Raw genomic sequence first — 120,656 nt, 5'->3', positions numbered from 1 at the left:
AGTCTTATGCTTGACTAGATATGGACTCCATGCTGAAGCCGCATACTCCAAGATTGGTCTGACATATGTGGTATATAATGTTCTGAAAGATTCCTTACACACGTTTCTAAAGGCCGTTCTTATGTTAGCCAACCTGGCATATGCTGCTGATGTTATCCTCTTGATATGAGCTTCAGGGGACAGGTCTGGCGTGATATCAACCCCCAGGTCTTTCTCTCTCTCTCTGACTCTTGAAGTATTTCATCTCCCAAATGATACTTTGTATCTGGTCTCCTGCTTCCTACCCCTATCTTCATTACATTACATTTGCTTGGGTTAAACTCTAACAGCCATTTGTTCGACCATTCCTTCAGTTGGTCTAGGTCTTCTTGAAGCCTCAAACAGTCCTCCTCTGTCTTAATCCTTCTCATAATTTTGGCATCGTCTACAAACATTGAGAGAAATGAATCTATACCCTCCGGGAGATCATTTACATGTATCAGAAACAAGATAGGACTGAGTACAGAGCCCTGTGGGACTCCACTGGTGACTTCACACCAATCGGAAGTCTCACCTCTCAGCGTAACTCTCTGCTTCCTGCTGCTTAGATACTCCCTTATCCACTGGAGCACCTTACCAGCTACACCTGCCTGTCTCTCCAGCTTATGTACCAGCCTCTTATGCGGTACTGTGTCAAAGGCTTTCCGACAATCCAAGAAAATGCAGTCCACCCAGCCCTCTCTTTCTTGCTTAATCTTTGTCACCTGATCGTAGAATTCTATCAAGCCTGTAAGGCAAGATTTACCCTCCCTGAACCCATGTTGGCGATTTGTCACGAAGTCCCTTCTCTCCAGATGTGTTACCAGGTTTTTTCTCACGATCTTCTCCATCACCTTGCATGGTATACAAGTCAAGGACACTGGCCTGTAGTTCAGTGCCTCTTGCCTGTCGCCCTTTTTGTATATTGGGACCACATTCGCCGTCTTCCATATTTCTGGTAGGTCTCCCGTCTCCAGTGACTTACTATACACTATGGAGAGTGGCAAGCAAAGTGCCTCTGCACACTCTTTCAGTATCCATGGTGAGATCCCATCTGGACCAACAGCCTTTCTAACATCCAGATCCAGCAGGTGTCTCTTGACCTCCTCTCTCGTAATTTCGAACTCTTCCAAGGCCGCCTGGTTTACCTCCCTTTCTCCTAGCACAGTGACCTCACCTTGTTCTATTGTGAAGACCTCCTGGAACCTCTTGTTGAGTTCTTCACACACCTCTCTGTCATTCTCTGTATACCTGTCCTCGCCTGTTCGAAGTTTCAATACCTGTTCTTTCACTGTTATTTTCCTTCTGATGTGACTGTGGAGTAGCTTTGGTTCGGTCTTGGCTTTGTTTGCTATATCATTTTCAAAACTTTTCTCTGCTTCTCTTCTCACCCTGACGTACTCATTCCTGGTTCTCTGATATCTCTCTCTGCTTTCTGGTGTTCTGTTATTCCGGAAGTTCCTCCACGCCCTTTTGTTCAGTTTCTTCGCTTCCATACAAGCCCTATTATACCATGGATTCTTCTGTTGCTTCTCGGATTTTTCCCTTTGGGCCGGGATGAACCTGTTTACTGCCTCCTGACACTTTTGGGTAACATAGTCCATCATACCCTGTACAAACTTGTCTCTGAGGTTTGTGTCCCAAGGTATTTCACTTAGGAAACTTCTCATCTGTTCATAATTTCCCTTTCGGTATGCCAGCCTTTTGATTCCTAGTTCTTTTTTGGGGGAGATAAGTCCTAGCTCTACCAGGTACTCAAAGTTCAATACACTGTGGTCGCTCATTCCCAAGGGCGCTTCCATCTTAACTTCTCTTATATCCCACTCATTTAGGGTAAATATCAAATCAAGCATTGCTGGTTCATCTTCTCCTCTCATTCTTGTTGGTTCTGTGATGTGCTGGCTTAGAAAGTTTCTTGTTGCCACGTCCACCAGCTTAGCCCTCCATGTTTCTGGTCCTCCATGCGGGTCCTCCAAGTGTGTGTGTGTGTGTGTGTGTGTGTGTGTGTGTGTGTGTGTGTGTGTGTGTGTGTGTGTATTTATTATTTGTATTTACTATTTGTCTCTGAAGAATCGAACTATTAGTTCTTGACATGTGTGTGGTACACTAAGTTTTGAATAATTTGTTACACAAGGTTGGCCAACAGTAGTCTAAAGTGAGACTACGACCATCCCAAACCCCGAGCCGAAGCTCGGGAATCGAACTTGGTCATAGTCAAAAGTGGGTGGGGGGAGTTGGTAGATTGGGACGGGCATTGTTGCGGGACGTTGACGGGGGTAAAAGGGGGGGTGGGAGTAAGGGTAAGAGGAGAGGGGTGACAAGTATGGGGCAGGTGTACATCAACAAAGGTAGAGAGAGAGGGGGGGAGAGGGGGGAGGGGATGCTCGCACATGAGGCGGGACTGGTGTCGTCCCTGGGACGTTGAGAGTCGCTGAGGGTAAAAGGGGGGGGGATGGAAAAGGGGGATGGCAGGGTAGAAGAACTAAGTATGGGAGCAGGTGTGTAGGAACAGGTGTGTAAGATGAATTAGAACATGTAGAAACCGAAGAGTTAATTACATATATAGATGTGTGTGTGCAGATATATATATTATAGTTAAATAAGAGTATGCAGGATATGTTGAGGGCATAGAGGGGGACCCCCCCCCCCCCTCCTACGGATTGACCAGCCTAGGAGATCGGGATTTAAAGATGGCCGGTTAGGGTAAGGCATGTGAAGAGGTAAAGGGGGAAGGGGAGTAGAGAGGGGGAGCTAGTCAGTATCTTTGACTGATAATGTGGTTCTCGTGTTATTTTTTTTTTTAAACAAAATGTCTGTGTTTTGTAGTTTACCAATTATCTTTCTGTGGTGTGGGTCTCCGATGTCTCCATCCGCAAGTGATTAGTTTTCAATGTCAGAGACGAGGGGTGTTCACAGTAGGAGGTCTCAGCATAAAATGAAGGGTGAGAATGACCCCGTAAGAGTTTTTGTAAACAGGGGTGAGGCTCCTCCCCTCCTCTACACTGCTTCCAGAGCGCTAAGGAGATGTGGGTCATACCCACCACATAGGTCTGAGGAGAGACACCACATGACCTCTGGGCACATGGGCCACATGGCAGGGTTACCTCTTTGAAGGTTGAGGCCCAACTGCTGTGAATGTCAACATGAGCCTCTACCATAGACAGTCCGGCCCAACCCGCCCCTCCCCCCAACCACTTGACACCCTCAGAGGTGTAGGGAGCACATACCACCACCGCTTGTCTCTGTATTCATATCAAATAATAACTTTAGCCTGGGGTATAGACCTTTTAATTTCGCTTTTGACTCTGAGTAACGAGCCTCATCGTATACCAGTCTTCATTTTTTCTTCTATGAAATCAAATCAAATCAGTGCCAGCATCAGTCAGTAAACTCGGTCAAATCACTCAGTAAACGTTGTTCCGGATATCCTATTACTGTGGTGTTAGTAAACGTTGTTCCGGATATCCTATTACTGTGGTGTTAGTAAACATACACACCAATGCGGATGTCGTCCATCAGCCTTAATCATTGAAGTCTACAGGGGGGTGACTGGGAGATGTTCACCCCATCAGGGTTGATCCGTCACTGCGGTTACGTTAAGGAGGTGTGGTGTTACTACCTGGAGAGTGCCACATCTGTCACCTGGAGAGTGCCACACCTGTCACCTGGAGAGTGCCACACCTGTCACCTGGAGAGTGCCACATCTGTCACCTGGAGAGTGCCACACCTGTCACCTGGAGAGTGCCACATCTGTCACCTGGAGAGTGCCACACCTGTCACCTGGAGAGTGCCACACCTGTCACCTGGAGAGTGCCACATCTGTCACCTGGAGAGTGCCACACCTGTCACCTGGAGAGTGCCACATCTGTCACCTGGAGAGTGCCACATCTGTCAGTAACCAATCACTTCTCAAGGCCGGGTTCACTTCCTTCACCCATGCACTCGTGTTTAGATCAGCCCGAGCAGTGTTTCCCTGCACACCATACGGCTCTACATCATGGAAAGACAAACTTTAACAGCTTGCATGAAATGCAATATTTTGTATATTCCGGCACAAGTCAACAATGGCGTCAAGAATATGGGAGATGTGCAACACCAGCCCTAGATCATTACGACATCAAGTCTAAGCGATGTCAGAAGATCTTCTGCGATAATCGTGAGTAATATTCTTATTCTACAGTTTATTTATTGCAACCACACCTGTTCACAGAGGTGAAATATATATAATGTGTAAACTATTCACTCTTATATTCTGAGATTATTTTACTTGCCCAGTCTATTACATTCCACACCGTTAATGTGTTTCTTGTTCAATTTCCAGTTTACAAAACGGTGATGTGTCCGGACAGTACACCAGCACTACCACCAGACCCTCGAGGTGGACAACGCCGGAAGGTTGCACCACACAAATGTAGGCTCAATATACTTCTCTTACCTGTATTACACTTTCATCAAACACATGTTAGCAGGTATTCACATAATAATAATAATAATTCCCTCTTACATCCTTGATGAATATCGATGTTTCCATTTCAAGATATAGTCCTTACCGTAATGGTCAGGAGCGACAGACAGACGTTATCGAGTCAACCGCTCAACACTACGCTAAGAAGCGCTAATGTCACTCACGTCCAACCACCCTATCATCCAGGACAACAGAACGAGGCTAGCAGCTCATTATCCCGACCAGTTAACACACCGATAAGCATTCATAGCCACACACATACTCAGCCCCCGCACCAGCTCATAATAAAGTTAATACTAACATATTTCAGTTTATATCCTATGCATATTTATTCCCTCAGGATCCCATAACCACTCGACCAACACGACCGGACAAAAGAGGATGGTAGCCGAGGCTAATTTCCCATCCCCCCCACGGAACTCTGTTGGTAATCATGGTCATGGTATTTTATCAAATCACTTAATTCTTTAGGGCATACGTGAGGAACACAAATGTGAACAAGCAATCGCATTTGTGTTCCTCACATGTGCCCCAAAGAATGAGGTCATTTGATAAAATACCATGCCCAAGATTACCAACAGAGTTCCGTGGGGGATGGGGAATTAGCCTCGGCTACCATCCTCTTTTGTCCGGTCGTGTTGGTCGAGTGGTTAAGGGATCCTGTACATCAGAGGCATTGCTTCTGGCAGTATGGGTTCGAGTCACTTCTGGGGTGTGAGTTTTCAGTTGCATATATGCCTGGAGACCGTATATATATATATATATATATATATATATATATATATATATATATATATATATATATATATATATATATATATATATATATATATATATATATATATATATAAATATATATATATATTGTGACGATAATCTCTTTCAAGAGAGATTGAGCCTGCTCTTCCCTACATAATTACGTCAATATACAAGATACGTCCACCAAGTATCGCCAAACGTTTTGCCCAGAGAGCAAATCGTACCCAGCACACCTAGCCACCGCCGTAACCAGCTAACTGCTCATCCTCTGCCTGCCTGTTGCTGATTGGCTGGTGTCTCGTCGCACCTGCTCTCCACCACCACCACAAGTCGACGTCTGGGCTGCAGTGCGCCAGTCTAGTCAGAATATCTCAGTGCTCCATGCAGTTGACATCTCTCGCTGGTAGACTAAGTCTTGGCTTTCGTGTACTCAGGGAGGTGGCAGCTCGACGCCAGTATTCCAGCACTCATATTTTATTTTGCTATCACTGTAACTTACTTGTCTTAGCGTAACTTTTCATTTGTCAGTGATTATTCATGTTATTTTGTTTGTTGACTTGTCCTGCATATTTTATGAGATTGCCTTTATTCATGTCTTGTTTTCTATAGTAATTAAAATTTCATTGTTTATATACTTGTGTTTTGTGTGTCTTCCCATTACCTTACCACAGACGAAAGGACCAACTTTTCTCTTTTTTTTTTTGTGATATGACGAGGCCCTGCCCCTAGCTTTTGAAACCGCCGAACACCAACGCTTTAACGTCACAATATATATATATATATATATATATATATATATATATATATATATATATATATATATATATATATATATATATATATATATATATATATATATATATATATATATATGTCGTACCTAGTAGCCAGAACGCACTTCTCAGCCTACTATGCAAGGCCCGATTTGCCTAATAAGCGAAGTTTTCCTGAATTAATATATTTTCTCTAGTTTTTTTCTTATGAAATGATAAAGCTACCCATTTCATTATGTATGAGGTCAATATTTTTTTATTGGAGTTAATATTAACGTAGATATATGACCGAACCTAACCAACCCTACCTAACCTAACCTAACCTAACCTATCTTTATAGGTTAGGTTAGGTTAGGTTAGGTAGGTTAGGTAGTCGAAAAAACATTAATTCATGAAAACGTGGCTTATTAGGCAAATCGGGCCTTGCATAGTAGGCTGAGAAGTGCGTTCTGGCTACTAGGTACGACATATATATATATATATATATATATATATATATGTCGTACCTAGTAGCCAGAACGTCGTATTCGGCCTACTATGCAAGGCCCGATTTGCCTAATAAGTCAAGTTTTCCTGAATTAATATATTTTCTCTAATTTTTTTCTTATGAAATGATAAAGCTACCCATTTTATTATGTATGAGGTCAATTTTTTTTTATTTGAGTTAAAATTAACGTAGATATATGACCGAACCTAACCAACCCTACCTAACCTAACCTAACCTATCTTTATAGGTTAGGTTAGGTTAGGTAGCAGAAAAAGTTAGGTTAGGTTAGGTTAGGTAGGTTAGGTAGTCGAAAAACAATTAATTCATGAAAACTTGGCTTATTATGCAAATCGGGCCTTGCATAATAGGCTGAGAAGTGCGTTCTGGCTACTAGGTACGACATATATATATATATATATATATATATATATATATATATATATATATATGTCGTACCTAATAGCCAGAACGCACTTCTCAGCCTACTATTCAAGGCCCGATTTGCCTAATAAGCCAAGTTTTCATGAATTAATGTTTTTTCGTCTACCTAACCTACCTAACCTAACCTAACCTAGCTTTTTTTGGCTACCTAACCTAACCTTACCTATAAATATTGGTTAGGTTAGGTTAGGTAGGGTTGGTTAGGTTTGGTCATATATCTACGTTAATTTTAACTCCAATAAAAAAAATTGACCTCATACATAGTGAAAAGGGTTGCTTTATCATTTCATAAGAAAAAAATTGTAGTAAATATATTAATTCAGGAAAACTTGGCTTATTAGGCAAATCGGGCCTTGAATAGTAGGCTGAGAAGTGAGTTCTGGCTACTAGGTACGACATATATATATATATATATATATATATATATATATATATATATATATATATATATATAAATATATATAGATATATATAGATATATATAGATAGATAGATAGATAGATAGATAGATAGATAGATAGATAGATAGATAGATAGATAGATAGATAGATAGATAGATGTATATATATATATATATATATATATATATATATATATATATATATATATATATATATATATATATATATATATATATATATATGTTGACCAGACCACACACTAGAAGTTGAAGGGACGACGACGTTTCGGTTCTTCCTGGACCATTCTCAAGTCGATTGTGATGAGGAGATTGATGAAGATTAAGCCACCCAAGAGGTGGCACGGGCATGGATAGCCCGTAAGTGATGAGGAGGTAGAGACAGGCAATAAATAGGCAAGAGAGAGCTGAGGAGGAAAGTAAGGTGTAGGGGATAGTAGTAATAATGAGAACTGCAGAGGGCCTATTGGCCCATACGAGGCAGCTCCTATTATAAACACCTAAGGAGATAGTAATAGGAATAAGAAGAGGATAGCAAGGGAGCGTAGAAGAAGACAATGAATTTTTTATCACTTGTAGAAAAACTACAAGCAGATATTAACAAAGTTTTTGATTGGGCAGCAGAAAATAACATGATGTTTAACAGTGATAAATTCCGGGTACTCAGGTACGGCAGAAATGAGGATCTGAAACATAAACACAATCGAATCTGCCCATAGTAGGAAAACAGCATGTCAAGGATTTGAGAATAATGATGTCCGACGACTTAACGTTTAGGGAGCATAACCAAGCAAGTATTGCGTCAGCCAGAATAATGATAGGATGGATTACGAGAACTTTCAAATCCAGAGATCCCATCACAATGGTTGTACTCTTCAAGTCATTTGTGTTGTCCTGTCTTGAATACTGCTCAGTACTCACTTCCTCCTTCAGAGCAGGAGAGATTGCTGAAATAGAGGGAGTACAGAGAACATATACGGCACGCATAGACGCGATAAAGCCCCTAAATTATTGGGATCGCGTCAAAGCTCTCCAAATGTACTCACTAGAAAGGAGACGAGAGAGATACCAAATAATATACACATGGAAAATACTGGAGGGCCAAGTCCCAAATCTACACAGTAAAATAACAACATACTAGAGTGAACGATATGGAAGAAAATGCAGAATTGAACCAGTGAAGACCAGAGGTGCCATAGGCACAATCAGAGAACACTGTATAAACATCAGAGGTCCACGGTTGTTCAACATGCTCCCAGCGAATATAAGAAATATTGCCGGAACAACCGTGGACATCTTCAAGAGAAAACTAGATAATTTTCTAAAAAAAAGTGCCGGACCAACCGGGCTGTGGTGGATATGTGGACCTGCGGGCCGCTCCAAGCAACAGCCTGGTGGACCAAACTCTCACAAGTCAAGCCTGGCCTCGGGCCGGGCTTGGGGAGTAGAAGAACTTCCAGAACCCCATCAAACAGGTATCAGGCAGGTGTGGCTCATTTGGGTTCTAAGTTCTTGTTCGTGTTCCACCCGTGCTAAAGAGTTGAGACATCAACCCCCAGATCTTTCTCTCTTTATAACTCTTGCAGGATATCACCTCCCAGATGGTACAATGTGTTCAGCCTTCTGCTCTCTTCGCCTAATTTCATTAATTTACTCTTTCCTGAGTTGAACTTTAGTAGCCATTTTCTAGAGCATTCCTCCACTTTGTCCAGGTCGTCCTGTAGTCTCTGTCTATCTTCATCTGTATTGATGCTTCTCACAGTTTTTGCTTCATCAGTAAACATTGAGAAGAATGAGTCTATTCCCTCTGGAAGGTCGTTTATATATATATTAGAAACAGGATGAGTCCAAGTATAGAGCCCTGTGGAACTCCCCTGGAGACCTCTCGCCACTCTGATGTCTCCCCCCCCCCCTCACAGTTACTCGTTGTTTCCTGTTGCTCAGATACTCCCTTATCCACTGGAGCACCTTACTTGTCATTCCTGCCTGTTGCTCCAATCTTTTGTAACAGCCTTTTATGGGGTACTGTGTCAAAAGCTTTCTAACTGTCCAAGAAAATGTAGTCTGCCCACCCTTCTTTTTCTTGCCTAATTTTTGTCGCCTGGTCCTAGAATTCTATTAAGCCTGTGAGGCACCATTTACCATCTCTGAACCCATGTTGGTGGTGTGTTACAAAGCTCTTTCCCTCCAGATGCTCTACGAGCCTTTTCCTCGCGATCTTCTCCTTCACCTTGCATGTTGCATGTATACAAGTTAGGGAAACTGGCCTGTAGTTCAGTGTCTCTTGCCTGTAAACCTTTTTGTATATTGGGACTACATTAGCCATCTTCCAGCTTTCCGGTAGGTCTCCTGTTTCCAGTGACCTGTTATACACCATAGAAATTGGCACACTTAGTGCTTCAGCATCTTCTTTTAGTATCCACGGTGAGATTCTGTCAGTCTAGCTGGTTCGTAATTCCATCTCATTCTTGTGGGTCCCTTGGTATATTGGCTCAGAAAGTGTCTTGTTGCCACTTACAAGAGTTTATCTCTCCATGTATCTGCACCTCCATGTGGGTCCTCATTCTCCAAGTTTATCTTTCCGTGGTTAAAGTCGACCATGATTAAGAGTCTGGATCTATTCCTGCATTCCTGCAGGCAACTGAAGCTGCTCTCTCTATTATATTAATGGTTGCCATGTTGTTCCTATCAAACTCCTGTCTAGGTCTTCTGTCCCTTAGTGGAGGGTTGTAAATGACTGTCACTATTATCTTAGGTCCACCCATTGTTATAGTTCCTGTTACGTAGTCTCTGAATCCTTCACAGCCCGGAATTTCCATCTCATCAAAACTCCAGTCCTTCCTTATCAGCAGAGCCACTCCTCCTCCTCCTCTCCCTTATCTCTCTTCCCTCTCTTCCCTTACTATATAGAAGTCATGTGGAAACACAGCATTTGTTATGACCCCTGACAATTTTATTTCCGTGAGTCCTATTACATTTGGGTTCTCATTCTACGCCCTTTCCGCCAGTTCACTTGCTTTGTTGGTAATCCCATCGATGTTTGAGTACATTATCTTGAAGCTCAGTTTCCTATATCCTTTATCACACACACTGCCCACTGGTGTAGAAAACCGTTCCATGGGCTGGGTTAATTGGATAGGCTCATCCTCCTGTGGGGGTGTCCTCCTCCTCTCCAAACCAAGGGTTTGGAGAGGAGGTGGAGGGTAGGGGATGGAGGCATAGATCTTGCCTGGGCCGGCCTGGGACAGGAGCAAGACCAGGAGATGGGAAGGCAAGGGGAGTACTCTGGGTAAGGGTGGAAGGAGGGAGTATTTGGGTGATATGGTGGGTATTGTGTAGGGGCAAGGAAGGATTTGTGCTTGGGGTGTGGTGGGGGGGGGCTCCTCTGGAGTGGCAGGTTAGGGTGATGCAGTCCCCACTGGTGTTCCCAAATTGCTGGATTGGGGTTCCCCACTCCCCTCTGGGACTGCTGGGTTGGAGGCTGAGGTTCCCTGGCTCCCTTCAACCTGGGCCTTTTCCTTGTATCTGCTGCCTGTATTATCTTGTCTCTGGTCTTGCCCCTCTGAAGGTATACTCTCTGTTTTTTCTTACATTTTTTTAAGTTTGCTCTTCTTTCTTCTTTCTTTGTCTTACATCATATCAATATCTAAACCTCTGAATGCAGTCATATATATCTACCTTCTCTAACTCATAGTGCTCTCACTATCACTATAGTGTCTACCTCTCTAACTTATAGTGCTCTCACTATCACTATAGTGTATACCTCTCTAACTTATAGTGCTCTCACTATCACTATAGTGTCTACCTCTCTAACTTATAGTGCTCTCACTATCACTACAGTGTCTACCTCTCTAACTTATAGTGCTCTCACTATCACTATAGTGTCTACCTCTCTAACTCATAGTGCTCTCACTATCACTATAGTGTCTACCTCTCTAACTTATAGTGCTCTCACTATCACTATAGTGTCTACCTCTCTAACTTATAGTGCTCTCACTATCACTATAGTGTCTACCTCTCTAACTTATAGTGCTCTCACTATCACTATAGTGTCTACCTCTCTAACTTATAGTGCTCTCACTATCACTATAGTGTCTACCTCTCTAACTTATAGTGCTCTCACTATCACTATAGTGTCTACCTCTCTAACTTATAGTGCTCTCACTATCACTACAGTGTCTACCTCTCTAACTTATAGTGCTCTCACTATCACTATAGTGTCTACCTCTCTAACTCATAGTGCTCTCACTATCACTATAGTGTCTACCTCTCTAACTTATAGTGCTCTCACTATCACTATAGTGTCTACCTCTCTAACTTATAGTGCTCTCACTATCACTATAGTGTCTACCTCTCTAACTTATAGTGCTCTCACTATCACTATAGTGTCTACCTCTCTAACTTATAGTGCTCTCACTATCACTATAGTGTCTACCTCTCTAACTTATAGTGCTCTCACTATCACTATAGTGTCTACCTCTCTAACTTATAGTGCTCTCACTATCACTATAGTGTCTACCTCTCTAACTTATAGTGCTCTCACTATCACTATAGTGTCTACCTCCTCTAACTCATAGTGCTCTCACTATCACTCTAGTGTCTACCTTCTCTAACTCATAGTGCTCTCACTATCACTATAGTGTCTACCTTCTCTAACTCATAGTGCTCTCACTATCACTATAGTGTCTACCTCTCTAACTCATAGTGCTCTCACTATCACTATAGTGTCTACCTCTCTAACTCATAGTGCTCTCACTATCACTACAGTGTCTACCTTCTCTAACTCATAGTGCTCTCACTATCACTATAGTGTCTACCTCCTCTAACTCACAGTGCTCTCACTATCACTACAGTGTCTACCTTCTCTAACTCATAGTGCTCTCACTATCACTATAGTGTCTACCTTCTCTAACTCATAGTGCTCTCACTATCACTATAGTGTCTACCTCTCTAACTCATAGTGCTCTCACTATCACTATAGTGTCTACCTTCTCTAACTCACAGTGCTCTCACTATCACTACAGTGTCTACCTTCTCTAACTCATAGTGCTCTCACTATCACTATAGTGTCTACCTTCTCTAACTCACAGGGCTCTCACTATCACTATAGTGTCTACCTTCTCAAACTCACAGTGCTCTCACTATCACTACAGTGTCTACCTTCTCTAACTCATAGTGCTCTCACTATCACTATAGTGTCTACCTTCTCTAACTCACAGTGCTCTCACTATCACTACAATGTCTACCTTCTCTAACTCACAGTGCTCTCACTATCACTACAGTATCTACCTTCTCTAACTCATAGTGCTCTCACTATCACTATAGTGTCTACCTTCTCTAACTCACAGTGCTCTCACTATCACTATAGTGTCTACCTTCTCAAACTCACAGTGCTCTCACTATCACTACAGTGTCTACCTTCTCTAACTCATAGTGCTCTCACTATCACTATAGTGTCTACCTTCTCTAACTCACAGTGCTCTCACTATCACTACAATGTCTACCTTCTCTAACTCATAGTGCTCTCACTATCACTACAGTGTCTACCTTCTCTAACTCACAGTGCACATATCTTTCCTTTCTCGGGTGAGATACAGTACCACGTGTGACGGGTGAGGGAGACGGGGTCCTCTTGACAGTACCACGTGTGACGGGTGAGGGAGACGGGGTCCTCTTGACAGTATCACGTGTGACGGGTGAGGGAGACGGGGTCCTCTTGACAGTATCACGTGTGACGGGTGAGGGAGACGGGGTCCTCTTGACAGTATCACGTGTGACGGGTGAGGGAGACGGGGTCCTCTTGACAGTACCACGTGTGACGGGTGAGGGAGACGGGGTCCTCTTGACAGTACCACGTGTGACGGGTGAGGGAGACGGGGTCCTCTTGACAGTACCACGTGTGACGGGTGAGGGAGACGGGGTCCTCTTGACAGTATCACGTGTGACGGGTGAGGGAGACGGGGTCCTCTTGACAGTATCACTTGTGACGGGTGAGGGAGACGGGGTCCTCTTGACAGTATCACGTGTGACGGGTGAGGGAGACGGGGTCCTCTTGACAGTATCACGTGTGACGGGTGAGGGAGACGGGGTCCTCTTGACAGTATCACGTGTGACGGGTGAGGGAGACGGGGTCCTCTTGACAGTACCACGTGTGACGGGTGAGGGAGACGGGGTCCTCTTGACAGTACCACGTGTGACGGGTGAGGGAGACGGGGTCCTCTTGACAGTACCACGTGTGACGGGTGAGGGAGACGGGGTCCTCTTGACAGTATCACGTGTGACGGGTGAGGGAGACGGGGTCCTCTTGACAGTATCACGTGTGACGGGTGAGGGAGACGGGGTCCTCTTGACAGTATCACGTGTGACGGGTGAGGGAGACGGGGTCCTCTTGACAGTATCACGTGTGACGGGTGAGGGAGACGGGATCCTCTTGACAGTATCACGTGTGACGGGTGAGGGAGACGGGGTCCTCTTGACAGTACCACGTGTGACGGGTGAGGGAGACGGGGTCCTCTTGACAGTACCACGTGTGACGGGTGAGGGAGACGGGGTCCTCTTGACAGTATCACGTGTGACAGGTGAGGGAGACGGGGTCCTCTTGACAGTATCACGTGTGACAGGTGAGGGAGACGGGGTCCTCTTGACAGTACCACGTGTGACAGGTGAGGGAGACGGGGTCCTCTTGACAGTACCACGTGTGACGGGTGAGGGAGACGGGGTCCTCTTGACAGTATCACGTGTGACAGGTGAGGGAGACGGGGTCCTCTTGACAGTACCACGTGTGACGGGTGAGGGAGACGGGGTCCTCTTGACAGTACCACGTGTGACGGGTGAGGGAGACGGGGTCCTCTTGACAGTATCACGTGTGACAGGTGAGGGAGACGGGGTCCTCTTGACAGTATCACGTGTGACGGGTGAGGGAGACGGGGTCCTCTTGACAGTATCACGTGTGACAGGTGAGGGAGACGGGGTCCTCTTGACAGTATCACGTGTGACGGGTGAGGGAGACGGGGTCCTCTTGACAGTACCACGTGTGACAGGTGAGGGAGACGGGGTCCTCTTGACAGTATCACGTGTGACAGGTGAGGGAGACGGGGTCCTCTTGACAGTACCACGTGTGACGGGTGAGGGAGACGGGGTCCTCTTGACAGTATCACGTGTGACAGGTGAGGGAGACGGGGTCCTCTTGACAGTACCACGTGTGACAGGTGAGGGAGACGGGGTCCTCTTGACAGTACCACGTGTGACAGGTGAGGGAGACGGGGTCCTCTTGACAGTACCACGTGTGACAGGTGAGGGAGACGGGGTCCTCTTGACAGTATCACGTGTGACAGGTGAGGGAGACGGGGTCCTCTTGACAGTATCACGTGTGACAGGTGAGGGAGACGGGGTCCTCTTGACAGTATCACGTGTGACAGGTGAGGGAGACGGGGTCCTCTTGACAGTATCACGTGTGACAGGTGAGGGAGACGGGGTCCTCTTGACAGTACCACGTGTGACAGGTGAAGGAGACGGGGTCCTCTTGACAGTACCACGTGTGACAGGTGAGGGAGACGGGGTCCTCTTGACAGTATCACGTGTGACAGGTGAGGGAGACGGGGTCCTCTTGACAGTACCACGTGTGACAGGTGAGGGAGACGGGGTCCTCTTGACAGTATCACGTGTGACAGGTGAGGGAGACGGGGTCCTCTTGACAGTACCACGTGTGACAGGTGAGGGAGACGGGGTCCTCTTGACAGTATCACGTGTGACAGGTGAGGGAGACGGGGTCCTCTTGACAGTATCACGTGTGACAGGTGAGGGAGACGGGGTCCTCTTGACAGTATCACGTGTGACAGGTGAGGGAGACGGGGTCCTCTTGACAGTACCACGTGTGACAGGTGAGGGAGACGGGGTCCTCTTGACAGTATCACGTGTGACGGGTGAGGGAGACGGGGTCCTCTTGACAGTATCACGTGTGACAGGTGAGGGAGACGGGGTCCTCTTGACAGTATCACGTGTGACAGGTGAGGGAGACGGGGTCCTCTTGACAGTATCACGTGTGACAGGTGAGGGAGACGGGGTCCTCTTGACAGTATCACGTGTGACAGGTGAGGGAGACGGGGTCCTCTTGACAGTATCACGTGTGACAGGTGAGGGAGACGGGGTCCTCTTGACAGTACCACGTGTGACGGGTGAGGGAGACGGGGTCCTCTTGACAGTATCACGTGTGACAGGTGAGGGAGACGGAGTCCTCTTGACAGTACCATGTGTGACAGGTGAGGGAGACGGAGTCCTCTTGACAGTATCACGTGTGACGGGTGAGGGAGACGGGGTCCTCTTGACAGTACCACGTGTGACAGGTGAGGGAGACGGGGTCCTCTTGACAGTACCACGTGTGACGGGTGAGGGAGACGGGGTCCTCTTGACAGTACCACGTGTGACAGGTGAGGGAGACGGGGTCCTCTTGACAGTATCACGTGTGACAGGTGAGGGAGACGGGGTCGTCTTGACAGTATCACGTGTGACGGGTGAGGGAGACGGGGTCCTCTTGACAGTACCACGTGTGACAGGTGAGGGAGACGGGGTCCTCTTGACAGTACCACGTGTGACGGGTGAGGGAGACGGGGTCCTCTTGACAGTATCACGTGTGGGCGTTGTAGCCTCTCCGGTCTGAGATAAAACCATAACAAAGGCAGATAAAACGTCGCGTCCGAATCCCTCGAGCGCTGCTGACTTCCACAAACTTAAAACCTCTAATTGCCATTATTTTGACTTCATTCTAAGCTACTGACAGAATTTGAGAGTTTATTTAGAGATAATCACTGTTAATTATTGACTGGTGTGAGTAAGTTGTCCAGCGGTAACTCTCTTGCGGCGACTCAAGTGAAGGTTCGACGTCCGGGCGGCGGAACGCACCCTGGCTAATAAGGAAATAGACTATGGGGGCGTTCAACCAGTTTCACGTCAGGCTTAACCCATCTGGGTGTTGTCATTGTCCAGTCATCTGTAGCGCTGACAGTACACCTTCCCTGTGTAGTACTCTCCCTCCAGTACACCTTCCCTGTGTAGTACTCTCCCTCCAGTACACCTTCCCTGTGTAGTACTCTCCCTCCTGGACACCTTCCCTGTGTAGTACTCTCCCTCCAGTACACCTTCCCTGTGTAGTACTCGCCCTCCTGGACACCTTCCCTGTGTAGTACTCTCCCTCCAGTACACCTTCCCTGTGTAGTACTCTCCCTCCAGTACACCTTCCCTGTGTAGTACTCTCCCTCCTGGACACCTTCCCTGTGTAGTACTCGCCCTCCAGTACACCTTCCCTGTGTAGTACTCTCCCTCCAGTACACCTTCCCTGTGTAGTACTCTCCCTCCAGTACACCTTCCCTGTGTAGTACTCTCCCTCCTGGACACCTTCCCTGTGTAGTACTCGCCCTCCTGGACACCTTCCCTGTGTAGTACTCTCCCTCCAGTACACCTTCCCTGTGTAGTACTCGCCCTCCAGTACACCTTCCCTGTGTAGTACTCTCCCTCCAGTACACCTTCCCTGTGTAGTACTCGCCCTCCTGGACACTGAGAGAGAGAGCACTGAGTTAGCTCGCATATTAAGTGCAAATTAGACACAAGAGATCGCAAGATGGCGCTTGAGCTCCACACAGACATCATCAGGACTCCTTCGGGATTTTTAAAGATCTTCGAGACGGTAATTTGTCCGTTATCCTGGTGGGGAATGTCCAGTTAGTGTCCGTTATCTTGGCAGAGAATGTCCAGTTAGTGTCCGTTATCCTGGTGGGGAATGTCCAGTTAGTGTCCGTTATTATGGGGGGAGAATGTCCCGTTAGTGTCCGTTATCTTGGCAGAGAATGTCCAGTTAGTGTCCGTTATCCTGGTGGGGAATGTCCAGTTAGTGTCCGCTATCCTGGTGGGGAATGTCCAGTTAGTGTCCGCTATCCTGGTGGGGAATGTCCAGTTAGTGTCCGCTATCCTGGTGGGGAATGTCCAGTTAGTGTCCGCTATCCTGGTGGGGAATGTCCAGTTAGTGTCAGCTATCCTGGTGGGGAATGTCCAGTTAGTGTCCGCTATCCTGGTGGGGAATGTCCAGTTAGTGTCCGTTATCTTGGCAGAGAATGTCCAGTTAGTGTCCGCTATCCTGGTGGGGAATGTCCAGTTAGTGTCCGTTATCTTGGCAGAGAATGTCCAGTTAGTGTCCGTTATCCTGGTGGGGAATGTCCAGTTAGTGTCCGCTATCCTGGTGGGGAATGTCCAGTTAGTGTCCGCTATCCTGGTGGGGAATGTCCAGTTAGTGTCCGCTATCCTGGTGGGGAATGTCCAGTTAGTGTCCGCTATCCTGGTGGGGAATGTCCAGTTAGTGTCAGCTATCCTGGTGGGGAATGTCCAGTTAGTGTCCGCTATCCTGGTGGGGAATGTCCAGTTAGTGTCCGCTATCCTGGTGGGGAATGTCCAGTTAGTGTCCGCTATCCTGGTGGGGAATGTCCAGTTAGTGTCCGCTATCCTGGTGGGGAATGTCCAGTTAGTGTCCGCTATCCTGGTGGGGAATGTCCAGTTAGTGTCCGCTATCCTGGTGGGGAATGTCCAGTTAGTGTCCGCTATCCTGGTGGGGAATGTCCAGTTAGTGTCCGCTATCCTGGTGGGGAATGTCCAGTTAGTGTCCGCTATCCTGGTGGGGAATGTCCAGTTAGTGTCCGCTATCCTGGTGGGGAATGTCCAGTTAGTGTCCGCTATCCTGGTGGGGAATGTCCAGTTAGTGTCCGCTATCCTGGTGGGGAATGTCCAGTTAGTGTCCGCTATCCTGGTGGGGAATGTCCAGTTAGTGTCAGCTATCCTGGTGGGGAATGTCCAGTTAGTGTCCGCTATCCTGGTGGGGAATGTCCAGTTAGTGTCCGCTATCCTGGTGGGGAATGTCCAGTTAGTGTCCGCTATCCTGGTGGGGAATGTCCAGTAAGTGTCCGCTATCCTGGTGGGGAATGTCCAGTTAGTGTCCGCTATCCTGGTGGGGAATGTCCAGTTAGTGTCCGCTATCCTGGTGGGGAATGTCCAGTTAGTGTCCGCTATCCTGGTGGGGAATGTCCAGTTAGTGTCCGCTATCCTGGTGGGGAATGTCCAGTTAGTGTCCGCTATCCTGGTGGGGAATGTCCAGTTAGTGTCCGCTATCCTGGTGGGGAATGTCCAGTTAGTGTCAGCTATCCTGGTGGGGAATGTCCAGTTAGTGTCCGCTATCCTGGTGGGGAATGTCCAGTTAGTGTCCGCTATCCTGGTGGGGAATGTCCAGTTAGTGTCCGCTATCCTGGTGGGGAATGTCCAGTAAGTGTCCGCTATCCTGGTGGGGAATGTCCAGTTAGTGTCCGCTATCCTGGTGGGGAATGTCCAGTTAGTGTCCGCTATCCTGGTGGGGAATGTCCAGTTAGTGTCCGCTATCGTGGTGGAGAATGTCCAGTTAGTGTCCGCTATCCTGGTGGGGAATGTCCAGTTAGTGTCCGCTATCGTGGTGGAGAATGTCCAGTTAGTGTCCGCTATCCTGGTGGGGAATGTCCAGTTAGTGTCCGCTATCCTGGTGGGGAATGTCCAGTTAGTGTCCGCTATCGTGGTGGAGAATGTCCAGTTAGTGTCAGCTATCCTGGTGGGGAATGTCCAGTTAGTGTCCGCTATCCTGGTGGGGAATGTCCAGTTAGTGTCCGCTATCCTGGTGGGGAATGTCCAGTTAGTGTCCGCTATCCTGGTGGGGAATGTCCAGTTAGTGTCCGCTATCGTGGTGGAGAATGTCCAGTTAGTGTCCGCTATCCTGGTGGGGAATGTCCAGTTAGTGTCCGCTATCGTGGTGGAGAATGTCCAGTTAGTGTCCGCTATCCTGGTGGGGAATGTCCAGTTAGTGTCCGCTATCCTGGTGGGGAATGTCCAGTTAGTGTCCGCTATCGTGGTGGAGAATGTCCAGTTAGTGTCAGCTATCCTGGTGGGGAATGTCCAGTTAGTGTCAGCCATCCTGGTGGGGAATGTCCAGTTAGTGTCCGCTATCCTGGTGGAGAATGTCCAGTTAGTGTCCGCTATCCTGGTGGGGAATGTCCAGTTAGTGTCCGCTATCGTGGTGGAGAATGTCCAGTTAGTGTCCGCTATCCTGGTGGGGAATGTCCAGTTAGTGTCCGCTATCGTGGTGGAGAATGTCCAGTTAGTGTCCGCTATCCTGGTGGGGAATGTCCAGTTAGTGTCCGCTATCCTGGTGGGGAATGTCCAGTTAGTGTCCGCTATCGTGGTGGAGAATGTCCAGTTAGTGTCCGCTATCCTGGTAGGGAATGTCCAGTTAGTGTCCGCTATCGTGGTGGAGAATGTCCAGTTAGTGTCCGCTATCCTGGTGGGGAATGTCCAGTTAGTGTCCGCTATCCTGGTGGGGAATGTCCAGTTAGTGTCCGCTATCGTGGTGGAGAATGTCCAGTTAGTGTCCGCTATCCTGGTGGGGAATGTCCAGTTAGTGTCCGCTATCCTGGTGGGGAATGTCCAGTTAGTGTCCGCTATCCTGGTGGAGAATGTCCAGTTAGTGTCAGCTATCCTGGTGGGGAATGTCCAGTTAGTGTCCGCTATCCTGGTGGGGAATGTCCAGTTAGTGTCCGCTATCCTGGTGGAGAATGTCCAGTTAGTGTCCGCTATCCTGGTGGGGAATGTCCAGTTAGTGTTAACATTTCCTCTCAGCCCTACACTAATTATTGTACATTTGTTAATGGGTTATTCATCACTTGTTGATTGTTTACGTTTTGTTCGTGTCGTTGTGAATAATACACAAAATAATTGTTAATACACTCTTGTATATTTTAGAATTAACAACGTAATAATTAATATGATTTTATTCTTATTACTTGTGCATTATTATAATTGTATTTTATATAGATAAATGACAGTATTTAACGTGATATATCTATGATAACATCCACAGGAGCCATCATGAGGATTCGAAGCTTTGTGCAGAATTCCCAGAACCAATGTCTGGGAATACCCAGCGCATAGGTTCGAATCCTCATGATGGCTTCGGTGGAATTTCTGTGTTTTATATATTAGGAGACGGGCACCCGGCGGTGCCCGGGCCTGTTTGTCCCTCCCTCCAACCCTTCCCCCTCTGCAGGCGATGAGTGACGATAACGTGACTGAAGGCATGATGACCACACCACAAGACGGAGAACATGTTTGGGTCCATCCTGGGCCATTATTAAGTCGTCGTTTTTACATGTTCTGATGTGTGGTTTGGTCCTCTTCCCTCTCTTTCTCGCCCCTTCCACCCTCTCCCCCTTCGCCATCACCGCTTCCCCCTTTCCACTTCCCCCTCAGCCCTTTTCTCCTCCTCCCCTTCCACCTGTTATATCGTCCCAAGCAAGGCTCGTGGAGTAGAACTCTCCCCCATAAGTCAGTGAACCTCCTGGCCTCAAATATGTAAGTTCACAATGTTTATGGTAGAGTGAAAGTCTAAGTAAACTCCACCAGTTTACTGGGGCGAACTTAGCTACATGACACAGCTTAGTTACAATAGGTATGCATACCCACAACCAAGTAACAATCAAGCAAGTTAACACAAGGCACACCAGGTAGATGCCACTAAGCAAAGATCACCTAATAACATAGGTACACTAGACAGCAGGGGACAGGCTGGCCAGCCATGGAGATGGTGGGTGGTGACTATACATAACCAGTGAGGGGGGGGGGTCATGTCTCAACATGAACATCTATATAGACAAGTCAGTAAACTATCTGACTGACAGTCAGTAAACTATCTGACTGACAGTCAGTAAACTATCTGACTGACAGTCAGTAAACTATCTGACTGACAGTCAGTAAACTATCTGACTGACAGTCAGTAAACTATCTGACTGACAGTCAGTAAACTATCTGACTGACAGTCAGTAAACTGTTAGTTAGGAGCAAGGGACGACTCCCGATCATAATGTGGCATTCTTCCAAGAAAGGGGACTTGGAAACGAATGGTTGTCGAGGGTGTGGTGTTGTGAGTTACTGAGGAAGTCTTGGTTGTAGGGTTGATATAAAGCCATTGCTTGGTTATTGACTTTAATACTTATTCTGATACATTACTAGCAGCGTCCAAGCGTGGCGGGCGTCCTGCACGCTCTCAGTTTACACACTATCTGCTGGCGTATGAAACGCAGCCATACAAATGGATGGTACCGTTTTCTATGAACATGACATCCCTCCTTTTCTTTCAAAAGAATGAATACAGGATGTCTACTATGCTTGTAGCACAAAGCAAAGTTATTGACACAAAGTAAGTTATTAACATATCAAGAGATATTGCATAGATTTTACATTAATTAAGCACACAAAGAATTTAAACAACTTAATCTTTACCACAGAGGATATCAGTGTTAAATATACATATGCAATGTTAAACAAAAAAATGAAAGAAACTGTACTATAAAGTTACAAAATATTGAATGAGAGATCTGCATTATTCAAACAATATTAAATTTAATTTGGCATAATAAGTAAATACTTTGCATTACCTAGGAACACAATTAATCATCAAATCGTGTAGGGCGTTTAACATGACGTCTGGGACGAGAGTCCTTAAACACAAGAATATCACTTAATGAATTGTTTGTTAAGTTATAACTCATTGTTTCTTTATCTTGAACGACTTTGCACTTCATCATTTTCTACACTAGTTGGAATCACTTTGAAATAAGCCATATTACGTGTTATACTATGATCTCTATTACTAGCTGTTACCATAGTTCCTTTTACACTAATCACTTTATATGGTTTTGTATCATACGGCATATCTAACTTTCCCTCTTTTTTCTTTTTAACGAGAACAGTGTCACCAACCTTTATGAATTGTTCCTTTGCACGTTGATCATGAGCAATTTTCATTTTGCCCTTGGCTAGTGCATCCTTCTGAGCGAGACGTTATCCGTTACCTCGGCTGGCATGACGGGTAGTGCGATTCTCATAGGACGTCCAAATAAAAGTTCACCAGGTGACTTGCCCAGTGTTCCATGTGGTGTTGCACGGTAGTTCCTGAGAAAAGCATACATAGCTTGTTTCCAGGATCGTCCTTCGGCATGAGCACAGAGTACCGCTTTCATGAGAGGTTGCATGAATCTCTCAACTTCTCCATTTGCTTGAGGATGTAGTGGCATCACACAGCGGTGTTTGAATCCAATATGCTCAGCAAAGTTGACGAAGTCTTGTCCATTGAATGGCGGTCCATTGTCCGTCTTGACAACTTAAGGAATGCCAAAGTTTGAAAAGATCTTGTCGAGTTTCGGGATGACTGCCTTTGCAGATGTGGAAGTGATGATTTCTACTTCTGGATAACGTGAGTGATCATCAATGACTACCATCAAGTACTCTCCAGTTGGTAGTGGTCCGCAGAAGTCCATCGATACTTCCGTCCATGGTGCAGCAGGTAGTGGTGAAGGTTGTAGAGGTGTTGGTCTTGAAGTATCCACTGCAGCTTGGCAAGGGACACAGGCATCATGCATATCCTTTGCTTGACGATCAATGCCAGGAAACCACACCTTTTCTCGTAGCAGCTGTTTGGTCCTAACAAGACCTTGGTGTCCTTGATGTGCAAGCTTCAGAGCACGCTGCTGTAGAACAGCTGGAATGACGATACGAGTACCTCGCAGCACGGTGTCGCGTTGTTGCGCAACACCTAATTCTGTTCGGATAAGTTCAAGTGTTTTAATGCATTGCGAGAGTATGGTATCTCAAGCTATCTCCCACAGCTGACGAATGGTTCATTTCAGTGCACAGTGCACCGATCTCGTGAACAAAGTTCTATCTCTTTAAACCCTGGACGGAAACTGTCATATTGGGTGTCCCCAGGATGGCCACATAACCAGGAATACTTTAATCAAACGGAGGCTGCCGTGTGTCCAGGCAGGAATTAGATAAAGAGGAATTAAGCATTTATGCCATAGAGTGAGGAAGTACACAGCTTGAGGTGCAAGTGGTGGCATAGAGGAGACGCCAGCAAGGCGACAGATAAGATCTGACCTCTGGGGTCAGCCTCAACCAGCACGATGAAGAATAACAACAGTGACGTAGTCGTAACGTGTTCATGACGCCACCTCTGCTACCGATCATGTAATGATCAATATCATTGGTTCTGGCACCTTTGCTGCAACGCCATTGGTCACTTGTAGACCTGATGTTGGTGCCCCACGAGGAGCCCTGCAATCCCTTGCAAGGGTATTCTTGTGAGGAAGTCTGTACATAGTTGACGTGTCTTTCTGTTTATCGGCCAATAGACAGAACACCGTCCATTCCTCACCGTCAAGTTAAACTCAGCATCTTCTCGAAATACCAACGCTCACCGGCTCCGCATGGGAGCAGGTTGGCCGAGCGGACAGCACACTGGACTTGTGATCCTGTGGTTCTGGGTTCGATCCCAGACGCCGGTGAGAAATAATCGGCAGAGTTTCTTTCACCCTATGCCCCTGTTACCTAGCAGTAAAATAGGTACCTGGGTGTTAGTCAGCTGTCACGGGCTGCTTCCTGGGGGTGGAGGCCTGGTCGAGGACCGGGCCGCAGGGACACTAAAGCCCCGTAATCATCTCAAGATACACAAGATAACCCGGAATCGCGATCGTGACTATATTGTTCAAAAATCTTCTAGAGTGAAAAATCTGTGAATTGCCTGAGCGAAACAGACTGATATCAGGTCACTCCTGGTGACAAATTGAGATGGTCTGTGAGTGACCTAGAGTGGACTAAGGCAGTGCCGCTGCCTAAGTACTGTGTGTGTGACTTTACCACAGTGTACCTGCATGGTTTACCACAGTGTACCTGCATGGTTTACCACAGTGTACCTGCATGGTTTACCACAGTGTACCTGCATGGTTTACCACAGTGTACCTGCATGGTTTACCACAGCGTACCTGCATGGTTTACCACAGTGTACCTGCATGGTACCATATAACCAGCTGCCGCCAAGCCGCCACTCAGCCCAGAACGTGTAGCCGCCTCAAACCGCCACCCTCCCTGTCTCACTGTACTACGTGACGTCACCACACGTCACCACCTTACTCACCGCCAGTGCCATCAAGGGTGTGTGTGTGTGTCTGTTAGACATACAGCGCGCCCTCCTGCGAGTACCTCCGTGTCAAGTACGGTGTGTTGGGAAAGCCTGTCGTCAGTGTCTCATGTCGTAACGAGCGAAACCAGCTGTCAGGCCACCAACGAGTTCTTGCATAAATGTGCACGAGTGAGTGAGTGAATGGGAGAGGTAGCCCACCTGTAAGTACAAGATTTTGTGTTTTATTATTGTGTCTGTCTGTGTGTTGATCTGAGGGATCAACCACCGTTCTCACCTACTCACACCTGACACAGGTATAGGTGGAGGCACCCGACGGTGTATGTGTGTTTATCTGTGCGGTACCACGACATTAAATAAAATAAATAAAATAAATATGTTTATTCAGGTAAGGTACATACATACAAGTGATGTTACATTAATGGATTGATATATAGATAGAGCTAGTACATACAATGCCTAAACTCGTCCATTACACTCGTCTGTGAATGTGAGCTTCACATACACCACACATTTAGTTATTGTGGGACATTATTATTGTGCATGTTATTGCCTGTCCTATTGACAGTACCATTGTGATTTATTGCACATCACTTTACCCGAGTATCCGGTTGGAGCTCCTGTGATCCTTTGCTCACCGGCAGTTAGGTTTGCCGTGTTAATGATTGGCTGTCAATTGTGTTAAGTTAGGTGATTCTCCACGATCAAAATCAATTAGTCAGACGTCAAGAGTCTCGCTAATACAACCACAGCCTTTCTGACGCCAATCTAAAGTAAATCAAGCACCCTTTGTATTAGTGGTTAAGTTAGTAAATAAACTACTGTTAAGCTTTATGCGATGTTTCCGTTGAACCACTTCTGAATACTGCCAACATTACTCAAGCCTTCAGCTCCAGGTGTCTTCAACACCGAGTTGCCTATTATTCACAAATTTATGAGGACCCTAAGAGGCCCTTAAAGTGTTAAATCATTGAGGAGATTCCAACGATCAACGTGGACCAGGACCCGGTGAGGCTAGTCTGAGAAGAGACCCTCAAGGGCTCTAACTCGACCTTGCTCCCAGGCCCTGTACGGTTGCTCTCGTATTTTCTCTGCTGGATTCCGACAGCTTCGTGAAGTGTCTGCTACATGTACATTGGTAACGTATGCATTGCAGTCGGGAAAGCAGAGTAGAAAATCCCACATGCATCTTGGTCAACTCCTGAGGGTGGGATGCATGGAAACTTTTTCTTGGTCAACGCATCCACTGTTGCTTGCAGAGTTGGGTCCTCTAGGGTTGCAGTATGGATTTCATCAAGAGTGAGAGCCTTAGGGACTGCATCACAGGTTACAGAGTGTACATATTCCTCGGCGACTTGAATTACATCTGGGTTGATGTGCAGATGAACTATGCTATTAATAATAACAACCTATGGATTTAAATCGATCAGAGAATTCAGCAACAATACCATCAACATTGTTTGCAGCTTCCACTGCTACAGCATTAGAAAGCTGAAGTAGCCCCAATTTGGTTGAAGTCTTGTAACTGAGTAAAGACTCCTTTGCATTCCTAACAACATGGAATGTAGTAGTGAGCATTGCATTCTTTGACTTAATCTCTGCAGTGAAAGTTCCAATCACTGGTAAGGCTACCTTTGAAGAATAGGCAGTGGCTATGCCATTATAGTTCTCAAGCTTTGGGAACTGTTTTTTAAATTTTTCATAGTGGCACTCAGCAATGGTGTCAATGTTTGATCCAGTGTCAATGAGAACTTTGAGACAAATACCAGCAATGTATACACATGTCTCTGGGTTGTTTGGAAGATCATTCCATTCTGTGATTGCTTGTACTCCATAAGTATAATCACATTCACTGTCATCTGAGACTGGTTGTGATGAAATGTTGTCTTGTACATTATTAACATTCTGGATATGAGGTGCAATATTGTGTTTACCACCTCGACCCCTATGACCTGATCCTCGTACAGTGCTTTTATTCATTGACTGTGGTTTCTTTAGTGCGGAACGACACATAGCACCAAAATGACCTAGTTTTCCACACTCATAGCACTTCTTACCTTGAGGAGGACAAGCATTACCTTGGTGTGGGTAGTCTCCTCCACAATTGTAACATTTTTTTGTTGACACCCTCTGATAACAAAATTATTCGCACACCCTCCATCACTATGTGATGGAGTGCGAAAAGATACGTGAATTCAGAGACAATTCTATAACCCATGTTCCAGTGATGTGTCAATATTTCATTCAAAATGATCTGCTACCAGAAATTTTAGCCAAATATCCCCAGTTTGCTAACTGTAGGTAGTAACTAAGTGATTGTAACCTATCCACCGTTGCTCACTGGATGAGGGACGGTGTGCAGGACAAACATATCAACTGTGACACTAGCTCTCCACATATGTCAGTTGCTTAATTTAGAAACTGTACTTGTGGTCGGTCTCGCACACATTGAGGATGTGACGACATTGATGATATTGAATTTTGAAACTAGCTCATCAGGATTGTGACTTGCTTAGGTAAATGAATTGTGGGGTTCAGTCCCTGAGCCCATTATGTGCCTCTGTAACCCTTTCCACTACCGCCCACAAGATGGGTATGGGGTGCATAATAAATGAACTAAACTAACTAACCTCTGAAGAGGGTCGTTGTGTCTGCTTGAGTCTTGTTCCTTGACCCCAGTTGTGACGTGGTTCTCGGCTAAATTTACTGTTAGGTTTGCCATGATATCTTCTATGATCACGGTGTCCTCCCTGAACCTTACGTACCTCATCACTGTTAGTAACAGTGGCAGCACCGTTGTTGGCACTGCACTCCATGACACGAGCATCATGTGCAGAACCGTTGTTGGCACTGCACTCCATGACACGAGCATCACGTGCAGCATCTTCCATTCGACGAGCAATATCCAGTATCTTGGTAAGAGAACTTTCATCATCAACAAGTTCTAGAGCTCTTCGACGGAGACGTGTAGATGTGCATGATTCAATTATTTGCTGTTTGATTTCTGTGTCAACATCAGCAAACTCACAATGGGCTGCTAAACCCTGCAGACATGTGTCGTAATGATTTACAGTTTTATTAGAAAGTTGTTTGGCTCTCCTGAAATGCATAATTTCCTTAGTAGTGTTTTGTCTTGGTTAGAAATGTTCAGTTAATTTGGCTTTGGCAATGTCATAATCTTTGGCACCACCAGTGTCTTTCAGTGTGTCAAAGATGTCACAAACTCGATCACCTGCATAATGAAGTAGAAAGGCACGCTTTCTTTCAGCACTTTTGATGTCTGAAACTATTAACAAATTTTCAAACATTTTTTGCCATTTGATCCACCTCTGTGACAGGTTTGTCTGGTCACAGTCAGGATCAAATGCAGGAAACTGAGGTATATTTGCCATTTTTACTGTATAAATGTAAACCTATCACTACAATGTTCCTCAGAATACTAAACACTTACTGCACTGTATATGTTAGTTAAGAAATCACTGTAACTACTTTAATTTTGCAAAGCACACAAGCATTTTAATGCAAAAGTTCACAACAGTGCACAATATAGCAGCAACTGACTTCTTACCTAGCCCTTGTGTACATGTGTTGTTCCTACTCACAGCAGCACAGCAGTTGGCACAGCAGTTGTTTGATGAGTTTTCAGCACTGTCAACACAGCAGACGTTCACAGCTTGAAGAATTGTGTAGCACAAAGCGTCGTTTTATACACAAAACATCGGTTTTTACAAAGCTTCGGTAGATATCACACAGCTTCCCCAGCACACAGCTTGTCAGTACTAAGCTTCAGTCAGCACACAGCTTCAGTTAGCACATAGCATTAGTAGAACATAGCATTGATATGGTGCTCACAGACAGCACGGTTTCTCCTCCTCCCGGGTGAGACAGCATGCTTTTTCCATGTGTTTTTGAGCTGGACCGTATCTGCGTTCACTGTTCATCCTCGTCGCTAGTGTGGTGTTGTGTGTTGCTGGGGAAGTTTTGGTTGTAAGGTTGATTAAAGCCATTGCTTGGTTACTGACTTTAATACTTATAATGATACATGACTAGCAGCGTCCAAGCGTGGCGGGCGTCCTGCACGCTCTCTGTTGTTTACATACCATCTGATGGCATATGAAACGCAGCGCATGCAAACGGATGGTGCCGTTTGCTATGAACATGACAGAGAGCACTTGGTGTCAATTGCCGACTAGACAAATATTGCAAATCAAATGCAATATCATTCATACATAATAGGGAACACTTCCATGGAAGAAATGACATATATGCTCGAGATGGGGTGCATCTTTCTAGGGCTGGGGTTGTTGCTGTTGCGAACTCGTTGGAACCTGTGGTTGGAGGGGTTTGTTTGGGTTTAAACTGTTAGTAGATAGTGGTATGGGAATTGATATGGAGAAAGGAGGTAATAAAAGTCTGTGTTTGTGGGGGAAACGAATTGGCAACATGATCAGGGGAAAAAGAAGGGCTTCAAAATAACGATACACTTAGGGTATATTACACGAACAATAGAAGTCTAAGAAACAAAATAAACGCTTTAAATGCTCTTGTCTGCACAGAAAAAAAATAGATAATATTGCACTTACCGAAACGTGGATGAATGTAGAAAATAGAGAACTATTAGCTGAATATCAAATAAATGGATTAAACTATATCACACAGATAGATATATTAGACGAGGAAGGGGAGTAGCCATATATGTTGCGGACAATTTGAAATGTAGTCTCAAAGAGGGAATCAAAACTGAGCCACACACACAGAAACTATTTGGCTAGAATTAAACGAAAAACAAATAATCTAACAATAGGAGTTATATACAGGTCACCAAACTTAGACAGAATGGATGCAAAGCTTCTATGGGATGAAATATTTAAGGCATCAAGGTCTAGCAGTATTTGTGTCATGGGTGACTTTAATTTTAGTGGAATAAACTGGTTCAACTGAACAGGGAATAATGAAGCAGAAGATTTTCTAGAAATAATTGACGATTGCTTTCTTACGCAACACATTAAGGAACCAACACGGGAAAATGTTATTTTAGATCTAGTGTTAACTAGCAGGGAAACACAAATTAATGACATCGAAATAGGGAGTGAGCTAGAGAATAGTAGTCACAAAGAAATTTGATTTACTATAGAATGGAATAGATTTCTAGGGGGAATATTCTGTTAAAGTGCCAGATTTTCGAAAAGCTGATTTTAATAGCCTAAGAAATTTTTGGGGTGAAATAGTTTGGAAAGTCTTGGGCATGGAGGATGGGCCCAAGACTTTGGAAAGAATTAGGCCCACAAAGTCTTGCGTGTTGGAGTGAGACGGGAACTCAGCGATGGGGGATATAAAAAGGGATTTCGATGTGGATTCAAAATATAACTTATTTAAGAATATTCTAAGCAAAGCACAGGAACGTAGTATACCATACAAATTGAATAGATCGAATACTAATGAACCAAAGTGGATAACAAAGGATTTGAAGAACCTTATAGATTCGTACAACTGGTTAGAAATTTTCAAAATGAGATAAGGAGGGCAAAAAGAAACTATGAAGTTCGCATATTAGGGCAAGCTAAGACAAATCCTAAAGGGTTTTTTCAGTTATATCGAACAAAGATAAGAGGAAAGATAGGTCCATTAAAAACTGAGACAGGTCAGATAACGGATAATGACGAAGAGATGAGTAGGATTTTTAATAAATATTTTATCTCTGTATTTACTAAAGAAGAACTTAACTTATGCCTTCAGCCAAACAAGTCTATGTGGGTGGGGATGAGGATAGGTTGACTAGTTTAGCAGTTACCAGGGAGGATGTAATTAAACAATTAGAAAAACTCAAACCAAACAAATCCCCAGGGCCGGATGAAGTGTTTGCCAGGGTGCTTAAAGAATGCAAAGAGGAGCTTTCCGAGCCACTGTCTACCATATTTAATAAATCAATAGAGTCAGGCAGAGTGCCAGAGCCATGGAAGGTAGATAATGTGATACCAATTTTTATGAAAGGAAATAGATCACTTGCGTCAAACTTTCGGCCAATTAGCCAAATATCTATTGTGGGAAAGTTACTTGAATCAATTATTGCAAATACCATTTGTCTTCATCTCGAAAAACATAAATTAATAAATGATTCGCAACATGGTTTTCCAAATGGCCGTTCATGTTTAACAAATTTTCTATCATTTTACTCCAGCATAGTAGAAGCAATTAATAGTGGTAAGGTTCGTAGTGATGTGTACCTTGACTTTAGCAAAGCTTTTGATACAGTGCCACATGAAAGACTGATTAAAAAGATAGAGGCTCATGGTATTGGGGGTGCTATATTAAGCTGGATTAGGGCATGGCTATACTAAAGGAAACAGAGTTAGTGTAAATGGGGGTTAAATCAAAATGGGAAGATGTTGTAAGTAGAGTGCTACAATGCTCTGTCAGGGACCTCTGTTATTTTTACTATATATATAAATGATTTAGATTCAGGTTTGAGCAGCAATATTTGCAAATTTGCAGATGACACAAAAATTGGGATGGAAATAAACACGGAAAAGGACTCAATATTATTTCAAAATGATCTAAATTGGGTTTTTCCATGCTCAAAAGATTGGCAGATGCAGTTTAATGTTGACAAATATAAGGTTTTGAGGTTAGGTAATGATGATAGAGTTACAAGATACGAGCTAGATGGTGTTGAGATTGCGAAGTCGAATTGCGAAAGGGATCTGGGAGTTATGATTAGTAAGAATTTAAAACAAAAGGATCAATGCATGAATGTTCATAATAAGGCAAATAGGACACTGGGATTTATTAATCGAAGCGTTAGTAATAAGACACCTGGTGTGGTTCTTCAGCTATATCTTGCTCTGGTTAGGCCCCATTTAGATTATGCAGTTCAGTTTTGGTCGCCATACTATAGAATGGATATAAATTCACTTGAACGTGTCCAGCGTAGGATGACAAACTTAATTCACAAAATTAGAAACCAGTCATATGAAGAAAGATTAACAAAACTTAAATTGGATTTACTGGAAAGGCAAAGAGTTAGGGGTGACATGATAGAGGTTTACAAGTGGATGAATGGACATAACAAAGGGGATATTAATAGGGTATTAAAAATATCAACACAAGACAGAACACGAAACAATGGGAATAAATTGGATAAATTTCGATTTAGGAAAGACTTGGGTAAATACAGGTTCGGTAAGAGGGTTGTTGATTTGTGGAACCAATTACCGCGTAACGTGGGATACCTTGATTGTTTCAAGCATGGGTTGAGCATGTATATGAGTGGGATAATAATATTATAATAACATTATCTTGGTGGCGGATGTAGATGCAGAATGCTCACTAGTAAGTCCTATTCCCTCAACGGCTTTTCTAATCATTGTAGTCGCGGTGGAATGTGCATCTAATGCAGCTGCTGTCGTTGGATTAATGATGTGCAGGCCTTCAGTAACTTCACATTCCAGTAAGTAGTGCAATAGTGGCGCCTCTGCTTCTGTTCCACAGATGTGACACTCTTTAACTATTGGGTTCATTACCTCCCAGCAGCACTTGTACCCAAGTCTGAGTCTGTGTATGGCTACTGCAATGTCTCTGGATATCTTTTTGCCTGGCTTGAAAGAGGAGTAACCAGTGGCTTGTTCGTACCATATCGCAGTGGATCTTCCTTCCGCTACTTTGGCTCTGTGGCGACTTTTGATAGTTGAGAATATTTTCTTCTTGATTTGCTCCTTTATCTGTGAGAAACTTGGAGGTATTTGAACCTGTACAACAGGTAGAGCAGTGGCAGTTTTTGCTAGTGAGTCTGCCTTTTCATTACCATCTATGCCAATGTGACTTGGTATACAATAAAGGGTGATTGACAGCCCTAGATTATGGGCATCTTTTCCTATATGTTGGATTTCTGTGAGGAGATGTATATTATCTCTGTGCTGACTGGATAACAATGCCTGGAGCGAAGATTTAGAGTCGGTATGAATGATGACATCGTGTAAATTATTCTCAATTGTATAGTTTATTGCCTCCTTCAGGGCATATAATTCTGTCTGCAATGTTGAGCACCCACTATTCATGCTCCAGTAAGCTTCATGGTTGGTAGTGTAAACTGCTGCCCCAGCAGAACCTTTTTCTTGATCAACTGATCCGTCTGTGAAGATGTGAGTCGTTGTGGGTCTAGAGATAGTTTCCATTTGTTGTTCTATTACTTCCTTGAGCCTCTGCGGGTCACATGCTGATTTTTTTAACTGGTAATCCTTCAATGATTATCTTTAGATTTGATTCTTCCCATGGAGGAGGCTGTCGAAAGTGTTGATATGGTCTATCTTCCCCTTTGTTTTTAATGGTCCATTTCAAGTCCACTTTCTCTAGAATCTTGAGCAGTTTATCCATCCATGAGCTTGTTCTATATTGAAGGTTTTTTTGAAGCGATCTCTGTATGCTGTCTTAGATTAACAGTCTGGTGGTGGTTCCAACAAGTTTTGCTGTTATGGTGACTATCCTTTGTTTGATCCTGTTTTCTAATGCTGGTAAGTTAGTTTCCATTCTTAGATTCTCTCTACGCGTCCATATAGGTGCTCCCAGCATTGTTCTCAGAGCATCATTTTGAGACACTTCCAGTTTCTCCCATTGGTTATCACTGAGGGATGTAAGAGCAGGAGCAGCATAGTCAATGAGTGACCTAACTGCTGGAACGTAGTACATTTTGAGTGCTGGTAGAGATGCACCCTTTCTAAGACTGGTCAGGGAGCGCAAAGCTGAGTTTCTGGCTTTATAACGTTGCCGAAGATATTCAATTTCTGGAGTGAACTTCAACTGGTTGTCTATCATGACTCCCAGGTATAGAAAAGAGTTAACCCACTCAATTTCATGTCCTTGTATTGCGAGTCTGATGTCTTGAGTTCTCATTTTAATGGCCATTGCTTTTGTTTTATTGCTGTTTATTTTCACTGCTATGCGTTCCGCTTCCCTGCTGATGATGTCTAGGCCTTTTTGAACATAAGAACATAAGAACATAAGAACAAAGGCAACTGCAGAAGGCCTGTTGGCCCATACGAGGCAGCTCCTATTCTATAACCACCCAATCCCACTCATATACTTGTCCAACCCGTGCTTGAAACAATCGAGGGACCCCACCTCCACAATGTTACGCGGCAATTGGTTCCACAAATCAACAACCCTGTTACTGAACCAGTATTTACCCAAGTCTTTCCTAAATCTAAACTTATCCAATTTATATCCATTGTTTCGTGTTCTGTCCTGTGTTGATACTTTTAATACCCTATTAATATCCCCCCGGTTATGTCCATTCATCCACTTGTAAACCTCTATCATGTCACCCCTAACTCTTCGCCTTTCCAGTGAATGCAACTTAAGCTTTGTTAATCTTTCTTCATATGAAAGATTTCTAATTTGGGGAATTAACTTAGTCATCCTACGCTGGACACGTTCAAGTGAATTTATATCCATTCTATAATATGGCGACCAAAACTGAACTGCATAATCTAAATGGGGCCTAACTAGAGCAAGATATAGCTTGAGAACCACACCAGGTGTCTTGTTACTAACGCTGCGATTAATAAATCCAAGTGTCCGATTTGCCTTATTACGAACATTTATGCATTGATCCTTTTGTTTTAAATTCTTACTAATCATAACTCCCAGATCCCTTTCGCAATCCGACTTCGCAATCACAACACCATCTAGCTCGTATCTTGTAACTCTATCATCATTACCTAACCTCAGAACTTTACATTTATCAGCATTAAACTGCATCTGCCAATCCTTTGACCATTTCAAAACCCTATCTAGATCAACTTGAAGTGATAGTGAGTCCTCCTCCGAATTAATTTCCCTACCGATTTTCGTATCATCGGCAAATTTGCAAATGTTGCTACTCAAACCTGAATCTAAATCATTTATATATATTATAAACAACAGAGGTCCCAGGACAGAGCCTTGAGGCACTCCACTTACAACATTTTCCCACTCTGACTTTATTCCATTTATACTAACTCTCTGTTTCCTTTGGAATAGCCATGCCCTAAAACCATATGCCCTTTGCATATGGTTCCTAGCGCCTTTGCCATTGATGATGATCACAAAGTCATCTGCATAGTTATGCAGTTTGGCTTTTGGTAACTTGAGCTTCATGAATTGTTCCATGAGACAGTTGAAGAGGAAGGGGCTTAGTATTCCTCCCTGCGGAGTTCCATTTTCCAGCCTCTTTGAGGTCGATGTTTTTCCTTGGAATTTGACTGTAGCTTCTCGGTTAAGCAGGCTTCCTTTGGCAAAGGCAAGACCGTGTCCTTTGATTTCCTTATCCACAAGGCAGCACAGTGTAGCTGGAGCATTGGCTAACTCGAAGGTTTTTTCTAGGTCAAGAAAAATAAGGATTCCAGGTTTGTCATTAATTTTATCCAGGAGGGAGGTAAGGCATTCTGTGGTTCCAACACCTTTTCTGTAAGCAAACATATTTTGGTGTAGTGGATTGACTTTCCATTCAATTCGATTAAGAGTCATTCTTTCTGCAGTTTTGGCCAGACAGCTTGTTAATGAGATGGATCTTGGATTTCCTGGGTCTTTAGGTTTTGGAATGGGAACTATAATTGCACTGTTCCAAGAGAGTGGTCGGGTTCTTGTCACCCATACTCTGTTGATGAGATTCAAGAAGGCTTCTTCACCCTTTTCTCCTAGCTTGGCTAGCATGTTGTAAGTGATTTTGTCCTCGCCTGGAGCTGTGTTTTTAGTTCTCTTTGTAGCTCTTCTGAGTTCTTTCAGATTGAAAGGTTGGTCTAGTTCGTCAGGTAACGCTAAAGCATCATCTATTATTTTCCATCTTGCTGCTTGAAGTCTTTGTTGGTGAGTCGGAGTTGCTTGAGGAAGTTGAGTGGAACTGGCTCTTGAAGCATTCTTATGTTTTCATATCCAATGTATACCCACTGATTCGTGTTTTGTCACCTTACCCAAAAACATTTGTGTCATATCACCTCACCCAAAACGAATATAAACTTGAAATGATATGTGTAAACCTGACTTTGAAAATGAAAGAAGCCCTTGTGAAACGCTCTTAGGCATAAGACCATAAATAAAAATGAGAAAATGAACTTTGGAGAGTTAATATTTCAATTATCCCGGACAGTGAAGAAAAACGTAAGAAATATTGAGAAGATTCAATATATATATATATATATATATATATATATATATATATATATATATATATATATATATATATATATATATATATATATATATATATATATATATATATATATATATATATATATATTGAAAGTAGAGGAACCCCTCAGCCAAGAACATGGTCCTGGGAACAATGCACCAAGAGGGGGGACCCAGACCCAGAGGAAAGTGTCGGGTTTGTGACGAATCTCACAGTCTTAGAAACAATGGAACCCTATGAACCCTATACAGTCACAACGGCTGTGCGGGTTCACGGACGGTACCTGTAGAGAGGGAAGGCCCACAGGTCCCCCCGGCACCCCCACACATCCCAGCAAACTTCATGTCATCAGATGACCTCCTGGGGGCCATCAAAGCATCCACCACCAGAACTCTTCCCCACATTCCTAAAGCAGCGCGCCCATTTGCAGCAGGGAAATATACAGACCTTTTAAGGAAAGTAAATGAACGGTCTGAAAATCTTAATGCTGCGGCCACCATCAAAGCATGGCATAATTTGCTCCTGTTTAGCAATATTTGCTTAGGCGTACCTGCAAGAGGAGGCAAGTCACTAGCCTCATCAGTCACTAGGGCAATAAATAATTTCCCCAGAGCTGACAACTTGATCCCCATCCCTCCTCAACGCAAAAACCGTCGTGGCAGACCCAAGAGTTCCAATGACAATTTTAGCTTGGAACACAAGTGACCAAAAAATTGAAGAGGGCAACACAGTAGGGGCAATTAGGTTACTTACCAGCGAAGACACAATCGCCCCTAGAAATACTGCAACTGCCGACTCACTGAGAGAGAAGCACCCTCCCAGAGTACTATGGGAATCCACTGCTCGGGACACAAATGTCCCAGACATGGGACCTCTATTCCTCCAAGCGTCAGAGGTATACAAAGCCATCATGTCATTTCCGCCAGGCTCAGCAGGGGGATACACTGGAGTAAGACCTCAGCACCTCAAGGAGATGACAAACCCAGTTCTCGGCGAAGTTGCTGAGACACTACTGTCAGAGGTCACGAAGTTTGTCAACGACTGTCTCTCTGGGTTGATCCCAGATACAATTAAACCCTTCTTCTTCTTCGGAGTATCCCTTTGTGCCCTTATGAAGAAGGATGGTGGAGTCAGACCCATTGCCGTGGGTAACACACTTCGGCGCCTTGTTGCTAGGGCAGCTGTCAGAAAAGTTAGTATAGACGGTGCAACGATGCTTCGACCCCATCAACTAGGGTTTTGGTGTCCCTCATGACTGACAAGCAGCGCCTCATGCAGCACGAGCCTATATTAAGCACCTCCCAGAAAATAAGGCATTAATTAAATTAGACTTTAAAAATGCCTTCAACCAGGTAAAAAGGGATGTGGTACTGGAAGCAGTTCGAACAAGCTTTCCTTCTCTACTCCCCTTCGTCTCAGCAGGGTACAGTAGGGAATCGACACTGTTGTTTTGGGAACATGAAGTTGTTTCCGCAGAAGGTGTCCACCAGGGAGACCCACTTGCCCCTTTCCTTTTCTGCATGACAGCGAAGGAGGTCACATGCAGGTTGTCCAGCGAATTCAACATCTGGTTCCTGGACGATGGCACCCTGGCAGGGACACAGGAGTCCCTGCTAGGAGATCTTCAATTAGTGAAATCGAAGGGAGAGGAGTTAAGCCTTACACTAAATCCATCAAAGTGTGAAATCATCTCATCCAGCCAACCAATCATAGATGCAGTATGAATCTTATTGCCAGGAGCCCAAGTGATCGCTCCCACCGACAGTGTGCTGCTAGGGGCACCTCTGGGCTCGAACGCCATTGAGGTAGTCCTCGAAGAAAAGCTTAATGACCTGAGGAGGATGGAGGGAAGAATAGGGGCTTTGGACGCCCACGATGCTTTGTACCTTCTCACAAGGTGCCTGGCTTTGCCCAGACTTACCTACTTCCTCAGGTGTGCTCCGTCCTTCGACAGCCCAAAATTAACGGAATACGACTCACTCCTAAAGTCAATAACAATGAAAGTGTTAAACCTCTCCCTGCAAGATGATCAGTGGACCCAAGCAACGCTCCCAGTCAGACTCGGGGGTATAGGTATTCGCAAGGCGACACAGTTAGCATTGCCGGCATTCTTATCCTCGACCAGTGCTACAAGTGAATTAGTGAATGATATGCTACCAGAACACTCTTCAGTGTTCTGGTAGCAGTGTTCTGGTCAGTGGGACACTTGCCAATTCACACACTCGACCAACTTTTCCAAACGACTTCAAACAGGCCAAATGGGATAGCCCCATAGTGGAGAACATCGCCAAAGCATTGCTGGAGGCAGCTTCTCGGAAGGACAGAGCGCGTCTCCTAGCTGTGCAAGCCCCCATGCCGGGGATTCCTGTTAGTAGTCCCTAATTCCGCCTTGGGCACCCGCCTGGACCATCGGCACCATGCCATGGTGCCATGGGCACAATCAGAGAACACTGTATGAACATCAGAGGTCCACGGTTGTTCAACGTCCTACCAGCGAGCAGCAGATATATTACAGGAACAACCGTGGACATCTTCAAGAGGAAACTAGATTGTTTCCTCCAAGGAGTGCCGGACCAACCGGGCTGTGGTGGGTATGTGGGCCTGCGGGACGCTCCGAGCAACAGCCTGGTGGACCAAACTCTCACTAGTCAAGTCTGGCCTCGGGCCGGGCTTGGGGAGTAGAAGAACTCCCAGAACCCCATCAACCAGGTATCGGTCCCTAAGTATTGGTGTTGCTCTGCGCCTTGCCGCCCCTATCTCCACCGAGCACCGGTGTATTTGCGACCATGCACGGGCAGACCAATACGGCAGCCATGGTCTCATCTGTCGTAAGACACAGGGAAAGATTGCCAGACATGAAGCAGTCAATAACATCATCAAGAGAAGTTTGGCTACAGCTGGATGCCCAGCACAAAGGGAACCTCAGTTGTGCAGACCTGACAACAGCCAAAAACGCCCAGATGGAGTCACCCTGTAGCTATGGAGGGAAAGTAAACAGGTCGTGTGGGACTACACGTGTGCATCCACATTGGCTGATACCTAATTACGTTACAGCTCAGCGGAGGGAGGTGGGGCAGCCACTTCAGGGAGACCCAGAAAATCAACAAGTATAGAGACTTAGAACGTTGTTACAAGTTCGTACTGATAGGCTCTGAGACTCTGGGCGCCTGGGGTAAATGTGCACTTAAATTTTTAAAGGAGGTTGGTGAGGAACTCATTCGGAAAACTAGAGACGCACGAGCAACCAGTTTCCTGTTCCAGCGCCTCAGTGTCGCAGTTCAGAGGGGAAATGCTTGCTGTATTATGGGTACGCATCCAACCTCCGAGTAGCTGGACGAGGTCTTCGAACACTGTTATATTGTTACATATATATGTGTGTGTTCTCTGTAAACTGCAGCATTGCAATAAAATATAATAAAATAAAACAAAACATACAAAAAAATAATAGGGGTAGTAGGAAAAGAAAAGATTAAAGTGTTCAGTGAGAATCCGCAAGTTCTTCTCTTAATGCTCTTTGTTTTCTTCTTCGAGGATGTAGGTCCCTGCAATTGCACCAGAGGTGGTACCCCTATTACACACATATATATATATATATATATATATATATATATATATATATATATATATATATATATGTCGTACCTAGCAGCCAGAACGCACTTCTCGGCCTACAATGCAAGGCCCGATTTGCCTAATAAGCCAAGTTTTCATGAATTAATATATTTTCTCTAATTTTTTTCTTACGAAATGATAAAGCTACCCATTTCATTATGCATGAGGTCAATTTTTTTTTATTGGAGTTAAAATTAACGTAGATATATGACCGAACCTAACCAACCCTACCTAACCTAACCTAACCTATCTCTATGGGTTAGGTTAGGTTAGGTAGCCGAAAAACAATTCTTTCATGAAAACTTGGCTTATTAGGCAAATCGGGCCTTGCATAGTAGGCTGAGAAGTGCGTTCTGGCTGCTAGGTACGACATATATATATATATATATATATATATATATATATATATATATATATATATATATATATATATATATATATATATATATATATGCGGAAAATCCACAGAGAAATATGAAATGAGGTGAACGTTTCGGCTTTGTTAAAGCCTTTGTCAACACCAGACTGACTCCAGTCAGTCTGGTGTTGACAAAGGCTTTAACAAAGCCGAAACGTTCACCTCATTTCATATTTCTCTGTGGATTTTCCGCATAAAATGATCAGTGTTTTGTGATCGTCAATTGCATATATATATATATATATATATATATATATATATATATATATATATATATATATATATATATATATATATATATATATATATATATATATATATATATGTATATATATATAAATAAATATATATATATATATATATATATATATATATATATATATATATATATATATATATATATATATATGTATATATATATAAATAAATATATATATATATATATATATATATATATATATAAATAAATAAATATATATATATATATATATATATATATATATATATATATATATATATATATATATATACATATATATATTTATTTATTTATATATATATACATATATATATATATATATATATATATATATATATATACCTCTGGCTGGAAGAAGGGGGACCCATAGCCTCGGAGGAAACCACGCATAACGCATTAGAGGGAATGTTTAGGTCCCCTCCAATACAGTTTCTGTGTGCTTTACTCCTACCACCCCCTTACTTATGATTTTTTTTTGTTTTTTTTTTGCTTTATTGTATATACTTAAAGGTTACAAGATATACATTGGTTGATGCAAAAAGTGCTCAAAGGTTGTGGATCTCTTGAAGCTCCTCCGCTTCCGGACAGGAACCGATGACGCAGCAAGCATTTCCCCTCTGGATCGCCACACTGAGACGCTGAAGCAAACAACTGGCAGCTCTTGGGTCTCTGGTGACGTCAATGAGCTTGGAGCCTAATTCCTTGAGAAATCCCAAGGCACTCTTGCCCCAGGGGCCAGGCGTCTCAGACGCTATGGGAACAAAGGTGTGGCCGCCATGTTTAGTGACCCAGGGTGTGGCAGCCATGTTTAGTGACCCAGGGTGTGGCTGCCATGTTTAGTGACCCAGGGTGTGGCCACCATGTTTAGTGACCCAGGGTGTGGCAGCCATGTTTAGTGACCCAGGGTGTGGCTGCCATGTTTAGTGACCCAGGGTGTGGCCGCCATGTTTAGTGACCCAGGGTGTGGCAGCCATGTTTAGTGACCCAGGGTGTGGCTGCCATGTTTAGTGACCCAGGGTGTGACTGCCATGTTTAGTGACCCAGGGTGTGGCCGCCATGTTTAGTGACCCAGGGTGTGACTGCCATGTTTAGTGACCCAGGGTGTGGCCACCATGTTTAGTGACCCAGGGTGTGGCCGCCATGTTTAGTGACCCAGGGTGTGGCTGCCATGTTTAGTGACCCAGGGTGTGACTGCCATGTTTAGTGACCCAGGGTGTGGCCACCATGTTTAGTGACCCAGGGTGTGGCCGCCATGTTTAGTGACCCAGGGTGTGGCCGCTATGTTTACAGTGACCCAGGGTGTGGCCGCCATGTTTACAGTGATCCAGGGTGTGGCCGCCATGTTTACATTGATCCAGGGTGTGGCCGCCATGTTTACAGTGACCCAGGATGTAGCCGCCATGTTTACAGTGACCCAGGGTGTGGCCACCATGTTTAGTGACCCAGGGTGTGGCCGCCATGTTTAGTGACCCAAGGTGTGGCCGCCATGTTTAGTGACCCAGGGTGTGGCCACCATGTTTAGTGACCCAGGGTGTGGCCGCCATGTTTAGTGACCCAGGGTGTGGCCGCCATGTTTAGTGACCCAGGGTGTGGCCACCATGTTTAGTGACCCAGGGTGCGGCCACCATGTTTAGTGACCCAGGGTGTGGCCACCATGTTTAGTGACCCAGGGTGTGGCCACCATGTTTAGTGACCCAGGGTGCGGCCACCATGTTTAGTGACCCAGGGTGTGGCCGCTATGTTTACAGTGACCCAGGGTGTGGCCACCATGTTTAGTGACCCAGGGTGCGGCCACCATGTTTAGTGACCCAGGGTGTGGCCACCATGTTTAGTGACTCAGGGTGTGGCCGCCATGTTTAGTGACCCAGGGTGTGGCCACCATGTTTAGTGACCCAGGGTGCGGCCACCATGTTTAGTGACCCAGGGTGTGGCCACCATGTTTAGTGACCCAGGGTGTGGCCGCCATGTTTAGTGACCCAGAGTGTGGCCACCATGTTTAGTGACCTAGGGTGTGGCCACCATGTTTAGTGACCCAGGGTGTGGCCACCATGTTTAGTGACCCAGGGTGTGGCCGCTATGTTTACAGTGACCCAGGGTGTGGCCGCCATGTTTAAAGTGACCCAGGGTGTGGCCGCCAAGTACAGTGACCCAGGGTGTGGCCGCCACGTACAGTGACCCAGGGTGTGGCCACCATGTTTACAGTGACCCAGGGTGTGGCCACCATGTTTACAGTGACCCAGGGTGTGGCCGCCATGTTTACAGTGATCCAGGGTGTGGCTGCCATGTTTACAGTGACCCAGGGTGTGGCCGCCAAGTACAGTGACCCAGGGTTTGGCTGCCATGTTTACAGTGACCCAGGGTGTGGCCGCCATGTTTACAGTGATCCAGGGTGTGGCTGCCATGTTTACAGTGACCCAGGGTGTGGCCGCCATGTTTACAGTGATCCAGGGTGTGGCTGCCATTTTTACAGTGACCCAGGGTGTGGCCGCCATGTTTACAGTGACCCAGGGTGTGGCTGCCATGTTTACAGTGACCCAGGGTGTGGCCGCCATGTTTACAGTGATCCAGGGTGTGGCTGCCATGTTTACAGTGACCCAGGGTGTGGCCGCCAAGTACAGTGACCCAGGGTTTGGCTGCCATGTTTACAGTGATCCAGGGTGTGGCCGTCAAGTTTACAGTGATCCAGGGTGTGGCTGCCATGTTTACAGTGATCCAGGGTGTGGCCGCCATGTTTACAGTGATCCAGGGTGTGGCTGCCATGTTTACAGTGACCCAGGGTGTGGCCGCCATGTTTACAGTGATCCAGGGTGTGGCTGCCATGTTTACAGTGACCCAGGGTGTGGCTACCCCCATGTTTACAGTGACCCAGGGTGTGGCTGCCATGTTTACAGTGACCCAGGGTGTGGCCACCATGTTTAGTGACCCAGGGTGTGGCCGCCATGCTTAGTGCCCCAGGGTGTGGCCACCATGTTTACAGTGACCCAGCGTGTGGCCACCATGTTTAGTGACCCAGTGTGTGGCCGCCATGTTTAGTGACCCAGGGTGTGGCCGCCATGTTTAGTGACCCAGGGTGTGGCCACCATGTTTACAGTGACCCAGGGTGTGGCCGCCATGTTTAGTGACCCAGGGTGTGGCCGCCATGTTTAGTGACCCAGGGTGTGGCCACCATGTTTAGTGACCCAGGGTGTGGCAACCATGTTTAATGACCCAGGGTGTGGCTGCCATGTTTACAGTGACCCAGGGTGTGGCCACCATGTTTAGTGACCCAGGGTGTGGCCACCATGTTTAGTGACCCAGGGTACGGCCACCATGTTTAGTGACCCAGGGTGTGGCCAGCATGTTTACAGTGACCCAGGGTGTGGCCGCCATGTTTGCAGTGACCCAGGGTGTGGCCACCATGTTTACAGTGACCCAGGGTGTGGCCACCATGTTTACAGTGACCCAGGGTGTGGCCGCCATGTTTACAGTGACCCAGGGTGTGGCTGCCATGTTTACAGTGACCCAGGGTGTGGCCACCATGTTTACAATGACCCAGGGTGTGGCCACCATGTTTACAGTGACCCAGGGTGTGGCCCCCATGTTTACAGTGACCCAGGGTGTGGCTGCCATGTTTACAGTGACCCAGGGTGTGGCTGCCATGTTTACAGTGACCCAGGGTGTGGCCACCATGTTTACAGTGACCCAGGGTGTGGCCGCCATGTTTACAGTGACCCAGGCTGTGGCCACCATGTTTAGTGACCCAGGGTGTGGCCACCATGTTTACAGTGACCCAGGGTGTGGCCGCCATGTTTACAGTGACCCAGGGTGTGGCCACCATGTTTAGTGACCCAGGGTGTGGCTGCCATGTTTACAGTGACCCAGGGTGTGGCTGCCATGTTTAGTGACCCAGGGTGTGGCCACCATGTTTACAGTGACCCAGGGTGTGGCCACCATGTTTATTGACCCATGGTGTGGCCGCCATGTTTAGTGACCCAGGGTGTGGCCACCATGTTTATTGACCCAGGGTGTGGCCGCCATGTTTAGTGACCCAGGGTGTGGCCACCATGTTTACAGTGACCCAGGGTGTGGCCTCCATGTTTACAGTGATCCAGGATGTGGCCACCATGTTTAGTGACCCAGGGTGTGGCCGCCATGTTTAGTGACCCAGGGTGTGGCCACCATGTTTAGTGACCCACGGTGTGGCCACCATGTTTAGTGACCCAGGGTGTGGCTGCCATATTTACAGTGATCCAGGGAGTGGCCGCCATGTTTACAGTGACCCAGGGTGTGGCCACCATGTTTAGTGACCCAGGGTATGGCCACCATGTTTAGTGAACCAGGGTGTGGCCACCATGTTTAGTGACCCAGGGTGCGGCCACCATGTTTAGTGACCTAGGGTGTGGCCACCATGTTTAGTGACCCAGGGTGTGGCCACCATGTTTAGTGACCCAGGGTGTGGCCACCATGTTTAGTGACCCAGGGTGTGGCCACCATGTTTAGTGACCCAGGGTGTGGCCACCATGTTTAGTGACCCAGGGTGTGGCCACCATGTTTACAGTGACTCAGGGTGTGGCCGCTATGTTTACAGTGACCCAGGGTGTGGCCGCCATGTTTACAGTGACCCAGGGTGTGGCCGCTATGTTTACAGTGACCCAGGGTGTGGCCACCATGTTTAGTGACCCAGGGTGTGGCCACCATTTTTAGTTACCCAGGGTGTGGCCACCATTTTTAGTTACCCAGGGTGTGGCCGCTATGTTTACAGTGACCCAGGGTGTGGCCACCATGTTTAGTGACCCAGGCTGTGGCCACCATGTTTAGTGACCCAGGGTGTGGCCACCATGTTTACAGTGACCCAGGGTGTGGCCGCTATGTTTACAGTGACCCAGGGTGTGGCCGCCATGTTTACAGTGACCCAGGGTGTGGCCGCTATGTTTACAGTGACCCAGGGTGTGGCCACCATGTTTAGTGACCCAGGGTACGGCCACCATGTTTAGTGACCCAGGGTGTGGCCACCATGTTTAGTGACCCAGGGTGTGGCCACCATGTTTAGTGACCCAGGGTGTGGCCACCATGTTTAGTGACCCAGGGTGTGGCCACCATGTTTAGTGACCCAGGGTGTGGCTGCCATGTTTACAGTGACCCAGGGTGTGGCTACCATGTTTACAGTGACCCAGGGTGTGGCCGCCATGTTTACAGTGATCCAGGGTGTGGCTGCCATGTTTACAGTGACCCAGGGTGTGGCTACCATGTTTACAGTGACCCAGGGTGTGGCTGCCATGTTTACAGTGACCCAGGGTGTGGCCGCCATGTTTACAGTGATCCAGGGTGTGGCCGTCAAGTTTACAGTGATCCAGGGTGTGGCTGCCATGTTTACAGTGATCCAGGGTGTGGCCGCCATGTTTACAGTGATCCAGGGTGTGGCTGCCATGTTTACAGTGACCCAGGGTGTGGCCGCCATGTTTACAGTGATCCAGGGTGTGGCTGCCATGTTTACAGTGACCCAGGGTGTGGCTACCATGTTTACAGTGACCCAGGGTGTGGCTGCCATGTTTACAGTGACCCAGGGTGTGGCCGCCATGCTTAGTGCCCCAGGGTGTGGCCACCATGTTTACAGTGACCCAGGGTGTGGCCACCATGTTTAGTGACCCAGTGTGTGGCCGCCATGTTTAGTGACCCAGGATGTGGCCGCCATGTTTAGTGACCCAGGGTGTGGCCACCATGTTTACAGTGACCCAGGGTGTGGCCGCCATGTTTAGTGACCCAGGGTGTGGCCGCCATGTTTAGTGACCCAGGGTGTGGCCACCATGTTTAGTGACCCAGGGTGTGGCAACCATGTTTAATGACCCAGGGTGTGGCTGCCATGTTTACAGTGACCCAGGGTGTGGCCACCATGTTTAGTGACCCAGGGTGTGGCCACCATGTTTAGTGACCCAGGGTACGGCCACCATGTTTAGTGACCCAGGGTGTGGCCAGCATGTTTACAGTGACCCAGGGTGTGGCCGCCATGTTTACAGTGACCCAGGGTGTGGTCGCCATGTTTACAGTTACCCAGGGTGTGGCCGCCACGTACAGTGACCCAGGGTGTGGCAACCATGTTTGCAGTGACCCCAGGGTGTGGCCGCCACGTACAGTGACCTAGGGTGTGGCCGCCATGTTTACAGTGGCCCAGGGTGTGGCCGCCATGTTTACAGTGACCCAGGGTGTGGCCGCCATGTTTAGTGACCCCAGGGTGTGGCCGCCATGTTTACAGTGATCCAGGGTGTGGCTGCCATGTTTACAGTAACCCAGGGTGTGGCCGCCATGTTTACACTGATCCAGGGTGTGGCTGCCATGTTTACAGTGATCCAGGGTGTGGCTGCCATGTTTACAATGACCCAGGGTGTGGCCACCATGTTTACAGTGACCCAGGGTGTGGCCGCCATGTTTACAGTGACCCAGGGTGTTTCCGCCATGTTTACAGTGACCCAGGGTGTGGCCGCCATGTTTACAGTGACCCAGGGTGTGGCCATCATGTTTAGTGACCCAGGGTGTGGCCACACACCCTGGGCTGGGTTGGTCGTGTGGGCGGCTGGGTGTGGCCACCACGTACAGTGACCCAGGGTGTGGCCACCACGTACAGTGACCCAGGGTGTGGCCTCCACGTACAGTGACCCAGGGTGCGGCCACCACGTACAGTGACCCAGGGTGTGGCCTCCACGTACAGTGACCCAGGGTGCGGCCACCACGTACAGTGACCAAGGGTGTGGCCTCCACGTACAGTGACCCAGGGTGTGGCCTCCACGTACAGTGACCCAGGGTGTGGCCACCACGTACAGTGACCCAGGGTGTGGCCACCACGTACAGTGACCCAGGGTGTGGCCACCACGTACAGTGACCCAGGGTGTGGCCACCACGTACAGTGACCCAGGGTGTGGCCACCACGTACAGTGACCCAGGGTGTGGCCTCCACGTACAGTGACCCAGGGTGCGGTCACCACGTACAGTGACCCAGGGTGTGGCCTCCACGTACAGTGACCCAGGGTGTGGCCACCACGTACAGTGACCCAGGGTGTGGCCTCCACGTACAGTGACCCAGGGTGTTGCCACCACGTACAGTGACCCAGGGTGCGGCCACCACGTACAGTGACCCAGGGTGCGGCCACCACGTACAGTGACCCAGGGTGTTGCCACCACGTACAGTGACCCAGGGTGCGGCCACCACGTACAGTGACCCAGGGTGTGGCCTCCACGTACAGTGACCCAGGGTGTTGCCACCACGTACAGTGACCCAGGGTGCGGCCACCACGTACAGTGACCCAGGGTGTTGCCACCACGTACAGTGACCCAGGGTGCGGCCACCACGTACAGTGACCCAGGGTGTTGCCACCACGTACAGTGACCCAGGGTGCGGCCACCACGTACAGTGACCCAGGGTGTTGCCACCACGTACAGTGACCCAGGGTGCGGCCACCACGTACAGTGACCCAGGGTGCGGCCACCACGTACAGTGACCCAGGGTGTTGCCACCACGTACAGTGACCCAGGGTGCGGCCACCACGTACAGTGACCCAGGGTGTTGCCACCACGTACAGTGACCCAGGGTGCGGCCACCACGTACAGTGACCCAGGGTGTTGCCACCACGTACAGTGACCCAGGGTGCGGCCACCACGTACAGTGACCCAGGGTGCGGCCACCACGTACAGTGACCCAGGGTGTTGCCACCACGTACAGTGACCCAGGGTGCGGCCACCACGTACAGTGACCCAGGGTGTTGCCACCACGTACAGTGACCCAGGGTGCGGCCACCACGTACAGTGACCCAGGGTGCGGCCACCACGTACAGTGACCCAGGGTGTTGCCACCACGTACAGTGACCCAGGGTGCGGCCACCACGTACAGTGACCCAGGGTGCGGCCACCACGTACAGTGACCCAGGGTGTTGCCACCACGTACAGTGACCCAGGGTGCGGCCACCACGTACAGTGACCCAGGGTGCGGCCACCACGTACAGTGACCCAGGGTGCGGCCACCACGTACAGTGACCCAGGGTGTTGCCACCACGTACAGTGACCCAGGGTGCGGCCACCACGTACAGTGATCCAGGGTGCGGCCGCCACACCGTAACCTCCCTGGCAAGGATGGGTCAACATATCATGAGGGGTACACACACGTAGCTTCACATGACCGCAGTAGCAGTAGCCTCAGCACAATCACCTCCCACACTATACAAAACCCATTGTTCAGACTAAACAAAATCAGAGTTTAGCAGCAGTTGGCAACAATGTAAGTTAATGAGATGGATGACTGTGCACTTGTTGTTGTAAACTGTGAGTGTGGCGGCATGACTGAGCAGCGCACGCCTGCTCCCTCACGCTCAGGTCCGTCGCCTCTAGGGGGCTGGTGTCCCCCCCAAGCTGGTGTTGGGGTTCACTGTCGACTATTATCGCCTGGCCCACATGGCAACTTCATTTCCGCCTCTCATGGGGTTACCTCGTCCTGCGCGCCTCTCACCTCTCCTTCTCCAACTGGACATTCTTGGTACTTCCCTCTACAATAGTCCCCCCAGTCAATCACTGTCGTCTACCACGTCTGTATACACGTCGTTGTATACACAGACTTTGCAAAGGCGTTCGACAAATGTGACCATGGGGTGATAGCTCACAAAATGAGGTCAATGGTAATAACTGGAAAAGTAGGACGCTGGATACTCAATTTCCTGTCGAACAGAACACAAAGAGTAACAGTCAATCAGATAAAATCGAGTCCAAGCGATGTTAAAAGCTCTGTACCTCAAGGTACAGTCCTTGCACCGCTACTGTTCCTTATTCTCATATCTGATATAGACAAAAATACACGCCACAGCTTCGTGTCGTCCTTTGCAGATGACACAAAAATCAGCATGAAAATTACCTCTGCTGAAGACATTGAAAAACTACAAGCAGATGTCAACAAAGTTTTTGATTGGGCAGCAGAAAATAACATGATGTTTAACAGTGATAAATTTCAGGTACTCAGGTACGGCAAAAATGAGGATCTGAAACATAATACAGGGTACAAAACACAATCGAATCTTCCCATAGTAGAAAAACAGCATGTCAAGGATATGGGAATAATGATGTCCGACGATCTAACGTTTAGGGAGCATAACCAAGCAAATATCGCGTCAGCCAGAAAAATGATCGGATGGATTACGAGAACTTTCAAATCCAGGGATCCCATCACAATGGTTGTACTCTTCAAGTCACTTGTGCTGTCCCGTCTCGAGTACTGCTCAGTACTCACTTCCCCCTTCAGAGCAGGAGAGATTGCTGAAATAGAGGGAATACAGAGAACATATACGGCACGCATAGACGAGATAAAACACCTAAATTATTGGGATCGTCTCAAAGCTCTCCAAATGTACTCTCTAGAAAGGAGACGAGAGAGATACCAAATAATATACACATGGAAAATACTGGAGGGTCAGGTCCCAAATCTACACAGTAAAATAACAACGTACTGGAGTGAACGATATGGAAGAAAATGCAAGATTGAACCAGTGAAGAGCAAAGGTGCCATAGGCACAATCAGAGAGCACTGTATAAACATCAGGGGTCCGCGGTTCTTCAACGACCTCCCAGCGAGCATAAGAAATATTGCCGGAACAACCGTGGACATCTTCAAGAGAAAACTGGACGGTTTTCTAAGAGAAGTTCCGGGTCAGCCGGGCTGTGGTGGGTACGTGGCCCTGCGGGCCGCTCCAAGCAACAGCCTGGTGGACCAAACTCTCACAAGTTGGGGAGTAGAAGAACTCCCAGAACCCCAACCCCATCAACCAGGTACCAGGGTACCGTGTTGTCCGGAGTCTGGCTACCCTGCGCCTGCACACCTTGCTGACTGAGTTGGTCGTGTGGGTAGCTGGGTTGGTCGTGTGGGTAGCTGGGTTGGTCGTGTGGATGGCTGGGATGGTCGTGTGGATAGCTGGGTTGGTCGTGTGGGTGGCTGGGATGGTCGTGTGGGTGGCTGGGATGGTCGTGTGGATGGCTGGGTTGGTCGTGTGGATGGCTGGGTTGGTCGTGTGGATGGCTGGGTTGGTCGTGTGGATGGCTGGGTTGGTCGTGTGGATGGCTGGGTTGGTCGTGTGGATGGCTGGGATGGTCGTGTGGGTAGCTGGGTTGGTCGTGTGGGTGGCTGGGATGGTCGTGTGGGTGGCTGGGATGGTCGTGTGGATGGCTGGGATGGTCGTGTGGGTAGCTGGGTTGGTCGTGTGGGTGGCTGGGATGGTCGTGTGGGCGGCTGGGATGGTCGTGTGGATGGCTGGGTTGGTCGTGTGGGCAGCTGGTGTAACGGGGGGTGGGGGAAACAGCTCTCTTTTATCCATTATCCCGCCCCTAGTTTATATTTCTTGAATTCCCAGGAATTCCTACTGCAACCTCTTTAGTTCAACACCTTGTGACCCAGGTATTTGATTACCTAGGTGCTACACCCACAAGGAAGTGTACCTGATCTGCGACCCGCAACTCTAGAGTGAACTCTAGTACATTTCACTGCCACAAACGTATAAGAGAAGCGAAAGGAAAGAACTGGATATTGAAGTCATGAGTGAGGGTTCGGGATGAGAGAGGTAGAGAGGAGGGAGGAGTAAGGAGGGTCGTCAGGTGAAAAGGAAGGGGGAAGAGAGGCGGAGGGAGAGGAGAGGGAGTTGGAAGTGAGTAGGACGTAGAAGGCTAGATAAGTAGCAGTAGAAAAACAGAGAGTAAAAGTAGAAGTGCTGCCACCATCAATCCTAGTCAGTACATACAAGACAAGGAATGGAACTTGTCAGTAACAAAAGATGCTATTAGCATGTGTCAACTGGAATCATGTTCCATGCAAGATTCTTTAAGTTCATAACTCAAGAGTAATCTACACTCTAGTTTGTCATATATCAGAAATTCCAAGATCTAGAGAACATAATTAAAATCAAATTAAAAGTAAGTGAATCAAGTATTTATTTAGCATGCTAAATATCAGAATTCAAGCCATCGAACTGAAGGTTCATTATGTTCAGATAAACAATGTGAGCCACCACACAGAACTTTGAGAGTCAGTACAGCTGTCTGCCCCTAGAGATCACACAACATGCAGGCGATGAGTCACAATAACGTGGCTGAAGTATGTTGACCAGACCACACACTAGAAATTGAAGGGACGACGACGTTTCGGTCCGTCCTGGACCATTCTCATGTCGATTGTGAGAGGATAGAGGACCATTCTCACAATCGACTTGAGAATGGTCCAGGACGGACCGAAACGTCGTCGTCCCTTCAATTTCTAGTGTGTGGTCTGGTCAACATCACACAACATCTTAGTACACGAAATAAGTCAAATTCCATGTTCAACTCACAAAGTGTCTGCCTATAGCTGGATAGAGAGAGGGGGGGGGGTCTGCAGTTGACAGAGTCCCCCCCTCCGACTGACAGCCTGTCTGACTATGTTGTCCTCTGCTCTGCACTGCTGGCTCTTCTCCTATTCATGTCGAATCTACAGCTCCCTGATTATTTATTGGAAAACCTAGTAGCTAACTCCAGCAACAAGTAGATACCCCAGGCACTCTACCAAGCCACACCTTAAACTGGCAGCTTGTTTGAAGGACCCACCCGGCTACCCGGCTACAATTATTAGCTAAGCAGAAACAAGGTCAACTTCACATGACCTGACCTTGGTCACTTGGTGGTCTTTAACACCCTAGAGGTGTGACTTTTGGGCCGACAGAATGGCGCCTCTCAACTCTTGTCTGGCTTGACTTATGTCCTATATATATATATATATATATATATATATATATATATATATATATATGTCGTACCTAGTAGCCAGAACGCACTTCTCGGCCTACTATGCAAGGCCCGATTTGCCTAATAAGCCAAGTTTTCATGAAATAATTGTTTTTCGACGACCTAACCTACCTAACCTAACCTAACCTAACTTTTTCGGCTACCTAACCTAACCTAACCTATAAAGATAGGTTAGGTTAGGTTAGGTAGGGTTGGTTAGGTTCGGTCATATATCTACGTTAATTTTAACTCCAATAAAAAAAAATTGACCTCATACATAATGAAATGGGTAGCTTTATCATTTCATAAGAAAAAAAATTAGAGAAAATTTATTAATTCAGGAAAACTTGGCTTATTAGGCAAATCGAGCCATGTATAGTAGGCCGAGAAGTGCGTTCTGGCTACTAGGTACGACATATATATATATATATATATATATATATATATATATATATATATATATATATATATATATATATATATATATATATATATATATATATATATGTCGTACCTAGTAGCCAGAACTCACTTCTCAGCCTACTATGCAAGGCCCGATTTGCCTAATAAGCCAAGTTTTCATGAATTAATGTTTTTTCGTCTACCTAACCTACCTAACCTAACCTAACCTAGCTTTTTTTGGCTACCTAACCTAACCTTACCTATATATATAGGTTAGGTTAGGTTAGGTAGGGTTGGTTAGGTTCGGTCATATATCTACGTTAATTTTAACTCCAATAAAAAAAATTGACCTCATACATAGTGAAAAGGGTAGCTTTATCATTTCATAAGAAAAAAATTATAATAAATATATTAATTCAGGAAAACTTGGCTTATTAGGCAAATCGGGCCTTGAATAGTAGGCTGAGAAGTGAGTTCTGGCTACTAGGTACGACATATATATATATATATATATATATATATATATATATATATATATATATATATATATATATATTAAATAAAACTAAACAAAACACCTTTACGGTGTTACACTGGATTGGTCGTGTGGGCGGTTGGGTTGTTCGTGTGGGCAGATGGGTTAAGAACATAAGAACAAAGGTAATTGATTGGAAAGTCTTGGGTATGGGGTGGGGGCCGGTCTTGGAGCGAGACATGAACCCAGCGATAGGTGACGTAAATGGGGATTTCGATGTGGATTCAATATATAACTTATTTAAGAATATTCTAAACAAAGCACAGGAACGTAGTATACCATACAAATTGAATAGATCGAATACTAATGACCCAAAGTGGATAACAAAGAATTTGAAGAACCTTATAGGTAAAAAGAGAGCTTGGTACAAAAGGATTAAAAATGGGGAGGTCACTTTAAAACAGGAATTCGTACAACTGGTTAGAAATGTTAAAAAAGAGATAAGGAAAGCAAAAAGAAACTATGAAGTTCGCATAGCAGGGCAAGCAAAGACAAATCCTAAAGGGTTTTTTCAGTTATATCGTACTAAGACTAGGGAAAGCATAGGTCCATTAAAAACTGAGACAGGTCAAATAACAGATAGTGATGAAGAGATGAGTAGTATTTTTAATAAATATTTTGTATCTGTATTTACTAAAGAGGAACTTAACAATATGCCTTCAGCCGAACAAGTCTATGTGGGTGGGGACGAGGACAGGTTGACGAGTTTAGCAGTTACCAGGGAGGATGTTCTTAAACAAATAGTAAAACTCAAACCAAACAAATCCCCAGGGCCGGATGAAGTGTTTGCCAGGGTGCTCAAAGAATGCAAAGAGGAGCTTTGTGACCCACTGTCAACCATATTTAATAAATCAATAGAGTCAGGCAGAGTGCCAGAGTTTTGGAAAGTTGCTAATGTGATACCAGTTTTTAAGAAAAGAGATAGATCACTTGCGTCTAACTATCGACCAATTAGCCTAACTTCTATTGTGGGAAAGTTACTCGAAACTATAATAGCAGATAAAATTCGTCTTCATCTTGAAAAACATAAATTAATAATTGAGTCGCAACATGGTTTTATAAATGGCCGTTCATTTTTAACAAATTTGTTATCTTTTTATTCTAGCATTGTCGAGGCAGTTGATAGTGGTAAGGATTGCGATGTTGTGTACCTTGACTTTAGCAAAGCTTTTGATACAGTGCCACATGAAAGACTGATTAAAAAGATAGAGTCTCATGGTATTGGGGGTGCTATATTAAGCTGGATTAGGGCATGGCTATACCTAAGGAAACAGAGAGTTAGTATAAATGGAGTCAAGTCAGAGTGGGAAAATGTTGTAAGTGGGGTGCCTCAGGGCTCTGTCCTGGGACCTCTGTTGTTTATAATATATATAAATGATTTAGATTCAGGTTTGAGTAGCAACATTTGCAAATTTGCCGATGATACGAAAATCAGTAAGGAAATTAATTCGGAGGAGGACTCACTATCACTTCAAGTTGATCTAGATAGGATTTTGAAATGGTCGAAGGATTGGCAGATGCAGTTTAATGCTGATAAATGTAAAGTTCTGAGGTTAGGTAATGATGATAGGGTTACAAGATACGAGCTAGATGGTGTTGAGATTGCGAAGTCGAATTACGAAAGGGATCTGGGAGTTATGATTAGTAAGAATTTAAAACAAAAGGATCAATGCATAAATGTTCGTAATAAGGCAAATCGGACACTTGGATTTATTAATCGCAGCGTTAGTAACAAGACACCTGGTGTGGTTCTCAAGCTATATCTTGCTCTAGTTAGGCCCCATTTAGATTATGCAGTTCAGTTTTGGTCGCTATATTATAGAATGGATATAAATTCACTTGAACGTGTCCAGCGTAGGATGACTAAGTTAATTCCCCAAATTAGAAATCTTTCATATGAAGAAAGATTAACAAAGCTTAAGCTGCATTCACTGGAAAGGCGAAGAGTTAGGGGTGACATGAAAGAGGTTTACAAGTGGATGAATGGACATAACAGGGGGGATATTAATAGGGTATTAAAAATATCAACACAAGACAGAACACGAAACAATGGGTATAAATTGGATAAGTTTAGATTTAGGAAAGACTTGGGTAAATACTGGTTCAGTAACAGGGTTGTTGATTTGTGGAACCAATTGCCGTGTAACGTGGAGGTGGGGTCCCTCGGTTGTTTCAAGCGCGGGTTGGACAAGTATATGAGTGGGATTGGGTGGTTATAGATAGGAGCTGCCTCGTATGGGCCAATAGGCCTTCTGCAGTTACCTTTGTTCTTATGTTATGTTCTTATGTTCTTATGTTCTTATACGGCACGCATAGACGCAATAAAGCACCTAAATTATTGGGATCGTATCAAAGCCCTCCAAATGTACTCACTAGAAAGAAGACGAGAGAGATACCAAATAATATATACCTGGAAGATACTGGAGGGCCAAGTACCAAATCTACACAGTAAAACAACAACGTACTGGAGTGAACGATATGGAAGAAAATGCAGAATAGAACCAGTGAAGAGCAGAGGTGCCATAGGCACAATCAGAGAACACTGTATAAACATCAGAGGTCCGCGGTTGTTCAACGTCCTCCCAGCAAGCATAAGAAATATTGCCGGAACAACTGTGGACATCTTCAAGAGGAAACTAGATTTATTCCTCCAAGGAGTGCCGGACCAACCGGGCTGTGGTGGGTATGTGGGCCTGCGGGCCGCTCCAAGCAACAGCCTAGTGGAACAAACTCTCACAAGTCAAGCCTGGCCTCGGGCCGGGCTTGGGGAGTAGAACAACTCCCAGAACCCCATCAACCAGGTAACCCCACGACGCCAGCCAGAGAAGGAAGCCAGCCTCGAGTCTCAGCTTACTCCAGCTGACTCGCTGCCGGCCGACTACTCAGCTAATCGTACAACAGCCCTATATCAAAGTTTACTCAGATCTACTTTACTAATACTTTCTAATCATTTGTAAACATAGTTGATGCCTATTTTATTAATTAATAATCAACCACATGCTCAGTCTTTAACTGCTCTGTGAGAAACAAGATTCGTCTTACGTCTGGCAAGGAAGATACGAACAGGCGCATCAAATAATATAAAGTAATTTATTTAGCTCAATTTGACCCCTGGTTTCCACTGATGAACCCAGGGTCGTAACAGTTGCATTTGGTTAAATTTGTGTAGTATAAGTAGAATTTTTGCTAGATTTAGATAAATTTAGGTTTTAATAGGATGCATTTTGATAACATATAGTTAATTTGCTGAAATTATCATAGAACTTACTGACTTCCCCTAACCCCACTTGTCCTAACCAAACATAACTAAGGATATTATAAATGATGTCCTAAACATTCATAGAAAAAATATTATGCAAATCGTGTATTGATTGTCCGAGTTGTTATATCATCATAGCAATATGGAAGTTGTAGTTAAGGACCTGGTGACTCTAGTGGGAGCCCTGAGGACAGAGTTGGACTTTCTGCGGGAGGAGGTGCGTCAGCTTAAAGAACAACGAGAAGTAATGAAGGAGGAGACCAGCAGTAAAGGGACCTCGTCTTGGAGAGTTGTGAAAGACAGGGGCCTTAAGAAGACTTTGATAAAGCCGCCTTCAAACGCCATAGCAACCTCTAATTCATTTGACGTTTTGGAGGACGAGTGCTATGGAGAGACTGTGGATCGCGCAAAAGGGAAAGCAACGAAGAGAAAGGAAGCGCAGGCCCCTCAGAGGGTAAAGGAAGTACCTAAGCAAACATTAGTTGTGGGAGATTCCCAGATAAGGTATTTGGATAGAACGTTTTGTGCTAGAGATAGGGGGAACAGGTTAAGGGTTTGCTATCCCGGAGCTGGCATTGGTGATATTATAAACAACATGAATGATATTATGGCTGGTAATGGGAACAATCCCATTATTTGCATTAGCGTGGGAGGAAATGATGTTGGTCGAGTTAGGAGTGAGGAACTGATTCAGAGGTATAAAACAGCCATAGAGTTAGTTAGGAGCAAGGGAGGAATCCCGATCATATGTGGCATTCTTCCAAGAAAGGGAGTGGGAAATGAATGGATATCGAGGGCACTTGGTGTCAATTGCCGGCTGGAAAGATATTGCAAATCAAATGCAATATCTTTCATAGACAACTGGGAACACTTCTATGGAAGAAATGAAATGTATGCTCGTGATGGGGTGCATCTATCGAGAGCTGGGGTTGTTGCTGTTGCGAACTCGTTAGAAGAAGTGGTTAGAGGTGTTTGTTTGGGTTTAAACTGTTAGTAGATAGAGGTATGGGAATTGATTTGGAGGAAGGAGGTAATAAAAGTATGTGTTTGTGGGAGAAAGGAATTGGCAAAACGACCAGGGAAAGAGAAGGTCCGCAAAATAACAATTCACTTAGGGTATATTACACTAACAGTAGAAGTCTAAGAAATAAAATTAACGAATTAAATGCTCTTGTCTGCACAGAAAAAATAGATATTATTGCACTTACCGAAACGTGGATGAATGTAGAAAATAGAGAACTATTAGCTGAATATCAAATATATGGATTTAAACTATTTCACACAGATAGATATATTAGACGAGGAGGTGGAGTAGCCATATATGTTAGGGACAATTTGAAATGTAGTCTCAAAGAGGGAATCAAAACAGAGCCACACACAGAAACTATTTGGATTGAATTAAACGAAAAAGCTAATAATATTATAATAGGAGTAATATATAGGCCACCAAATTTAGACAGAATGGAAGCAAAGCATCTATGGGATGAAATATCTAGAGCATCTAGATCTAACAGTATTTATGTCATGGGTGACTTTAATTTTAGCGGAATAAACTGGTTGAACAAAACAGGGAATAGTGAAGCAGAAGATTTTCTAGAATTAATTGACGATTGCTTTCTTACGCAACACATTAAGGAACCGACACGGGAAAATAATATTTTAGATTTAGTGTTAACTAACAGGGAAACGCAAATTAATGACATCGAAATAGGGAGTGAGCTAGGGAGCAGTGATCACAAAGAAATCAGATTTAGCATAGAATGGAATAGACCAGTAGGAGAAAATTCTGTTAAAGTGCCAGATTTTCGTAAAGCTGATTTTAATAGCCTAAGAAATTTTTTGGGTCAAATTGATTGGAAAGTCTTGGGTATGGGGTGTGGGCCGGTCTTGGAGCGAGACATGAACCCAGCGATAGGTGACTTAAATGGGGATTTCGATGTGGATTCAATATATAACTTATTTAAGAATATTCTAAACAAAGCACAGGAACGTAGTATACCATACAAATTGAATAGATCGAATACTAATGACCCAAAGTGGATAACAAAGAATTTGAAGAACCTTATAGGTAAAAAGAGAGCTTGGTACAAAAGGATTAAAAATGGGGAGGTCACTTTAGAACAGGAATTCGTACAACTGGTTAGAAATGTTAAAAAAGAGATAAGGAAAGCAAAAAGAAACTATGAAGTTCGCATAGCAGGGCAAGCAAAGACAAATCCTAAAGGGTTTTTTCAGTTATATCGTACTAAGACTAGGGAAAGGATAGGTCCATTAAAAACTGAGACAGGTCAAATAACAGATAGTGATGAAGAGATGAGTAGTATTTTTAATAAATATTTTGTATCTGTATTTACTAAAGAGGAACTTAACAATATGCCTTCAGCCGAACAAGTCTATGTGGGTGGGGACGAGGACAGGTTGACGAGTTTAGCAGTTACCAGGGAGGATGTTCTTAAACAAATAGTAAAACTCAAACCAAACAAATCCCCAGGGCCGGATGAAGTGTTTGCCAGGGTGCTTAAAGAATGCAAAGAGGAGCTTTGTGACCCACTGTCAACCATATTTAATAAATCAATAGAGTCAGGCAGAGTGCCAGAGTTTTGGAAAGTTGCTAATGTGATACCAGTTTTTAAGAAAGGAGATAGATCACTTGCGTCTAACTATCGACCAATTAGCCTAACGTCTATTGTGGGAAAGTTACTCGAATCTATAATAGCAAATAAAATTCGTCTTCATCTTGAAAAACATAAATTAATAATTGAGTCGCAACATGGTTTTATAAATGGCCGTTCATGTTTAACAAATTTGTTATCTTTTTATTCTAGCATTGTTGAGGCAGTTGATAGTGGTAAGGATTGCGATGTTGTATACCTTGACTTTAGCAAAGCTTTTGATACAGTGCCACATGAAAGACTGATTAAAAAGATAGAGTCTCATGGTATTGGGGGTGCTATATTAAGCTGGATTAGGGCATGGCTATACCAAAGGAAACAGAGAGTTAGTATAAATGGAATCAAGTCAGAGTGGGAAAATGTTGTAAGTGGAGTGCCTCAAGGCTCTGTCCTGGGTCCTCTGTTGTTTATAATATATATAAATGATTTAGATTCAGGTTTGAGTAGCAACATTTGCAAATTTGCCGATGATACGAAAATCGGTAGGGAAATTAATTCGGAGGAGGACTCACTATCACTTCAAGTTGATCTAGATAGGGTTTTGAAATGGTCAAAGGATTGGCAGATGCAGTTTAATGCTGATAAATGTAAAGTTCTGAGGTTAGGTAATGATGATAGAGTTACAAGATACGAGCTAGATGGTGTTGTGATTGCGAAGTCGGATTGCGAAAGGGATCTGGGAGTTATGATTAGTAAGAATTTAAAACAAAAGGATTAATGCATAAATGTTCGTAATAAGGCAAATCGGACACTTGGATTTATTAATCGCAGCGTTAGTAACAAGACACCTGGTGTGGTTCTCAAGCTATATCTTGCTCTAGTTAGGCCCCATTTAGATTATGCAGTTCAGTTTTGGTCGCCATATTATAGAATGGATATAAATTCACTTGAACGTGTCCAGCGTAGGATGACTAAGTTAATTCCCCAAATTAGAAATCTTTCATATGAAGAAAGATTAACAAAGCTTAAGTTGCATTCACTGGAAAGGCGAAGAGTTAGGGGTGACATGATAGAGGTTTACAAGTGGATGAATGGACATAACCGGGGGGATATTAATAGGGTATTAAAAGTATCAACACAGGACAGAACACGAAACAATGGGTATAAATTGGATAAGTTTAGATTTAGGAAAGACTTGGGTAAATACTGGTTCAGTAACAGGGTTGTTGATTTGTGGAACCAATTGCCGCGTAACATTGTGGAGGTGGGGTCCCTCGATTGTTTCAAGCACGGGTTGGACAAGTATATGAGTGGGATTGGGTGGTTATAGAATGGGAGCTGTCTCGTGTGGGCCAGTGGGCCTTCTGCAGTTGCCTTTGTTCTTATGTTCTTATGTTGGGTGTGATTGGATTTGTACAAGTCGCACAATGAATAAAATTGTACAAGTTGTGTATTAATTGTGCAGATTATGTAGTATTTTGCACATGTGCTTTGTTGATTGCTATTACATATTGATTATATTCTCGCAAATTGTGTATTGATTGTGTAAGCTGTGTATTAATTGCATATGTTTTGTAAGTGCATTTGTGGAATTGAGCAGTGGTGTATTTATTGTCTATGTGCTAGTTATGTATTGTTCATATTTATGCAACTTGTGCATTGATTATATTTGGGCAAGTTGTGCATTAATTGTGTATATGGTGTAATTGCATTGAGTGAATTGTGTATTTGTGCTAGTTGTGTATTTTAGGTATTTGGAGTAGTTATGTATTGTATGTATTTGTGCTGGATATGTATTTGATTACATTTATGCAAGTTGTGAAATAATTATGAAAGATGTGTAATAATTGTGCAAGTTATGTATTAATTGCGCATGTTGTGTAATTATATTGATGAATTGTGTATTTATGCCTGTTGTGTATTGATTGACATTGTGCAAGTTGTGCAATTATATAGCAAGTTTGGATGTATTAATTGTGCAAAGATGTGTATTAGTTACACAAGTTGTGTATTAATTATCCTTGTTTTGTAATCATTTTTGTGCGAATAGTGTATATATGCAAGTTGTGTTTTAATTGCCGAAGAGGAACTGAAGCAACTATTTTTTTTGTGCAAATTGTGTATATGTGTAAATTATGTATATATAATCTGAAAAAATGATCTTCATGAGCAAGTGTGAAAGTGTATATGGTTTATGTGTCAGTGTGTGGGTATTTTGTGAAAATTATGTTTCTGAAATTGTGAAATTTGAGTGAAAGTGCATTTTTGATTGTATGAACGTATAAGCAATTTCCTATATTTGTGCACATACCATACTTTGTGTAAATGTCACACTCTGAGTGTGTATGCAATATTTGAGTAAATGGAATAGTTTTTGTGTGCAACTGGCATATTTTGTCTATGAATGATATATCTTGTGTGTAAATGACATATTTTTGTGAGTAAATTATATATTTTGTGAGTAAATTATATATTTTGTGAGTAAATTATATATTTTGTGAGTAAATTATATATTTTGTGAGTAAATTATATATTTTGTGAGTAAATTATATATTTTGTGAGTAAATTATATATTTTGCATGTAAATGTTATATTTTATGTGAAAATATTATATTCGTGCATAAATGACATATTTTGCGTGTAAATGTTGTATTTCTGCATAACTGGCATATTTGTGTGGAAATGTTATACTTCGTGTATTTGTATTTTTAAATGATAAATGTGTTATTTATAACTCTTAATATAATTAAAGAAGGACAAGCAAAGCTAGGATGGGTTAGAATAAGAGCAGTTAGGATAGATTAGGATAGGAGAGATTGGATTGGGGCAGGGTTAAATTAGGATAGGATAGGGTAGGTTTGGATAGAATAGTTTTTTGGCTATGATAGGTAAGGATCTGATGGGGTATGGGTTGGTTTGGATAGATTGGATTGGGGCAGGATTAAGATAGGATAGTCTAGGGGTTAGTTAGACTTGGATAGGATAGGTTAGGTTAGAATAGTTCTGGCTGGGATAGATAAGGATCTGATGGAATATGGGTATGTTGTTGGATAGATTGCATTGAGAGAGGGCTGGATTAGGATAGTGTTGGGTTAGTTTAGACTAGGATAGGTTAGATTAGGTTAGGATAGTTTTTAGCTAGGATAGGTAAGGATATGATGGGGTATGGATGGGTTTTTGTATAGATTGGATTGGGGCAGGACAGGATTAGAATAAGATAGTGTAGGGTTGGATAAGACTAGGATAGGTTAAGTTAGAATAGGGTAATTTGCGTTATATTTTTCGGAGTTGCTTGAATGATATATTAATCTCTTTGATTGTTATGCATAAATATTATGGGTCTTATCAACTGAACAATTAATGGAACGAATGCACACTTTATGTATTGCTAGAATTTGACTCATAATTTAAAAAAAAAGGTTTAGGATTCAACTAATTAGGAAATCTTATTTTTAATACATTTTAGGGATTAATATGGTATAAATTACGTCTGACTAACGGGCCTATGGTGGCAAAACAGGCTATTCTCTATGCATGTATGGGTTGTGGAGTATGTGTAGATATGTATGTATGCTTGTATTTTTGACTGTTAGTTTAGAAAAACGTTAGCTGATTTGCGTGGCAAGATTAGGATTTTTTTTCGTTTGGGAATGATTAACCTGTGAGTATAGTGGCTAGGATCCAGCTGAGTTGCTAGATGGATCAACTGCGGTGCGACATTTGGGCCGCTATTTGATGGATGTGAGGACTGTTTACTAACCCATGAACACAGGCGCTAATCCGCTGAGCTGCCAGATGTATGGTAACTACGTGTGGAGTATAGTATGATATCTAGCTACAGCGTTTCATAATTGTTGTTGTGTATAAAACTAGAATGTGAGCTATTTATTATAAACTAATATTGGAAGTTGGATCCCTTTATTGTTTAAAGTGTAGGTTGGACATGCAGACGAGGAGTCACAATAACGTGGCTGAAATAACGTAGGTTGGACATATATATGAATGATATTGGGTGGATATATATAGGAGCTGCCTCGTATGGGATAATGGCCTTCTCCAGTTACCTTCATTCTTATGTTCATGTTACTAATAAAAGAATCTATATTCTTAAACCCCCGGTTAGGTTAGGTTTAGGGATGGCACAATTTTTAAACCTGTGATAAGGTTAGGTTAGGTTGGGGATAGTTAGTCCAGCCATTTTTTAATAATAATATTATTATCATGATCATAATTAAACATTAATTATATTACAAAAATAAGTAGGATGCCAAGTCATCATTGCATAGCTCGTGACATCACCGAGTGCTGAAAAGTCAGGATGCTCTGAAATCGTCACACATCTGTGTTAAATGTGAGTGTAGCGAGTAGATTATCCCAATAATATACACAATAATAACCTCACAGACTACAAACCTCTCACTTATGCACTGGCAGCCGAGGGTGATGCTCACTCTCCTCGAGTAGCCAACCACCTGGGATTTATCTCCCAATTTACCTCGGATATCTGCCATGTCAAAGGAACTAATAATGTCATAGCCGATGCACTGTCTCGACCCACCATAAACCACGTCGTGACAAACCCAACTCAGGTGGACTATTGTGTAATCAGTAAGGCCCAACGGGAAGACCCTGATCTGCAGCGATTACGAACATCTGACACAGCTCTCCGGTTCATCGAGATTCCCATGGAAGGTGGCGGTAGTATAATCCTGTGACACCTCATGAACGGGAGCACTTAGGCCCTACATTCCTGCCCAGTTTCGCTGGAAAACATTCTCAGTATTTCACTCCCTAGCACACCCAGGAGTACGTGCTTCCCAGAAACTAACGGAGCGTGTCGTATAGCCAGGAATCAATGCCGATGTTCGACGATGGACTCGCTCATGTCTCCAGTGCCAGCGAGCGAAAACACATCGACACACAAAGAGCCCGCTTCAACAGTTCCCGTTACCTTCTGACCGTTTCGAGGTGATGCATGTAGACATCGGTGGACCGTTACCGTCGGCAAGAGGATATTCTTATCTACTCACCTGCATCGATCGATTCTCCAGATGGCCGGAAGCAATCCCATTAATCAACATCTCAGCTGAGTCAGTGGTCCAGGTTTTCCTCTCTGGATGGGTCGCCCGTTTTGGCAGCCCCTCTGTCATCATCACTGACCAAGGACGACAGTTCGAATCATATCTATGGAAGGAACTTATGGAATTCCTCGGCACCACACACAACCGAACCACAGCGTATCTCCCTGAGTCGAACGGAATGGTAGAACGCTTTCATAGACAACTAAAAGCTGCCCTAAGAGCTCAAGCACGCCCTGATGATTGCATCGACAACCTTCCATTTGTCTTGCTTGGCATCCGTTCGGCCACGAAGGAGGGCAGTGGATTCTCGGCAGCAGACTTAGTATACGGATCTAGCCTGCGGCTTCCGGGCGAATTCTTAACCCCGACGCCACTCATCACACTCCCAGACCCCACTTTTGTCCAGAAATTACGGGCGGCCATGACAAGCATTCGGCCTACACTGCCACGCCCTTGTAACGGGAGAACTGTCACAAGAGGCAAAATTAATCCCTCACTGGAACCGCTTTGTGACGTCATGGGGACGGCTAAAGCACCGTACCCTGTTGGTGGAGCAGACCTTATTGCGGATGATGACATTTCAATTAAGGTTATGAGAACATAAGAATGAAAGTAACTGCAGAAGGCGTATTTTACCCATATGAGGCAGTTTCTATTTATATCCACCTAACCTCATTCATATATAAGAACACTGAATATTTTAATTGGTTATAGATAGATATATGTTGCAGTGAGGTATTTTTGAGCGTTAATGACACATACATGGGATTAGCAGTGTGGGAGGAATAAATGAAAATGTGTGAGTGATGTTATATAGCTTGTTTTGAATATTATTATATAATAACAAATATTCGCATGCCATTGGAGACTTCAACAGGGGGTTCAGTAGTGTTCCCCATGTGCCAGATAGTGGATTTCATTCATTCCTATGCTCAATAAACAATCTTTAACCGGACACTATAAATATAATGACCTGGATAGGTAATATGAGCAAATAGAATCTTCTGAATATTGAAGGAGTGACATGATTGAAATGGATAAATGGAGATGGAAAGGGGGTATTGATTATATATGGAGAAGGCCTACTGCAGTTCATCTAATATTGGCCAGTTGGCATACTAGTAATATTGGCGTACAATTCAAATCAAATTCCTGTTAATATGGGAGAACTCTGTGTCTATGCTTAATGCACAACATAGATTAACATAGGTTTTGGTTAACATAGATTGGAAGTAAATAGGAGATCCTGTAAAGACCTTCTCCAATTTCATTTATTATGTTCAATATGCGATCTTAGTTAGAAATATGAAGTTTGTAAATGGGGAAACAGTATGGAAATGGGTTTAAGGAAAGGCGGGCTAAATGTGGGAAGACGGGGTTAAATAAGCTATCATGAAAAACGGGCTTAATGTGAGAAGATGAATGCACCTGTGCATTCATCTTACCCACACCCCAGACGAAAGGCGGCCTTTTAATCCCTTTAAACGAAATTTAAAGGGACTAGAAGGCTAGCAATCACTCGGTGGGGTAACGAAAACGGACCCGGATGGAAGGAGGCCTTGGCATATATATATTGAAAATGGGAATAAATTTGAAAATGGGTTTAAATACGCCATGGAAATCGCACCAGGATGCGAGCGAAACTTCACCCAAGTAACGAAAAACGCCTATGCCATAACGGATCCCTCGAATTCCCTTGTTGGGAATTTCCCAGCAAGCATTTCTTTGTATTGCTATTAGATTATTAAGTGGACTGTAAGAGTGGACTGTATTAATATTTAAATACTTGTTGGGTGTTACAACTTCCACAAAATTTGGGGGTAGACTTTATAAAACTAAGTCTACCATATGCTTTAAATAGTCATGAATAAATATTCATAGGTAAAAGGTATCCTACCTTTCTCATAGCGAACATGGACATAACACCACCAAAAAGCAAGAAACTTTCATTTAGGTTACACAGTGAATCAGCTTTAGGCAATCTTACAGAGGCACTTCACAATATTAACTGGGATTCTGAATTCAATAATACTCAGGATATAAATTCATTAGCTAGCCTCTTCCTCTCCAAAACTCTAAGCCTCTACAACCGTCATTGTCCCCTTCTTACCAAGCAAGTAACTGACAAAAGATTAAACAATCCGTGGCTCACAAATGGCATTCTCAACTCAATCAACAAGAAACATGAATATGAAAAGAAATTTAGGACTAGCCTAGTTTCAAAGGAAGTAGCTAAAAGGTACTCATCAATGCTCACCAGTATCATAAGAAAGACAAAACTTGCATATTATGTGAATAGATTCAATGAAGCAAAAGGCAACATGGAAACAATCTCTAGTATCCTAGGAACTAAACAACACTCACATAACCAAATAAAACTCTACAAGGATGGGGATATACTGTCAACTGATTTAGAAATGGCAAATGAATTTAATAGTTTCTTTTCATCGGTTGGTGCTAATCTTGCCAGTAAAATCCCACAGACTTAGACACATATTAACACATATCTCTCAGGCAGCTATCCAAACTCTCTTCTCCTTTCACCAATCAGCCCGGCAGATGTTGTGTCCATCATACACTCTCTAAAAACCAAGGCAGGGAACACCAGTGAAATTCCGTCCATTGTATACAAGAGAGCCTCCCATGCCCTTGCCCCACCCATAGCCCTACTGTTCAACAAATCTATAGAGTGTCACACCTTCCCTGATATCCTCAAAAAAGCAAGAGTAACGCCAGTCCATAAAGGAGGCAATCCGGCGGACATAAACAATTATAGACCAATATCAAAACTACCCATTCTATCAAAAATATTTGAAAAAATTATTTACAAACAGCTTTATTCCTACCTCATAAAATTCGACATACTCAGCCCCTGCCAGTTTGGCTTCCGGTCCCAAAAGAGCACCAATGATGCAATCATTAGTCTCCTTGACGTTATCTACTCAGCCCTTGACAAAAATGAATTTCCGATTGGACTCTTCATCGACCTAAGAAAAGCCTTTGATACTGTTAATCACAACTACCTCTTACTTAAACTCCAGCATTATGGAATCCGAGACTTTGCCCTTGACTATATCCGATCCTATCTTAGTGACAGACACCAATATGTAACCATCTGTTATAAAATTGGTGGTGCTGCTATGGGGGATCGAATATTAAATGGAAGTAGGGGTAGTAATTAGTATTAAGGGTTATCAAATATGGGAGATCTCAAAGGCCCGGCCCCCACTATATAGAAACCTTGTAGTGGCTTATTACAGCAATAGTTAGCCTAGAGGTTGATCATAGATCTCCTACACAGGAAAAATGGATACTCCTTTACTAACTTACTTATTTATTAACCCCTTAACAACCCCCATATACATTCACACCAATAACAATAATAATAATTACTTTACCACACTATCTTACGTTAAAAACCTTGGTCCACATAAGCAGGATACAAGGTTTACACTCAGAACAAGCTAGGGTAAAGTACTACTAGTGAAGAGCTAGAAGCTTGAGTCAGCTTAGGGTAGGGAGACCACGTGGTTCCACTGGACCCCTTTCAGAATAACTAGTAATACACACACTAGGAACACCTAATTCATACAAAGAATAATACTCTACACATTAGAACACGCCTATGCCAGACAATGAGATCGTTACACAGTATACTTAGCTGGGTATCAGCCCACAGAAATAAAGAAACGAGAGGAGGGAGAGGAGGTTCCTTTCACCACAGCCAGCCAGCAGAGAAGAGCGACCGTCTCCAGTTTTCTTCCCCAGTTCACTCGCTGCCAGCAGACTACTCAACTAATCGTACAGCATTCCTATCCCAAGTTTACTCAGGTTTACTTTACAAATGATTAGAAAGTATTAGTAAACATAGTTGGTGCCTGTTTTATTATTTAATAATCAACCCCCTAGCTCAGTCATTACATGCTCTGTGAGAAACAAGAATAGTCTTACGTCTGGCAGGGAAGATACAAACAAATGCATCTCGTGATGCGTTTCCCTACTATAAGGCAGTTTATTTAGCTCATTTTTGACCTCTGGTTTCCACTGAGGAACCCAGGGCCGTAACACCATCAATGATACAACTTCTTCCACTCTACCAATAACCGTTGGAGTGCCACAGGGCAGCATCTTAGGACCTCGTCTATTTCTTATATATATCAATGATCTGCCTAATGTTTCTAATATTCTTAAACCTATATTGTTTGCTGATGATACTACACTCATCTATTCAGACCCCCAACCCACATACACAAAATAATGTTGTGAATAATGAATTAAAAAAAGTCCACTTATGGATGTCAACTAACAAACTAACATTAAAGATAGAAAAGACTTACTACATCTTATTTGGAAGCAAATCATCAAATACAATTCAGCTACAGATAGACAACATTAACATCAGTAATAAAAATGATGTAAAGTTTCTTGGCCTATTCCTAGACAAGAGACTCAACTTCAGCACCCACATCCAACATATAACTAAGAAAGTCTCTAAAACAGTTGGTATACTCTCTAAAATAAGATATTATGTTCCTAACTCTGCTCTCCTCTCACTATATTATGCACTAATCTACCCCTATCTTAATTATGGTATCTGTGCATGGGGGTCTACCACTGCAAACCACCTTAAGCCCATCATCACCCAGCAAAAATCTGCTATCAGAATAATAACAAACTCTGCTTTCAGACAACACTCAGCCCCCTTGTTTAAATCCCTAAACTTGCTAAATATTAACTCCCTCCACACATTCTCTCGTGTCAACTACATTTACAAAACCCTGTTCTTAAATGCAAACTATACTCTGAAACTCACCCTGGACAGATGTAATGGGACCCATTATCACCACACCAGAAAACAATATATCTTTGATATCCCCAGGGTCAAACTTAATCTGTGTAAACACTCTATGCAAATTAAGGGACCTAGTCTATGGAACTCACTCCCTAGTGAATTGACAAGCTGTCAAACTTTTGCCTCATTTAAAAACAAAAACAAAAAGTACCTAATTTCATCTTCGTAGTTTCCTACACTGATCTTTAAATTTACTCTGTATCTAATGTTACCCAATCTCCCAATCTTTATGGACTTAATCCAAACAACTTTGTCATTGTGTTCATTGCTGTCTTCTTTTATGTGCTAGCCATATGCTGTATTGTGTCTGCTAAGTTTTGTTAAACTACCATTCAAACTGTCTTTGCAATCATTCTGAGCTAACTAGGTGCTTTAATATACCTACAATTTTCTCTCATCTTTTAATTTTTTTCTTGCTATGTAACTTATCATTTTTATAAATTTTGCAAGTATTTACCTACTTAAAACTTTCTTAGATTAAGGACCTGCCGAAACGCAGCGCGTACTAGTGGCTTTACAAGAATGTAATTACTATGCTATGTATCATCACAATCCCAATGTTCCTTCTTGTATATATATATATATATATATATATATATATATATATATATATATATATATATATATATATATATATATATGTATATATATATGTATATATATATATGTATATATATATATATATATATATATATATATATATATATGTATATATATATATATATATATATATATATATATATATATATATAAATAAATAAATAATTTGTTATGGGGTTAGTAAACTAACTTCAATTATCACAGATTAGATTACACTTCAAATACCAGCGAACAGTTTTTCATTGTTTATATCACTGGATCGAAGAGTTTGTTAGTTAAAGCACATTTGCGGAGTGCGGTATACATGACGTGACTTTTATTTCAACTGAGGATCGGCTGGTCACGTATGTGGAGAATTCACCTTGGGCTGGACGAATAATTTGTTCTAGATACATTAAATAAATTTCCAATATAAATTACAACGCAAATAAGGCAGAGTTAAGACCGGGTTTAATTAGATTAAAAAAAAAGAATTCGTGCCCATGTGAGGTGGGGCGGCTGACGCAGCTGCAGTCATGATTAGTAGGAAACTTTGGTGTTCCTACACTAGCAATTAATATTGTTAGTAAATTTGATTTCCTAACAAAATGCTTTTATCTTCCTGTGCTAGAGGTTAGTATTTGGGGTGCTGGAAATTTCTGACAAGTCCCTGGGTTAGTGTCAGCAACAGCAGGGAAGTACTAGAGTCCCTGGGTTAGTGTCAGCACCAGCAGGGAAGTACTGGAGTCCCTGGGTTAGTGTCAGCAATAAGCAGGGAAGTACTAGAGTCCCTGGGTTAGTGTCAGCAATAAGCAGGGAAGTACTGGAGTCCCTGGGTTAGTGTCAGCAACAGCAGGGAAGTACTGGAGTCCCTGGGTTAGTGTCAGCAACAGCAGGGAAGTACTGGAGTCCCTGGGTTAGTGTCAGCAACAGCAGGGAAGTACTGGAGTCCCTGGGGTAGTGTCAGCAACAGCAGGGAAGTACTGGAGTCCCTGGGTTAGTGTCAGCAACAGCAGGGAAGTATTGGAGTCCCTGGGTTAGTGTCAGCAACAGCAGGGAAGTACTAGAGTCCCTGGGTTAGTGTCAGCAACAGCAGGGAAGTACTAGAGTCCCTGGGTTAGTGTCAGCAATAAGCAGGGAAGTACTGGAGTCCCTGGGTTAGTGTCAGCAACAGCAGGGAAGTACTGGAGTCCCTGGGTTAGTGTCAGCAACAGCAGGGAAGTACTGGAGTCCCTGGGTTAGTGTCAGCAACAGCAGGGAAGTACTAGAGTCCCTGGGTTAGTGTCAGAAATAAGCAGGGAAGTACTGGAGTCCCTGGGTTAGTGTCAGCAACAGCAGGGAAGTACTGGAGTACTTCGTTCTTTTAGTCCCTGGGTTAGTGTCGGCAATAAGCAGGGAAGTACTGGAGTCCCTGGGTTAGTGTCAGCAATAAGCAGGGAAGTACTGGAGTCCCTGGGTTAGTGTCAGCAACAGCAGGGAAGTACTGGAGTCCCTGGGTTAGTGTCAGCAACGTCAGGGAAGTACTTGAGTCCCTGGGTTAGTGTCAGCAACATCAGGGAAGTACTGAAGTCCCTGGGTTAGTGTCAGCAACATCAGGGAAGTACTGGAGTCTCTGGGTTAGTGTCAGCAATAAGCAGGGAAGTACTGGAGTCCCTGGGTTAGTGTCAGCAACAGCAGAGAAGTACTGGAGTCCCTGGGTTAGTGTCAGCAACAGCAGGGAAGTACTGGAGTCCCTGGGGTAGTGTCAGCAACAGCAGGGAAGTACTGGAGTCCCTGGGTGAGTGTCAGCAACAGCAGGGAAGTACTAGAGTCCCTGGGTTAGTGTCAGCAACAGCAGGGAAGTACTGGAGTCCCTGGGTTAGTGTCAGCAACAGCAGGGAAGTACTGGAGTCCCTGGGTTAGTGTCAGCAACAGCAGGGAAGTACTGGAGTCCCTGGGTTAGTGTCAGCAACAGCAGAGAAGTACTGGAGTCCCTGGGTTAGTGTCAGCAACAGCAGGGAAGTACTGGAGTCCCTGGGGTAGTGTCAGCAACAGCAGGGAAGTACTGGAGTCCCTGGGTTAGTGTCAACAACATCAGGGAAGTACTGGAGTCCCTGGGTTAGTGTCAGCAACAGCAGGGAAGTACTGGAGTCCCTGGGTTAGTGTCAGCAACAGCAGGGAAGTACTGGAGTCCCTGGGTTAGTGTCAGCAACAGCAGGGAAGTACTAGAGTCCCTGGGTTAGTGTCAGCAATAAGCAGGGAAGTACTGGAGTCCCTGGGTTAGTGTCAGCAACAGCAGGGAAGTACTGGAGTACTTCGTTCTTTTAGTCCCTGGGTTAGTGTCAGCAATAAGCAGGGAAGTACTGGAGTCCCTGGGTTAGTGTCAGCAATAAGCAGGGAAGTACTGGAGTCCCTGGGTTAGTGTCAGCAACAGCAGGGAAGTACTGGAGTCCCTGGGTTAGTGTCAGCAACGTCAGGGAAGTACTTGAGTCCCTGGGTTAGTGTCAGCAACATCAGGGAAGTACTGAAGTCCCTGGGTTAGTGTCAGCAACATCAGGGAAGTACTGGAGTCTCTGGGTTAGTGTCAGCAATAAGCAGGGAAGTACTGGAGTCCCTGGGTTAGTGTCAGCAACAGCAGAGAAGTACTGGAGTCCCTGGGTTAGTGTCAGCAACAGCAGGGAAGTACTGGAGTCCCTGGGGTAGTGTCAGCAACAGCAGGGAAGTACTGGAGTCCCTGGGTGAGTGTCAGCAACAGCAGGGAAGTACTAGAGTCCCTGGGTTAGTGTCAGCAACAGCAGGGAAGTACTGGAGTCCCTGGGTTAGTGTCAGCAACAGCAGGGAAGTACTGGAGTCTCTGGGTTAGTGTCAGCAACAGCAGGGAAGTACTGGAGTCCCTGGGTTAGTGTCAGCAACAGCAGGGAAGTACTGGAGTCCCTGGGTTAGTGTCAGCAACAGCAGGGAAGTACTAGAGTCCCTGGGTTAGTGTCAGCAACAGCAGGGAAGTACTGGAGTCCCTGGGTTAGTGTCAGCAACAGCAGGGAAGTACTGGAGTCCCTGGGTTAGTGTCAGCAACAACAGGGAAGTACTAGAGGCCCTGGGTTAGTGTCAGCAATAAGCAGGGAAGTACTAGAGTCCCTGGGTTAGTGTCAGCAATAAGCAGGGAAGTACTAGAGTCCCTGGGTTAGTGTCAGCAATAAGCAGGGAAGTACTGGAGTCCCTGGGTTAGTGTCAGCAACAGCAGGGAAGTACTGGAGTCCCTGGGTTAGTGTCAGCAACAGCAGGGAAGTACTGGAGTCCCTGGGTTAGTGTCAGCAACATCAGGGAAGTACTGGAGTCCCTGGGTTAGTGTCAGCAACAGCAGAGAAGTACTAGAGTCCCTGGGTTAGTGTCAGCAACAGCAGGGAAGTACTAGAGTCCCTGGGTTAGTGTCAGCAACAGCAGGGAAGTACTGGAGTCCCTGGGTTAGTGTCAGCAACAGCAGGGAAGTACTGGAGTCCCTGGGTTAGTGTCAGCAATAAGCAGGGAAGTACTAGAGTCCCTGGGTTAGTGTCAGCAACAGCAGGGAAGTACTGGAGTCCCTGGGTTAGTGTCAGCAACAGCAGGGAAGTACTGGAGTCCCTGGGTTAGTGTCAGCAATAAGCAGGGAAGTACTAGAGTCCCTGGGTTAGTGTCAGCAACAGCAGGGAAGGACTGGAGTCCCTGGGTTAGTGTCAGCAACAGCAGGGAAGGACTGGAGTCCCTGGGTTAGTGTCAGCAACAGCAGGGAAGTACTTGAGTCCCTGGGTTAGTGTCAGCAACAGCAGGGAAGTACTGGAGTCCCTGGGTTAGTGTCAGCAACAGCAAGGAAGTACTGGAGTCCCTGGGTTAGTGTCAGCAACAGCAGGGAAGTACTGTAGTCCCTGGGTTAGTGTCAGCAACAGCAGGGAAGTACTGGAGTCCCTGGGTAAGTGTCAGCAACAGCAAGGAAGTACTGGAGTCCCTGGGTTAGTGTCAGCAATAGCAGGGAAGTACTGGAGTCCCTGGGTTAGTGTCAGCAACAGCAGGGAAGTACTGGAGTCCCTGGGTTAGTGTCAGCAACAGCAGGGAAGTACTGGAGTCCCTGGGTTAGTGTTAGCAACAGCAGGGAAGTACTGGAGTCCCTGGGTTCTGTATGGTGAAGTAAATGTATTGTAAGAGTGTTTCTGACTGTGGCGTGTGTCCGCCCTCAGGCGCTGACGATCGTGGCGATCAGCGTCAGCGAGGGCACGAGTGACTTCAGCTTCGGCAATGATGACCGCACCTTCTTCTGTGGCGGGGTGCTGGTGCTGTCCGTGGTGGTGACGCCTCTACTCTTCCTCACCTACCTGAAGGGCGCCGCCAAGGAGATACAGCGGACACCCTTTGTGAGTCAGGGTGCATATCTTCCTCGGCTCGCGTGTTTTGTTTCTCCATCGGAATTTTATTTAATTTAGATTCTCATTTCACTATTCTCTTCTTTCCTTATTTTTCCCTCGCCTTATTTTGTTATTTTTATTCCCAATTACTTCATGTCTTACTGTTTCATGCATGTTGAGGCTTAGTGTGGGCAACCCGTTCTCGCAAATTTAATAAGTCAATATTGACTTATTAAATATATGCATAGGTGACATACTTAACATAATAGTTTCCATATGCAGGCGATGAGTCACAATAACGTGGCTGAAGTATGTTGACCAGACCACACACTAGAAGTTTCCACGCCAGACCTTTCACAGTATATACTCAAATGCTCTAATCTTTCTAACAAACGTGACTTAACATAAGCTTACCCCTTCCATTTATCTTTCTTTTTCTTTTTCTTTTTCTCTTTCCTTTTCTTTCTCTCTTCTCCCTTTTTCTGTTCATTGTCTTCTCCTACGCTCCCTTGCTATTCTCTTCTTATTCCTATTACTATCTCCTTCGGTGGTTATAATAGGAGCTGCCTCGTATGGGCCAATAGGCCTTCTGCAGTTCTCATTTTTACTACTATCCCCTACACCTTACTTTCCTCCTTAGCTCTCTCTTGCCTATTTATTGCCTGTCCCTACCTGTCCTCATCACAATCGACTTGAGAATGGTCCAGGACGGACCGAAACGTCGTCGTCCCTTCAACTTCTAGTGTGTGGTCTGGTCAACATAATAGTTTCCCTTGAAAAGCTTCATAGAAAACACCGACCTTACCTAACCTACTTAGTATGTTAAGATAAGCATCTTATTGCTTCGTAATTACAATTATTACCTAACCTATACCTATAATAGGTTAAGTAACAATTGTAATTACGAAGCTATAAGATGCTTATTTTAACATACTAAGTAGGTTAGGTAAGGTCGGTGTTTTGTATGAAGCTTTTCAAGGGAAACTATTATGTTTAGTATGTCACCTATGCACGCAACTAATAAGTCAATATTGACTTATTAAATTTGCGAGAACGGGTTGGTGTGGGGTCAGGGGCTGGGTATAATAATTACACTTTGTAGGTACTGTAGTGCTGTAACCCGGACCTTAGCTCATAGCTCACAACCTTATGGTATTCCTGCTCAATGTGTGAGAGAGAGAGAGAGAGAGAGACAAAGAGAGATAACGGCAGTTCAAAGAAGCAATCAGAGTTGGTCAAATCACTTGTCTTACTCGTCACTTATTATATCTATGGGAATTCCTTCTCTATTTTTGCTTCTCAATTACTTTGCTCAATACATGTTGTCGTTGCCCCGCAGGAAGTATTGGTGAACTTGGTGCAGGGAGCCTTCATGTTGTCAGCAGGCAGCGTGATCATCAACACCTCCTGCACCCACCTGAAGGACGTGCCATGGGCCGCTGACGCCGGCAAGACCGCCGGGTCCTTCTGCATCATCAACTCTCTCTTGTATTTCCTCGACACCTTCTTCGCCTTTCAGAATTTGAGCTAAAAAGTCTGATTGTTATCATAATTAGTGTCAGTTCTTCACTCGAGGAATATTATTTGTTGTGACCTCATCGGGGACACGAAGGCGGCGGCTTGTTGAAGCTCCTGCCAATATTTCTTGTTCTTTTTTTACTACAATATTCTGTCATTATTGACGATGGGTGGAGACCGTATCAAACTACTTCATGACAACTGTACACACACACATATATATATGTGTGTGTGTGTGTGTGTGTGTGTGTGTGTGTGTGTGTGTGTGTGTGTGTGTGTGTGTGTGTGTGTGTGTGTGTGTGTGTGTGTGTGTGTGTGTGTGTACTCACCTACTTGTACTCACCTAGTTGTGTTTGCGGGGATTGAGCTCTGGCTCTTTGGTCCCGCCTCTTAACCGTCAATCAACAGGTGTACAGGTTCCTGAGCCTATTGGGCTCTATCATATCTACACTTAAAACTGTGTATGGAGTCAGCCTCCGCCACATCACCTCCTAAGGCATTCCATTTGTCAACCACTCTGACACTAAAAAAGTTCTTTCTAATATCTCTGTGACTCATTTGGGTGCTCAGTTTTCACCTGTGTCCCCCTAGTGCGTGTGCCCCTTGTGTTAAATAGCCTGTCTTTATCCACCCTATCAATTCCCTTGAGAATCTTGAATGTGGTGATCATGTCCCCCTAACTCTTGTCTTCCAGCGAAGTGAGGTTTAATTCCCGTAGTCTCTCCTCGTAGCTCATACCTCTCAGCTCGGGTACTAGTCTGGTGGCAAACCTTTGAACCTTTTCCAGTTTAGTCTTATCCTTGACTAGATATGGACTCCATGCTGGGGCTGCATACTCCAGGATTGGCCTGACATATGTGGTATACAAAGTTCTGAATAATTCTTTACACAAGTTTCTGAATGCCGTTCGTATGTTGGCCAGCCTGGCATATGCCGCTGATGTTATCCTCTTGATATGGGCTGCAGGAGACAGGTCTGGCGTGATATCAACTCCGAAGTCTTTTTCTTTCTCTGACTCCTGAAGAATTTCCTCTCCCAGATGATACCTTGTATCTGGCCTCCTGCTCCCTACACCTATCTTCATTACATTACATTTGGTTGGGTTAAACTCTAACAACCATTTTTTCGACCATTCCTTCAGTTTGTCTAGGTCTTCTTCTTGTCCTCTTCTGTCTTAATCTTTCTGATTAAGACAGAAGAGAGTGTGTGTGTGTGTGTGTGTGTGTGTGTGTGTGTGTGTGTGTGTGTGTGTGTGTGTGTGTGTGTGTGTGTGTGTGTGTGTGTGTGTGTGTGTGTTTTGGTGAACTCCTGAGAATTTTGTTGAATATTTAATATTAAAGAACTAAAATCATCAACGTTTATTACTTTACCTTATAATTCATATTGAACTTAAATGTCTCTTCATTGTATTGTAATGGTCTGGTGCTCAGATCATTGGTTCTCCCTTCTCCCCTCCTTTCCTTCTCCCTTCTCCCCTCCTTTCCTTCTCCCTTCTCCCCTCCTTCCCTCTCCCCTCCCCTTGGCCGTCATTCGTCTCCTCCTCATCCCACCGCTGCCACCATTGTAATAACCCAATTTGCCTTTGTATTAACCCTGTTATCTTGTGATCTCTCGTAATCGTGATCGCTATCCCTGTTGTAACTCTCTTTCTCTCTTCACTCAATACCCCAGCTCAACACTGTTACAGTCCAGTATGACCCCTCACTGGACTGCCACGTATATAAGAGGAATATTAAATGAGGAAGATACATCAAGGACAAGGGTTACTAGTTTATAAAAAAAAAACAATAAACAAAACTCATTAAACACTGCCACCACATTCCCGACCAACCATACCTGAATGTGTCTATCACCGATCCCCCAGGAAGGCAAGGAATCAATAATCATGGGACTCCCGGGTAATATGAATTTCAGTAATAAATTTTGGGAAATTAGTTTCTTTAAGTTACGTTACTTATTTAAATCCAAGGGCAACTTTAGTATCTATTAACTGTAGGAGAACCTGGGGGTTTCCAATTCAACACACAAAAATGACAAGTAGAAAAATATATCAAAGGGGAGTTAAGTGAATACCACTGGACAAGTTATACAATTTATTTTATGAAATATGTAAATTAAGACAATTTGAACATATACCCTATTCTATTCCCCTAGAGGCACAATGGATATTTAATGAGGACATGAACTCAAGTGCACTATACCTTAAATAACCGCACTAAGGAGAAGATGTTGATGGCTGCCCTCAGCCCCTAGGATACGGGCTTGTGGCCCTCTAGTCCCAATACACTCCCAAGACACACTGATGAAATTTTGTTTTACCAGCTTATTGTTGGGCCGGATTACTCCTCCCACCATCTAATACAGCCCCAGGGCTCCGCCCATTATTCTGGCAATGGCCAACCATTTAACACTTAGGCCTGAGGTCTGGCTCTCTAGGGCCAATAAGGACTTGGCCCTTATCTCAAGCCATTACCTTCAATGATCTGCCGTGGAAGGCTACATGAATTCCTGAAGATTAAGTCAGCTCTCCCCAGCTATCAGAAGGGAGTTGTAATGATCTGGTGCTCAGATCATTGGTTCTCCCTTCTCCCCTCCTTTCCTTCTCCCTTCTCCCCTCCTTTCCTTCTCCCTTCTCCCCTCCCCTTCAACATCTGCTTCAGAGTTAGATGGAACCGCTCAATTACCCCCTGACTCTGTGGATGGTATGGGCTGGAAACCTTATGAATTATTCCATGGTCATTACAAAATTGCTCAAAAATATCAGACTTAAAGTTAGTACCATTGTCAGTTTGCACGACCCGAGGCAGTCCAAAAGTGGAAAAAAATTGCAACATACGAGCAACAACAGTCTTTGCTCGGATGTTCCTTACAGCAAAAGCCTCTGGGTAACGAGTCGTGATACACATCATCGTGATTAGGTAAATATTACCAGACTTAGTTCTAGGTAATGGACCAACACAGTCCATTACCACATGAGAAAATGGTTCCTCTGGCACGACAATAGGCCTTAGAGGAGCTTTAGGTGATGTCTGGTTTGGTTTCCCAACAAGTTGACAAGCACTACATGCATTACAAAATTTTGCCACATCGCTTTTCAGCTTGGGCCAGAAAAAATACTTGCAGATTTTGTGATAAATAATATTAATACCTTGATGTCCCCCCATAGGATCATCATGAGCCACTGACAAAACTCTTTCTCTATAGCAGGTCAGCAACATAACCTGGTGGACTACCTCCCACTCATTTGAGAAGGGAGCACTCTGTGGTCTCCATTTTCTCATCAAAATCTGATCATTGTAGTAGTACCCAGTTGCTGCATCTACAATTTCCTCCTTAGAGGTGGCTAACTCATGGCATTCTGCAAGACTTGGGTCAGCTTTCTGTAACTCACTCAAGGAGGCATCTAGGCCTTGGTCAGATGCCATTGGCCGAGGCTCAACAGTGTTCTCCTCCACCTCCTCACTACTCTCAGTAGGCGGCGGTGGCAGGCTCTCCACAATGTCCTCGGCCATGTCATCGAGTCGGGCCATGAACGTGTCCGCGAGGTCCACTTGGTTTTCACCACTCGTACAGTTCTTCGTGTCCTCGGGATTTACCACCTTGGCAAGCACAGGGCTGCCCTTACATTTAAGTCCCATAGACCTGGTCACCGTGCATGCAGGGTACACAACATTATCCTCTGCGGCAGGTGGATCCAGGCAAACCTTAAGGGTAGGCAACATAATAGGCAGTCTTGAGTCCCCTACCTTATCCCCTGCTATATCATTACCAACTATTACATCAACATTAGGGAAAGGTAGGTACGAAGTGACTCCGACTGTACAAACACCCTTGTGGAAATCAGATTACAGGGTAACCTTATGGAGGGGTACTGCTCGAGTATCACTAGTGACACCTGTCATGTTCACAGAAAATGGTACCATCCGTTTTCTATGTGCGGCGGCTGAGACGCCAGAGAGAGGAGGTAAACAGAGCGTACAGGACGCCTGCCAAGCTTGGTAGCTACTAGTCATGTAATCATATTAAGTATTAAAGTCAGTAACCAAGTCATGACTTTACATCAACCCTACAGCCAAGACTTCCTCAGTAACACACAAACACCACAACACCCTCGACCAGTACCACCTCTCCAGTGTCGAGAGTGTTGGCACCTTGCAAAGCACTCTCTAAAATTAAAGTCTGGAGGCACCGGTGTCTCGGAAGATCACCACGTCCTTCCAGGAAGAACCCTCCAACAAAAGTAGTCTCCCTTTCGATAAGAATGGGGTAAGCAAGTCCAACCACTGTGGGTTGGAGGTCTTACTCCCTAACCCTTCCGAAGGCCTCAAGCCCTGTGTCACAACTAGAGCATTGGGTCTTTTTTCCGGGTACAGTTGCCAACAACGGCTAATAATGTGGTTTGGACGTTTACAGTGACCACAGATAGGTCGGGGAGAAGAGACATTACTAACAGAATTACCCTTCGGTTCACTCTTAGGTGTCGTGGGGCTAGACAATTTAACAGGGTTGGTTATGTCTGAAACAGAAGGTGCAGTAGTTAAAGGGTTAGAATGAGCTGGTCTGGACTGGCTGTGGGTATAAGTTTTGCTACTCTATGAGGTATAATTATTTTTATTGGGCCTGTTGCCCGCCAACTGGTAGTTTTCTGCCATCTTGGCCAAATCTCCTATTTATAATCTACCTCTATCCTTCCTCTAATAAACTGTGCAACATTCTCTGGCATATTATCTATAAAGTGTTCCATTAAAACTACATTCTTTAGTGCCTCGTATGTTTCGGCTTTCGCCGAGCGAATCCATTTATCAAACAATCTAATTTAATAATAATAATAATAATAATAATTTTTATTTAGGCAAAGGTACATACATAAAGAGATTTTACAAAGTTTGTTGGCTTTATAGATAAGAGCTAGTACATACAATGCCTAAAGCCACTATTACGCAAAGCGTTTCGGGCAGGAAAAAACACTACTGACTAAAGCTTAAAACTAATGGGTAAAAAGAAAAAAATGCGTTGAGTACAAATAAAAATAGAGGTAAAAGAGGGGGGAACATTGTTGAAAAAACAGCACAAATACAATTACAAATTATTACAGAAAATTACATTAAAACAGCGTTGATTTGAAAAAAAAAAAAAAAAAAAAACATACATGGGTTGACAATAGAGAGGTAAGGTAGGTTACAGGGAATTTATTAGGTATAGCTTCGTTTTTACCTTAAACTGGTTGAGAGAGGTACTGTCTTTAACATGGTTGGGAAGGTCATTCCACATTCTGGGCCCCTTGATTTGTAGAGCATTTCTGGTTTGATTAAGTCGTACTCTAGGAATATCAAAACTGTATTTATTTCTGGTGTGGTGCTCATGGGTTCTGTTACAACCTTCTATGAAGCTTTTGAGATCAGGATTGGCATTACAGTTTAGCGTTTTATATATGTATAGTACACATGAGAGAATGTGCAGTGACTTAATGTCTAACATATTCAGAGATTTGAGTAGGGGTACCGAGTGATGTCTGGGGCCAGAATTGGATATTGTCCTAATAGCAGCTTTGTGTTGAGTAATTAGAGGACGTAAGTGATTTTGGGTAGTAGAGCCCCAAGCACAAATACCATAGTTGAGATATGGATAGATAAGGGAGTAAGGGAGTAATTTGATCATTAGCAAATTCAGTGAGCGGTTGGTTGTGAGTAGGCCTAAGGTTGCGATAAGCTTGGTGGTGAGCTTCAGGAGTAATTTCATATGCCCTTAAAATTCGCTCCCTGACTTTATCATATTCAAAACACTCGTCGTCAGGCATGTTTGTAAAAATATCTTGTGCTTTACCCCTAAGCCGCCCCTGCAAGATTTTCACCCACTCTTCCCTTGGCCAGTTCATAGACATGGCTAGTCTCTGAAAATGGTTGAAAAATCTTTCAGGGTCTGACTCTGAAAATTCAGGTAAGTTATGTTTTTTATCAGAATGTCTGGAGTTTGAGTCCCCAGTAGGTGGTGGTACTATTCTTGCCACCTCATTTTTGAGCCTTTGCTCTTCCACTTTAGCATTTTGTTCTGCTACTCTGGCCTCTTGCTCTGCCAGTCTTAACTTGGCTAGTGTTAATTCTAACTCTATATTTCTACTAGCTACACTTTTCCCTGAACTGGGCTCGCATAAAATTATATCACTTGGCACTAGTTCTTGGTCTATACAATGCCGTAAAATTTAATTCACCAATGTCCACTTTTTATCAGTGTCGTTTAACTCGAGACCAAATTCCTTGCCTAACAATACTAAATTTGCTTTGGTGAGCTTCTTAAACTCTACCACTGAAGGATCCTTTGCCAGTTCCTGCATTTTAGATGCCATCATTAATAACTTTAGCTCCTAGCAAAGGAAAAAATTAAAAAATAAAAATTGGAAAAAACACAAATTTGCACGGCCCCTAACACAAGGCCACACTAACCTCAATCGTGAAGGGATCCAGCTGGGTGTCCAGTCAGTGCAATCCTTTGCTAGATGAGCTGGGCCCTAGGCTAACACACAACCGTTCTGCGGAAACAAGAGTTTTTAGTTCTGGCACTCAAGAATCTAATTTTTTACAATTATAATGTTCCTCCCGGTCAGGCCAACCACTTGTTATAAATGGGAGTCTGTACTATGGAGGATCTAGTGCAAATGGATGTAGGAGCAGTAGTTAGCATTAAGAGTTGTCAAATATGGGAGATCTAAAAGGCCCGGCCCCCAAAATAAAATAGCCACAGTGAATATTAATTGGCTACAAGATAATGTCAGTCTAGAGGTTAATCATAGATCTCCTACACAGGAAGAATGGATACTCCTTTACTAACTTACTTATTTATTAACCCCTTAACAACCCCCCATATACATTCTCACCAATAACAATAATAATAATTACTTTACCACACTAATCTTACGTTAAAAGCCTTGGTCCACATAAGCAGGATACAAGGTTTACACTGAGAACAAGCTAGGGTAAAGTACTACTAGTGAAGCACTTGAAGCTTGGGCAGCTTAGGGGTAGTGAGCCCACGTGGTACCTTAACACAACACAACACTAATGGGTACCCAAAACACTGGCAAATACTACCCCAAGGTCTCCACCAATCTTACAAACCCAGAGTAGGCACACTTAAAAAACACAGGACTTAATTTTATGGTACAGGAACTTAAGGTAAGGGAAATAAGTAAGAGGAAAGGTAAAGGAGTGCAGAGCAGCTCAGAAAGGTCTCGACCCCCCACGAACGCCAGTCAGAGAAGGCAGAGCGTCTCCACTCTCCTCCCTCAGTTCACTCGCTACCAGCAGACTACTCAACTAATCGTACAGCATCCCTATCCCAAGTTTACTCAGGTTTACTTTACAAATGATTAGAAAGTATTAGTAAACATAGTTGGTGCCTATTTTATTATTTAATAATCAACCCCCTAGCTCAGTCATTACATGCTCTGTGAGAAACAAGAATCGTCTTACGTCTGACAGGGAAGATACGACAAATGCACCTCGCCATGCGTCCCAAATACTATAAGGTAGTTTATTTAGCCCAATTTTGACCTCTAGTTTCCACTGAGGAACCCAGAGTCGTAACAAGTGCTATCAATGATTATCCCTGAAGTAAGTGGAGAGGTTATGTTGGTCCAGATGTGATCAAGAGCCATGGCAATACTGTCAGTGATTCTAGTATGTTTTTATTTATTTTTATTTTATTTTTATTTTTATTTTTATTTATATATATACAAGAAGGTACATTGGGTTTGTGAGAATACATTGGATAGTACAGTATTTACATTCTTGTAAAGCCACTAGTACGCGCAGCGTTTCGGGCAGGTCCTTAATCTAGCAGATAATATTAAGTAGGTAAGTTCAATCAGAATTGATAAATGAAAGATACATTACAAGAGAAAAATGAGATGAGAGAGGTAAGTAAGTATATTAGAGCACATTGTTATATTAAAGCTCTGATTGATTACATTGACAGCTTGATTAGTAATTTAAACAAGATTAATAGACACCATACAGCAGATTGACAGCACATATAAGACAGCAATGATCACAATGGTAAAGATGTTCAGAATGGGTACATAAAGATTGGGAGACTGGGTAGCAAAAGATACAGATAAACAAGATTTATAAACACCATACAGCAGATTGGCAGCACATATAAGAAAACAGCAATGATCTCAATGGTAAAGATGTTCAAATTGGGAACAAAAAGGTTGGGAGATTGGGTAGCAATAGACACAGTGCAATTTTAAGGCAAAAAGAGAAAAACTATGAAGATGAAATTAGGTACTTTTTAGTTTTGATTTTGAATGATGTAAAAGTTGGACAGCTTTTCAATTCAGTAGGGAGTGAATTCCATAAACTGGGTCCCTTTATTTGCATAGAATGTTTACACAAATTAAGTTTAACTCTGGGGATATCGAAGAGATATTTATTTCTGGTGTTGTGATAATGGGTCCTATTACATCTGTCCAGGAAGAGTTTCAGACAAGGATTTGCATTTAAGAATAGGGTTTTGTAAATGTAGTTGACACAAGAGAATTTGTGGAGTGAGATTATGTTTAGCATGTTTAGGGAGTTAAACAAGGGGGCTGTGTGTTGTCTGAAAGCAGAATTTGTTATTATTCTGATAGCAGATTTTTGCTGGGTGATGATGGACTTGAGGTGGTTTGCAGTGGTTGAACCCCATGCACAGATACCATAGTTGAGATAGGGATAGATTAGTGCATAATATAGAGAGATGAGAGCAGAGTTAGGAACATAATATCTGATTTTGGAGAGTATACCAACTGTTTTAGAGACTTTCTTAGTTATGTGTTGTATGTGGGTATTGAAGTTGAGTCTCTTGTCTAGGAATATGCCAAGAAACTTTCCATCATTTTTATTGCTAATGTTTACATTGTCAATCTGAAGCTGAATTGCATTTGTAGATTTGCTTCCAAATAGGATGTAGTAGGTCTTTTCTATGTTAAGTGTTAGTTTGTTGGTTGACATCCATAAGTGGACTTTTTTTAGTTCATTATTAACAACATCATTTAGTGTATGTGGGTTGGGGTTGGAGTAAATGAGGGTAGTATCATCAGCAAACAAAATAGGTTTCAGAATGTTAGAGACATTAGGCAGATCATTAATGTATATAAGAAATAGTAGGGGTCCCAAGATGCTGCCCTGAGGCACTCCAACGGTTATTGGTAGAATGGGAGAGATTATATTATTGATGGCTACACATTGGTGTCTATCACTAAGATAGGATTGGATATAGTCCAGTGCATGGCCTCGGATTCCATAATGATGGAGTTTACATAAGAGGTAATCGTGATTAACAGTATCAAAGGCCTTTCTCAGGTCAATGAAGAGTCCAATTGGAAACTCATTTTTGTCAAGGGCAGAGTAAATTATATCAAGGAGACTAATAATTGCATCGTTGGTACTCTTTTGAGAGCGGAAGCCAAACTGACAGGGGCTAAGAATGTCGAATTTTACTAGATAGGAGTAGAGCTGTTTGTAGATAATTTTTTCAAATATTTTTGATAGTATGGGTAGGTTCGATATTGGTCTGTAGTTGTTTATGTCTGACGGATTACCTCCTTTATGAACTGGCGTTACTCTTGCGTTTTTAAGGATATCAGGGAAGGCATGACACTCAAGGGATTTGTTGAACAGCAGAGCTATAGGTGGCGCAAGGGCATGGGAAGCGCTCTTGTATACAATGGATGGGATTTCACTGATGTTCCCAGCTTTGGTTTTTAGTGAGTGTATGATGGACACAACATCTGACGGGCTGACTGGTGAGAGGAGAAGAGAGTTTGGATAGCTGCCTGAGAGATATGTGTTGATATGTGTCTGAGTCTGTGGGATTTTACTGGCAAGATTAGCACCAACCGATGAAAAGAAGCTATTAAATTCATTCGCCATGTCTAGTGATTACGGGTATGAGGAAGCAGGAATTCATACAGTTGAGGAAACTAGCAGCAGGAGGGTTATCAGGCTCGCAAAGGTCAACGTTAAAGTCCCCAGAAATAATTAAGTGGTTTTTGTTCAGTCGGTTCTCTAGTATACGATTTCTAAGGTTTGAGTTAAATTCAGTCACATCAGTGTTAGGAACCCTGTAGACTGCTCCCACAGTCAGGACAGACTCGTTACCCTTGACTCTGAAACAGGCAAATATATATACTCTCCATAAGGGTCTCTAGATTTAATTACTTTTTAGCAAGTCAGTGCATGGTGGTAGTAAAGAGAAGTACCACCAAATCTTTGTATAGGACGACAGTTGTGAATGGCTGAGTAGTTAGGTATGTTGTAGAGTTGAGAAGTGTCCTCTTTTAACAACGTTTCAGTAAACACAATAAAAGAGAATTTGTTGTCAACTGTTTGAATCAGGGCATTAACATCATCAAAGTGCTTGCTAAGAGATCTTACATTTAAGTTAATTACAGAAACATTGTGATTACACGCTAAAACATTGTTTACATCATGTGCTGTGTGATATCTGCAATTTTGATCATTAAAGTGCTGATTGTCATAGATACTAGATAAGAGGTTAAGATCTGGATCTATAATAGTTTGCATAAGAGGGCTGTTTTACAGAAAAGCCAAAAAGACAATGATAAAAGAACTATGTGTTACGGACCCGAATCCAGCGTCCGAGCACGGAGCAGTGACGGCCGCGCCATCTGTGGGTCAGCTCCCGAAACCCCCTCCAAATGGACGACGACACCTGGTGAGGACGGAGTGTACCGGCCACAAGGGCCAGTTTCCAGTCCTGTTCAGCTCACAACACCGCCGCTGCTGACCTCTGGTGAGGTGGTGCTCAGACGACAACGCCATCTATGGAGTGGATACGTTGGGTGTTTGTGTCTGAGCCTGTAAGTGAGGTGCTTTAGTGTGTCGCTGTTATTGATGACGTGTCTGCTTACAGAGTCGACCTGGGACTGCTGTAAGGGAAGTTGAGTCAGTCTACCCAAGGCAGCCGTCCCCATACCAAGTGCTTTGCTGCAGCAGCTGTGAGTCGCCTCCCGGATGAACACTGTGGTGTTACCCTGCCTGTGAAGCGGCAGTTGAGGATTGTCATACCCGGGACTGACTGCTGGAGACGATTGACCACTGGGGTATTGTGGTCAGGAGAGTGATCTGTGGTATCACACGAGGCTCCTGACTAGGGCGTTACCCTAGTATCGCTCGTGGAGTGGCCTGACCAGCGTTGCTGATCCGGAACCTGCCAGCTGTTCTGCTGGACTTGTGGTTGACGGCCTCCACGGCGGTGCCCCCAGTGGAACTGTGTTTTGGCTGGCCTGTGGCCGGGGTAGACTCAGCTTTTCGAAGGATTCGTCGTGAGGCCACGAGAGCACTGAGAACTTGGCATCGAAAGGATCCAGAGTCTTCAGAAGAAGACGACAGTGTAAATAAGTGTTAATACCCCTCCCCCTGTGTAACCTTTTATATATTATTTATTGGTGGTGGTCATTATATTATATTAGGTTTTTACTTTCTTTCCCTTCCCCTTTTATTTTACTTGCGTCACGGATCTCATCCCTTGAAAGCCACTACTGGCTTGGGGCCGGATACCCTTCCTCTAATAACATCAGAGTACGAACCCAGTTGCGACCCGAGAGGGCCGTAACACTATGAAAAATATATATATATAAAACTATACACAAAAATGAGATAGTTGCTTAAAAGTACTTTCAGGTACACTGTAGGTAATTATTTGCACTAATGATCAAAATTGCACAGACAAAGCCAAGTGCACAATGGAGCAAGGGTGGAGAGGCTAGGCAACCTGGGTTACAAGGGTGGTTGGGCTAGGCAACCTGGGTTACAAGGGTGGAGAGGCTAGGCAACCTGGGTTACAAGGGTGGAGAGGCTAGGCAACCTGGGTTACAAGGGTGGAGAGGCTAGGCAACCTGGGTTACAAGGGTGGTGAGGCTAGGCAACCTGGGTTACAAGGGTGGTGAGGCTAGGCAACCTGGGTTACAAGGGTGGTGAGGCTAGGCAACCTGGGTTACAAGGGTGGAGAGGCTAGGCAACCTGGGTTACAAGGGTGGAGAGGCTAGGCAACCTGGGTTACAAGGATGGAGAGGCTAGGCAACCTGGGTTACAAGGGTGGAGAGGCTAGGCAACCTGGGTTACAAGGGTGGTTGGGCTAGGCAACCTGGGTTACAAGGGTGGTTGGGCTAGGCAACCTGGGTTACAAGGGTGGTTGGGCTAGGCAACCTGGGTTACAAGGGTGGTTGGGCTAGGCAACCTGGGTTACAAGGGTGGTTGGGCTAGGCAACCTGGGTTACAAGGGTGGAGAGGCTAGGCAACCTGGGTTACAAGGGTGGTGAGGCTAGGCAACCTGGGTTACAAGGGTGGTTGGGCTAGGCAACCTGGGTTACAAGGGTGGTTGGGCTAGGCAACCTGGGTTACAAGGGTGGTTGGGCTAGAAAACCTGGGTTACAAGGGTGGTTGGGCTAGAAAACCTGGGTTACAAGGGTGGTTGGGCTAGGCAACCTGGGTTACAAGGGTGGTTGGGCTAGGCAACCTGGGTTACAAGGGTGGTTGGGCTAGGCAACCTGGGTTACAAGGGTGGTTGGGCTAGGCAACCTGGGTTACAAGGGTGGTTGGGCTAGGCAACCTGGGTTACAAGGGTGGTTGGGCTAGGCAACCTGGGTTACAAGGGTGGTGAGGCTAGGCAACCTGGGTTACAAGGGTGGTGAGGCTAGAAAACCTGGGTTACAAGGGTGGTTGGGCTAGGCAACCTGGGTTACAAGGGTGGTTGGGCTAGGCAACCTGGGTTACAAGGGTGGTTGGGCTAGGCAACCTGGGTTACAAGGGTGGAGAGGCTAGGCAACCTGGGTTACAAGGGTGGTTGGGCTAGGCAACCTGGGTTACAAGGGTGGTTGGGCTAGGCAACCTGGGTTACAAGGGTGGTTGGGCTAGGCAACCTGGGTTACAAGGGTGGTTGGGCTAGGCAACCTGGGTTACAAGGGTGGTTGGGCAAGGCAACCTGGGTTACAAGGGTGGTTGGGCTAGGCAACCTGGGTTACAAGGGTGGTTGGGCTAGGCAACCTGGGTTACAAGGGTGGTTGGGCTAGGCAACCTGGGTTACAAGGGTGGTTGGGCTAGGCAACCTGGGTTACAAGGGTGGTTGGGCTAGGCAACCTGGGTTACAAGGGTGGTTGGGCTAGAAAACCTGGGTTACAAGGGTGGTTGGGCTAGAAAACCTGGGTTACAAGGGTGGTTGGGCTAGGCAACCTGGGTTACAAGGGTGGTTGGGCTAGGCAACCTGGGTTACAAGGGTGGTTGGGCTAGGCAACCTGGGTTACAAGGGTGGTTGGGCTAGGCAACCTGGGTTACAAGGGTGGTTGGGCTAGGCAACCTGGGTTACAAGGGTGGTTGGGCTAGGCAACCTGGGTTACAAGGGTGGTTGGGCTAGGCAACCTGGGTTACAAGGGTGGTTGGGCTAGGCAACCTGGGTTACAAGGGTGGTTGGGCTAGGCAACCTGGGTTACAAGGGTGGTTGGGCTAGGCAACCTGGGTTACAAGGGTGGTTGGGCTAGGCAACCTGGGTTACAAGGGTGGTTGGGCTAGGCAACCTGGGTTACAAGGGTGGTTGGGCTAGGCAACCTGGGTTACAATGGTGGTTGGGCTAGGCAACCTGGGTTACAAGGGTGGTTGGGCTAGGCAACCTGGGTTACAAGGGTGGTTGGGCTAGGCAACCTGGGTTACAAGGGTGGTTGGGCTAGGCAACCTGGGTTACAAGGGTGGTGAGGCTAGGCAACGTGGGTTACAAGGGTGGTTGGGCTAGGCAACCTGGGTTACAAGGGTGGTTGGGCTAGGCAACCTGGGTTACAAAGAAAAAGTAGAATAAAAATTCTAAAGTAATATAAACTTAATGGTAATTTAAGTAATAAAAACTTAATGGGAACTTAGCAATGTAAAAAATGAACTAGAATAATTAATAACAATAGATGACCAAAAAAGTAAAAAAGCAATTATGAAATCTATAAAATGAAAAGCTTACTTACTATACTATTATAAGTACACTATAGTTGAATACTAGAGTTACACTAAAACAAAATGAGGTAGTTTAAATAGAGATACACTCAGGAACACTGGATAATACTAGAGGACACAGGCAAAGCCCCTGGTGTACTGTGGAACATGGGAGTAAAAAGAAAAAAAGACAATAATATAGATGACAATTTTTTTTTAATTAAAGTTAAAACCTTTTGAAAGGAAAGGCAGAGCTAAAGTACACAATGGTAGTTAAATGAGATTATAATTTGAATTCTTGCTATACAGCAGCTATCCCACAGTCACTGAGGAAAGAATTAAGGTGAGCTTCAGTGGTTATTGAATAGGTTTTTCCAGTGTCAGTCCTCCTAGCTATAATTTTACCATCTCGCACAAAACAGTGTTTAATTATAGGGGAATTTTTGCAGAAACCACACAGTTTAAAAAAGAGATTTTGCCTGAACCTGGTCAGACATTCATTCACATAAACAGTGGATTTACTAGCGACTGCAGATGAGATAAGATCAGACTTGCGGGAGCAGCTATCTAGTTTAATTCGAATTCTCCTGTTATTTGTACCAGATGATTTGGTACCCACTCTACAAGCTGATTTGATGTCATTTTTTTGGATGGTCTGAGGTCCTTTCAACGATTATGCCTGAAGTAAGTGGAGAGATTATGTTAATCTAGATGTGGTCAAGAGCAGAGGCAGAGGCAGAGGAATCAGTGATTCTAGTAGGTCTAGTAATTAAGGATATGAGGAAGCAGGAATTCATACAGTTGAGGAAACTAGCATCAGAAGGGTTATCAGGCTCGCAGAGTCAATATTAGAGTCCTCTGAAATAATTAGATGGTTTTTGTTCAGTCTGTTATCTAGTATTAGATTTCTAAGGTTAGAATTGAATTCAGACACATCAGTGTTGGGAATTCTGTAGACTGCTCCCACAGTCAGGACAACCTCGGCACCATTGACTTTGAAACTGGCGAAGATATACTCCCCACAGGAGTCTCTAGTTTTAATTACTTTTAAGCATGTCAGTTCTTGGTGGTAGTAAAGAACAGTACCATAGGATATGGTCGACAGTTGTGAATTGCCTAGTAGTTTGTAATGTTGAAGAGTTGTGTATTATCATCTTTTAACCACGTTTCAGTAAGCACTAAAAAAGAGAATTTGTTGTCAACTTAGTAGTATTAAGTTTTAGTCTTTAATGTTTTTCCTTCCCGAAATGCTCTGCGTAATAGTGGCTTTAGGCATTGTATGTACTAGCTCTATCTATAAATTCATCAATTTTTGTATCACTCCTTGTATGTATGTATTTTACCTAAATAAACATTTGAATTTGAATTTTTTTGAACTGTTTGAATTAGGGCACTAACATCATCAAAGTGGTTGCTTAGAGATCTTACATTCAAGTTAATTACAGAAACATTGTGATTATGTGTTAATATATTGTTTACATCATGAGCTGTATAATACCTGCATTTTTGTCTGTTTTTATGTCTGTTTTCTTAAGGGTGGGGAGGTGCGTGGATTTTTAGGGTTTCCAGCATCCTTGCTGAGGTGTTGTTGGTTGTTTTGGTAAGTTTGTCCTTCTCTTGTTGTGCTTGAGAGGGTCGTGCTTCGGCTCTTCGGGCCATCCTCTTCCTCGTGTTTTTTCATGAAGTTCATGTTCTTGCACTTCTGGAGCTGCGGTTCTCAGTTTGGAGTCTTCACCTCAGCCCTGCCTCCTGCATTCTCTTTCTTTCTCTTCTGCCTCCGGGGCAAGTTCTTTTTCTTACATATGTGGCTCCTTTGGGGTCCTCGGTTTCCTCCAGTGTCCCTTTCTAGGTGCTCTACTTGTCTTGAATCGGACATCCTTTCCTGTCCTGTCTTGCCTGCATGACATGTCCGGTTTACTTTCCCCTTCCTCAAGAAGTTTTAGTTCTTGGTATTCCTTTTATCTCCCCTGGTAAGTGTTGTTTGCATTCCCTCCATACTTCCGGATACCTTAGATGTGGTGCGTACTTTCCATGGTCCAACTATAGTTATGCTCCAGCTGTTACAGGCGATCTTGTCTTGCTTCTTTATATTCCAAGCGTCATACCCAGTACTTTCCCCAGGAGACTTTTGGGTGGTGATCATGTCTCCCTTGCCTTGTGTTTAGAGATTAGTCGTTGAATTGTTTTCTTTCTTTGCTTCTGGGCACTGGTTTTGTGCCCGGTGTCCTTGCCCTGAGTGCTCGTCCGGCTCCTACACCTCCGGCTCCCACGCCTCCGGCTCTCAGTATCATGTTTGTTTCTGGCCATTTTGCGTTGGAGCTCTATCATCAGAGTTATATAAAAAAATGAAATATTTAAACATTTTACAATATGAGCTACTAACGCACCATTCTCGTGGTGCGTCCTTTTCTGCCGGCAAATGTGGTTGGTGTTGTTGGTTGTTTTGGCAAGTGCGGTCTTCTCTTGTTGTGCTTGAGAGGGTCGTGCTTCGGCTCTTTGGGTCTCCCTTTTCCTCATGTGTTTTCCTGAAGTTCATGTTCTTGAACTTCTGGAGCTGCAGTTCTCAGTTTTGCGCCTTCACCTTAGCCCTGCCTCCTGCATTCCTTTTCCTTTCTCTTCTGTCTCTGGGCAAGTTCTTTTTCTTGCATCTGTGGCTCCTTTGGGGTCCTCGTTTCCTCCAATGTCCCTTTCTAGGTGTTCTAATTGTCCTGAGTCCTCCATTCTTTCCTGCCCTGTCTTTCGTGCATGAGACATTAATGCAGGAATGTAATGTCCGGTTTACTTTTCTCTACCAGAGGAATTTTTTGTTCTTGGGATTCCTTTTATCTTCCCTGGTAAGCGTTGTTTGCATTTCCTCCATACTTCCGAACGCCTCAGTTTTGGTGTGTACTTTCCATGGTCCAACCATGGCTACTCTCCAGCTGTTACAGACGATTTTGTCTTGTTTCTTTATATTCCAGGCGTCCTACCCTGTACTTTCCCCAGGGGATTTTTGGGTGGTGATCATGTCTCCTTGACTTGTGTTTAGAAACTGTAGTCGTTGGGTTGTTTTCTTTATTTGCTTCTGGGCACCTGTTTTGTGCCTGGTGTCCTTGCCTTGTATGTTCGTCCGGCTTGCATCCCTCCGGCTCTTGGTATCCTGTCCGTTTCTGGCCGTTTTGCCGTGGAACTCTTTCATCAGAAAAAAAATGAAATATTTATACATTCTTCAATATAAACAACTAATGAACATTCGTTCTCATGGTGCGTCCTTTTCCGCCAGCATATGTGATAGGTAAGGCTCCCCCTGGGTTTGTTTCCAGGTGCCCTAAGGTTCCTCGGATTCATCTTATCGGAGGTTTCCGTCCTCTTGGATTTCCCCTTGGGGAGTTTGGGAGGCCTTTGGCACGTGCCTCCGGTGAGACCCGGCTTTGCCTCTGTGTTGGTTCCGGTTTTGTTTACGTTCGGTTCCTCTTCCCCGGATATGGGGCCGTTTAATGTTCCGATGGCTTTCTGGCTGGCAGCCTCCTTTGTTGGCTGGTTGGGGTGGGTTCCCAGCCAGGTTGCGTATCTGCTTGTCAGGGATCTTGTTCTTTCCCAGCTTGCCGGGTTCAGGTTCCTGGTGAATTGGCGGAAGTCCCAGTTGGTTCCTTCTCGGGTACGGACTTGGCTGGGCTTTGTGTGGGATTCACGGACTGTGTTCGTCTCTCTCTCCCTTCTACGGCATTGGTCTGGTTGCGGTTCGGTCTTCAGCTGTTTTGGGAGGAACCTGGTTCCCTCGGCGGTTGCTTGAGCTGTTGTGCGGCAACCTAGACTTTGCCATGCTGGTGAACCCAATGGGCAGGGTTTGGCTTCAGAGGCTGTTCTGGTATTTTCAGGGCAGATCCTTTCACCTCTCTCTCTTGCGACTGCTGGGTTTGCACCACGGTGTCTGTTCGTCGTTGCTTGGCCACCGGCTTTCTCTTCAGGGTTTTGCTCCGACTCTTTGAGCAGGTCGGACTGGTGAGGTACCTTGCAGGTTCGAATTACTCTTCTGCTTTACGCGGCTGGTTTTTCTGATGCGCATGTATCACCACTTACATGGTGATCACGTGGCTTCTTGGATTGTGTCCTACCTGTGGTCTTCGTCTCAGCGACAGTATGTAGTCTCCTGGCGGTTTTTCCGCCGATTTCTTTCTCTTTGGAGGGTATTGTCGGTGTCTGTGTAGGTGGTTTTGTCCTTTCTTTCTTGACTCTATTTAGATGACTTCTCCTGCTGAATACTGTTGCTTCTTATCATGTGGTGTGGGCGGAGCCGCTCCAGCTTGCATTCAGCGTGAATGTCACTTCTGCCCATTCCGCAAGCTCTCTTATGCATTTTTTCACCTCCGGCATGCTCATGTGCCGCTTGAGCCGCATTGGTCTTGGACCGGGTGCTCTCTTTTCTTTCCTCCTCTCGGTTTGTAGTGGCCCCTTCATTTCGGACTTATTTTCTGCATGACATATTTGTGTTGGCTTTGGCCTCTGAGGGTCGGGTTCGGAAGCTTCATGCTCCTCTCCGGCGCAAGGGTTCTCCTCCTTTGGTCCTGGGGTAGTTTTGTTCATTTGCACCCCGCTCCTTCTTTTTTTGGGCAAAAAAGGAGGCAGTTGGCTTCTGGAGGGGGTCCGTGGGTTGTTGAGGCTTGGCTGGTTCGGCAGGGGGTGCATCTTGTTTTGAATTCGGTGGCGGCTTTTAGTCGCTACCTGAAAGCCACTGCTTCAGTACCAAGGGACGCTCTCTGGGTTGTTCGGGTTTTCTTAGTTCCCTGTTCCAGGGTTCGTGTCTCTCACGCTGTCAGCAAGGCTATCAAGTATAGCCAGTCTGCGGTCTATCCTCGTGCCCATGATGTGCGTATGTATGCTGCTCTTGTCGCTGTTTTCGGTAATATGTTTCGGTTCGACATTCGAGCATAGGAGTTTTGGGAATTTGAACAGGGTTCTGGCCGCCAGATATCTTGTCAACGTTCCGGGCCCTCTCCAGCCTTGTGTTGCTTTGGGACGTCTGTCGTGGTCTGTTGTCTCTTCTTCGTTGTGTGACCTGTGAAGCTGCCGCCCTCCGGGTAAGTCTTTGTTTTTACTTATCTATGGTTATTTAGCTTCAAGGAACCGACGGGGCTCTCCACAGAAAAGCAGCGTCGAATGTAATGAAACGCTGGAGGCTCCCTGACACCCGGAGGCTCCGTGAGAAACGGTCGGCGGATTTTCATCATTCTTTGATCTGGGATGGTGGGATGCCAGCTCGCCTGAGTGGGCTCCCCCTCCACTCTTTTGGGGAAGGGGGAAGGGCGCTAACAAGCGGGCTTGCTAGTTGGGTGACGATTTGGTTGATTGTTTGTTTTTGGTGGGATTTTTTTGGCTCAGTTCGGACGTAGGTTGCAATTTTTACCAGTTGGGGGTTTGTATTGGTTCGCCTATCTTTGAGTGCCCTCCCCAGTCGATGGCAGACATGACATATTATAAATGTAGAATGCTAATAATGGCCATTGCTCCCTGCACCTCTCTGAGGGGACCAGGTTCTGGGTCTTTTCTCCGGAAGGTACAAGAACTCCAGGGACTGGTGGCACCAAACTAATATGGTACATGTCAGTTTGATAGCTTCAGGAAGCCCTCGGGTCCGTCCAGAAAATGGCGTTTCATTACATTCAACGCTGGTTTGTTATATTTACCTTTGAATAGGGCACAGGTTGGAAAGTTTTATAATTCGTCAGGGAGTGAGATCCAAAGACTGGGTCCATTTATTTGCATGGAGTGTTTCCACAGATTTTATTTGACTCTGGGGATATTAAAGAGATATTTATTTCTGGTGTGGTGCTCATGGGTTCTATTACACCTATCAAGGAAAATTTCAGATCAAGATTAGCATTTAGGAACAAGGTTTTGTATATGTAAATAGCACATAGAATGTGTGGAGTGAATGTTTAGCATGTTAAGGGACTTAAACAGAAGAGCTGTGTGTTGTTTGAAGATAGAGTTTGTTCTGAGAGCAGATTTTTGCTGAGTGATGATAGGCTTGAGATAATTTGCAGTGGTTAAACCCCATGCAAACCTCCATGGAGCATAATATCTGATTTTAGAAAGTATACCGACCGTTTTTGAGACTTTTGGCTATGTGTTGTATGTGGGTACTGAAGTTCAGTCCCTTTTTTATGTATAGGCCAAGGAACTTCCTCACATTTTTTGTGGGTAATGTTAACATTGTCAATCTGAAGTTGAATCTGATTTGATGATTTAGTACCAAATAAAATGTAGAAGTTTTTTATACGTTTAATGTAAGTTTGTAAGTCGACATCCACGAGTGAACTTTTTTAATTCACTGTTGACAATATTATTTAGTGTCTAGGGGTTGGGGTCAGAATAGACAAAGATAGTATCGTCTGCAGATAGTATAGGTTTAAGAATGTTAGAAACATTTGGAAAATCATTGATATATATAAGAAACAGGAGAGGTCCCAATTAAGATGCCCTGGGTGCACTGTGACACCCATACTGTCAATGGTAAAGTAGGGAATGTTATGGTATTGATGACTACATATTGGTGTCTGTCACTGAGATAGGAACGAATATAGTCCAGAGCAAGGCCTCAGACACCATAGTGGTTGTAGTAAAAGTGTGTCTATCGTATCGGAGTTATTGTGCCGGATAGATGCTTGCTTAATTGTTATTGTTTGGTGGTCGCCAGATCGTCTGTGCCGTGCGTGAGTACAGGTTCGTGGAGGTGTGCTCTCCTTATTTTTGTTACCCTAGCTCTAGTTATATGCTGTTTGCTTGTTGTTATAATGAATAGACAGTGCTTGGACAGTGTGTGTTTTGTTATATGACAACACACTATTACCCAAGGAGAATCAGACCCACATAAACTCCTTGATTCTGTCGTTTGTCGACACGAATCTTTGCATACAATTACATACTTTATGTATGTACCTTACCCAAATAAAAATTATTATTATTATTATTATTGTTTGTTATCTCTTCACGTGATTTTTCCCAAGAATCTGACGGAGAGGACTGTGCTGCCATCGTGATCCAGGAATTGCAGGATAAGATAAGTTATTCAATCCAAAAAAGTGACAAAAAATCAGCTTATAGAGTGGGTATCAAATCATCTGGTACAAATAATAGGAAAATTTGTGTTAAACTAGATAGCTGCTCCCGCAAGTCAGACCTTATCAGAACTGCAGTCTCTAGTAAACCCACTGTTTATGTGAATGAATGTCTGACCAAGTTCAGACAAAATCTCTTACTTAAACTGCGTAGATTCTGCAAAAATTCCCCTGCAATTAAACATTGTTTTGTGCGAGATGGTAAAATTATGGCTAGGAAGACGGACACTGGAAAAACCTATCTAATAACCACTGAAGCTCACCTCAATTCTTTCCTGAATGACTGTGGGATAACAGCTGAGTAACCAGAATACAAATTATAGTCTCATCTAACTATCAATGTGTACTTTAGCTCTGCCTTTCCTTTCAAAAGGTTTTAATTTTATTAAAAAAAAATTGTCATCTTTGTTATTGTCTTTTTTTCTTGTTTTTACCCTATATTTTATATACTCCATACTCCCTTCTTCCATTGAACACTGGCTCTGCCTGTGTCCTCTAGTATAAACTTTGTCATTCAGTGTACCTGTGTGTAGCTCTAATTAATCTACCTCATTTTGTTTTAGTGTAACTTTGGTAATTAACTACAGTGTAATTATAATATTATAGTAAGTAAGCTTTTTGTTTGATAGAATATTTAAATGTTATTTGATTTGTAGTGGTCATCTATTAGAATTAATTATTCTAGTTCATTTTTACTTTTCTTAAATTCCATTAAGTTTATATTACTTAAATTACCATTAAGTTTATACTACTTAAATTACCATTAAGTTTATATTACTTAAGAATTTTTATTCAACTTTTTCTTTGTAACCCAGGTTGCCTAGCCCAACCACCCTTGTAACCCAGGTTGCCTAGCCTCTCTACCCTTGTAACCCAGGTTGCCTAGCCCAACCACCCTTGTAACCCAGGTTGCCTAGCCTCTCCACCCTTGTAACCCAGGTTGCCTAGCCTCTCCACCCTTGTAACCCAGGTTGCCTAGCCTCTCCACCCTTGTAACCCAGGTTGCCTAGCCTCTCCACCCTTGTAACCCAGGTTGCCTAGCCCAACCACCCTTGTAACCCAGGTTGCCTAGCCTCTCCACCCTTGTAACCCAGGTTGCCTAGCCTCACCACCCTTGTAACCCAGGTTGCCTAGCCTCACCACCCTTGTAACCCAGGTTGCCTAGCCTCTCCACCCTTGTAACCCAGGTTGCCTAGCCTCTCCACCCTTGTAACCCAGGTTGCCTAGCCCAACCACCCTTGTAACCCAGGTTGCCTAGCCTCTCCACCCTTGTAACCCAGGTTGCCTAGCCTCTCCACCCTTGTAACCCAGGTTGCCTAGCCTCTCCACCCTTATAACCCAGGTTGCCTAGCCTCACCACCCTTGTAACCCAGGTTGCCTAGCCTCTCCACCCTTGTAACCCAGGTTGCCTAGCCTCTCCACCCTTGTAACCCAGGTTGCCTAGCCTCTCCACCCTTGTAACCCAGGTTGCCTAGCCCAACCACCCTTGTAACCCAGGTTGCCTAGCCTCTCCACCCTTGTAACCCAGGTTGCCTAGCCCAACCACCCTTGTAACCCAGGTTGCCTAGCCTCTCCACCCTTGTAACCCAGGTTGCCTAGCCTCTCCACCCTTGTAACCCAGGTTGCCTAGCCTCTCCACCCTTGTAACCCAGGTTGCCTAGCCTCACCACCCTTGTAACCCAGGTTGCCTAGCCTCTCCACCCTTGTAACCCAGGTTGCCTAGCCTCTCCACCCTTGTAACCCAGGTTGCCTAGCCTCTCCACCCTTGTAACCCAGGTTGCCTAGCCCAACCACCCTTGTAACCCAGGTTGCCTAGCCTCACCACCCTTGTAACCCAGGTTGCCTAGCCTCACCACCCTTGTAACCCAGGTTGCCTAGCCTCTCCACCCTTGTAACCCAGGTTGCCTAGCCTCACCACCCTTGTAACCCAGGTTGCCTAGCCTCACCACCCTTGTAACCCAGGTTGCCTAGCCTCTCCACCCTTGTAACCCAGGTTGCCTAGCCTCACCACCCTTGTAACCCAGGTTGCCTAGCCTCTCCACCCTTGTAACCCAGGTTGCCTAGCCTCTCCACCCTTGTAACCCAGGTTGCCTAGCCTCACCACCCTTGTAACCCAGGTTGCCTAGCCTCTCCACCCTTGTAACCCAGGTTGCCTAGCCTCACCACCCTTGTAACCCAGGTTGCCTAGCCTCTCCACCCTTGTAACCCAGGTTGCCTAGCCTCTCCACCCTTGTAACCCAGGTTGCCTAGCCTCTCCACCCTTGTAACCCAGGTTGCCTAGCCTCTCCACCCTTGTAACCCAGGTTGCCTAGCCCAACCACCCTTGTAACCCAGGTTGCCTAGCCTCTCGGCCCTTGTAACCCAGGTTGCCTAGCCCAACCACCCTTGTAACCCAGGTTGCCTAGCCTCACCACCCTTGTAACCCAGGTTGCCTAGCCTCACCACCCTTGTAACCCAGGTTGCCTAGCCTCTCCACCCTTGTAACCCAGGTTGCCTAGCCTCACCACCCTTGTAACCCAGGTTGCCTAGCCTCACCACCCTTGTAACCCAGGTTGCCTAGCCTCTCCGCCCTTGTAACCCAGGTTGCCTAGCCTCACCACCCTTGTAACCCAGGTTGCCTAGCCTCACCACCCTTGTAACCCAGGTTGCCTAGCCTCACCACCCTTGTAACCCAGGTTGCCTAGCCTCTCCACCCTTGTAACCCAGGTTGCCTAGCCTCACCACCCTTGTAACCCAGGTTGCCTAGCCTCTCCACCCTTGTAACCCAGGTTGCCTAGCCTCACCACCCTTGTAACCCAGGTTGCCTAGCCTCACCACCCTTGTAACCCAGGTTGCCTAGCCTCTCCACCCTTGTAATCCAGGTTGCCTAGCCTCTCCACCCTTGTAACCCAGGTTGCCTAGCCTCTCCACCCTTGTAACCCAGGTTGCCTAGCCTCTCCACCCTTGTAACCCAGGTTGCCTAGCCTCTCCACCCTTGTAACCCAGGTTGCCTAGCCTCTCCACCCTTGTAACCCAGGTTGCCTAGCCTCTCCACCCTTGTAACCCAGGTTGCCTAGCCTCTCCACCCTTGTAACCCAGGTTGCCTAGCCTCTCCACCCTTGTAACCCAGGTTGCCTAGCCTCTCCACCCTTGTAACCCAGGTTGCCTAGCCTCTCCACCCTTGTAACCCAGGTTGCCTAGCCTCTCCACCCTTGTAACCCAGGTTGCCTAGCCTCTCCACCCTTATAACCCAGGTTGCCTAGCCTCTCCACCCTTGTAACCCAGGTTGCCTAGCCTCTCCACCCTTGTAACCCAGGTTGCCTAGCCTCTCCACCCTTGTAACCCAGGTTGCCTAGCCTCTCCACCCTTGTAACCCAGGTTGCCTAGCCTCTCCACCCTTGTAACCCAGGTTGCCTAGCCTCTCCACCCTTGTAACCCAGGTTGCCTAGCCTCTCCACCCTTGTAACCCAGGTTGCCTAGCCTCTCCACCCTTGTAACCCAGGTTGCCTAGCCTCTCCACCCTTGTAACCCAGGTTGCCTAGCCTCTCCACCCTTGTAACCCAGGTTGCCTAGCCTCACCACCCTTGTAACCCAGGTTGCCTAGCCTCTCCACCCTTGTAACCCAGGTTGCCTAGCCTCTCCACCCTTGTAACCCAGGTTGCCTAGCCTCTCCACCCTTGTAACCCAGGTTGCCTAGCCTCTCCACCCTTGTAACCCAGGTTGCCTAGCCTCTCCACCCTTGTAACCCAGGTTGCCTAGCCTCTCCACCCTTGTAACCCAGGTTGCCTAGCCTCTCCACCCTTATAACCCAGGTTGCCTAGCCTCTCCACCCTTGTAACCCAGGTTGCCTAGCCTCTCCACCCTTGTAACCCAGGTTGCCTAGCCTCTCCACCCTTGTAACCCAGGTTGCCTAGCCTCTCCACCCTTGTAACCCAGGTTGCCTAGCCTCTCCACCCTTGTAACCCAGGTTGCCTAGCCTCTCCACCCTTGTAACCCAGGTTGCCTAGCCTCTCCACCCTTGTAACCCAGGTTGCCTAGCCTCTCCACCCTTGTAACCCAGGTTGCCTAGCCTCTCCACCCTTGTAACCCAGGTTGCCTAGCCTCTCCACCCTTGTAACCCAGGTTGCCTAGCCTCACCACCCTTGTAACCCAGGTTGCCTAGCCTCTCCACCCTTGTAACCCAGGTTGCCTAGCCTCTCCACCCTTGTAACCCAGGTTGCCTAGCCTCTCCACCCTTGTAACCCAGGTTGCCTAGCCTCTCCACCCTTGTAACCCAGGTTGCCTAGCCTCTCCACCCTTGTAACCCAGGTTGCCTAGCCTCTCCACCCTTGTAACCCAGGTTGCCTAGCCTCTCCACCCTTGTAACCCAGGTTGCCTAGCCTCACCACCCTTGTAACCCAGGTTGCCTAGCCTCTCCACCCTTGTAACCCAGGTTGCCTAGCCTCTCCACCCTTGTAACCCAGGTTGCCTAGCCTCTCCACCCTTGTAACCCAGGTTGCCTAGCCTCTCCACCCTTGTAACCCAGGTTGCCTAGCCTCTCCACCCTTGTAACCCAGGTTGCCTAGCCTCTCCACCCTTGTAACCCAGGTTGCCTAGCCTCTCCACCCTTGTAACCCAGGTTGCCTAGCCTCTCCACCCTTGTAACCCAGGTTGCCTAGCCTCTCCACCCTTGTAACCCAGGTTGCCTAGCCTCTCCACCCTTGTAACCCAGGTTGCCTAGCCTCTCCACCCTTGTAACCCAGGTTGCCTAGCCTCTCCACCCTTGTAACCCAGGTTGCCTAGCCTCACCACCCTTGTAACCCAGGTTGCCTAGCCTCACCACCCTTGTAACCCAGGTTGCCTAGCCTCTCCACCCTTGTAACCCAGGTTGCCTAGCCTCACCACCCTTGTAACCCAGGTTGCCTAGCCTCTCCACCCTTGTAACCCAGGTTGCCTAGCCTCACCACCCTTGCTCCATTGTGCTCTTGGCTTTGCCTGTGTGTCCTAGTGCAAATTTTACCTTCAGTGTACCTGAAAGTACCCTTAAGCAACCTACCTCATTTTGTGTATAGTTTTATATATTCTTTTTTTTCATATCTGGATCTTTTTTATAATTTTTTTTCTGTCAAACAGCCCTCATATTTATTTATTTATTTATTTTATTTTGTTTATTTATATATATACAAGAAGGTCCATTGGGTTTGTGAGAATACCTAGCATAGTACAGTATTTACACTCTTGTAAAGCCACTAGTACGCGCAGCGTTTCAGGCAGGTCCTTAATCTAACAGATAATTTTAAGTAGGTAAATTCTATCAGAATTAATAAAATGATAACAAATACATTGCAAGAAAAAAATGAGATGAGAGAGATTAGTAAGTATATTAAAGCACATTGTTATATTAAAGCTCTGATTGATTACATTGACAGCTTGATTAGTAATTTAAACAAGATTAATAGACACCATACAGCAGATTGACAGTACATATAAAACAGCAATGATCACAATGGTAAAGATGTTCAGATTGGGTACATAAAGATTGGGAGATTGCGTAGCAATAGATACAGTGCAGTTTTAAAGCAAAAGATAAAAAACTATGAAGATGAAATTAGGTACTTTTTAGTATTGTTTTTGAATGATGTAAAAGTTGGACAGCTTTTCAATTCACTAGGGAGTGAGTTCCATAGACTGGTTCCCTTTATTTGCATAGAGTGTTTACACAGATTAAGTTTAACTCTGGGGATATCAAAGAGATATTTATTTCTGGTGTAGTGATAATGGGTCCTATTACATCTGTCCAGGGACAGTTTCAGAGCAGGATTTGCATTTAAGAACAGGGTTTTGTAAATGTAGTTGACACAAGAGAATTTGTGGAGTGAGATTATGCTTAGCATGTTTAGGGAGTTAAACAAGGGGGCTGTGTGTTGTCTGAAAGCAGAATTTGTTATTATTCTGATAGCAGATTTTTGCTGGGTGATGATGGACTTGAGGTGGTTTGCAGTGGTTGAACCCCATGCACAGATACCATAAATAAGATATGGATAGATTAGTGCATAATATAGAGAGATGAGAGCAGAGTTAGGTACATAATATCTGATTTTGGAGAGTATACCAACTGTTTTAGAGACTTTCTTAGTTATGTGTTGTATGTGGGTGCTGAAGTTGAGTCTCTTGTCTAGGAATATGCCAAGAAACTTTCCATCATTTTTATTGCTAATGTTTACATTGTCAATCTGAAGTTGAATTGCATTTGTAGATTTGCTTCCAAATAAGATGTAGTAGGTCTTTTCTATCTTTCTATTTCTAGGTGTTAGTTTGTTGGTTGACATCCATAAGTGGACTTTTTTTAGTTCATTATTAACAACATTATTTAGTGTATGTGGGTTGGGGTTAGAATAGATGAGGGTAGTATCATCAGCAAACAAAATAGGTTTCAGAATGTTAGAGACGTTAGGCAGATCATTGATGTAAATAAGAAATAAGAGAGGTCCCAAAATGCTGCCTTGTGGCACTCCAACGGTTATTGGTAGAGTGGGAGAGATTATATTATTGATGGCTACACATTGGTGTCTATCACTAAGATAGAATTGGATATAGTCCCGTGTATGGCCTCGAATTCCATAATGATGGAGTTTACGTAAGAGGTAATTGTGATTAACAGAATCAAAGGCCTTTCTCAGGTCAATGAAGAGTCCAATCGGAAACTCATTTTTGTCAAGGGCTGAGTAAATTATATCAAGGAGACTAATAATTGCATCGTTGGTACTCTTTTGGGAGCGGAAGCCAAACTGACAGGGGCTAAGAATGTCAAATTTTACGAGGTAGGAATAAAGCTGTTTGTAGATAATTTTTTCAAATATTTTTGATAGTATGGGTAGGTTTGATATTGGTCTATAGTTGTTTATGTCTGACGGATTACCTCTTTTATGAACTGGTGTTACTCTTGCTTTTTTAAGGATATCAAGGAAGGTATGACACTCAAGGGATTTGTTGAACAGCAGAGCTATAGGTGGGGCAAGGGCATATGCAAACTATATAGACCCAGACTTTAACCTCTTATCTAGTATCTATGACAATCATCACTTTAATGATCAAAATTGCATGTATTATACAGCACATGATGTAAACAATGTTTTAACTTGTAATCACAATGTTTCTGTAATTAACTTGAATGTAAGATCTCTAAGCAAACACCTTGATGATGTTAATGCCCTGATTCAAACAGTTGACCAAAAATTTTCTTTTGTTGTGTTTACTGAAACGTTGTTAAAAGAGGACACTTCTCAACTCTACAACATACCTAACTACTCAGCTATTCACAACTGTCGTCCTATACAAAGAGGTGGTGGTACTTCTCTTTACTACCACCAAGAACTGACTTGCTTAAAAGTAATTAATCTAGAGACCCTTATGGCGAGTATATATTTCCCTGTATCAGAGTCAAGGGTAACGATGCTGTCCTGACTGTGGGAGCAGTCTACAGGGTTCCTAACACTGATGTGACTGAATTTAACTCTAACCTTAGAAAACTAATGCTGACTGAACAGACAGTCAGATAACAGACTGAACAAAAATAACTGACTGTCAATAACAGACTGAACAAAAATCATCTTATTATTTCTGGTGACTTTAACATTGACCTCTGCGAGCCTGATAACTCTCCTGCTGCTAGTTTCCTCAACTGTATGAATTCCTGCTTCCTCATACCCTTAATCACTAGACCTACTAGAATCACAGATAGTACTGCCACGGCTCTTGATCACATCTGGACCAATATAACCTCTCCGCTTACTTCAGGGATAATTATTGATAGCACTACAGACCATTACCCCACATTTTTTCGTAACCAACATTAACAAACCACCTCTAGTTACAAGGAAACTAAGCTTTAGGCTGCACAATGAAACTTCTATAGGTATTTTTATAGCTGCTGCTGCAAATATCAACTGGGAGTCCGAATTAAGTATCATAGGGACATCAACCTAGCAGTGCAATCATTTCTTAAAAAAACTCTCAGCCTTTATAACACCCACTGTCCTATGCTAACGAAACAAGTCCCAACTAAAAGGCTAAACAATCCTTGGCTTACAAAGGGAATACTTAAATCTATTAATAAAAAACATGACCTTGAGAAGAAGTATAGGTTAGGAATCGTCTCCAAAGATTTTTCAAAGAATTACTCATTATTGCTATCTAAAATAATTAGAAGAGCTGAAAATAATACTACGAAGATAAATTTACTCAAACAAAGGGCAACATTAAGAAAACATGGAGCGCAATTTCACAAATATTGGGATCAAAATTTTTTTTATATAACAAACCAATACTCCTTTCCAATAACAATGGTCTGCTTTCAGCCTCCGATACTGCTATTGAATTCAACAGGTTCTTCTCATCCATTGGGTCATCCCTTGCTAACGATATTCCATCTTCCAGTACTAATGTTCAGGACTATCTTACAAGTAACTATTCACAGTCTCTGTACCTAACGCCCGCTAATTCCACTGATGTAAATGAGGTAATCCTTTCCCTTAAGACCAAGTCTAGTGCCCTTGCGGAGATACCAACTCTAATCTACAAAAAGGCCTCCAGATCCTTAGCTCCTGCCATTGCTTTGCTCCTGCCATTGCTACAACAAATCACTTTAACTCCAAACCTTTCCAGATATTCTAAAAAAAGCGAGAGTAACCCCAGTCCACAAATGTGGTGATCTCACTGATGTCAACAACTTCAGACCTATATTAATTCTGCCAAACTTGTCAAACATATTTGAAAAACTAATCTACAAGCAGCTTTACTCTTATCTAGCCAAACACAATATACTTAGCTCTTGTCAATTTGGCTTCAGACATAAAAAAAAAGCACTAACGATGCACTTATTAGTATGATTAACTTGATACATGCAGCTCTTGATAAAAATGAGTTCCCTATTGGGTTATTTGTTGACCTGCGTAAGGCTTTTGACACTATCAACCACCAAAATCTTCTTCTTAAATTACATCATTATGGAGTCAAAGGTCACTCCCTGCTATACCTTCAGTCTTACCTTACTGACAGGCTCCAGTATGTTTCTGTGAATAATTCAATTTCTCCCACCCTACCCATCAACATTGGTGTTCCTCAGGGCAGCATACTTGGCCTTCTCCTCCTTCTCATATACATTAATGACCTTCCAAATGCATCCCAACACCTCAAACCAATTCTATTTGCTGACGACACAACCTTCATTTTCTCAGTCCTGACCCTCTTGCTCTAAATGTCACAGTAAATACTGAACTAAATAAAGTCCATCTCTGGCTAACTGCCAACAAACTCACCCTCAACATTGACAAAACGTTCTATATTTTGTTTGGCAATAAATCCTCAAATCAAATTAATCTCACGATAAACAATATCTAAATTTGTAACAAAGTAGATGGCAAATTCCTTGGTGTTCTTATAGACAACAAGCTGAATTTCCAGGGACACATTCTAAATATATAAAAAAAAAATTAAAAAACTGTTGGCGTTTAGTTGACAAGACCACACACTAGAAGGTGAAGGGACGATGACGTTTCGGTCTGTCCTGGATCATTCTTAAGTCGATTGACTTGAGAATGGTCTGGATGGACCAAAACGTCATCGACCCTTCGCCTTCAAGTGTGTGGTCTGGTCAACATTCTTCAGCCACGTTATTGTGACTCATCGCCTACTGTTGGCATTCTTTCTAAGATCAGATATTATGTACCTCGCCCTGCCGTGGGGACACTCTATTACTCTCTCATCTATCCTTATCTTACCTATGGTATTTGTGCTTGGGGTTCTGCTACCCAAAATCATTTACGTCCTCTAATTATTCAACAGAAAGCTACTATTAGAACAATATCTAATTCTGGCCCCAGACATCACTCGGTACCCTTACTCAAATCTCTGAATATGTTAGATATTAAGTCACTGCACATCCTCTCATGTGTATTTATTTATTTATTTATTTATTTATTTATTTATTTATTTATTTATATACAAGAAGGAACATTGGGATTGTGATGATACATAGCATAGTAATTACATTCTTGTAAAGCCACTAGTACGCGCAGCGTTTCGGGCAGGTCCTTAATCTAAGAAACTTATAAGTAGGTAAATACTTGCAAAATTTATAAAAATGATAACAGTTACATAGCATGAAAAAAATAAAAGCTGAGAGATAAATTGGAGGTATATTAAAGCACATAGATTAAGGTTAGATTAAGATCTTAGATTAAGGACCTGCCCGAAACGCTGCGCGTGCTAGTGGCTTTACAAGACTGTAATTACCATATTTGTATCCTCACATTCCTTATGTACATTCTTGTATATGCATAAATAAAATAATAAATAAATAAAATAAAATAACATAGGTAGCTCAGAATGATTGCAATGACAGCTTGAATGGTAGTTTAACAAAACTTAGCAGACACAATACAGCATATGGCTAGCACATAAAAGAAGACAGCAATGAACACAATGATTAAGTTGTTTGGATTAAGTACATAAAGATTGGGAGATTGGGTAACATTAGATACAGAGCAGATTTAAAGCTCAGTGTACGAAACTACGAAGATGAAATTAGGTACTTTTTGGTGTTGTTTTTAAATGAGGCAAAAGTTTGACAGCTTTTCAATTCACTAGGGAGTGAGTTCCATAGACTGGGTCCCTTTATTTGCATAGAGTGTTTACACAGATTAAGTTTGACTCTGGGGATATCAAAGAGATATTTATTTCTGGTGTGGTGATAATGGGTCCTATTACATCTGTCCAGGGAGAGTTTCAGAGCATGGTTTGCATTTAAGAACAGGGTTTTGTAAATGTAGTTGACACAAGAGAATGTGTGGATGGAGTTAATATTTAGCAAGTTTAGGGATTTAAACAAGGGAGCTGAGTGTTGTCTGAAAGCAGAGTTTGTTATTATTCTGATAGCATATTTTTGCTGGGTGATGATGGGCTTAAGGTGGTTTACAGTGGTAGACCCCCATTCACAGATACCATAATTAAGATAGGGGTAGATTAGTGCATAATACAGTGAGAGGAGAGCAGAGTTAGGAACATAATATCTTATTTTAGAGAGTATACCAACTGTCTTAGAGACTTTCTTAGTTATATGTTGAATGTGGGTGCTGAAGTTGAGTCTCTTGTCTAGGATTAGGCCAAGAAACTTGCCATCATTTTTATTACTGATGTTAATGTTGTCTATCTGTAGCTGAATTGCATTCGATGATTTGCTTCCAAATAAGATGTAGTAAGCCTTTTCTATGTTTAATAGAATGTTCAATCTATTTAATATATGTTCTATCTCCATGAGGAAATCAATCCTCTGAAAACTGATGAAGCCTTTAAAATACAGGAGGAAGCTCTCAGCAAAATGACTGCATGTATCAGTACATTTTCAGTCCAACATTCTGTCTCCCAGGAAGAACAAGACCAGCAAAAGCTACTAGACTCTGTTATTGTGTCGTCCCAAGATATACCTGTGGAATGTGAAGGTGAAAAGTGTGTCGAAATAGCTCAGGCTCTCATAAAAAACAAATTGCAGCTCATTGTAAACAAAACTGACGTTATTGCTGCCTACAGAGTAGGCAAAAAGAATCCATCAGGTCAAAACCAGCAGAAAATTCGCCTGAAGCTGTCTTCCCAGTTCATGAAATCCCATCTAGTCCGGACAGCTGCATCCCAACGGAAGGGATTATACATCAACGAGTGCTTGACTAGGAACAGACAGCAACTCCTCTACCGCCTGCGTCAAATCCGTCAACAAAACCCAGATGCGATTCATCAGTGCTTCGTTAGAGATGGACTGATAAAGGTGAGAAAAACCGCAGAGGGCAAAATGTTTACAATTACTAAAGAAGAAAACCTCAACACTTTCCTCTCCCAATGTGGTTTGTCTCACCTTATTATCACTCCCAATGAATTAACTTAATTAACCCCCTGTCAACTAGTGGGGCTAGGTATCCTAAGTCTCCTTGGTTCATTGTTTGACTTAATTTTTAACTTACTCTTCACTAGTCATTTACTGAACTTATTTAATTGAGTGCATTAATAGTTCTTTAGGTCTTATTAATTATACAGTCGTAACTGAACTATTTATAGTTAATAATTATTAGCCTAAATTTGCCTATGTTTATTATTCAACTTTTTCTTTGATTTCATTTATTACCTAGGTTCCCTAGCCTCGCCATGCTCCCTTACTCCATTGTACCCCTGTAAGCCCCTTGTAAGCTACCTCATTTTTTTTCTTTTGTTGTTCATTTTGTGTTTGTTTTGTATAGTATTGTTTAAATATTTTTCCCCCTTTTATAGTTTAATTCTACCTTGTAATTTGCCTTTCTTGCCTTGTTTTCCTGCAATCAGCTTTTTTATGCAGACAAGTATAGACCCAGAACTAAACCTCTTATCCACTATCTATGACAATCATCACTTTAATGATCTAAATTGCAGATATAACTACAACTACAGACTAACAACTACAAACAACTACAGACCAATATCAATCCTGCCAAACTTGTCAAAAATTTTTGAAAAACTAATCTATAAGCAGCTTTACTCGTATCTAGCCAAACACAATATACCTAGCCCTTGCCAATTTGGCTTCAGACCCAAAAAAAGCACTACCGATGCACTTATTAGTATGCTTAACTCGATTCTTACAGCTCTTGATAAAAATGAGTTCCCTGTTGGGTTATTTGTGGACCTGCGTAAAGCTTTTGACACTGTCAACCACCAAAACCTTCTTCTTAAATTACATCATTATGGAGTCAGAGGACACTCCCTGCAATACCTCAAATCCTACCTTACTGACAGGCTCCAGTATGTTTCTGTGAATAATTCAATTTCTCCCACCCTACCCATCAACATTGGTGTTCCTCAGGGCAGCATACTTGGCCCTCTCCTCTTTCTCATCTACATTAATGACCTTCCTAATGCCTCCCAACACCTCAAACCAATTCTATTTGCTGACGACTCAACCTTCATTTACTCCAGTCCTGACCCCCTTGCTCTAAATGCCACAGTAAATACTGAGCTAAATAAAGTCCATCTTTGGCTAACTGCCAACAAACTCACCCTTAACATTGACAAAACTTTCTATATTCTGTTTGGCAATAAATCCTCTAATCAAATAAATCTCAAAATAAACAATACCCAAATTTGTAACAAATTAGATGGCAAATTCCTTGGCATTCTCATTGACCACAAACTGAATTTCCAGGGACACATTCTAAATATATCAAAAAAAGTTTCAAAAACTGTTGGCATTCTTTCTAAGATCAGATATTATGTACCCCGCCCTGCCCTGGTGACTCTCTATTACTCCCTCGTCTATCCATATCTCAACTATGGTATTTGTGCTTGGGGTTCTACTACCCAAAATCATTTACGTCCTCTAATTACTCAACACAAAGCTGCTATTAGGACAATATCCAACTCTGGCCCCAGACATCACTCGGTACCCCTACTCAAATCTCTGAATATGTTAGACATTAAGTCACTGCACATTCTCTCATGTGTATTATACATATATAAAACGCTAAACTATAATGCCAATCCTGATCTCAAAAGCTTCATAGAAGGTTGTAACAGAACCCATGAGCACCACACCAGAAATAAATACAGTTTTGATATTCCTAGAGTACGACTTAATCAAACCAGAAATGCTCTACAAATCAAGGGGCCCAGAATGTGGAATGACCTTCCCAACCATGTTAAAGACTGTACATCTCTCAACCAGTTTAAGTTAAAAACGAAGCTATACCTAATAAATTCCCTGTAACCTACCTTACCCCTCTGTTGTCATCCAATGTCTGTTTTTTTTAAAGAGCGCTGTTTGTCGACAGAATTGTATTTGTGCTGCTTTTTCAGCTATGTTTTCATTCCATGTTTTCATTTTACTCTTTATGCTCAATTAGTATTAAGCTTTAGTCATTTAAGTTTTTTATGCCCGAAACGATTTTCGTAATAGTGGCTTTAGGCATTGTATGTACTAGCCCTAACTATAAATCCATCACTCTTTGTAAAATCTCTTTTATGTATGTACCTTACCTAAATAAACATTTTGATTTGATTTTTTTGATATGCCTTAACTCTCCCACTTCTACATTAGTTGATGTGAAATAGTGTTGTGACGATTAAGTGTGGTTAGAAACTTTAATTACCAAACTGTGTGAATATACAAAGTGTAAGGGCACTGGTGTGGCACGCTCTGTTAGGCCTAGCACCTCGCCCGGCCAGGGAATGAGGATATTATGCCAGGAACACCTTCATGATCAACATGCTTCTTGCACATCTCTCCGCCAGCTCTCAAGTACTACGGTTTGTTGCCTGTGTATGTCAAGTTTTTGTCGAGTGTTAAGTATCTGTTAAGCAAATACTTATGCATGTACCACCAACTTCAAATTTTTCCGCGCCAACCTGCAAGGTGCGCTGTGACCTTGAAAATAGTGGAGCCTCATATATGCAGGCTGACCGATTTATTTCTGTTGATTTTGTTTGATGGTTGGCGGCCCCTTCCACCCTGTGAATAGGCCATTTGCTGATGTGCTGCTTTGTGGTTCACTGTGGAGCGAGTGTACCGTAATACTCTGCATATAGGTGTTGTGTCTTAACGCCATGGCAACTGCCCTGGATAAGGTGCCGGGCAGCACATCGCCGTTGCCAGATAGTGACTTTGTGGACCCATCGCACGCTCGTCAATTGTTTTCTAATGATGGTGCCACCTCCTCAGTGGTCCCCCACGACACATCAGAAGGCGGTGCAGATGATGAGGGATTCACGGTGCAAATGAGTAAAAGTCAGCGCCGTAAGCAGTTGAGAAGGGCACGATCAAACCCACCAAATTCGGCTGCTGCCAGACATGTGCGGCTAGATTTTCCTCTGGGAACCACAGTAGAGAGAAAAGTGCAGTGGTTTTGTGAAGCCTCTGGTGCACATTATGATAAGTGAAGCCTCTGGTGCACATTATGATAAGTGAAGCCTCTGGTGCACATTATGATAAGTGAAGCCTCTGGTGCACATTATGATAAGTGAAGCCTCTGGTGCACATTATGATAAGTGAAGCCTCTGGTGCACATTATGATAAGTGAAGCCTCTGGTGCACATTATGATAAGGTCATTAAGTTACCTAGAGATGAAAGTGACTATGTCTTATTTTCCTCCTCAGCTCTCTCTTGCCTATTTATTGCCTGTCCCTACCTGTCCTCATCACAATCGACTTGAGAATGGTCCAGGACGGACCGAAACGTCGTCGATCGTCCCTTGAACTTCTAGTGTGTGGTCTGGTCAACAAACTGACTATGTCTTCGTTACAAACGACAATGCTTTTGTAAATGTGTTGCTAAACACAGAGTATGCAGGCATTAAGATGAAAAATGCAGCACCTAGGTGTCCAAAAGTAAGCATTGTCATATTCAATGTTAATAAACTCATTAAGCCTGAATATCTTTGTGATGAAAATATTGTAAACTCTAAACGTCTGAGAAATGGACTCATAGCTGCCACATGGAAAGGTGCCACGCCTATACCGGACAGAATTTACTCTAGAGCAGCTTTAGGTCGGCACTATAACATTGCCCTCTACAACCCTCCCCCTCGTAGGTGTTATAAGTGTCAACGATGGGGACGTCACGTAGCCAGGTACTGCACAAGCAAAAACTTTTTTTGTGCCGTGTGTGGTGAACCTCATAAATCTGAGGTGTGTTTTAAACTCATAAAGAAACTGCAGTCAGTAAGTGAAAAATGCATAAACTGTGGCAGGAGCGGTGTTCAAGCCTGGCACCTTGACTGTGTCCAGCGACCAGCTGCTTACGGCCAGATGCCCGGCCCCGCCCACCCGGGAGGACGGTTGCCAGGTACAGCTGCCGGCTCTAATTCCTGTGCAGAGCCACCTGGACGTAGTGTTCGTAGCAGCTGGATACCAAATACTTCACCATCTGCCAAGCACCAAGTGCATCACGGGACCAGACGACAGGTGTCTGTTCAACCTGCGCCTGCCCGTCAGGTGCCAGGAACCTGCTGCCTCCCGGAGGTGTTGACACAACACTCGCCATACCCTTCACACCACCATGAAGAGCAGTTGCCAAATGCTGCCATCAGTCCCACTCGCTGTTCAGAGCCATCTGGGGGTGATGTTCGCTCCAGCTGGCTGCCAAACTCACCACCTTTAAATTACGAAGTGCACAAGGGGACCGGTGCCAGACCGAAGACTCGTGCCATCATCCCAGCTCCCCCACAAGAACGAGGTGCTGCATCTTCTGCCAGTGGTGGGCCTTCCCCTGATGTAGAGTGGCCACTTCCTGGTTCTGGGATAATGTCACCTACTGTGAGACCACCTTCCACAGCTGGACCCTACAGTCAACTGGAAGTGGGGGATAAGGAACTGAATCAAAATGAGACAGATCGCAACCTCAGCCTCCCTACTACCTCGCCCTTGGGTCGCTCCACTGTTCAAGCAGCGGTTGCCCTTCGTGACCGGTTGCAGGAACACCAGCAGCAGTCACAGCAGCAAACGGAGCGGCTGCAAGAGCAACTCCAACATGAGAAAAAATCCACCAGCGATATTTTGATGATGCTCAGGTGTTGTAGGGGACTTGTAAGCAATGACTGCCAAACCCCCCATTCCACCCCTGAACCCTCCAAACATGTGTTCGCTTGCCCATCAGGGGAAACTTCTAGTGATCTTGAAATCTTGTGTAGTGGAGCCCTTCCACGCAGGTTAGCTGCCAAAGTTGTGCTAAAGTATGTTCAAAACGACTCTATAGCTGGAAATGACAGACAAATTGTACTAGATCATTGGATGCAAATGTGTGACATTGGTAATAAACTAAGACATGTTCCTGGACTTATACAGTAGTGCAATAGATAATATGTATATAGATAATATATATTAAGTGAACTAATAATATCAATATATAATGCTGACTTTAAATGCACAATTAACTAAGTTATCCGTCCTTAGCTGGAACATTGCGTCCCTCAAAAAAAGGTTCTCAGATTTACATCACAAAGTAACAACTGAACACATCGATATTGTATGTCTCCAGGAGTGCAGAGTTCCCGCAAGATCCTCACCCCCGAAATTGCCCTCATTTGTTTCTTACAACCTCAGATCCAGTAACTCTTGCATTCTATACATCAAACAATCCCTACCCCATCAACTTCTGCCAGAAAAACAAACTGCCGGTCAACAGTATCATGGAGTGAGGATCTATGTGGGCAACTCTGTTCTTAATGTATTTAATCTATATGCTCCAGCAGGAAAGTTAAATTATATTGATCTTCCGGCCTGCGCTCAAGCAGAGCCAACCATCATTCTTGGTGACTACAATGCTAGACACAAGGACATTGGTGGCTCTCGCTTCAGTAACGGTAATAGGAATCAACTGCTGTCGCTACTAAATAGTCACCAAAATGTGCAGATTGTGGGTGACCTTGAACCCACGCATATTTGTGGAGGCATTCTAGACCTCTGTGTTGGTTTCAACGTCTCTCACGTCTGGTGCACATCATCTATTGTAACAGATTTGTTGTCAGATCATCACCCTAGATTGACTACTCTATGTATAGGAAATACCATCCTGCCCGGTGGGACTTTCAAACGCAAACGGCTCAGTGTTCCTCCTGCTCGACGTGAAGACTTTGTTGCTCATGTGTCAGAGTGGTACAGCACTTATGATCCCTCCACAGTCCAGACATTTAACCACGGTCTAGTACAGAGCATTCAGATGTTTGCTGACCCTTTAGGTCGGCCCCCTGCACCATCCAATAGTCGGAAAGATATGAAAGGTAATAAACGCCATGCCTATTACAATGACCCCAAACTGCGTACTTTGAAACGCACTGCCAGACGAGTTGGGCTTGCATATAGGGAAACACGTACGCCAGCAATGCTCAAGCTCTTTCAGAAAGCCCTAGCCAAGGCGAGGGAGCGCATGACAGAGCTCAGGCAAGATAACTGGGAAACTTTTGTTAACAGTCTCAACTCTCACACCCCCCCTCAGCCAGGCATGGAAGGATATTAAAAGAATTAAAGGCGATAAGATCGGCCAAGTAGCACACCTTCACCCTCTACACAGAGCAAACGAGTTGTTCGATGCGTGGGCAACCACCTCTAGCTTCAATAATCTTCCCCCAGACATACAGTTCAGATTAAATGCTGGTTACAGAGATCGAGAAAGGCTCGTTGACTTCATGCTTCACAAGGAAGATGAATGCAACGTGCCATTTACTGAGTTTGAATTACTCGCGGCCCTAAACAAAGGCAAAGCCACATCCCCCGGTGAAGATGGTATCACTTATGACATATTGCGTCTGCTCCCTTTAGTACCAGGGAATCCCCTGCTTGAGCTGTATAATATGAGCTATGTTACTGGGGAACTTCCTAACTCTTGGACCAACAGTATAATCATTCCAATTCCCAAGCCAAATCAAGAGAATGCTTTCCGCCCATTTTCCCTTACTAGCTGCATTTGCAAAACATTCGAGGGAATGGTCCTAAACTGTCTCCTCCATAGAATAAGAACCATGCTATCCCCCCAGATATATGGCTTCATGCATGGAAGGAGTGTGCATCATTGCATCACCACCTTTCTTACCATGCACACTGAAAAGTCATACCACCTTCCTAGATCTTAAGTCTGCCTTTGATATTGCAAATAGACATGTTATCTTGAGTGAGCTTGCAAGAATGAATATTGGTGGTCGGCTTCTTTGTTGGATCAGGGGTTACTTATCCAACAGGAAGTCGTCTGTATTTTTCCAGGGGCATAGGAGTGTAACAAGAGACTTTGAACTAGGTACCCCGCAGGGTGGTGTCCTCAGTCCTACCTTATTTAATATCTTAATAAACACGCTGTTAGCAACAGCGTGTTTATATACACGTTGGGTTTGCTCTATACCGAGCAAACCCAACGTCCACATCATTAGTTATGCTGATGATATAATGATACACACCACTGGGTATGCTAACACGCAGAACACTCTTAACTCTGTATTAGACTCATGTCAGGACCTAGGTTTAATTATCTCAGCAGAGAAAACAAAGATACTAAATCGGCGCCCACCCAGGCAGGGAGGAGCTGTTTGCAAGATGCAACTGTCTGATGGCTCCCAGCTTGACTATGTAAACAGATTCAAATACCTTGGCCTTGAGGTGCCACTGTATGGTCCTGTTGTATTCAGACTCTGTCGTCAGTATAAAGAGAGGCTCCGAGCTCTCAAGGCTGTTGCAGGTTATCACTCAGGCTATGGTGCCAATGTCAGAATTGTCAAAATGATGTACCTTGCATACATCAGATCTTTAGTGGATTATGCTGCACCTCTGCTTGTTTTGATGCCTTAAAGAAAGCTTGGAGGGCTTGAAAAATTGCAGAACGAAGCCTTGAGGATAATCCTTGGGTGCCCTCGTACCACAAAGATACTTAATATGAGAAAGGAACTTAATATTCTGAGCGTTGTTGATCGTGTTACTGAAATTAACTGTCAAATTGGTATAAAAATGCTTAGGCTAACTCATCCTAATCCTTGCACAGAAGCCCTGCAGAATTTCTTTATTGAAGATCAGCATTGTTCCAAATGGATAACAAAAACTGGAACTCAACTCAGAATGTATCAGGTTCATGATTTGTACCAAGAGAAACAACAACGGCACTTTCCTGCACCGTGGGAGGTTACACCCTTTCCAGTTTTAATCCCTCCCTTTCCACCCAAGAAGCAAATTAGAGATCAGCCCAAGCTTCGTCTTGAGGCAAAGCTCAACGCCTTAAGCCATATTGATGCTCTGTCCACAGAGCATTCTCTCTCTCAAATCATATACACTGATGGTTCCCTACACCGCACCACGGGTGCAGCTGGAAGTGCAGTTGACCTGACATTGGGCGATGGCTTGTACTTTGAGTGGGGAGTCCGTATAAACAACTGGGCCTCTACCCTTCAGACCGAACTATTTGCCTTGATCCTTGCACTGAAATGTGTACAAGTCTCGAAACTTGATACATTAATTGTAAGTGACTCCTTATCATCCTTAAATGCTCTCAACTCTTTAAGACGTAACTGTAACATGCTCGTGTCCGAAGTTAGACACAAATACAACAAAATTATTAAGGATGGTAACAGAGTCCATTTCATGTGCTCTCCATCTCATGTTGGCCTCCGAATGCATGATAGAGCTGACAAGTTAGCCAAAGAAATGGCCATTGCTTATTTTGAAATAAGCGGGGGAATTCTGGGAAGGAGAAAAAACATTTACGCAGCGATCTGTGAGAGCTGCGCGTGCAGTGGGGGGGGGGGCATATTTAAGCAAACGCATGAGGAGCTTCTCCCACGGGAGACATCTCCCGTCACGCAGGGTGCAGTCGCACCTCCACAGATCTCCAGTATCATCTATTGATACTGGTGATGGCTCAAAAGGGTCACCACTTACGGGCTATTTATGCCTTAATTGCCACCTTTTGGGTGGCTTCGTCTTTATCATCTTCCGACTTTACCACGGGAGACATCTCCCGTCACACAGGGTGCCGTCGCACCTCCACAGATCTCCAGTATCAGCTCTTGATACTGGTAATGGCTCAAAAGGGCCACCACTTACGGGCTATTCATGCCCGTGCCACCTTTTGGGTGGCTTAATCTTCATCAATCATCATAATTTCTTCCATGGGAGACATCTGTCACGCAGGGTGCAGTCGCACCTCCACAGATCTTCAGTATTTTTTTTTTTTGAGATATATACAAGAGTTGTTACATTCTTGTACAGCCATTAGTACGCGTAGCGTTTCGGGCAGGTCCCTGAAATACGATCCCCGCCGCGAAGAATCGTTGTTACAACCAAGTACACATTTTAGTGTTGAGGTAAACAGAGGCTACAGTTAAGTATTTGTGCCCAGTAAATCCTCCCCGGCCAGGATACGAACCCATGACAAAGCGCTCGCGGAACGCCAGGCGAGTGTCTTACCACTACACCACGGAGACTGTATCATCTATTGATACTGGTAATGGCTCAAAAGAGCCACCACTTACGGGCTATTCATGCCCGTGCCACCTTTTGGGTGGCTTAATCTTTATCAATCAATCAATCGAGCTTTTCCCTCAGTTCTCTCCAGCTTCGGTCCGCTTCGCTTGAAACATGCGTCCGCCTCTGAAGGAAGTATCGTGTTATTTGTTACCCTGGGGTCCGCTTTCGCTAACTTCGCTTTTTTTGTTATTGGTCTTATTTACTTTATTATTTAATTTTATGTTTTAAGTAATCTGCGCTTCTTCCCTTATCCTTGTATTCTTATAATTTATTTTCTGCTTCTTCTCGTCAGTCAACCTTGGTTCGCTCTCTTCTACTTATATTTATTTTACTTAACTTCCTCTTTAGTATCCCCTTTTCCCCTTTTGGCCTAGTAGGATTCCTGTTAGGTTAGGCTGTTTTTGCTCCTTACTTAGTCGAGTAACGTGTGCTTACTCCGTCTCCCCCGTTCGTCATTACTCATTCCTCTTCTCGTAACTTTCTTTCCCTATTCTGCGTGTTTCCCGCATTCTTTATTATTCTTATTTGTGTTCGCTATGCTTTACGTTTAGGCAGTTTTGGTTCGTTAGTTTACTACTTATTCCTTTAATTTAACTTCCTTCATTTATTTCCCCTTCTCCCACTTATTATTTCTAATAAGACTCCCAGTAGGGGAGTTCTCTTTTCCTGGTCTCCAGTTCTTTTTTCTTCTGGGGTCCTCTTTTTGTTATCGGTCTTTTACTTTATTATTTTATATTTTATGTTTTAAGTATTCTGCGCTTCTTTCCTTTATCCTTGTATTCTTATAATTTATTTCTGCTTTTTCTCGTTTAGTCAGCCTTGGTTCGCTCCCTTCTACTTATATTTATTTTACTTTAACTCCCTCTTTAGTCTCCCCCTTTTGCACTAGTAGGATTCCCAGATGGGGAGTTATGTCCTTATTCTGTTTTACTGCTACACTTTTATTCGTTATTTATTTATTTTCCGTTTCATTCGTTATTTATTTTATTTTTTTTAGTTATTACTTATGTCCTTATTCTGGTTACTGCTACACATTTATTAGTTTTATTTATTTATTTATCCATTTTATTCGTTATTTATTTTACTTTATTTTAGTTATTACTTATGTCCGTATTCTGTTTGTACTGGTCCACATTTATTCGTTTTTTTATCTATAGGTTTTATTTGTTATTTATTTTACTTATTAATTATGTCCTTATTCTGTTTATCTGCTACCCATTTATTCGTTTATTTATTTTATTCTACGTTTTATTCGTTATTTATTTTACTATTTTAGTCTTACTTTGCCCTTAGTCTGTTTATACTGCTACACATTTATACGTTTTATTTATTATTGATCCGTTTTATTCGTTATTTATTTTACTTTATTTTTAGTTACTTATGTTCTTAGTCTGTTTGTACTGCTACACATTTATTCGTTTTATTTATTTATTTATACATTTAATTCGTTATTTTATTTTCTTATTACTTATGTCCTTTTGCTGTTTCTGCTACATATTTATTCGTTTTATTTAATTTATTTATCCGTTTTATTCGTTATTTATTTTACTTTATTTTAGTTTACTTATTTATCCCCCTTTATAGTTATATTCTATTTATTCTTCTTTTCATTCCTATTTGGATTCTTTCTCACTTTTTCTTGATTCACAGTGCTTTTGTCTCCTTAAGCGTCGTTGCACTTTGCCGCGTTCTTTTATTCCTTTTTTCCCTTGCTTATGCATCTTTCCTATTTATTCTTTCATCCCCCCCCTCTTTTTTCTGACATGGTAAGTAAGTAAGTAATTATCAAAAGAAGGCACCAAACTGGGAAGGCTATGTAGCACCATCAAGTACGCAAAATAATCAGAGGGCGCTAAATATCACCAAGGATGCCAATACGAGAACAAAAACGCATAAGGCGAACGATATCAAAAGTATCCGAGTCACCAAGAATTCTATCGAGGGACAGGTGACCGCGAGGGGCGGTCGGAAAGCAAGACACACGCTCGTCCTGGAAGTCAGGACATTCAAGAAGGACATGCACGACCGTAAGAGGGACAATGCAACTAGGACAATAAGGAGCAGGGCGGCGCTCCATCAAGTGACCATGGGTTAAGCGAGTATGGCCAATACGCAACCTCGCCAGAGCTGTTTCCCACCGCCGGTTACGGTGGAAGGAGGACGGCCACGAGGAAACACAACATTTAAGAGTACGGAGCTTGTTACCAGTAACAGACAACCAAGAAGCCTGCCAACGGGAAAGGACTGAGGAATGGATAACCGGGTAAAAGTCGGAATACGGAATGCCCTTGCGAGAGATGGGACAAGAGCGGACAGCTTCCTTGGCAGCAGCATCCGCACGCTCATTTAAAGACACACCAATATGGCTGGGAACCCAACAAAACTCAACCGACTTAAATTTACTGTGAACGAGAAACAGCCAATGCTGGATCTCGACAACTACTGGATGAACCGGATTAAAGGACCCGAGAGCCATGAGGGCACTACGAGAGTCAACAACAACCACAAAGGAAGACTGACAACGAGAAAGCAGGAAACGAAGAGCATAGAGAATAGCATAAAGTTCCGCTGTAAAGATGCTAGTCTCCGGAGGCAAGCGACACATATAAGTGCGATCAGGAAAAACAACAGAGTAGCCAACACCGTCCGCTGACTTAGACCCATCGGTGAAGACAGAAACGGAGCGGGAGTGAGAAGAAAAGTGCTCGAGGAAAAGGCGTTTTAGAACCGTAGGAGGGGTAAAAGCTTTAGTGATACGGGTCAAGGATGTACAAAACCGCGGAAGAGGGACCCTCCATGGGGGCAAAGAAGGAACAACACGAGGAGAAACATCAGAAATACGAACGGAAAGAGAATCCTGTAGGCGAGATAACCGGACAGAAAGAGGGTGGTGAAGAGGAACAGGAACCGCAGGAGGGGTAAAAGTTAAAGCACGACAGAGGCGAGAGGAAGGATGTTGCAAGGACCGCGCAAGATAGCGAAGACAGTAGCGATCACGGCGGTCCTGGAGAGACAGGAAGCCAGTGTCAACATACAAGCTAAGGATGGGAGTCGAACGAAAGGCACCAGAACTGAGACGCAACCCAGTATGGTGCAAAGCATCAAGACGGCGAAGAGTAGAAGGAGAAGCAGACGAGTAAGCAGGGCAACCATAATCGAGCTTAGACAGGACGAGAGAGGAATGTAAAGCAAGGAGAGTGCGCCTATCTGCCCCCCAAGAAGTATGGGACAAGACCCGAAGGAGGGTAAGGGCCTTAGAGCACTCAACACGGAGGTAAGAGATATGGGGAGACCAAGACAAACGAGTGTCAAGGAATAACCCCAAAAGCTTCGCGGAATCTTTGTATTCAAGGGGATGACCATAAAGTGACAAAGAGGGACGAAGAACAACCCGTTTCCGCGTAAAAGTCATGGCACAAGTCTTAGAAGTAGAGAACTTGAAGCCATGACCTGTGGCCCAAGACGACACGGCATCAATGGCAAGTTGAAGCCGGCGTTGAAGGAAAGGCGAATCATCACCCTGACAACAAAGGGTAAGATCATCGACATAGAGAGCGGAGAATACACCAGAAGGAAGAGAGGAAAGAAGACCATTGAGGGCAACCAGAAAAAGAGTAGTGCTCAGAACACTACCCTGGGGCACACCTTCGTATTGCTGAAAAGAGGGAGAGAGAGCGGTACCAAGGCGCACCCGAAAGGAACGACGAGAGAGGAAGCTGCGGAGAAAGAGAGGGAGATGACCACGAAGGCCAAAAGAATGAAGTTGAGATAGGATATGATAACGCCAAGTGGTGTCGTAAGCCTTTTCTAGGTCAAAAAGGACGGCAACAA

General features: G+C 44.2%; 1 protein-coding gene across 2 annotated transcripts; it reads left to right on the top strand.

The window, feature by feature from the left end:
* The first annotated feature begins 16,323 nt into the window (after positions 1-16,323).
* On the top strand, positions 16,324-75,108 carry LOC123761583 (uncharacterized). 2 transcript variants are annotated; one of them, XM_069330796.1, is made up of 3 exons: positions 16,324-17,040; positions 73,102-73,285; positions 74,606-74,735. In XM_069330796.1, exons 1-3 carry the CDS (start codon positions 16,975-16,977, stop codon positions 74,707-74,709), a joined length of 354 nt encoding a protein of 117 aa, XP_069186897.1. In that variant the 5' UTR covers positions 16,324-16,974; the 3' UTR covers positions 74,710-74,735. The 2 variants fall into 2 exon arrangements, with proteins under 2 accessions (XP_069186897.1, XP_045603556.1); XM_045747600.2 differs by having other exon boundaries at positions 16,325-17,040; positions 73,102-73,275; positions 74,606-75,108.
* The last annotated feature ends 45,548 nt before the right edge of the window (positions 75,109-120,656 follow it).

The sequence above is a fragment of the Procambarus clarkii genome, chromosome 24 (genome assembly GCF_040958095.1).
Source record: "Procambarus clarkii isolate CNS0578487 chromosome 24, FALCON_Pclarkii_2.0, whole genome shotgun sequence".
Classification (NCBI taxonomy): Eukaryota; Metazoa; Arthropoda; class Malacostraca; order Decapoda; family Cambaridae; genus Procambarus; species Procambarus clarkii.
Note: the sequence above shows the minus strand (reverse complement) of the source record. Positions and strands in the feature narration are given on the sequence as shown.

Excerpts from the sequence above, each read along its gene's own strand:
- LOC123761583 (XM_045747600.2), top strand. The coding sequence starts at position 16,975 with ATGGCGCTTGAGCTCCACACAGACATCATCAGGACTCCTTCGGGATTT. Across the intron at positions 17,041-73,101 it reads TTTTAAAGATCTTCGAGACG|GCGCTGACGATCGTGGCGAT; the intron begins GTAATTTGTCCG and ends GTCCGCCCTCAG. Across the intron at positions 73,276-74,605 it reads AGATACAGCGGACACCCTTT|GAAGTATTGGTGAACTTGGT; the intron begins GTGAGTCAGGGT and ends GTTGCCCCGCAG.